At 36.3% G+C, this 144,179-nt stretch overlaps 1 protein-coding gene across 3 annotated transcripts; it reads left to right on the top strand.

Moving 5' to 3' along the window:
- The first annotated feature begins 4,605 nt into the window (after positions 1-4,605).
- On the top strand, positions 4,606-104,252 carry LOC131029663 (uncharacterized). Of its 3 annotated transcripts, none has more exons than XM_057960252.2 (8): positions 4,606-5,604; positions 28,887-29,021; positions 29,229-29,420; positions 29,728-29,789; positions 29,977-30,134; positions 41,149-41,297; positions 41,411-41,554; positions 104,103-104,252. In XM_057960252.2, the coding sequence occupies exons 1-8, from the start codon at positions 5,266-5,268 to the stop codon at positions 104,172-104,174; spliced, it is 1,251 nt and encodes a 416-aa protein (XP_057816235.1). In that variant the 5' UTR covers positions 4,606-5,265; the 3' UTR covers positions 104,175-104,252. The 3 variants fall into 3 exon arrangements, with proteins under 3 accessions (XP_057816235.1, XP_057816234.1, XP_057816236.1); XM_057960251.2 differs by lacking the exon at positions 104,103-104,252 and adding an exon at positions 71,655-72,083 and having other exon boundaries at positions 4,607-5,604; XM_057960253.2 differs by lacking the exon at positions 104,103-104,252 and adding an exon at positions 44,309-44,932 and having other exon boundaries at positions 4,607-5,604.
- Positions 104,253-144,179: the final 39,927 nt, after the last annotated feature.

Below are 144,179 nucleotides of genomic sequence, written 5' to 3' on the forward strand. Positions count from 1 at the left end.
AGTGAACATAGCTAGTTCGTATGAACTAGATGAATTTTTTTTTTCCCATACTCACGAATTTCCTTCGCGGGTAAAAGTGGGATCCATTATTATGGTTTCACCCATTATTGATAATATCATTAATAATAAATTTTCTATTTTGTTAGATGAAAGATGATAAAAGTAAGAAAATGTTTGAGTTTATAGAGTTTGATATGGTTATTCCCAATTACTTAAGAATCACTTCATCATTTTTGCATTTTTTCATATAGATTTAGAAATTTAAAATATTATTGGATCATCTATTTATATTCTTAGAAAATATGTAAAATGAGAGACCCCTCTGATTAGATGGAGCAAGTCAAACTTTGAGGGTGCCTCTAGGGGCAATTCAAACATCTTTCATATAGACTGCATCGTGAGAGACCATAAAAGGCAAATGATTGGTGTTGCCTCAACAAGACTAGGACAATGAACAAAAAATGAATTGGAGGCTTTATTGTTCCTAATACGATAAAAAGCATGCTTACAATTAAGAATAAAGAAATTGCACATCAAAGGTAATTCATATTATTATTAATATAATAAAGAAAAAAGAGTCTCAAAACTAAAAAACAATACAATAATAAAACAAACTTGGTCCCTTCTTGATAACTTATAATTTTACAATATCAAATGTGTTTAGGGAAGGAAATGTTCATGTAAATATATCAACCAACTTTAGGATCAACCATTTAATGAGAAATCTATGGGGAAGGGAGTTATATGTATTGCTAAATCACTTCCCATCTTTATTTCATGATATTACACTTTCATCATGAGCACAATTTACATGGTGCAATGGTGGTGTATGATTTCAATAAATGAGAGTTCAATGCCAAGCTCTAGTCAAGGACGTAAGGATGACAACATTGAATCATGGTGCAATATGCTCCATTGGTAGTTAGAGGGCTCTTTCCCTATTTTTGATAAAATGTTTTTAATTTGGGGCCCAATATATACCAATATTAAGATATATGTGAAGAAAAGATAGATTTAATTCTTGGGGGAGGTGTCAAACCTAAGGATAAAGACCACCTTCAAAGTGAAATTGATTATAATGGTGTTGGGTGAATTGTTCTTCTATGCAAGCCAACCATACCATATTAACAATGACACTATGACAATGTTTGTTGGGGTCTTATCAAAGATATGAGTATCCATTCATGTAGTGAGGGAATTTTTTATGACACTAATTAAGATAAGTTGGAGGGGGCTTAACATAGTCCTTGATTTGGAAGTCTTGGGTTCAAGTTTTCCTATTGTTTTTGGATTGTGGCCTACCTTTCATGTAGCCATTCTAGATCCCCTTTGGTTCCCATTTGTGACCTTATAATAAACATCAACAAAAAATGGTACACACATTAGGAAACATGGGGTATTACATTTCTAAAGTTTACCACTTGAGTGTTTCCACACAATGAAGTAGATAAGACATTGACTTTTGAAGATGAATCTATAAGCATTGAAGGTGATGGAGATAAGACTATTGGGCTTTAGAGGTAAAGGTCTTTACTACTACTATTTTTTTTATCTATGATAATATAAAAAGTAACTAACATAATATCTTCGCATAAGTGATTTTACTTTAGACCCCCTATTTTGAAGCTACTAACAATTATATATTTTCTACAAGTTAATATATGTGTAGCCCTCAAGATCAATTTCATCTATTAAAAACACTTAAACGACAATATACTTAGGCTTATTTAAAAATTATTTTATTATAAAAAAATACATGAAATTACATCACAATTTTAATAATTTTTTAATTACTATTACTATTGTTATATTTTATATTTAAAAACTATAATAAATATTATATATTGTAATTTATTGTTTTATTTATGAAATAGATAAAATATGTACTAAATATTTTTAAGATATTAACTTTTAAAAATATTATTGTATTTCTACTTAAATCTAAAATGTATTTAAAGTACTTCTTAAATAATACCTAGAGACACTCTCTTCAAAATGTATTTTAGTGCTTAATAAAGTAATAAATAAAATATTCTTAAATCTAAAGTAAAAATAATATAATTTGTGTATGTATGAAGTATATAAAGATTATTTAGAAATAATACAATAATATTAAAATTTCTAAATCTACATAAAAAGTCACAAAAATGATGAAATAGATCTAAATAATTGGGAGTAGTTACATTATAGTCTAAAATCTCAAACATTGGCTTATTTATATTATCTTTCTTTAGTATAAATAAGATAAATTTAAAATATTTTTATATTATTTTTGTTGTTGTTATAAATTTAATTAAACCAATGTATCTATCTTTGGACTACATAATTTATTTAAACTAGCATATTTATCTTTATAAGAATATATGTAAAAGATGGATCAATGTTGTTTTTGGATTATATTATATAAAAGTTTCTCAAATAAATGTTGCACACCACACTTTACAATGTCTTTAATAATGTAAAGGATTTCAAGAGATAAGATTCTTGAGGTGTATTTTTTGATTGACTTTGTGATTTAAATAGAACATGCATTAAAGAATAGTACCTATCCATATTTTATGTATTAAAATATTTTACAATATTTTGATTATCACAAGTAAATCAAAATGTTGTATTTGTAGAGTTATTAAACTTACCTATGCCTATCATATATTTTTATTATATTTGTATATTAACTCTTTTTGTTAATAACGCACGCCATTACACTCTATCTCTTATTACCACTATAATTATACCTCTCAATGTAATAATATTTTAATAATATATTACTCATATAAATTAAATAAAATCCAAAATTACATGCCGATGTTCATAATATAAAACTCTGACAATATGAAACTCCATAATACTATTAAAAATTTCTCTTTCCACGTGAAGAAGAAGAATAAAAACTTCTAACATCCATGAGGCTAAAAATAGTCTATGAATAGTTAGCTTTATTATTTCTCACTTCTACATTTCAATCATTTCCCTATTCAAGGTGATGAAGAGCTTCCCACTCTTCTTAACAATACCTTCAATGATATACTATACCAAGATTAAATTGTCATGATATCTATATATTTGCCCCTCATGTCCCTAAAGGCATCACACTCCATAATGAAGTGTTTTGTTTATTCCACTCGCTCAAAAATGCAAAAATACACACCCTTTCTTTCCATATTTCACTTCAAAGTTGATGTGAGTTAATTCTTAACCGAGCAATAATAATTTTGACTCTCCATAGAATAATAGGGAACAACTTAAACCACACACACTAAGCTTACACTTTTAGGCTTAAAAATGTTAAACACTCAGAGTTGACTAACATTTTCTAGGCTTAATATGTTGCTTAATGTGTGTTGTCACACTTAGAATACACTTCTAGACTTAAAAGTGTTAAACACTCAGAGTTGACTAACATTTTCTAAACTTAATATGTTGCTCAGTGTGTGTGGTTTAAGGTTGGCCAAATAATAGCCCTTCTGTATGCTTTTTGTAGATAATCACATAAGAGGTGGAACTCAATACAATATTATTATTTTTCTTCCTAGCACTTTACTCCATGTATGTTCGCAAATTTTGTCCATAACAAAAGCCTTTATCTCTTTGTTATTTGTTGGAAATGCATTCAACTAGATATTTCATTTACTCATTCATTTGTTCATCCAAATCTTCTTTCTTTTGCTCAAGATGTCATTGAAAACAACCTTAGGTCACCTACTCCCATTTGTCCAATTCTTTTTAAATATCTATTTTATGGGACATACCATAAGAATTGTTTCAATAAGAACTACACTGTCTAGCATAATATTATAAGAAACCTAACTTTTTATTTTGAACTTGCTTGTGATCAAACACTTGTAAATTTTCTCAATTTGTTTCCACTTTGAATGTAAGATGTTGGTAGCCCACAATTCACACTTATAAAACACTACCAAAATACTAAAACTTCTGAGAAAATTCCTTAATTTTCCAATTACATAATCCTACCTCTCTACATCTATTTAACATGCCTTGGACAAGTGAATGTGCAAAAAAATATTGAGTGCATGATATGACCATGGTGACAAGCTAATATCAAAAGAAGAAAAAGAAGCAGAAGATATGGACTATAAGACAACTCACTTAACTAAATTGACTTTTGCGATTTCATCATTTTCCTATGCAAGATGATGATGAGTGCCCCCAACTTTTCAACGGTCCCCTTGCTAAATGAATTATACTAAGAGCTAATTGTCAAGATATGCACATACTTGTCCTTACTATCCTTGGAGACATCACACTCTAAAATGAAATGCTTTTCTCTTTCCACATTTCCAAAAATGCAAAAAATGCAAATCCTTTCTTCCCAAGCTTCTTTTGACCTTTTCCCAAACCCCAAATTCACAACAAAATTGATGAGAGTTAATTCTTAATTAAACAATAAATGAGTTAATTCTTAATTAAACAATAATTTTTTTTTATTAACCTCTATATATATTTGTGATGATGGTGAAAAAAAAAGAAAGAAAGAAAGAAAGAAGAAAGAATATCCTTTGTCCCTAACACTTATCCCAAATACATATACAATTTACCTATAATTTCTTTACTAGTCATAAAAGATATATTCAAATATATATTCCATTCACCCATACAATTTTTTTTTTTTTTAACCACATCCAGTCTGTGAAGATCACACAGAAGCAATTGGCATGAACAATCTTTACAGATGGTTCAATAACAGGTCTCCGATGAAAAATCACAGCTGTGTCGAAAGCAGGATTTACGCTTGCAGTCAATTCAAATGCAGATTGCGATCTAACGAAAACAAACATTGCTCAAAAGTTGTGTCGAACGAGTAAGAAAATGTGAAGGGAGTTTATTTTCCCTATATATTCCTTCGAACCGCAAATAAACATAGCGATGAAGAATTTCCAAAGTGGGGGCCGACAGGCGAACTATGTCCATACAAGCTTAAAAGATCTCATTGCCCTCGCTTCCCAAATTCTTAAATGTCCAGCGGCATAGCTTTTCGGTACAGCTTTTGGGTTCGTTATTAACTGGCTACAAACTTCTTAAAAAGACAAGGCTGACATCCACAAATTCACAAATTGGGACAGGTCAAGCAATTCGGAGTTCTTTAATCTTCACCAGCAAAAGGAATGAAACATCATGATTTAAATTACAGTGTATGAAGCTCCATGCGCTCAAAGCAATAAAGTTAAAAGTAAGTTTCAAAGTGTTAAGTTGGTTTGAAGGGTGATGTGATTCTGATCAAGAATTGCCCAACATAAGCAATCAAATATGATGGGAGGAGGCCTCATAGAATTGGGGTGCATAGCATGCGAAGAACTGGGAGAATTGGGAGCTGGAAAAGAAGGCTGGCTTCACACTAACCCTAACTTGAACCTCGCACTCACCTCTCATTACCTGGCCCTCGCAAATCAATCTCTAGTTATTGTTCTAAATTATGATGGCGAGGGTTCCCAGATTGTCATCCGCCCGTCTATGGCTGCAGCAGTGGAAGGACATATTACTGCAATGGAATGGCTGGTATTTGATCAAGATCAAACTCTTGCTCTCGGCACTTCTCAGGGATTTCTGCTTATTTACTCCTCAGCCGGAGATTTGTTACACAAACAGGTAAATATTCTTAAAATTAACGCGACTGTTGGATTTAGAGGAATATTTGTATGTTGCACATGGTGATCCGAATTGGTCATGGAATTTAGTTGATTTCAGGTATGTTACTTCACTAATCTCAAATTCACTAATCAACCTAACTAAGCAAGCCACTTGAAACTCTTTTAGGCACTCCTAGTAAGACAATTTAGCAGAGAATCAGAGTTTGCAGACAATTCAGAGGCATGACACAGGTGCAGACTGGTTCCGAGACCAAAGGAGGAGTAGTAGAAGCAGATTACCTGAGAGGTTCAACTACAGCTGAAACCGGCAGGCAGTTTTGTCATTTGCTGAAACCGTCCTGTACAGAACGGGAGAGAAACTTGTCAGGGATTTTCCACTATCCCTTAAACTTCTTTATATATGTATATGGATATATTCAAGTAGTTTAAGAATCACAATTGTTTTATGAAGAGGTTATTGGTAACCTAGAAGATGCGTTGGAAGAGGAAGACAGAAGAGAAAAAAGAAAGGAGGAGCACATCTGGAACATGAGAGAGGAATTTAAGAAGAAAACCCTATAGTATCGATGCAGGGAATTGTAGGAATCTTAATTGCACAACTATTGAAGTATAAGGGGTGAGAGATGAGTGGCAACAGTTCTTGTAGAACCCAAGAACGTTAATAAATTAGCAATTACCAATATGAAACCAGCAGAGTAACGCAACCATTTGTATTATTGAAATTTTCTTCTCAGAAGTTGCCATAGTTGATGTTCATTATGGGATAATATAACCTTAACACTTCAATGGATAGCATTACATCAGAACACTTGATGTAGTTTTCGGAGAACAATGATTGCAAGAATCAGTGGTGTTGCCATGAATTTGGAAGAATTCTTCATTATGTTCAATTCAGATTGTGAACAATGCCAGCTTTTGTCCTGGGTTGTGCCATGTCTAATACTTCCGCTGCAGAAAATAAAGATATTTGCAAATCATTACTACAATTTCAAGAAAGAATACATAGAGGTCTACTGAGGAGAATGAACATCGCTGAACCATGCCTGTAGGTGGTAGTCCCTTGATATTCTTCATTGTTAAAGCTTGCTTATTGAGGAATCCAACTATATTGGCTCTTTGACTATCCTCGATTTAACAAACAGATAATAATCAAAGGTTTTATTCATGATGGAATGTTATAATTGCCTTACAATATAGTGGGTCTCTGGGCTTGCCCTTGAGGTGCTTCATCTTAAAAGAAAACAATATTGTTGTTTCTTGACCTTGTGCAATACCAGAAGTGATGACAGAAGGAAAGCCCAAGTTTAAACATTAGTAAGTTTTATTTTCTGTGTTGTTGTACAGCTCAACCTTACATGATAAGAGAACTTCTCTTCTGAGATGTTGTACAGCTTGATCTTGCCTAATAACAAGGTTTTTCCATAACCAATCACAGCTTTATTCCTTGCCTGGGTCTGATAATAGGGCATTGTCTCAATTCCTGAAGTCAAAGGGGGCATTGTCTCAGTTCCTGAAGTCAAAAGGAATATCATGATCTGTTTGGTTCAACAGATGAGATGATCCTACGTGTACTGGTGGACCCCAACATGATTAATGAGCCTTTTAATCAGATGATTGGGCTTGGTGGAGAAAATAAGAAGGGTTGGATATTTGAATGGGTGACTGAACCAAGAGCTAGGTCTTCTTTGATTGGTTTTTTGTTGATTCCAAAAGTGTGCCCAACTTTTGATCTCCAAGAGGCCAATTATCGTCAATTCATCTAAGATGCATGCGACCCATTGATCTTGTTTAGTTGGGTGTCTAGGCTTGGCGAAGTGCACGATGCTGATCAAATGTCTGGTGGGGCAACTCAGAATAATGAGACTCCTTTGATTGGGTATTCACCAATGTCTCTCAATGTTTGATGAGTTCACCATCATTAATCTCTTGACAAATGGCATGTGAACCATTGATTTAGCCAATCGGTCTTTGACAAACCATTTATAGGACCCACAAGGCAAACACTGAATTTGCAAACAAAGAAAATTTAAATTCCAATAGGTGACAGACACATGGGTGCAGTCTGAATTGAATTCAGACACCATTAATGCTTCTTTTCTGCAAGGCTTGATAAAAACTAAGGAACTGTTTGCAATCTTCACCAAAGCCATTTGCAATTTGAGTTTAGTGAACCAGAAACTAGAGAGCGTGTTTCAACAAATAGAAGCACAAAAAGCAAGCCGTTTGAGAATTAAAGTGAATCAAGAGGTGCATGAATAATTCTTGGCTTAATTTGAATTCTTGTCTGGTTGAAATAGCATTGGGATTTGAATTTTGGGCTGCAATTTTGAATTTTAGGTTTAGAAAAAACTTTTGAAATTCCTAAACTCAATAAAATGGCTTGTATACTTCTTTGCTTACTGTTGGTACTCATATAAAATTTGGTTTTTATGCCCCTTATTGTCAGCTTTTTGTCAATTGATCTTCAAATTTTCATTAATGCCATGTCATTTATGGTGCAATGTCCCCTAATTGGGAATGCTCTAAATTTGCCCTAATTCTCAATTTCTAAGTAAATAGGCAGGGTTAGAGAATACATTTCCTAATTGAAGTTCTGCAAACAGATTAGAAAACATTTACAACAATAATTTCAATAAGCAGATTTATCATAATTAAGCATTATTAAACTTATGGCAGAATTATTAATTCAATCATCTAAATATATTTGGAAGGCTCAACCATAAGAGAGCATGTGGAAAGACTGACTTCGATGGGGTGTCTTGGATCCTCTACCTAGGCCCAAGAGCAGATATACCATCCCTCTTGGCCTCATGTGGCCCATGCCATCCATATGAGGTGGTCTACCAGTGAGGTATCCACTTTCCATTATCCCCTCATCTTGCCAACCTTTTCCTTCTCTTTATGATTGGTCTCCTTGTATTGATGCACCATGATAGGAGAAAGAGGTCACAACAGGGTGCCCCGGAAGCCATCTCCTCTAGGCCCAAGGGCAGTACCCTCTGTATTCCCTTGGCCTCATGAAACCATCTAGTCCTCTCATAGAGGTGGCATACCTAGAGGAGTGCCCCATCACCATACCCGTCTTGCAGGCCTACATTCCTTCTCCCATGGCTGGAAGTACTCAGAAAATATGACAGATTCTAGCATCATACATATACATTTCATGTAATAAATGTATTACATAAATTAATAAATCAGATGCAATCAGTGGTTACTGTGATATATTTGTAAACAGCAGTACATTAATAATGATAAATATGCAGAAATATAAATATATTGGCACAGCACTTATTATGTTACACATAGAGCCTCATACCAAACTGTCTTAATCAGTCGATCTTGCTGAGTATTAATATCTCACATATTATCAGTCTCAATCCCTTCGATTGATGGCTGTCCTAATAATTGAATTCCATCTCCCTTTTATATGTTTATTCTTGAAGGAGACACACCCCTTCAACATTGCTGCCCTTTGCAAGAGTTACACCTTTTCTTTAATAATTGCTGTCAATAATTTAATTTAAATTAATTTTAATGCCTTTATTATCTTGGCACCTTTATATTAATATTGCTGATGATGTACTTTAAGGGGCTGCGATCCAAATAAGGTTCGTCATAACATATTCTCTCTTCAGAAATCAAGAGAAAATATACGGTGGTTAGGCCTTTCAAGATACAAAGTCAGACAGAACAGGTTCTTGCATCAGAAATTGTCTCCTCTAACGTGGGGATTCCCTTATGAAAGTGTACGGCTGGCAACTCAAGGAAGTAATGAACCAATCAATGTTAATCTTTCATTTGAATATATGTATTAATTTTAATTATTATTATTATAATTATAACATTTATTTATTTATTTTTAATATTTTAATTTACTATTAAATCTCATAAGAAAGGGACATTACATATGGTTTTCTAGGCTAGTTGGTAAGGTCATTCTATCAGGGTTTATGAGTTTCAACTAATAATTTTGATAGGATGTTTGAGTTTGCACTATTAGGAGAAATTGATGTGGATCCTAATTGACAGTGGCTATGATGAAAGGAGAAGTATGAAATGACTAAGGATGAAAGCTTGAGAGAAATTGTAGTCTTGGCACACTTTTCCCTTGGCAAAGCCACTGTTGGCATGCACTTTTGATGGTAAAGCTAATGACAGTCTTCGCCCAATTATCCACTTTAGGTATAAGGCATGAAAATCTCCTCTTTGGCACACTTTGTGTGGCTAAATCAGTTGTTTTCTCTGCCGAAGTGGGAAAGGGGTTTAGTGAAATGTGTCTAGGTAATAAGTTGGTAAAATCTCTTCCAAAAATCAACAAATAAACAAGGTGCACTTTTGGGTTCGCATTGCCATGAGGACGTTTTGCTTAAAGTATGTGAAAAGTGGTGAACTTGTTAGTTATCAATGCCCAAGGATGAGATAGAAAGTTGCCATGAAAAATTCTGCCCAAATAAGTGGCAAACAGCTTGACAATGTGTGCCTAGGACACAAAACATGATAAGGAACCAAGTGAAGCATGCTAAAGGTGAAATTGGACAAGTATTAAAAGCTACTCACACATTTAAAGCGACATGACCAACACTAAAGCGTGCCTACAAAATGCTAGTGAGAGTTAAGTGATATCTACCAAGGGTTAAAAGGACAAATATGAAGTGCACTTTTGAATGGCAAAAACCACTTAATGTTCTTCCCATATTTGGCATACTTGAACTCAATTTGGTTTTAATAGACCAAAATTTTTGACCTAGCAAAACCCAACAAATTAAAAAATACTTAAATTTTAATTTACGTTTAGGGCAAAATGCAGCTACAAAATGTATTAAACATGTCTATAAAAAGCTGGGGAATTGTTTTCTATTAGATTTGAACACAAATAGAGTACAAATTTACATCATCATTCGAATATAATAGTATTCTGATACTATTATGAATTTTTCATTGTCTTTGAAAATTGTTATTATACATTACATATCCAAGCAAGTTACAAAGTACAAGATTTTACAATTTCCTCTTCCCTATTCTAGTGAAAAAATGGGGAGAGAATCTAGTCCTCACACTTGGTTGTGGCTCTTCACTTTGTTGGAAATATCATTATTGATATTAAAGGTTGATGTTGTTTTTGTTTGTTGGATATGTTGTCATTGATGTCAAAGAGTGTTGATGCATTGGTGTGTTGATGTTAGAGGTTGTTTTGGTTTAAGCAAGAATGAGATGGTTGAAATTATGGTCATGTTGATGTGTTTTTTATGGCACCTCAAACTCAGAATAAAGTACTAAGTATCCTATCCTCTCTTGAACAAGGAACCTTATATGCTAAACAATGTGATCAAATAAGGCAACCCCAAGGTTTCTTTGGTCAGGTCTTGACTTTGCAAATGGATAGACTCAGTTGAAATGATGTGATATGCTGGTATCACAAAGGGACTTACGTTTATGAATCACAACTAGAACTTGCAAACAAACCTCTCTCAAACAAAGAAATATCAAAAGGGGAAAGGGTTTAGGAAAACTATGCTAATCCTAAGGACAATGATGATAATAGATGATGCTTTGATAGATGAATTCCTTCAAACCAAGCTTTTGTTAATTTTTAGACTTTCAGATTAATACAATGTTCAGAAAATAGAAATCTATCTAAATTTTAGATTAATGTTGAATGCTATTAGAATTTTCCAGAATTAAGCATAAGTAGAGAAATAAACAAAATGAACTCACAACACACAAGTACCCTGGGAAAACCTCCTAGGAGGAAAAACCCAGCCAGAAAGATCCTCGGATCTGATTATGAATTAAGCATAATTTTCTGATTACAACTTATCTCTTAGGGCTTTGATGAAGGAGTTCACTTAGCAAATAGGTTAGCACACAAGCTGCTTCTTAGGTTGTCTCCAATAGGTCTGTAGTCTGCTGTTCAGGTCTGCACTTCCCCTTAGTGGGTGAATCAACAATCAGATCTGTTCATTCAATATTCACAGGTCTGCTACAAATCTGAGATTATATGCAGGGCCAGCACCTCTACTTGAATGGAGATCACACTTTCAACAGCAAAGATGATAATGAAGGAGGAGCTACAAAGTTCGCAGTTGACTGGAGATAAATTCGCACCTTTCTGATGTATTTCGCATTAGCTGATGGCAAACTGAATTTTACAAATGATATGTATTTTGCAGGTGTCTAATGTTTCACTTTGCATCTTTATTTATACCCATCTCATACTTAATTAGGTCGGCCTTTGAATGAGGTATTTTGGCGCCAAGGATGTAGCGTGTCCTTTTAGGAGGCTGGCCCTATTTGAGGGTGGCGTGTGAGAAGGGGCCCAGCCCTATTTGAGGATGGCGTGTGGGAAAAGGGCCCAGCCCTAGAGAGTGGCGTGTGAGGAAAAGGGCCCAGCCCTAAAGGGCGGATTCCAATGTTGCCTTAGGCAATTGGAATCCACTCTTCACCCAAATTAAAAACCAACACTCCCTCTTAATTAGGGAGAAGAGAATATAATAAAAATATCGCTATCTTGCATCTTGCACACAAGCAAAGAATGGATTACATAATCAAAACATAGTAGACTTCCATCTTGCACACAAGCATAGAATGAAATTACATAATCAGAGGTCTTCCATCTTGCACACAAGCAAAGAATGGATTACATAATCAAAACATAGTAGACTTCCATCTTGCACACAAGCATAGAATGAAATTACATAATCAGAGGTCTTCCATCTTGCACACAAGCAAAGATTTGGAACTACATAACAAAAGATCTTTTCATCTTGCACACAAGCAAAGATTGAAGCCACCTTACATTGCCCGCAGAGGGTGGTTGATGCAACACAATGCATCATTGGAGATGAGACTCCCTCTCAACCAAGGTCTCATTTTCTGAAATCCCAAGCCTGTTTGAAGTACACAAACTTCACCTTGGATAGAGGCTTGGTGAGGATATCTGCAGTCTGATCATTAGTGTTGACATACTTCAGCCGAATAGCACCTCTTTGCACCATATCTCGAATGAAGTGATAATGAGTTTCCACATGTTTTGACTTGTCATGAAACATTGGATTGACAAACATCTTGATACAACTCTGATTATCGCAATGTATAACTGTAGGTGCCCAAGGTTGTCCAAACAACCCAGCAAGAAGCTTACAAAGCCACACTGCTTCTCTAGAAACAACACTTGCTGCAATATACTCAGCTTCAGCAGTACTTAGTGTAATAGAGGATTGTTTTCTGCAAGCCCAAGAGATCACCGCAGATCCTAAGCTGAAACAGATACCAAAAGTGCTTTTCCTGTCTTTGACACTTCCAACCCAAACTGCATCTGAATAACCTTCCAATGTTATTGAAGTGTTAAGTGGATACTTCAGCCCATAACCAACTGTGCCTCGCAAGTATCTTAAGATGTGCTTGGCTACAACAAGATGAACAAGATGAAAATGTTTGGGCATGCTCATGAACTGGCTGAGGGCATTCACTGCATAGCATATGTCTAGTCTAGTGTTAACTAAATACAACAATGATCCAATCAGCTGCCTGTACTCCGATGGATCTGCATAATCAGAGTTAGCTGCAGAAACACTCAACTACTTTAAGTTAGTTTCCATAGGGGTAGACATAGGTTTATAGTACATCATTCTAAATCTTTTCAAAATATTAGACCTAAGTCCTTCATTTCAAATTCTGAAGCTAATTCTTTCTTACATCTAATGATAAGTTCATCTTTACTAGCAAGAAATAAATCATCCACATATAGAACTAGAATTAGCATTTCATCATTAGATATCTTAAATTAAATGTTAGAGTCAGCATCATTTTTACAAAACCCTAGACTTAACAAGTACTTATCAATTCTTTCATACCAAGCACGAGGAGCCTGTTTGAGGCCATATAGAGCTTTTTTCAATCTACACACATGAGTTTCTCTATCCTGAATCTCATAACCCTCAGGTTGTTCAATATAGACTTCTTCCTCAATGACATCATTAAGGAAGGCAGTCTTAACATCCATTTGATGTGGCTTCTAACCTCTAGCTGCAACAATAGCTATTATAATTCTAATAGAGGTATATCTAGCAATAGGAGCAAATGTTTCTTCATAGTCTATGCCTTCTTTTTGAGAAAAACCACGAGCTACAAATCTAGCTTTATATTTTTCAATACTACCATCAACATTATGTTTAATTTTAAATAACCATTTAGAGGAAAAAATAGATTTACCTTTGGGTCTAGGCACAATGTCCCAAACATCATTCTTGATGATTGATTGATACTCTTCATCCATAGCTAGCTTCCAGGCATGATGGTTCAAGGCTTCTTCAACATTGCATGGCTCAGACTCAATGAGATTGCACATCAATGCAACGTAGTTGGAGAATACTTGCAGTCTCTTGGTTTCACGGAAAGTGCCACTGGGAGCTGCAAATCTTTCAACTTCTTGAATGGTGTTTCTCACCCAAAGTGGCCTCTTTTTGCTAACAACAATGTCACTAGGTATATCAGTGGGATTCATAGCCTCAGGTGGATCATTATGCTCTTCTTGAGGTGGCAGTTCAACAAGCTCCCTCTGAATCTCAAGGTTAGTATCAACATTCATATCTTGATTGTCATTATAAGAAGAGAACCTTTTGATTTCTTAAAGGCAATATCTTCTTCAAAAGTAATATCCCTACTTACCTCAACATACCTTTGACTTGGAATATAGATCCTGAAGGCCTTGGAGGATTCACTGTATCCAACTAGCATGCCTTTTTTTCTGGAGGGCTCCAACTTGGTTCGTTTTTCCTTGGGCACATGAACATATACAGGACTTCCAAAAATTCTTAAGTGACTGATGTCAGGTTTGGATCCTGTGAAGGCTTCTTCAGGAGTCATATTCTTTAGAACACGGTGAGGACATCTATTCTGAATATATACTGCTGTTCTAGAAGCCTCAGCCCATAGAAAGGTCTGCAAATCCTGATCATGAATCATAGCCTTTGCAGCTTCAACAATTGTTCTATTCTTCTTTTCAGCAACTCCATTTTGTTGAGGATTGTATGGAACACAAAACTCCCTTTTAATTCCTGTCTCAACACAAAAATCATGAAAGCTACCAGAGATATACTCACCTCCATTGGCAGATCTTAAACAATTAATTCTTTTACCAGAGGTGTTTTCAGCCAATGCCTTAAACTCTTTAAATCTACTTAAGACTTCATCAGATTCTTTAGATTTCAAGAAGTAGATCCAAGTTTTCCTAGAGTAATCATCTATGAAGATTACATGATAAAGAAATCCACTAGGAGATGCTATAGACATAGGACCACATAAATCAGAGTGAACAAGTTCTAGTTTATCTTTAGCTCTATTTTCACTTTTATGAAAATGACTTTTAACATTTTTACCTATAGCACAACCTTTGCATGTATCATTATGAATTTGATTGAGTTTAGGCATACCTTTGACCAACTTTCCAAGGGAGGGAAGTGCTTGATAGTGTAAGTGTCCAAGTCTTCTATGCCATAGCTCACAGGATTCCAAAGCCTCATTAATGAGGGCTTGAATAGGGTTAGCAGAAAGCTTATATAAACTATCATATCTATTTCCAATTACACGAGCAGATTTAAAACTAGATTTCTTAGGCCAAGCAAGTACTTTACCCTCAGAAAATGCAATTTGATAACCTTTATCTTCTAGAGCAGAAATGGAAATTAGGTTTTTTTTAATTCCGGGAACAAATAAGATATCACTAAGGTGAAGTGAAATACCAGAGTCTAAATTTAAGGAAGTAGTGCCATAACCTCTTACCAAATATCAAGCATCGCCACCAATTACCACATGTAGACTGGTATCCTTTTCTACTAAGTTTGAAAGGTGATCACGGTAGCTTGTGATGTGTCTGGAAGCACCACTGTCAATCAGCCTTGTGTTACTGTCTGTGGGTATGCTGCTTGACAGGGCAGAGATGAATAAGAAGTCATCATTTTGTTCTGAGACTTCTCTTTGCGTGGGATCATTCTGACATTCTTTAGCATAGTGACCAAATTTGTCACATTTGAAACATCGAACACGAGAGATATCTCTTGGCTTCTTCCAAGAATGCCGAGAACTAGGTGGTCTGAAATCTCTATTCCTCTTGGGATGAGTCATGAAGAGAGCAAAGTCCGCCTTGCTGCAAATGAAAGGTTCCCAAGTTAAACAAAGTCCACCCTATCATTGCACATGGTGCCTAATGTTAAGAAAGTCCGCCCAACTTTGCAGCCAGCAGTTCCTAAATCTGATGAAGTCTGCCTTCCTCTACTTGGGAAGAGAATCAACAAAGTCCGCCCTATCTATGATGGAGGATGAAGCAAGTCAAAGAAAGTCCGCCCTGTCTTTGATAAAGGTTGAAGCAAATCTAACCAAGTCCGCCCTTATATGGAAAAGATTGACAAAATCTACCTTGCTGTCAAGAAAATCTGCTAAAGGAAAGAAGAAAGTTTTTAGAAAGTTTCGAATTTGGAAGGAGAAAGAAAGATAGAGTTCGATTCATGAACTCAATCTGAAAGTAGAAACTTTCTCAAGGAACTAAACTCAAACTTGATTCAAAATCAGAACTTTCCCATTTGATTGAGTTCAACTGAGAATGAAATTAGAAACCTTCGTAAGAGACTGAACTCAACAAAGAAACAAGACATGTCCAAGTTCGATGAATGAAGAGTGAATTAGAAGCAAATCCTTTGTGTTTCTAATTATGAAATTTGAACTTCATACAAATGCCTTTCATTCTCTCATTTCAAGAACAAGTTGAGAGGCATTTTGAGAGAAGTTTTGTGCAAGTTGAGAGTATTTTGAAGAATTTTCCGCAGATTGAAGTAATTTCGAAGGTGATTTTAAGTTTAAGTCTGAGATCTCCAACATTTTTCCACATATTGAAGGAGATTCTTGAATGTTTTGATAGGAAAATCCACATAATTTCTGAAAATTTGAAGGTGAAATAATTAATTTGGAGGTGAGGTGGGTAATGACCTTCAAAAAGTCCGCCCTATCATGAAGAAGGAAGTGAGAAAGTCCGCCCTACCTTTGGTTGAAGAGGAACAAGTAAAGGAAAGTCCGCCCTAAGGTGAAAGGAGATGGTGAGTGGTGCATAGAATCACATAAAGTCCGCCCTCCTACGAAGACCAAATACATAAGATGAATGAAGTTCGCCTTGGGATGTATGTGCTGCACAAACTCCACTAAGTCTGCCCTGCTCATTGGGAAAACAATTGTTGAAGTCGGCCTAAGCTAAAAAATAGTGAGGAAATATTTTGGTGAAGTCCACTAGGCAAGAGGAAAGAATCACATGAAGTCCGCCCAGCTATCAAGTATTGAAGTTCGAACAAAGAATTAATTTTAGAAAGTTCCAAAATTTGGAAAGACAAAGGGAAAGCATTTTTAGAAAGTTTTCAAATTGGAAGAAATTGAAGATTGAATTCAAATCATGAACTCAAATCAAAATGGAAACTTTCTCAAGAAATTGAACTCAGACTAGAAACAAGATCAGAACTTTCCCCAAGTGACTGAGTTCAACTGAAATGAATTTAGAAACTCTCTTGCACTTTGAAGGACTAAAGACTAAAGTAGAAACAAAACTCAAGAGGATCTTCTTTGTTTCTAAATGAAGAATTCAAACTCCATTCAAATACTTCATTCATTTCTTTCATTTCAACAGTTCGAGTTTGGAGAGCAAGATACTTGAAGAGAAGATTATTTTAGAGCTTTAGGAACAGTTCAAGGATTTTACAAGAGGGAGAAGTGAAGATTTTCACACCAAGCATCCTTTCTTCTCATTTCTTGTCTAGATTTTGAAGGTGACAGGGGTATTCGAGGCAGATTGGTTAAGTTTTTTAATCTGGTTTTCAAATTTTGATGAAGTTTTCATGGAAAATGGAGCTGGTTTTCACAACTTAGTTTATTTTTCAGACATTTCCCTATATCTAAATCTGATTTTGACATTCATTTCACGAATTTTGGGACTGAGTTGTTCATTTTCAGAGCAATCAAAGACAAATTTCACTCTTGAACCTTCAAATCGGATTTTGTTTTCAAGGGTTTCTAAAATTTCTAAGTGTTCGCAGCTTGTTGAAAGCTAAAAGTATTGAGGGAGTGGAGAATCAGAGCACACTTTGCCATCAAACCTTCAAAGTTTACGCTCAAATGAGGATTCTAATTTTTTTTTTTTGGTTTTGCAGGTTTTGGATGATGGCTGAACGCGATGAATATCTGAAAAGCTGAACTTTAGATCACATCAATTCATATTTGTGAGGAGCTATCTGGAACTTTTTACCCTCCTCCCGCGCAACATAAATTGGCAGCTGAAGGCGGGATCATCGCAGAAAACAGGAATGGAGTTTCGAGCCAAATTCAGAATTGAAGACTAAGTCCACAAGCAAGGTTCGTCCGAGCATAAAGATGGCCAAAATTTGGTGAAGTATGGGAAGAGCTATTATGACGAAGGCCTAGAGGAATTCTTCTCCGAATTCAAGGCACTTGAAAGAATCTCAAGGCATCAAGAAAGAAAAGTTCTCAAACTTGGTGAAGACATGGAAAAGTTAAATAAATTTCCAACTTCTTGAAGGATTTCATCTCCTGAAGAAATTAAAAAAAACAAGCTCCCAATCTGAATCAGATGGTGACAAGAAGAATCGAATTTCCATACTTAGGCGATTTCTTCACACAAATTGGAGAATTCAGAAAAGACATTCAACACGCTGAGGTGGCGCCTCGTCATCTTCCAACCAATCAGATTGTTCCAAGTCAGCATGTCTAGGTTCAATGAACTTGACTTATCGAGAAGCTTCTAGAAGGGCACACTTCACAATGCAACAACTTTCTATTTTTATTGTTGGTTCTTATTTAGCATGAAGGACAAGTGTCCCCAAATGTAATTTTCTCATTGGTCGAGGGGGTAGTTAGTTTTGGGAAACCCTAATTAGGGTTTTTATCTTTCAATCTGGGCCCTTGATCACTGTTTGATCTCGACCGTTCAAACTATATAAGGCTACCTCCTCTCATTTGGAGAGTGTGAGGTTTTTGAAATATTGTAGCGTGAAGGTCATTTTTCAAATAATACATTGCATGTGCGCTTTCTCTTAAGGCTTTGTAATCTCTGTTATTTGAGTGATTAGCATAGTTTCAATTTCCTCAACACATTAGTTAGAAGTTGATTTAGATTTGCTTTCAAGTTGTTAGAGTTGAATGGAGGATTTGATAAGTACTAATTAACAGTGTATCTCCGCTCACACTTTTGGTGAATGGATGATTTCCATTTCACTGTGCAAAGTTAGTCTGAGCCTATCCCCTTTGCATGCCAAAACTTCGATCATAAGCACAACCAATTGAAGATTGCACCTACTTTGTGTAGTTGTCCTTAGTGTGGCAAAGCAAAGTGTGGTTTCCCGAGAACACCTAGTTAATACCATCTCCAGAATTCGTAGGTTTGGATCATCTTTTTTAACCTATCCCCTTTTCCTTTTTTTGAAAGTAAATAAATTTCGGGAAAATCCAAAAAAGGAGAAAGAGAGCTTGAAATTGACAAATTTATCTAATTCTAGGAGCTTGAAAGACATTTGTAAACATAATCCCCCCTTGAGATTTTCAGCATACACTACCCAAGTAGCTATCCCACTAAAGTCGCTTGTTTGCACATATAGACCTTGGAATCATCAGTGATTTTTCAGGAGAGGATAAAATACCCTTGGATATCTTATTCTAATGTTCGGTATATGATAAAACGTACACCAACAACAATGTGTGGGGTAATTTGGCTACGAAGGATGCTTTCTAATATGCAAATGACTCAATCAAGTCCTTCTCCCTTGTACACTGATAATTAAGGGGTGCTCAAACTGGCCAAAAATCTAGTCTTCCATGAACGTACCAAGCATGTTGAGCTTCATTGTCACTACATCCGCAGGTTGGTTGAAGATGGATTAGTTCAGCTGCAGTATGTTTCGACAGAGGATCAAACTGCAGATATTCTCACCAAGTCTCTGAGTGTAGTTGACAGATTGACCATTAAGGGAGGGTGTTAGAATAAATATCTACTTAATTAATGGTCAATATTGTATCATATTAGTTTAGATTCTTTTAGTTCAATTTAGTTAGAATCTTTCTATTTCTGTTGTCTATTTTTCTCAATTTCTTTTAGAAGCTCTGTCAATGTAATTGCCTATAAATGTTTCTTACTTCTCAATAATAAAATAAGCAATTGCCATTGTCTAATTTTGATTCACAATAGTTAGACATTCGGGGGTTTAAGCAACTTTTGCAATGCAACTCAGGGATATAAAGATCAAATGTAGAGTTTGGGCGAAATTGCAAGGGGACTTTTCAATTGCATCCTTTGCAATAACTAAAGCAACATTGCAACCTCACCCCTCAAGACTCCTCTTTCAATCCCCAACTCACTCTTGGACTTGTCAAGACGAAACCCTCTCATCCTAAGGCTAAAGATCACAAAAATGCTGCCAAACGGACACCCGAGTAACAAAACACCTAAGCTAGCCAGTGAAAAGAGGGGTCCCCATTTGCAATGGGGTGATGTGTTAAAACGTCACAACAGGTCATAGATGTCAAACTGAAAGAGTGAACATTGGCGTTCAGTTTGCATGTTTAACACTTTTGTGTTTCTATTTTGGTAATTGGCAAGGAGGGTCCTCGACCCCCTACCCTCAATTTGGTCTTTGACCATCGCTGATTAGACATATGCTTTAACTAGCTTAAAATTTGATGGTATGAGGTAGGTATGGAGAACCTCTGATTCCTTAACCCACGACAAAGTTTGATTGCTGCAGCTTCCAAATTTTAAGCCCCTCTTCATCCAACACATCCTTCATAAAATGGAGAGTCAAAATGTTTGTAATGCTAAATGTTTTCCTTAAGCAGCAATAAGAGACCATGGTGCTATAAGGGAAATCTATGGCTGAAAAACCCTGCTTCATTGTACCTGAAGCAAATTGGACTAGCTGAAATCTAGAGTCTTGGCATAGGGGAAAGCCCACAATACAAGGCAAAACCACAAATGTTGCATCGAAAGGGAGCAATGCAAGAGACACAAACTTGGAGACGCACAAGTGAAGGGTGCAACATATATTTTGGTGTAGAAAAATACATGAAGACCATTATTTTCACTTAAAGGGTTTTCGAACAAAGTCAAATCCCATCCAAAGCTATGATTACTTCTACTTAGACTAAGTTATGGAGGATATTAAAAGTTTAGAACAATGATATTTTTTTAGAGTTACCCAGGGACACATCCCTTGGTTTTTTTTCAGGCATCCCCATCTTGAGATGTCCAGGGAACAGGGGATGCCTAGGGGATGTCCCTCTGACTATCAAGTCTTAGCAATTTGACTTTGACTCTCAATTCAACACAAATTTGGCATAAGAATTCTTCTAGCTCCTATATGTTAAGGTTCTATAATGTATATGTGCATGCTTTATCCATATTTTCATATGAATAATTTAAATTTCCCTATATATTTTAATTTTCCCTATTTTTTTAATAGCCATCATCTTTGTCATCCCCTGGCCGTCCCCAAAATTAGCTTGAAAAGTTGGCATCCCGAAATCACGTCCCCTCATCTCCGAAACTCAGGGTAATCTTGTATCTTCTCTATGGGTGCGTTCCTTCTCCAACAAGTGTACTAAATTCTACTCATATGTATCATTGTTGAGCTTGGCAGAGAAGGGAAATTGGTCGATCCCTACGTTAGCCAAAGTTTCAACAACAATAGTACATTCCCAAAAGCAATGGCTAAACACAACTTTATCAAAATGATTGCACAAAAGGCGAACTTTATCTTAGAATTAATATTAAATTTATATTAACTGTGTATTCATATATATATATATAATTTCATTTGTTAGTTTATATTGTTGTTTATATTTATTAATTAATAGTTAATGATAAATTTCAATTTTTTATACTACTTTTTTTATTAATTTTCAAATATTATGTATTATTTGGATCACTACCCCTACCATCCCCAAATCCCCAATTCCAAATTTCTATGGAAAGCTAATTTAAAAAAAAAAAGATAAAAAAAGTAGCAAAATAGTGCATACAATACTAAAAACCTAATGTTGATTTTATGGTAGTGCTCGTTAACCATAGGCAAACATCAGATCTATTGCCTTCCCAACCATAGACGATAAGCTCTTATCATCACCCCTAAGCACGCTACATGTCCTTCATGTTATTAAATTCATATCTATTGATGCAATCATGACCTTGCATATATATGAATCAATACCTCCTAATAGACCTCAAGTCAGCCATATACTTTTGGTGCCAAGGATAGGGTCAAACCTATATATTACAAGTTACATATGAGTCTCCCTTAGTTGCGAGTTACATTTAACTTAATTACAAGTTACACACAAGTGGTTCGCCCAAATAGGGCTTGCCCCAAATTAGACTCAACAACTGAGATATCCAAATGCCAAGGCTGACAGGCCACTTGGCATTTTGTGTACTATGTCGGCCCTAGAAGGGATCCGACCTAGCTACACAACAACACCTAAGTATGGCCAAACCCAGCCATATTGAAACCCTGGGAAAAAAATCAGCAAACCTTGAACCCCAAACCAAACCCAAACCAGCAACATAGCAATGAACTCAATAAGCTATTTGGATCAAAAGCACAAATTGCATATCTTAGTTTGAAACAACAACTTTTTAGGTTTAAGATGACCATTACTGAGCATGTCTAGTCGCATAATCATTTTTATCAAAACTATTGAAGTTGGAATGAGTAAAAGCACCGATCGTTGAGGAAGATTTAAAATAAATGTTATCGAACAATTTACTATTGAGTAAGAATAATAGTTATGTAGCTTTTACTGCTAGGCTAATTATTTATACAATCTTAGGAAACATTGAAATTTGTTGTCAATACTTAAGTTTAGAAGGTTGGACATTGAACTACAAAAATAGTTAATGTAACATATGTGACATACCTCTTGGTGTTTGTTAGCATGCGAACAAATAAGGCAAGACAAAACTGTTGGCAATATGTGTTGTCATTGATGTTAACTTGATGTCTAACAATATATGATGTCCTTGATTGTTGTTGTCATTGATGATTTTTTGATTGCTTGGATAGAGAATTGCTGCTGTAATTGAGGTTGTGATGATGAAGCTATATGTTTGTCAATGTATGAGGAGATTGTTGGCAACTAATTGTTAGTTGTTGTCATTATGATTTGTATGATTGGTATGAAGAGATAGATATAGAGAACAAATAGATATTGGTTGTAGATGGTCTATGGATGTCCACCTTCTTGGTGTTTGATGTCTACACTTAGTATGATGTGTTGATATTGTTGATGATGTTGACAATGCGACTAATGGAAAAGATGGCTGATATGGATTAGATAGCCTAAGATATTAAGATGAGGATTAGATGCACGACAAAAGAATGAAGATGTTGTACTGAGTGAGAAAATGATGTTTCTGGGATATTTTTATCCTTGGAAGTTTGATAAGGCAAGTTGATGCAAAAGTATATATTGATGTCTATCTGGAAGAATGCTCCACATTCCTCTGCATTTGATAATATGGTCTTGCAAACTTGAACATAACGTTTATGCTCTATGTACATTGCACTCCTATCTTTTCAGGTCCTTGGTGTTGCAGCTGATATGGTTGGTGGCTCTAGTTGGTTGACAGTTTGGTTGTCTGTCAAAATTGGTCTGGAAAATGCTATGCATTTCTTTGTATTGATGTTTCAGGTGTTGTGGCTTGGAGGACATGTTTATGATGTCTATGTTGTGTCTCAGTTCAACTTTCAAAAGCTGGTGTAGTCTGCAAGTAGTGATTATGTTGTTCTGTGCAAAGTTTGAAAACACGGACTCAGTGTGGACCCAACAACCCAAAATAGGACTCGGACTTAGGACCCAACACAGACTTGGCAAAAAAAAATCGTAGTATTACAAAAAAGTTGAAAACAAAAAGAAATTAATGCTTTTAGAGAACATAAAAGCCTATTTTGACTATAAGTTGGTCATAATTCAAACATTGCACGTCATATGATCTTCAAACACTTAATATTTGAAATTTCATAATTCATACTCAATAACTAGTGGGAGTTTGGGAGTGGAGACCCTAATGGGTTTGAGGGGTAGCAATGATAAGTTATACAAGGTGTTAGATACTAGAAACCCAATGATAGAAGGGGTGTGGGAAAACGCACTTGTGTTTTCTCGCGAGTCAGAAGTGGGGGTTCAAGGGCAATGCCCCCGATTTTTTTTTTGGATGATTGAAAATGGATGAATTTGAACCAAAATATGAAAAAATGGACACCTGCAGACCTATTTTGGGCACCAAACAGCAGAAAGAAATGAAAAAAAAACCAAAAAAATGTCCTTTTTAGCCATTTGGCCATTTCCAGGCAAGTTCAAGAGTCCTAGGTTGGGACTTGCGAGTCCGACCCTAGGACTCGCGCAAGTCCTTTGCAAAAACTCGGGTGATTTTTGGGCGACTCGACAGGATGCAACTCGCGAGTTCGTGGCGAGTTGACTCGGGAGCCAATGGACTCACGAGTCTTAGCCGAGTTTTCAAACTATGGTTCTATGTATGATTGGTTCTTTGGAATGAAGTGCTTTGTATCGGTTGTGTTATTCCAGTATGATCTTGATGTGGAAAGAAGAAAGAAGGATTTGAGAATGTTGTTGGATGTTCAAGGAATGTCCTGGTGTGCTCTGCATAATGCTAGATGGTCTGTTTGATGGTGCAGTATGACTAGAATATGTGGTTCAAGGTAACTACTGTGGTTCAACTAACATAAGTTGTTATTTTGCTTGTGGTGAATCCTTGGGTGTCTCCGCTTGCTTTGAAGATTGTATTGCATTGATTTTGTTTCCTACCTTGACGTGTGGGGATCTGCATTGGGCTTGTTCATCTGGAAGATGTGTTTTGGGCCGACTAGTGATGTGTTGCTTGGTTTATCCATATGTTACCTTGATGCCAACCTTGGAGGATGTGTGATGACATGTGAATTGTTCTAAATTGCTTAGAAAGAAGTGATATGATGCTTTAGGTCCTCTCTATCTCTTGGATTGGACCGCTTTCACCACAATTATGTTTTGGTGGCCGGCTTGATAGGACTTCTTTGTGTCCTCTTCTTTGGCCAACCTAGTTGATGTTTGCAATGAAGAAGATAGTATACATAGAAGATCAAATTAATTTTGATGGTGTGGATCAATGTGAATACTGCGCTTGCATGATTATATCATTTGTAGAGTCAATGATTCAAATTTATGACAGAGGAAGTTTGTGGTGATTGTTGTGAAGCTGGTTGCTTGAGACAGAAACTCAAGGACAGCTTCATACTTGGAGATTGCCAGAAGCTGTGTTGTTGAAGGCCTATTCATTCTGATTTATATGTTCATGTACCTTGCTTGCAGGGAATGAGTCTTCTCAACAAGTTTTGTATCTTGCCTTGAGGCAGTGTATCATAGCCTGCAAGTCCTTTGTATCTTGCCTTGGGATAGTGCATCTTATCTTGCAAGTCCTTCAGGGAGTAGTTCGCTTCCTTGGTAGTGAGCTTAAAACAATATTGTAATTTTTTCATACATTGTGAGTTAACTCTCACTATGGTTTTTCCATGTATATCTAGTGTTCACTTGTGCATGGTGATTCATTGTTTTATCTTTCATTACTGCTGATAAGGTTAAGGTTAAATTGATAGTGAATTGTACAATAAAGTTTAAGTATTTGGTCTAGACCGATTTACCCTCCCCCTTCTCCCCCCTCTCATTCCTAAGGTGTGTTCAACAAGAAGGCAAGCACTAGTTTTAGCAGTTACAATTTGAAGTTGTTATATATAACTAGCCACAACCACTATCACACTATATATAATACTATCACGCTATATATAATGAAGGCACTCAAGACAATTTTTAAACCATTTTCTTTCTTTTTTTCTCCATTATCCATAAATGGTTATAATCTAAGCTACCAGTTTGGGTTCATGTTTGATGGTTTGGTCCTTAGGTTTGGGCAAATGTTTTTTTTGGGTTGGGTTTGTTTTGGGTTCGTTGATACAAAAAATATAAAAATCAGAAATATTTACATATTTGCAACAGTAATCAAGTTCAAAATACACTAGCATATTAATAGTCAAATATTAGTCAATCTCGACTATCATGATATATATTAAAGTTAAAAAATAATAATGTCAAGTGTCAACAATCAGCCATCATTGATCACTGGCACTGGCACTGGCACTGGCACTGGCACTGGCATTGGCACTAGCACTTTCATGCTCACTAACTAGGTGGCTCATAGTCATCATCAACTTCAAGTGCTGCGAAGTGGGAAGTGGAAGCATCCAAGTCAATATGCTTTGGCTCAATATCCCCCTTCTTTGTAGACACTTCTTTTTTGTGTAAGGAGCTCCAATTTTGAATGCACAAACATCAAATCCTCCATCTTTTTTGAGTGTAGTCTATTGCACTTTATTGAGTGGATGAAGGGGTTTCCAATTCCACTTAGATGAAGACAAGACAAAATTAGAGAGTTAAGACTTGTAAAATTTAATAATTTAAATGATAAAATTAAAATATAAATTAAACTTAAAAGATAAGATTTTTTTAATAAAACTTGCAATAAAGTTTTGATCACAAGAGGCTGCAAGTGCATGCATGATTCTCCATGGAAGTACAACCAACTATGACCATCGACCATATACTTGTCTCAAAGAGCATCATGACAACAATCGCTTGTGCTTGTGAAACCCATGAACTAAACCCTCATTGCATCCCACATGTCACAATTACCGAAGAGTCTGTGAAGTGCTGCCTTGTACCCTTGAGCAACTTTAGGATCTCTATACGGGGGAAATTTTGTGCCAACGAAAAGGAGCTTAGAGCTATAATATTTGGGACTCAATGCAAAGGCAAGAAGATGCAACAAAGTGGTCATTTTGTTCCATCTCTCTACCATGATCTGGTTTTGTTCTTTGAAGAATTTTTCTTCAGGATCTTGCAAATTTATGATAACTTTCATCTTCTCAATCATTGAGTTGATGCCATTATAAACCTCACCCAAACAAGGTTTATCTATGTTAGTATAATGGGTCATGTTCAATATGAGCTTAATGAAATTGGGGAGAAACTTAGCACGATCCCACCAAATGTCGTATAGGATCATTTGCATAACCTTTGCTGCTCTTGTTGTGTTAGATTGCCTCCATATGGACCAACATGTGCTGATTACCATGTTAGATAGTGCCTCACGAACCTTTAGAAGTCATCTCAACATAATTGTTTTGGAGGCAAAACGGATCTCAACCTATTTCAAAATAAAAGTTAAAAAAAAATTACAAAAATAAAAATAAGGAGTTTACTAAAGTAAAACATATTTATTATATAACTTACCTTCAATAGATCCAATCTTGATAATGTTCTAAGTATGCCTTGTGACATATGGTGGTTGGTGACAAAACATTTGGATCTCTTTGACCTCAACATACGCTTGTTTGATCTATTCAATTTTGGTGCCAATTTTTTGTAGCATTAGTTTGCGGGAGTGGATAGCACAAGGCGTCCAAAAAATGTGTTCATAACACTCCTCAACCAATAACCCAACAGCCCTACAATTTTTGGCATTGTCTATATTATAACTTGCACAACATTTCAAGGGATCACTTCTTCAATGGCTTGGCAAAGAATGTTAGCAATAAATGCACCATCCTTCGCCTCTTCTTCACAATCCACTACTTTCAAAAACAATCTCACTTTAGCAAACACTGCAATATTCAATAACATTGATCAATGGGCAATTTTTTACATCTTTCCATCCATCAAATATGATGGACACCCCTGTTTCAACCCATGAATCCTTTACAAGCTTCAAGGAGTCCTCTACATATTTCACCTCTTTGTCCAATAAGGTAGTACACATTTTTTTATAACTTGGGCCCTTGTACCCCTTTGGAGTCTCATTAATTAATTTCACCATTTTTTGCCAATATGGTGAGCAAACAACATTGAATTCCAATCCATTCTCATAGACACATCTAGCTATGTCTTGATCAAGAATCTCACTATACTCATTGTGAAATGTCGTTTCCAACAGTTCCTTTGATCTCATGTAGAGGTCACTAGTTGTTCTTCAAGTATGAACCAAAATGGATGGCCCTCTATAGGTTGAAGATGAAAAGGCAACGAAGGGGCCTTCATCCCTTTCGATCCTTTCTTTGTCTTTAGGAAAGGATGAGTTGCAACTTTTTTCCTTGCTGCTTGGTTTGTGTTTGCTTTCTCTTCAATATATGCCAAGTCTTGTTCCTTTGGAAGGCCTTTAGCATTTGGGTTGGGTGTGTCGAGACAATATGTGATGCTTTGGTTAGGGATAAAGCACAAATGGACTTTCTCTCTACTGTTTGAACTCAAATATTTTGCTTTTCAATGATCACAAATCCAAATGTAACACCTTCGCCACTTCGAAGACATTGTACCAATTCAACATATTTCCAAAGGGGAGAGTGTGGGTCTATTTTGAAGTGGGATTAGCTCCTAGAGATAGAAATAGTTGTTATTTTAATACCTAAGACCACAAGTTCAATAAACAATACATCCAAAACAAACCAAAAAGAAAAAACTGTTAAAAAACCTACCTCTTTTGAACTCTCTGACAACAAACCAACAATGCGTAGGAATATCACAATAACCAGCTTGGCGCATTCGACTATCAATCTTCAACTCTATTCATGCAATAGCAAACAAAAAAATAAAAATGGCAAAATCTTTTTGTTTTTCATTCACAATAGCAAAATGAGATAGGTTTTTCTTTTTAGATGTTTTGTATGGCAAAATTTAGGGTTGGGGGGTGAATTTACCTTTTTGCATTAAAAAACAAACTGAAAAAAAAGATATGTGCCATATTCAGCTGACACGTCATATTGGTGATGAAGTTCGTCTCGGGTTCGGTAGGGCTGAACCCATAAGGTGTAACCGGAACATTGTTTGGATCCACAGTGAACCGGCCTGGGGCCTCGAACCGGATTCAAACCAGACTAGGACCCGGGTTAAATTCTTGGCAAACTAGTGACGTAGGTTGCAGTTGGTATTGTCTCTCTAGATATAGAACTCTAGTTAAAGTCACATGATCTTAGTAAAGATAAAGGCTGATTTTCTTTTGGTTGTGTTGTTGTGCTTATATGTTGAAACTAATTTGAAGTAGCCACCTGGTGTACACACATTTTTAGTGTAGATGTTGTTTTGTGCTTTTAAACTACTAACAAGATTTATTTATTACAATATCTTGATTGCTTGTTCTAGATGCTACATCCAGGTCCCATTGTAAGACTGCGAGTTCAAGGAAATGGTTATAGACCAGTAGAACATGCAAATTCAAATGAGCTCTGTATTATTTTTCCTGCTGCAATCCTGCGTGTTGATGCATCAGATTTACAGGTTTGTTTTGACTTGTGAGAAAAATGACCATTTGATTATTTTTTGCTTTAATTGTATGAATATGATGCTTTGTGTTATGTGTATGCTTGCATCTATTCCTTTTGAGATATTTAAGGGATTACAAATTTGAAATTTATGTAAGTGATAATTCCTTTCAAGTTATAACGTGTTAAATTCTGGATTTCTCCCATATACATGGCTGTACAGTCCTTGTTACAGAAGCGGCTTCAGGAAACAGGGTATCATGGACATACTAGTAGATTGACAAGAAATGAGACTGAGGTATCGGGTGGCCTTCATGGAAAAATAAAGTATCAGATGTGGAGTGTGACCAAGTCCGGAACTTGCACAGATGGAGCAATCACCGGCATTATGTCTCCACCATTAATGGAGGATCAGGTAAACACTCTGAAAAAAATATAGAAGGTAGACATACCATAATTTGAACTTCTGCTTGGGTCACATTTAACATGGGAGAAGCATTGTATGGCAAGTAGTTGTAGTCAGAAATCAAATACAAGCATTTTCTTCTTAATTTGTGCTTGCTTCATTCTAGGAGGTGGCTATAACTTAAACTACATGTATAAGTCACTGATTCCCTTTGTGACAAATATGTTTTCTTGTTTTCATGTTTTAGTGTCACCAAAATTTTGAGTGTTTTAATATTCTTTCAGTCATCAATTTGTCTTCTGTGTTGATTTGGCAGTCAAGGCAGCGGTATTACTGTGCAATTACGGTTGGGCCTGATGCAACATTTGCAGCTTTCAGGTGAGCCTTAGCTAATTTTTTTACTTTCTCTGTTAAGATGAATATACTCTGATGTCTGTGCACCGTCCATGAATTTATTGGCTGTATTGTCAAGATATTTAAGTAATTCATTCTTAAGCAGTCTTAGGTTTTCTTGATTCTGAAGTTAAAGCCCTATCTTTTTGTTAACTTTTTAATTGGTGTATAGATTATCAGAGGACAAGAATAATTCTTTAGTGGGGGCAATTTTGTCAAAGGTCATGCCAGCCACTGTATCAACATTAACATCATTTGCTAAAAGGTTTTGGGGGAGCGCACAAGCAGAAGTAAGACCCGTTGAAGTTGAGCGCAAAAAATTTGCAAGAGGTAAAAGTGGAATGCTGTGCTTTATGATAGAGGGTGGAATTATCTTTGACGAATAGTATCTCAGACATAGTTAGATGTGTTTATTGGACAGGCTTTCTATGTATTTCTAATTTTTACCCAATTATCTTGTAGGTGTGACTTTCATGGCAGTTGAGTACAGATAGTTATCCCCTTCTCCATATTTGCGCATTGAAATTATACACCTAAATTGATTTTGTAATTGTATTGTATTAGAACTTGCATTTTGATGTTGTTTTTGACATCACTTATGTTTGTGTAGTTTGTTTCTATAGAGATTAGGTTAGTGAATTTCTTGACCATGCATATCTAGAACTAACTGGAGACATCTAATTTGGTATTTACAAATTTACAGCTATAATATCGATCATGATCCATGATTTTGTATTCAGCTTTGTTTTTAATTAAATATTCATTACTATGACATGATAAGGACATTCAGTGGATCTTTATTGGCATCTTCTCTTGTTTGTGGTGGAATTTCTCATACTATCCTTACATGAAGCCTTTACAGCATAGGAATAGTCAGAAAACCTCTTTCTTGGCGTCGATTGTATTTTGGCCTTTGCTGGTCTACTATTATTCTTGATACCCTGTGTGTTGTTAACCCTTTCTTTTCTTGGTCCAAGTCTTTGGACAATGTTAAATATCATTACAAGTGCTTTATGTTGTAAAGAAGGGTTTCTGCCTTGCCAATCATGGTATAGGTTGAGAGTACTGCTTAAAAATCTGAATCTTAGTTTTGCTTTAAGTTCTTCGTAAACCATTTCCTGTGGTAAGGTATTGAGGGATCCATCTTCATTTTTTATTAGGCATTCTATCAAAACCTTTAAATTCACGGTTTTAACTATTTTGGGTATCAAAATATAAATTCAATCAAGTTTAGGATGACCATGGTTAGCAGATCTTTTGTTCTGTGCTTTTGATTTTTCAGTAACTGATATTGATATACCATTTGATTCTAATTTCTTGGCTCAAGTTTGGTGCACAAATAGACCAATTATTAGTTTGGTTGTATACAATCTATATTATAATACAATGCTCAAGGGCATGTTGCACAAAAAATTATATGCAAACACAATTGTGAATATTGAAAATTCAAATAAATTTCAGCATATGCTCAATAAATGATTTTTGTTCATATTGAATTACTTGGCATATTATATAAAATATCTTTTAATGTCTGTGGATGACTGAGCAGTTATCTTGAGTTTGAACAAGGCTGAAGTGTGCAATTTGACATGTTCAAATAGTTTGAAAACTGATTTTTTAATAACCAACCCAATTTATTTTTTTGAAAATTTTCAATTGAATCAAAGCTAAAATACAATGTCCTTATCACTTTTTGATCACGTAGTTACTGAGATGGGAAAGGTGAGAACATATGGTGTACAAGACCAAACCCAATTATCTAGATTGTAGCAGCATGAAGTGGTCTAATCAATTAAGCACAAAAGATGGCAAAGCCAACCAAGTCTACACTTCTTCTTCTAGTGCTTGTGCTGGTTAGGAATGTCCAATTTATCCACATTTATTTTTGTTAGGTACCTCCTAAGGTTATCCAATGCATTGGATCTCATCAACTAGAGGAGACTTGCAATTGTTCAACTCTAGAAATTCTTTCTTTGAGCAAGGCAATGCTGACAAGAGATCTTGAAATGTGGATAATATTTTCTCAATTTTTGAGATCTACTTACCGAGTCTTCTCTATTGAACCTGACTTGACCTTGTAAAACCAAAGAGTTTTGAACTCTTGAGGCCTAGGAGTTTCCATGTTTAGGGTTTCCAGGTTGTGACTTTTGGCATTCCCAAACTGCAAACTTCCACAAATATTAAGATTATTCATAAACCCCAATTTGAGAGAGGAGTTGGTACTTCCTCAGTCTAGATTTACAAATACCATAGATGGAGAGAATTAACTGTGTAGCGGAGAGAAAGCTAATAATACAATGTTGTCAAAGAATATAATGTTGCAGAGAGAGATGAAAAACTTATTACCACAAGTGGGATCGTATTTCCAAAATAATGCATTTGAGGAAGTAATAATTGTTGGAATTTATACTGAACCCCACAACTCCCAAAAATTGCTTGCAACCAAAACATCTATCACAATTTAAGAGAAAAAGCCATGATTATGCTCATGCTACCTTGAGAAGACAATGGATCCAAAAAGCAAACGTATGTGCATTGAATGAACAAACCTGGATAGATTACAATGAATGAATGAATGAATGGATTAATGCTCATAAAAGCATAAGGATAAAACCCTAGATGAAACCTTAGGTGAGGGTTAAGTTAGATCATGACAAGCCCCATCATCCTATGCTACGAGACAACATGACTTAAATATAACTCAATCTAAATATAGAAAAGGACTCCTAATTTTTTTTTTATTAGTTGATCAATCACAGCCAAAGTGGTATTCACTTTTTACTGGAGCTATGAACCAGTGAGACCACATTTTTGAGGGGCCTTATTCTCATGTTTTTTCGGCAATAACACCCTTATATCTCCTTGTGCCATCCTGTCTTCCACGCCCAGGCATCACCTTATCTCTCCATTATCTGTTTGTGGGACACATGGGCCTCGAGTAGACTCGAACCCAAGACCTCCCATGTAGGAGGCTCGTAGCTAACCGTTGCATTGTGGAGTCATCCCCAAAAGCACTCCTAATTTTAGCTCAAGTGTAATAAAGTACTAAGGAACCTAAGTAATTAATGATTGATTAATTAATTGCTAAGGTGATTACCTAATTACTCCAACACCCACCCTTAAGATCAACGTGGGAAGAAGCTAAAAATCTAATGAGGAATGCAATGAATGGATGCATGGATGGGTCTCAACTAGAAGGCCTAATGAGGTACCCATGTACAAACAAATTAAATCTCTCATAACTAGAGAAAGTAGAAAACCACATGGAGAAGAGAACCTCTTCGAAAGAGAGAAAAAAGAAATAAATGCACAAGTAAGAGAATGAAAAATAAATTGAATGAATGATTCAATAATCGGATAATTACATTGAACGATATACACACGTATATATAGAGGTTATAAGACAATGTTCTATAATTAGAACATAACGTTAAAGTAAAAGATTAAAGAGCTAAATGCTAAATTAAGCGTGAAAGCTAAATTAAGCTTAAAAGCTAAATGCTAAATAAAGCTTAAAAGCTAATTAACTAAAAAGCTAAATGACCATTAAACAAGGAACTAAATATAGGTGACTAAAATATAATTAAATATTCTAATACCCTCCCTTAATGGTCATTCTATCTACTAACTACCCTACAAAAGACACTGCAGGTCTTTTGATCACAAATGAAAAGACCATCTGCTGCTACGGAGACCCTCCCAGGATCTGCAGAATGTAAATGACCAAGAGTACAAAAAGCCATCCAAGCGAATGTAGCCTTCACATGCGAATTAGAGATCTGGCACACACGAATTACTGAAGCCTGAAACAATGATTCTGAGGAAAAAATCAGCAAACCCTTTTGCAAAAGAGTACCAACTCCAAAACAGACTGCAAGATACCACGGTTGCAGATGTTTGCCTTGGCAGGTGCGACCCAAACTGATTGCAACAAAGCACGATTTTTGAGGAGAAAAATCAATCAAAACCAAAGAACTTCTGGAATCACAAACCCCACGTGAACTTCGCGTATTACAGATGATTTTTGAGGAAAAAATCGTAAAAACCAGCAAACAATTTTTGAAGAAAAATTAGTGAAAACCTAGAAATCTGAGGTTACAAAACATCATTTTTGTGGAAAAAACGGTAAAACCCAGATAACCAAAATCTTATGCGAACATCACGGATTACGAAAATAGAGATTGAACAAGGTCAACCTAGTGAAAGCATGAGACAGAAGAATCCGATTCAAAATTAGAATAGAAGTAGCTGCACAATAAATCTGAAACCTTTGGAGAAGAATTCTGGCACGAATTCCAAGGTGCAAATTCTGGAAGACCCAGAAAACTAATGTTCTGAAAACTCAGAACAGTTCGCAGGGAAAACTCTGATTTTTCGATAAAAATCTGCAAAAGCCCTTTTTGTCTCTCAAAATTCAGAAAAGATTATTGGCAGAAAAAAAAAACATACCTTTGATTTAAAAATAAATAAAAATAGACGTCTACGGAATTAGTAGAAATCACGAACTGTTTTTTAAATTTCAAGGCAAATTCGTTGGCACAAAATTCAAGGCACGGAAAACAAGGCACCCAGAAAAATCTGAGACCAACCCAAAAAATCTCTCGAAAAACCCACCAAGAACCTGAAAACAGAATGCAAATCTGACGGCTCAAAAATTGAGGCATGAAAAACGATGCACCCAGAAAAATATGACAACGACCCAATTGAGGTCTCGAAAAACCCATCAAGAATCTACAACCAGAATAAAATTTCGACTTGAACTGAAGGGTCAAAACCCTAGTCAAGAATTGCAGAAACCCTAGGAAAATTTTCAATCTGCAAAAAAAAACCTCCAGGTTGCAGGCCTGAAAATCTCCAGAACCCTAAAAAAAACATGAACTGTTGCTTAGCACAAAGAAATTCGCCCTTGAACCAGATACACTCGATATCCTCAAAAAGTCTCAAAAAAGCAAAATCGTTTTTTTATTTAAAAAACAATAAAAAAAATCTGGAAAATATTCCAAAAAGAAGGCCGTGAATTTTTATTAAAAAATTCACCAAACTTTAAAGAACCCCGTCGACCCGCTCTGATACCATGAAAAATAAATTGAATGAATGATTCAATAATCGGATAATTACATCAAACGATATACACACGTATATATAGAGGTTACAAGACGATGTTCTATAATTAGAACATAACGTTAAAGTAAAAGATTAAAGAGCTAAACGGTAAATTAAGCTTAAAAGCTAATTAACTAAAAAGAAAAAGCTAAATGCTAAATAAAGCTTAAAAGCAAATTAACTAAAAAGCTAAATGACCATTAAACAAGGAACTAAATATAGGTGACTAAAATATAATTAAATATTCTAATAGAGAAGGATATAAGGACTCGATTTGAGCCCCAAAGGAATGCTTCTATCACACAAGTAAAATTAATGTCCCCCCCATAAGAGAGAGAAAATGAGGATATGAATCCCCCCATAAAAAAGAAGCTTCTATACCAATGATGAACGCCTAAAGACAAAACATGATTCATTGCAAACAACATTTCTCCCCTTAGGAAGAAACAAATCCATTGGTGATTGGAGTAGTCATTCCCATAAATTGGACAAATTAGAAATCTAAATCCAATTTTTGTGTCCCTCTAAAAATTAAATGCATGGATGGGTCTCAACTTGAAGGCTTAATGAGGTACCCATGTGCAAACAAATTAAATCTCTCATAATTAGAGAAAGTAGAAAACCACATGGAGAAGATCCCCTCTTCGAAAGAGAGAAAAAAGAAATAAATGCACAAGTAAGAGAATGATATAAGGAATCGATTTGACCCCCAAAGGAATGCTTCTATCACACAAGTAAAATTAATGTCCCCCCCATAAGAGAGAGAAAATGAGGATATGAATCCCCCCATAAAAAGAAGCTTCTATACCAATTATGAACGCCTAAAGACAAAACATGATTCATTGCAAACAACATTTCTCCCCTTAGGAAGAAACAAATCCATTGGTGATTGGAGAAGTCATTCCCATAAATTGGACAAATTAGAAATCTAAATCCAATTTTTGTGTGCCTCTAAAAATTACTCAAATGTCCACATGTCATAATGAGATGTTGTTAGAAACATGTGAAAACTGATGTAGAACATGCTCCAAAGATGATGATGATGGTTGGCTAACAACGATGATGTGGTTATCAACAAAGAGGAGATGAATGTCCTCAAGATAATCCAATTTGAGACTCCACAAACAAAGATGATATGTTTGCAAGATACGAATGCTAAGTAGCTATGTTTGGAAGATGATGGATGTCTTGTTGCATTAAATTAATAGGGGCCAAAGATTTGGTGATACCAAGCTGATCAAGAACAATAGAAGATAGAGATTGGGTCTCAACATGACTAGGAATTGGGAAACAAGCCTCTGATCCATTAGAAAATGCAAAAACTATGATATACTCAAGCTCCTCTAAAGCATCATCATTGAAGGGTATGTAATTTGCATCTACAAGGGGAATGAGACAAGCAATAGGATCCTTTGGGAATGGAGAGATATGAGGGTCCCCATGGATCTCCCAAAGTCGAGTCCAAAGTGTGTGGGGACAATCAATGTTCAATACATCACAATGTCAGGATCAGCACTAGAACAAATCAACTCTAAAACCTAGTCAACAATGTTATTCTAAATTGATCTAACCCCCTAATGTGGTTGATTCTGGTACGATTCCATACAAATAAGCCAAAAGATTAAGCCACTTGAGATGTGTCAGGATGTCGTTTTGCCAAGACTCAAAATTATTATTTGCCAAGATGACAACAGACGGATGAATAGAAAATCCCATGATATCTTCTCAAGTTAAAAAATCAAAGACCAATAACCTCAATGCTCGTAAAACAGATCAAATAAAGTCATCTCATGCAAATAGATCCTTTCCAAGTGCCAAAATATCCAAGTAATTAACAAGAATGTGAAATTGCAAAAAATTGAATAAAATTTGCATGAGGCAGATTTTGGAAAAAGTGCTTAGATGGATTTGAAGAGCTCTATAATACCTTTCCAACATCGCAAGAATCACAAAAATTGGAGATACTGGTGAAAAGTTGTAAACTCAAAAGCAAAAAAGGATGATTTGAATTTGACTAAGCATAAAATGTACCAACAACAAAATCTGATAATGAAACCTACACCAGTAGAAAGTGCAAGATATCAGCTTTCTGATGATATCTCGTTTGCTCAATTTCGATTTGAGAGTCAAGAGTTATGAATTTTTGAAAAAATGTTGAATTTAGCCAACATACAACCCTTCTGATCTAATTTTTGCATAAACTATCCATTGTATTAAAAAACTAATAGACACCCACAAAATATTTTGATGCTGCCAACAAAACCCATAATTTTTTTTAAGTACAAGCAGAATATGTGATTTGGTAAAAGAAAAACTTCAACCTATAGGGAAAATGGCCACATCGTGCTATCTTGACAACATTTTTTGCAAGATCTGCTCACTATCTGCAAAATTTGACAGATACTCGAAAGTTTTTTCGTGGCTGTGAACAAAACTCAAAAATCATTTTCCTCCAAAATACTTTAAGAAAAAGCTCTTGGCTTAACTTTTCTCAGATCTCTTAGAATTCAGACATGAAGCTACACATCTAATGCTTTGATACCATGTTGGAGTTGATAGTGAACCCCATAGCTCCGATAAATCACCTACAACCAAAACACTTATCACATTTGGAGGATTATCTTGAGGACATTGATTGAATAAACTTGGATAGATTGATTGAATGAAGGGATTATTTCTTTTTTGGATCCATTGTCTTTTGAAGGATTATTGTAATGTCCACATTGTCATGAGCAGCCGAGTTTGAGGGATTATCCTATTATTTGGACTCTTGTAGGCTAACATTCAGGATAGAGAGTCTCAATGGCAGTTCCACTTCTTCATTTCAGTCTTGGTTTCAATTCCAGGGCCTTTGCAATCAATGTATGGGCTTAGTTGAGGGACTTACTATTTATAGTAAGTGAATCTAGCAGTTGTGATATTTTTAGTCAGGGCACCTGGACACATGGGGGTTATTCAGTGTTGACCCTAGCTTCTGATGGCGCGTCAAAAGACTGAATATTGAGGGAGATATTAATATTTTAGTGGTTAAGTTATTTAATTAACTTATATGGATATTATATAGTCATAAAGTGACTTAATTAAAATTATAAGCCACTTAAATATTATAAAGTGATTTTATAAAAAATTAAAAGGTCACTTAAAATATTAAAAGTGATTTTAAATCATTTAAATGTAAAAGTGCGTCCAAACTGAATGTAAACTATTGAAAAGTGATTTAAATACATTTAGTGTATTTAAAATTGCATTTGGGCGTACTTTCTTGGAATTTGTGCTTTTGGGGTTATAAGGGAATTGAAGGCAATTCAAACTCATATTATTGATTATTTGACATTGCTTCTATTTTTCTCTGTGGAATTCCTTGACAAGGGTTTCAGAGGTTTGGCCATTGGAGAACGGAAATTCTTCGTGGATTTGTGATTCTGAGGTTGTGGAAGATCAGCTGAATTATTGCAATTGTGAAGGCTTCATTCAGGAGTCTTATTGTGCTTCAACAAAGATTCTTTATTTCAAATATTGCAGATTTTCCAATAAAGAAAGGGCAAATCAGTTTAGACAGCCCTTTTTGCAGCATATTTCATTTCAATAAGCAGTCGTACAGTTTCTAGTTGATGGCCGTACAATTCAGGCTTGGCACGTGGGGTCCAGGAAAAGGACGTTTTGACTGGGAGGCTGAAACGCCTTTCTAATTTGCAATCTAGTTGCACCATTCCCAACGCCCAGCATAATCAAGTAGATTCATTTCATTTTTGGCCTAGAGAAATTGTATTCAGGACTTGTACTTCAATTTTGGTCAGTTTCCCAGTTTTCGCTGGCAAACTCCAAAATTCTTTATTTAAAATAAGCTGAGGACCTACGGGTATGTTTTATGTATTAGTATCATTTGCAGCAGTTACTTAATGCATAATATAGATTCAATTGTTCCATATTTGGTATCTATTCAATTATATGAGCAATTCTTGCCTGGTGCACTTGTTATTTTTATTTAAAAATTGTTCAAAATCCCTTGAAAATCGAAAACAAATCAGCAATAGTATTTCAGGAGAGTTAGAACCAACAGGGTTCTTACAATTATCTTTAGAAGACAATGGATCTGAAAAAGAATTTGTATGTGCATTGATTGATTAAACTTGGTTAGATTACAATGAATGAATGGATGCTTATAAAAGCATAAAGATAAATCCAAAGATGAAACCCTAGGTGAGGATTTAGTTAGAGCATGACAAGTGTCCTCATCCTATGCTATGAGACAACATGACCTAAATATAACTCAATCTAAATACAGGAGAGCACTCCTAAGCTTAGCTTAAGTGTAATAAAGTAAAAGGGGATCTAAGTAATTAATGATTGATTAATTACTTGCTAAGGTGATTACCTATTGTGCAAGGGTTAAAGGGTTAGATTGGTCAAAACCTTTAAGGCTTGAGGGGACTTGAGGGTTACCATGGATGGTTGGGTTAAAGGATAAGCCTTTAACCAAGGGCTGGGGGAATGTGCAAGATCTTCTTGCCAAAAGATGTGTCATCATGTCTTGTTTTAAGGAAGAATGCATCCTCGTTAAGACGTGTGCTTGATGTTTAGCCTAGGGAGTTGATGGTTCATGGACTATCATAAATGATAGCACGATATGCACACCTATTACTCTAGCAATAACATGGTTGACTGCAGGGATGAAAGAAAGCTTTGTAAGAGAAGCTGAGGGGCAAGTAATGATGAAGGGAAATATCCTAAAAAGAGATGCAAGGAGATGATACAAAGGGTAATGCAGGACCAGAGGGTCTAAGCAGAGTGAGTAGTGATTGTAAGCAAAGATCTGCACATTTTCCGGAAAAGTCTTGTGCTTCTGGGAAATAATATGGTAGTGATCATTTGGTGCAAGGGCAATTGAAAAGGGAACAACTTAAGCACAGGCAGGCTGTAGTAGAGAAGCAAATCATGTGAGTTAAAATTTATTTTTAGAGATATCTTTAGAAATTGTAAATATTTTACTTTTGGCACGTTGACGTTGACAATGGCTTTGGTTGATCTCACTATCTGCTCCTGATGTAACAATTCTGGATCTGAGTATGGTCTATCAATGGAATTTTAGCTCTTTATATAATGCTGAGTATGGCTAGAAAATTTTCAGTTCTGGGTTTCAAAGAGAGGGTTTGATTATTATTAGTTTTCATTGTTTGTGGAGTGCTTGTCTGAATCTGTAGTACAGGACATGTCTGATGTTTATGTTCGGGTTTTATTCTGTAAGTGGGATCTCCTTTCTTAAATGAGCAAAAAAATGAAGATGTATATTTATTAGCTTATTGACTTAAAATTCATTGTAATACACAAAGTCCACAAAGTAAAATTTGCAGAAAACTGTACATCAAGCTCTTACTTTTGGCTTCAAAGTTCTGTGTGCTTTTGATTGGCTGCAGTATAGGTATACAACACTTAAATTTGTATGCCCACTTTTGAGTGATACCCGTCACAAGAGCAGTGAAATTTCAAGATTGCAAGTACTTTGACTGATCCACAATATTTTAACTTCTAAATCCACTTCCAATTTTCTTAAGTTTTCAAGCTGCTGTCTGGGATATAGTTCAATTTTTAGGGTCACAAAACTTATTACTGTGTCTTTTTGTGACACTTGAGGACTTTTTTTATCAAACTTCTCTAACTTCATTGTGAAGTAATTTTATACTCAATAACATGATCAAAATAAAGGTAGAAAAAAAACTATAGTGTTTTGTACGGAATGCTGTACAAGAGAGGCTTATTGAGTAGACAAATATTCCAGTCATCTCTAATACATGCAGTTCTCCAATCACTTTGAAATTTTTAATATGCAGTTTCTTACATTAATGAATCATGGTTTGTATTCTATGTTATTAATCCTTTTTGTTGTTGAATGCAAGCTTTGGAAGATTCACCAATGGTTGTTATGCATACACATTGCATGCTTGAGATGATTTGCATTCCAAATGATTGCCTAAGCCTTAACTTACCCAGTGATTGACCTTTACTGCTTTCATATTAATGGCTATTAATTTTAAAAATATATATATATTTTAAATATACAGGACAATTTTTCTTTACATCTGCTTGCAAATTATTATATTTAATTCTTATAGTTAGCTTCTTTGTTGTAAATAATTTCTCTTAAATGTTTTTTGTTTCATTTTGTGTAATAATAGACTTGTGATCTACTGGAAAATGTCTGGCATATAGAGTCAAGGTGACTTCAATTTCTCATATTGTGCAGCATCACTTATGACATGTTTACAAGATTATAATAGGAAAGGTGAGAGGCTTGCACTGTCTCCTAGTGGTACTTTGGCTGCTATTACAGATTCTCTCGGTCGTATACTCCTACTTGACACACAAGCTCTTGTTGTTGTGAGATTGTGGAAGGTAAGCTACCTCATCTACTTATCAATGAGAGTGACATCCTTTTTAATGTTGTGTATTTGTATTTCCACGAGAACAATGTTAGAAAGATAATCTGTCTTTTACATCTTTTACAGGGCTATCGTGATGCCTGTTGTCTATTTATGGAAGTACCTCTTAATGCAGATACACCTTCCATGGATACTGCTGGAAATGAAAAGTTAAAGCATGATTTTTACTTGTGTTTGGCCATTCATGCTCCTCGAAGAGGTGTCGTGGAGGTAATAACAATTAATTGGATCATTTTTACAAATACATGAATTGCCCCCATTGTCTTTTGGTTTAAATTCAAGAGCTATTCAAGAAAGTTTAAGATGTTTTTACCATATTACTTGTACTTTCTAATCAAGATTTTGCAGATATAGACAAAATTTGTCTGTTACAAAATAACCAGAGTTGTTTTTTTCTGTAACTTACTCTTCAAAGTGTCACCCTAGTATAAACGTCATCATATATACTCTGGATACAATTAACTACTTACCTGGTCACCCTCATGGAGATTTGTTGATTTCTTTAGCTTACTCTCCGAAGTAGTCACTCTAAGATAGTGATATTCATTTTTACTTTGGAAACAACTAAATATTTGCCTATCACCCTGGTGCCCCTACTCGAGAGGAAGTGTTATCCCAAAGCCAAAGAATATATCAGGAAAACCTGCTAAATGTTAAACACCGCAGAGATTCTATGCCTTAATTTGGTTCTTAAGAGAACATTCCAAGAGTGCAATCTTTCATATTGATCATTAAACATACCAGAAGTTTTTAAGAAAATATTTCAGGCATACAACAAACAGAGGTATAGGTGCATCAAAAACTGGGATGCATCCTGTTGTGACCTTTTTCACACATCACCCCATTGCAAATGGGGACCCCTTGTTTTTGCTTTTTAGGGTTTTTTTGTTAGAGCCTTGTGACCTTCCTGCATCGGTATTGCCAAGTTTGTCAGTTTTGAATGGTCTGAATTTTGAAAGTCATGAGTAAGTTTGTGCAAGCCATGGTTAGAACAAAGTCTAGACAAAGTCAAAATGCCTAGAAAGTCTGAAGGACGAAGATTGCAATTGATTTGGGTCAATTTGGACAACTTTATATTTTTGCTTTTCCTATTTTTAGGAAGTTTCGTTTTTGGCACTTTAAACATGATCCCCGAAATGGCTTTTTACCTATTTTTTAGGGATGCTTTCTTTTTTAATTTTTGGAAAGGGGGTCTAGGGTTTGCATTATTGGCTTTGAGATTCACTGAAAATGATCGTCAAATTCCTCTGAAATTCAAGTTTGTTAAAAAAAAGCCAATTTCCTAAATTTTAGGGATCCAGAGGAATTCAATGGATGAATGATGAGTGGTTTTCAAATTTCAAACTAATCCGAGAAGAATTGCCCAAGTTTTAAAGATTTGAAGTTTTAATCTCATGGTGGATGAATTTCACCAAGTCCGCTATCCTTGGTGCCTAAAATGAATGAAATCCGCCCTTGGTTGAGTGTAAGATGCATGTACACCGCCCTGCTTGGTGCCTGACTTCAAGCAACCCCGCCCTATGCTACAAAGACAATATTCATGAGTGATGCCAAGTCCGCCCTATGGATGATGAAGAAGTTCCTAAAAGAGATGAGGTCCGCCCAAGATGAGGGTGCATGAATCAAAAGAAGTCTGCCTTAGGAAGAAAGTTGAAGGGTCCAATGCAAGGTAAAGTCCGCCATGAGTCATGAAGAGAGCAAAGTCCGCCCTATGCTGCATATGAAAGGTTCCTAAGTGAATTGAACTCTGCCCAAGGTAATAAGTGAAGTGCAAAGCTCAATTCAAGTCCGCCTTGAGATAAGAAAAGTATGCAAGGTACATGACTTCAAGCAAGTTCGGCCTATGAAGAGGGTATGAAGTGCTCATGTTCCATCAAGTCCGCCTTGAAGCGTGAAAGGAAGGAATAAAGCCATTGAAGTCCGCCCCATAGATGAAGTTGGTACCCAACTTAAGACGAGTCTGCCCTACCTCAAGTGTAAGAAGAAACACTTCAACAAAGTCCGCCTAGACTTCAAGGAATAAGTCTCTCCAAGTCCCCCCTCACATGAAACTTGCTAATTTTGAATGAAAGAATATTCCCACACGATGTCAGCAAGATATCTTATCCAAGATCAAACTAAGCGCAAAATTGGAAAGTTTTTTTTGAAGATTAAGTTCGATTTGCAGACTGAAAATCAAATTAGAAACTTTCATTTAGACTGAGATTCACAACTCGAACTTGCTAAAGAAGATGACAAGTCAACAGGAGTTCAATTTAGAAACTTTCTTTCGCAACTTGAAAGACCAAAGAGTGAATAGAAACAACTTTCAAGAGATCTTCTGTGTTTCTAATTAAGAAGTTCGAACTTCATACAAGTACAATTCATTCTTTCATTTTCTCATATGAAGTTCAAACTTTGGAGAGCAAGTAAAGAGAGTTTTTGAGATTTGTGCAGATTTGAGGATTTTCAACAATATTTCAGAGGTTCATACACAGTTTTGACTGTTTTGAAGAGCAAATTCACAAATTTTTGGAGATCAACCTCTGATTCTCTATCTTAAATAACATTTCTTCTCTCCTTTCTCATTCTTTTGAAGGTGAATTTGGTTTTATGGGCAGGATATCAGGTTTCCTAACCTGATTTTTTCATAAGGTTTCAAAGAAAGAACAAATACAATGAATTTTCCTTCTCTTCTTTCTTATTTTCTGCTCCATAAGACAGTATTAGCATGGACTTAACCAATTTTTGGACTTACTTTATTCTCAGTTTTGATTTTGGATTAAAATCAGACATGTAGGTTATTCAAGGGTTTTTTTTTCTGAGATTTTCAAGAAAACCTAAGTGTTGAAAATCTGTCCAAAAGCTAAAAGTGTTGGGAAATTGGAATTGAAGGACCAAAATCAGAACTTATTATGCTATCAAACCTTCAAAATTTGCACCCAAAGTAAGAATCTTAACTTAATTTTCTTTTTGGTTTTGCAGATCATAAATGGCAACTAGAGGCGGGATCATCACAGAAAACACAAATGGAGTTTCAAGCCAAATTCAGAATTGAAGACAAGTCCACGAGCAATGTTCTTCCAAGCATAAATTCGGCTAAGAATGAGAAATACTTCACAAAGGGAGTTCTTCTCCAAATTCGAGGCACTTGAAAGAATCTCAAGGCATCAAGAAAGAAAAGTTCTCAGACTGGGTGAAAATATAGAAACAATTTCAGACTTCTTGGGGGATTTCATCCATAATACTAGACCTATGGAAACAATCAGGACAACTTCTTGAAGGATTTCATCTCCTGAAGAATTAAAGACAAGCTCCCAATCAGAATCATATGGTGACAAGAAGAATCAAATTTCCGTACTTGAACAATTTCTTCACACAAATTGGAGAATTCAAGGAAGACACCCAACACGTTGAGGTGGCGCCTCATCATCTGCCGACCAATCAGATTGTTCCAAGTCAACATGTCCAGGTTCAATGAACCTGACTTATCCACAAAAACTTCTAGAGGGCACACTTCACAATGCAACAACCTTCTATTTTTATTGTTGGTTCATATTTATCAAGAAGGACAAGTGTCCCCAAATGTAATTTTCTCATTGGTGAGGGGTAGTTAGTTTTAGGAAACCCTAATTAGGGTTTTGATATTTTAATCTGGGCCCTTGATCGTTGTTCGATCTTGGCCATTCAAAATTTTTTGACTCCTATATAAGGTTGCCTCCTCTCATTTGGGGAGTGTGAGGTTTTTTGAAATATTGTTGCAAGAAGGTCATTTCCAGATAATACATTACTTATGTGCTTTCTCTTAAGGCTTTGTAATCTCTTTTATCTGAATGATTAGCAAGGTTTTCAATTTCCTCAACACAACAGTTTAGAATTTATTTCATGTTGTTAGATTGAATGCAAGATTTGATAAGTATTGGTTTATGGTGTATCTCCGCTCATACTTTTGGTAAATGGATGATTTTCATTCACTGTGCAAAGTTAGTCTGAGCTTTCTAATTTGTGCATGCTTAAACTTCCGATCAAAATATATCCCTCGAAGATTGCATCCACTTTGTGTAGTTGTCCTAAGTGAGGCGAAACAAAGTGTGGTTATTGTGATCACCTGGTCAATACCGTCTCTTGAATTCATAGGAATAGATTAGAATTTCTAAACCCTTGTCTCCTTTTCAATTTTTCCATGATCCAAATCCCAAATGATAGAGCTTCATTGTTTAAACCTTCATTGTGAATTGAACGAGCCAAGCGTAAGTCCCTTTCTGTATTACCAGCAAATCACAATGCCCATTGAGCTTATCCACACGTCAAGACCTGACAAAAGAAACCTTGGAATCGCAATATGATCTAGCAATCTTAGCATACGTTGTGATTTTGTTCAAGAGAGGGAAAATTATCTTTGGCTACTTTATTCTAATGTTTGGTAGATGATAAAACAGACACCAACACATCCTTCATCATATATCTCCATGGGGAATTGTATTTGCCCCAAATAATAGCTTATATGGTCCATAAATCTGCTCAGCCTATTCTTATGACAAGGCCAATTCTATTTTATATCATCTATACATGATTCAAGAGTGCTGTCACTGTAGAAGGAACATAAAACAATATTTGCAAAGAATTGGGGATATAAGAATGCCGAATTTCCAAAGATTCACTTATAAAGAAATAACTATCAAGCAGAAAAACCATAGTGTCAAGAAGACATGTTTTTATATTTATTCATAATATTTGACATGATTAGCTATAGAGCAAACATGAAAACATTTATCCTCTGAAGATGGGTTGTGAAGGAATCGAAATGTTGGGATTTAAAAATTCTAACGTGGTGATCCCTAAAGCACACTTTCAAAAAGAAAAAAGCGATTTTCCTTATTTTTTGGCCACCAAATTTCTCGTCTATCCCTAGTCCTACCAATCTGCAACAACAAAAAATACCTTTTTTCTGCCTATTGACCTGCAAAATTTCCTCAGATTATTGGAATCAGTCTTACGTAACTATTATCAGTTTGGTTAATTGGGTTCAGATTTGGTGGCTGCTTCACAACTTTTCATTGGCTGTACTGAATGCCCCTTGCTCAATTATGTTCTTTATGAAGTATGTCAGTTGGAGACTGCTATGCCCCTAACCCTAAAGTGTGTATAATGTTATGAGTTGTTGGCTTGTGGCTACCTTAACTCTTAAATAAGTTACATAATAATTATTATAATCATATATATGTATTTAGATCATCCTAGGAGTTATATTTAAGTTTCTAAGTTGGCATAGGTGGTATCCGAAGCATAAATATAGTATATATAGGAGGTATAGGTTGGTTATTATCATCATGTTGAGTAATGTGTTCTTTGTGAAGACTATTGGAGGCATCCCTCTCGAAGTGGATTGGGAGGATGCCCCCTCGAATTGGTATATTATTATCAAGTATTCGCACATATTTTCTATTACATTATTCTTGTGCAAGTTATTTCATAACAAGTAGACCAAGAACACATCACTCAACATGATGATAATAACTAACCTATACCTCCTATTTATATATATTTATGCCATGGATACCACTTAGGCCAACTTATATACTTAAAAAACTTCTAAGATGACCTAAATAGTAATGCATATATATGATATTTTGCTGATAGGCTATTCTCCGGTGGGGTATTCTCCATCGAAAAATTGTCTCTTGACTATTTTTACCGTCCTTTTTTCCTTCCGTCATTTTCACCATTGTTTTTTTGCTTTTTCCTTTGCTCCCCATTGCCAAAATTATTGACACTGTAATAAACAAATACGATACTCTATCTAATCGTATATAGTTTTATTTTATTTCATTTTTTTAATCCACAATGTGCAACCTAGATTGCAGAAATATTTTAATATAGACAAAAATTTACATATGATTCAATCGGTTGTTTGAGCAGCATAACTTCAGGACGATCGTTAAGGGACCGAAAAACCAACCTATACATTTTGCCAACACCAATACTAATTTTAGACATATTTTGTCATCACCTTGCAAGCAATAAGGTTCCAAACCAAAACAACCAACCTAAACCTCAACAGCCCACCTTCGACAAACACCTTGTAAGGGTGCAACAAAGCCTTCCCAAAAAGAAGATAGTATATAGTTTTATTTTATTGTTATATGATTTTATTTTGGGGCAACAATTATCTATTTTATTGTGATTATCTGTCCTGTAAAAAATGAAACAATAATGACTAATATTTTTTAGATTTATTTATTTATTTAAAGTTAAATATGTATAATTTATTGTAAATAATTTTAAAAATATTTTAAAAACTAAATATTTTTTATCATTATAATAACTACATAATTTTCACTACAAAAATCATCATTATAAAAAAGGATTTAAAATTATATTTTATTTTAGCTAAAAAGTTTGTGATATCCTCATCTTCAACCTAATAATGATAAGCAATAAAATGCTTTTGTGATCAAGGGTGGCAGCCTTGAAACACCTCCAACTAGTCAGTGATTAGGAAATAGTATTTTGTACATATTATTTAAGAAGTTCAAGTGGATAGCTTTACAAAATGAAGCATGAAGACCTTGTAAAGGAAAATCGTCTTATTCATAAGACTTCGCGATTTCCCTCACAAGCACCCAAGCAAAGCATAAAGGATAAGATGTAGTAGTAAAGACAAAAAATTGATATGCTATCCACTCATTCTTATAGTCAAGGAATGAAAACTTTTAAGAGCACATTGCATTCTGAAGCCTTGATCATAATATTGATGTTATACAGAAACTCATGGAGATCTCTTATGCATCTATCTATAACATCTGTTAGAAGAAAGACAATGGAGATGATGAGTAACATATCCCATCATCATCATCAAGACAACTTGAAGGGAGCACGATTGCATACTTATGAATCACAATACGGATGCCATACAAAAGTATACTTGTCATAATTCTTATATGCATCAATCATCCATCAATCGAAGAAGAGGTAAAAGATCGAAGATAGTCAAAATCTTATTAATAGATTCGATAAAGCAAAATAACAAGTCTGCAAGATTATCACCATCAAATGATTTGGATCAAGTGCTCAACACTTACTATCGCTGGATAAGGAAGATTCGACTATCCATGTCAAAGGAGCGAGTTCGAGTTTAAGACCGATGGGAAAAACAATATAGATTAAGGCCTTAACAAGACCGATCAGCAACTAACCATTCCATTGGTTAGTTATGCAAATAATAATAAAATAACTCCTATCAACAATGCTTAATTAATCCTTAACAAATGATCATAAAAAGGTGCGATTAGAGGATATGTCCATTCCAAGAAGAGATACAACCCATCGATCCCATAAGATATTTAATGAGGACCAAATGCTCATTCCAAAGAGCATCAGATTTTGTCTTTATTTCTTATTTGTATCCATATTTGAATCTGTTCAATCGAGCATTTGCCTTTGGCATCAAACAGGTTGCATAATTCAAGAGATGAATCAGAAATGGCACTAACCATATTGCATATTTCCCAAGACCAAATCAGAAACAGCAATCACCCTTTATCGCTATAAGCAATAGGAGAAAGATTATCAACGTATTGTTATTGCCATATCAGAGACAGCACTATGTACTATATAGCATTATTGCTATCAACAGAAGGAGGTTCATTGCATAACTCATATTGACATATCAGGAATAGTAGAGATCTCTCTATTTTCAGATTGGAACATTTTACCGTTGCATAATTTCCAAAGCTATATCAGTGACAGCACAAAAACTTCATCCAATCAGTAAGAGTTACATATTGCAGATTTGATAATACAATATCATATATTAATATTAATATTATTTCGGAATTGATATATGTTTTTAACAGACCATCAATTGTCATTCTATTAAATGGTATTTATTATCAGCAATATAATATTCATAAGGATTTTGTGTTTTGGTAAGGAAGAAGTCTCTTGCAATTGATTTTTAAGTTAATTGTTCCCTTATTCCTTAGAATATACATGAGGGGACAATACAAAATTTAATTGTAGAACTCACTTGTATTATTAAAAATATTAAGGAATAAACTTAATTAAATAGTGGCATAAACACTATGTTAGTACTTCTATAGTGATTTTTATGTTCTTGATAAGTCAACAAATAATTTGAAAAACTTATTATTATGGATTTTAATATAGGATGAACTTACAAAATGGTCCAACTACTTTACAACAATTTTAAAAAGTAATAAATGAGGTAGGGCTAGAGGTGGAGCCTTCGTAGTGAGAGGCTCGCCATCGAGAAGCTACGACATTGTTGACAAATTTGCCTCATCCCTGCACTCGAGTTGCTTTCCGAACAAGCTTCGACTATTGAATTGTGCTTTACGAGGCTTCTTCAAATGACTTGCACTTTGATGTCTTTTACCTAGCCACAGATCCTGCATCTGCGAGGTCAGCCTTGGACGTCACCTTTGCTTATAGTGCATTAATGAACTGATTAATTAACAGGCGAATGCCATTTATAATTAATGTGTTCATTAATAAACTTGCACTCAATAGTTGCTAGAAAATTCCGAGCTCAAAAAATATTAAAGAAAAAACTTAATTAAATAGTGGTATAAACACTATGTTAGTACTTTTATAGTAACTGTTATGTAATTGATTAGTCAACCAATGATTTGAAAATCTTATTATTATGGATGTTAATTTAGGATAAACTTACAAAATGGAATCTGATGTAAACATTTTTAAATATCAAATTGAACATTGTAAAGGTAAATGCTCCTTGTTTCCCCTCTCCCAATGAATGGTTTTAAAAGTAAAGCTTCCATTTATCCAAACATTGAATAAAATCCCTTTTGTTACCATCACCATTATATGAATGTTGACCTCTTTCTTATTTATATTTATATTATAATCAACTCACATAATTTGTTTTAAGTATAAAAACTATAAAAGCTAGGTTAAATTGTCCAAGGGGTCGAGCTTAACTGGTTAAAACACTGGGTTCTCATTGTGGAGACCCAAGTTCAATTCCCAATAGGGACATCTAAAGTGGAATACTAAGTTGTGACTCTTGGCCTTCCATAGGATGGGGAAGGTCTTGGTGTCAATCTAATCAAACATAATAATAATAATAATAATTCAAAGATATGTAATGGGGATGGGGCTCCAGTCAAAAGCTATTCAGGCTTCGGCCAATTACTGATAAAAAAAAAAAAAGCTAGGTTAAATTATAATAATAGTATAATATAGTATAATAATAATGTAATGTTATAATATAATATTTTTTATAATAAATTAGAATCATAATATAATAAAAATATTAAAATTTTAAAACACTATAATATATAATTGTTATGTGTTTTATAACAAAGATAATATAAGATCATATAATAATAAGACAATATTAATGATAAGATAATAATATCGTAATGTTAATATAATAAAAATGATTATAATATAAGATGATATAATAATGATACTATATTAACTAAATATAATGATATCATAATGATAATATAATAAAATATAATATATTAATTGTTATGTGTATTATAATAAATATAATATAATAACAAGATAATATTAACTATAATTTAAATGTTGTAATTCTTGATTAAAAATTGGATTTTTTGGATATATAAATGAAATGGTTAAATAACATTAAATGTGGTATTCATGTTTATTTATAAACATAGTTGTCTACATGAATCTTAAGGATAAATAAATAAGACAATTAAATAACATTAAATGTGGTATTGACTTCTATTTATAAGAAGTTGTCTCTTAAGGATGTTAATTTTTAAATAATTTAATACATAAACATTTCCTTTAAGATTTGTACCCTCCAATTTATTATTTAAAATATATTTTACTATTGGTGTAACCATTGCATCATGTTCGGTGCAAGTGCTAGTAACAATTCTTATGTAACTTAAAGTTGAAGTAACCACAAGCCAACTACTCATAACACAATACACATTATAGGGTTAGGGGCATAGCATTGCCCCCTCTTTACGAAACCATTGTCCTCAATTCTAACTTTGCCTCTTTCTTCTTCTACATCTCTTTTTATTCAATTTTTGCTTCTTCTTTTTGTTGTTTCTTATTCTTCTTGTTCTTTCTCTTGCTCTTGCTCTTGTTCTTGTTTTTGCTCTTGTTCTTGCTCTTGCTCTGACTCTTGCTCTTGTTCTTTCTTTTGCTCTTGCTCTTGCTCATGTTCTTTCTCTTGTTCTTGTTCTATTAATTCTTGTTCTTTTTTTTGTTCTTGTTCTTGTTCTTTTTCTTTTTCTTCTTCTTTTGCTACTTCTTGTTGTGAAGAAGTTCCAACAAAATAATTTTGCAATAAATCACACAAATGAAATTAAAATGATCTAAATTTTTAACTGTAACTTACCAGGGTTTTGATGTTACTTTCCCAAAAAAATATCCAAGAAATTACCTTTATTTGCAACCTTGAGAGCAAATTTGTTAGAAACTCTAATTCTGCAATAAATCACTTAATTTTTCTCTACTTTCTCAAAAGAAATTACCATATACTCTTCAATGACTTTCCCAAAAAACCCTTTAAATATTAGGAATAAATTCGCTCAGATCTAAGAGATATATGTTTTCCAAAACAATTCGGTTGAAACTCTAATTTGACAATAAATCCCTTAATGCTACTCCAATTCCTCAAAAAATTGGATTATAGATGCTTTGATACATTTTTCAAAAACCCTTTAAAATCTGTCAAAAATTAGTCAAAGAGATATGCATTTCACAAAATGGCCTCCAAAATTGAAAAAAAATGCCTAGCCTCCAATACTGTCACCTTGCATTGCCCGCAGAGGGTGACTCCACCATGCATTGCCTGCAGAGGGTCGAAGATGCAACTTAATGCATCACTGAGATTGAGACTCCCTCTCAGTCATAGCTGGATTCTCCACAATTCCAAGCCTATCTTTGAAGTATTCAAACTTCACACGAGCAAGGGGGGCTTGGTGAGAATGTCTGCAACCTGCTCATCTGTGCTGACATATTTCAGTTGTAAGGCACCTCTTTGTACCATATCACGTACATAGTGATAGTGAGTTTCCACATGTTTTGATTTGTCATGAAACATAGGATTAGCAGACATTTTAATACAACTTTGATTATCACAATTAATAACTATGGGTTCCCAAGGTTGTCCAAACAACCCAGCAAGAAGCTTTCGAAGCCACACTGCTTCTCTCGATGCAACACTCGATGCAATATACTCAGCTTCTACAGTACTTAAGGCTACCGAGGACCGTTTCCTACTGGCCCAAGAAATCATAGCAGAACCCAAACTGAAACAAATACCTGAAGTGCTCTTCCTATTGGTAACACTTCCTGCCCAATCAGAATCTGAGTAGCCTTCCAAGGTAACGGTAGTGTTGATTGGATACTTTAGCCCATAGCCAACCGTTCCACGCAAATATCTCAGAATATGTTTGGCTGCAACAAGGTGAACATGCTTTGGCTTGTTCATAAATTGGTTGAGTGCACTCACTGCATAACAGATGTCTAGTCTAGTGTTAACTAGATACATCAATGATCCAATCAACTGCCTGTACTCAGAAGGATCTGCAAAATCAGAGTTAGCTGTAGATAAACTCAATTTCTTCAAGTTTGTTTCTATAGGAGTAGACATAGGTTTGCAATCCAACATTCCAAATCTCCTCAAAATATCAACAGTATATTTTCCTTGACTTAGAATAATTTCATTAGGTCTTTGCCACACTTCTAACCCTAGAAAGTAATGCATTAGACCTAGATCCTTCATTTCAAATTCAGTAGCTAATTCTTTCTTACACCTAATGATGAGACTATCTTCACCAGTTAGGAATAAATCATCCACATATAAAACCAGAATTAGCATTTCACCATTAAGTACTTTAAAGTAAAGGTTAGCATCAGCATCATTCTTACAAAACCCTAAGCTAACCAAGTGCTTATCAATTCTTTCATACCAAGCTCGAGGAGCTTGCTTGAGGCCGTAAAGAGATTTCTTTAATTTGCATACATGTGATTCTCTATTATGAGTTTCATATCCTTCTGGTTGCTTAATATAGACTTCTTCCTCAATGACACCATTAAGGAAAGCAGTCTTTACATCCATCTGATGTAACTTCCAACCCGTAGCTGCAGCAATGGTCATAATAGTTCTAATAGAAGTATATCTAGCAAAAGGAGCAAATGTTTCTTCATAATCTCTACCTTCCTTTTGAGAAAAATCACGAGCTACAAATCTAGCTTTATATTTCTCTATACTACCATCAGCAGCATGTTTAATTTTAAACAATCATTTAGAAGAAACAACAGACTTACCTTTAGGTCTAGGTACAATATCCCAGACATCATTCTTGATGATGGATTGATACTCTTTGTCCATAGCTAATTTCCATGCTTGCTGGTTCATAGCTTCTTCTATGCTGGATGGTTTAGTCTCAATGATGTTGCACATCATTGCAACATAGTTGGAGAACTTCTGAGGTCTCCTACTTTCTCTGAAGGTGCCACTAGAAGCTGCAAACTTTTCTGCTTCTTGAATTGTGCTCCTAACCCAAATTGGTCTTTTCTTGCTAACTGCAATATCATTAGGTCCATTAGTTGGATCTAGAGGCTCAGGAGGATCACCATGCTCAATAGGTTCGGGAGGCTCAGTAGACTTATTCCGAATCTCAGGGTTAGTATCAATATCCATGTTTTGATTATTATTAACCTCTTTATCATCATTGACAAGGGAACCTTTAGATTTCTTAAAAGCAATATTTTCTTCAAACATAACATCTCTACATACCTCAATATACCTTTGTCCTGGAATGTAGATACAAAATGCTTTGGAGGATTCACTGTATCCAACAAGGATACCTTTCTTCCCGGATGGCTCTAGCTTGGTTCTCTTTTCCTTTGGCACATGAACATAGATAGGACTTCCAAAAATCCTTAGGTGATTGATATCCGGTTTGATTCCAGTGAAGGCCTCTTTAGGAGTCATGTTCTTCAGGACATGGTGAGGGCATTTGTTCTGAATGTATACTGCAGTCTTGGATGCTTCGGCCCATAAGGAAGTCTGCAAATCTTGATCATGAGTCATTTCTTTAGATGCTTCAACAATGGCTCTATTCTTTCATTCAGCCACACCATTTTGCTGAGGATTGTAGGGAATGCAAAACTCCCTCTTAATTCCTGTCTCTACACAAAATTCATTGAAACTACTTGAGGTGTATTCACCTCCATTGTCAGATCTTAACACTTTAATCCTTTTACCAAACATATTTTCAACTAGGGCTTTAAATTCTTTAAACCTACTTAGCACTTCATCAGATTCTTTAGATTTTAGAAAGTAAATCCAAGTCTTTCTAGAAAAATCATCTATAAATGTAACATAGTATAGATATCCGCTAGATGAAGGAACATACATGGGTCCACATAGATCAGAATGAACAAGTGCTAATTTTTCCTTAGCTCTTTTTTCACTTTTATGAAAAGGACTCTTAGTGTTCTTACCTAATGGACAACCTTTGCAAGTATCATCATGAAAATAATTAAGTTTAGGCATACCTTTAACCATCTTTTCAAGTGAGGGAAGTGCCTGAAAGTGAAGGTGGCCAAGCCTTCTATGCCATAGCTCGCTAGATTCAGGAGCTTCATGGATGAGTGCTCGAACATGATTAGTTGAAAGCTTATACAAACTATCATATTTATTTCCAATAACATGAACAGATTTAAAACTAGATTTATTAGGCCAAGCAAGTACTTTACCCTCAGAAAATGCTATTTGATAACCTTTATTTTCTAGGGCAGAAATAGAGATTAAATTTCTTTTTAATTCCAGGAACAAATAAAATATCACTAACATGCAAGGAGATACCAAATTCCAAATTTAAGGAAGTATTGCCAAAACCTCTTACCGAATACTAAGCATCATCACCAATTACCACATGAAGATTGGACTCTTTCTCCATTAAGTCTGAGAGGTGCTCCCGGTATCCCGTGATATGTCTGGATGCACCGCTGTCTATCAACCAAGTGTTGCTGTCAGTTGGCACATGGCTAGATAAGGCAGAAATGAAGAGGAAGTCTTCGTTATCCTTCGAATCTGCAACTTCATTCAAGTTTGCTTCTCCTTGCTTGGACAGATTCTGACATTCTTTAGCATAGTGTCCAAACTTATCACATCTGAAGCAACGGACACGTGAAATATCCCTTGGCTTCTTCCTTGAATCGTAAGCACCAGGAGATCTGAAGTCTATCTCTCTTTTGAAGTTGTTCTTCTTCCAATGATCACCCTTTCTTTTGACATGTTGAGATGCAAGCACATGATGGTCACCTCCATGAGTGCCTTTGGGCATTCCTCTTGCAGCTAGGCGAGATTCCTCTTGAATGCAATTAGACCGGAGGCGATCAAAAGAGGGAAATTCAGCTCTTCCGCTTATGCTTTGAATAAATGGATCCCAAGAATCAGGGAGACCATTTAATGCAATCATGACAATATCCTTGTCCACTACTTCACTTCCAATGGAGCTGAGCTAGTCCTTCAATTCTGAAATTTTCATGAAGAAGGACATGAGTGAATCTCCCTTGCTCATCTTGATTTGAAAGAAGTTGCTGCCTTAGAGTAAAAGCTCGGATGATGTTATTGATTTCAAACATTCCTTCAAGGTGTTTGAACATCTCCTTGGCTGAAGGTAACTTGGAGATGACTGGAACAAGATGATCCTTCACAGAATCAATTAGAAACTTCTTTGCCTTAAGAGCATTCTTCTTGAACGGCTTTAACTCATTTGGATCTGAGGGTTCAAGCAAATCCTTGTCTTCCACAAACTGTAACAGCTCAACCTCTTCAAGGGCAAGAAGAATACGAACTTTCCAAGAAGTAAAGTTGAGAGCACCATCAAGTCTGTCCTCAACCTTCAATCCTATAACCATCTTGCAAAAATTAAAACAACAAACTGAAAGTGAAGGATAACCAATAATCTGATTACTTTATAATGAACCTAAAGCTCTGATACCGTGTTAATTTTATGTTAATTTTTATCAGACTTGATAGCAAATAACTAAATCCACACAATGAACACATAGATCACAAGGGTACCCTGGGAAAACCTGCCTCTTGGAGGTGAAAAACCCAGCAACAAATCTTAATCTATATTACACACTAATCAGTTTACAACTTTTCTTTTAACAATTGAAGCAGCATGTAAATCAGAAACAGCAGTATGACGATTCTGAACTAGGGTACGAACAATAGTATAAACTTATCTGCAATATCAAAGAAGACTGTTCGCTATCTTGCAGACCATGCGCTGATCATGAAAGTCAATTTGCTGATCAAGAATGTGATTCGCTGCCCCCTTACTTGGTTCGCTGTTCATCAAATTGGATCGCTGCCTTAAGTATTTGATTCGCTGCTACTGGAGAGATAATTCAGTGATTATATGCTGAAAGGAATTCACTGATGGCAGATCGCATATATGCAGAGATCATTTGTTGATGATGATGGTGTTGTAATGCATCAATGTGCCTTTGTTATATACAAGACACAAGTCTTCTTATCTCTTAAGTCGGCCTTGTATCTTGCTGCCAAAACAATTCAAATACATATGAGTTTTACCGCCTAGATTGGGCCTACCCTATTTACAAGTTACATGAGTTTAGGCACAACCCTATTACATAAGTGATCGCTCAATTACATATTTGTTTTACCGCCCAAATTGGGCCTACCTTATTTACAAGTTACAATAAAACAATTTTGGGCCTGGCCCAATGTAGATACATTTGTTCATATAATCCAATCTAGCTATTGGTTTTCAACACTGTGGTAGAGTACTCCAGCAGCGTATGGAAGGTCCTAGGTTTGAGTGCTAGCTAGTCCATGTCTCAACATGGTATCAGAGCCAAGTCCAGACTTGGAGCCCCAAGCATACGAGAGATGTGGCTTAAGGGGGGGTGTTGGTGTTGGAAATAAGCCACACCCGGACCGATGATGGACTGATCCAAGAGGGGCCAGTAGCTCAGTGGTAGAGCACTCCAGCAGCATATGGAAGGTCCTAGGTTCGAGTCCTAGCTGGTCCATGTCTCAACACCATGTCCTTTACCTGTCCCATTCCCTTTGTTCCAAACTAAAAAAGTTTTGTAGCCATCAAAATTTGAAACCTGACAACTGTCATGCTCATGTGTTTCAACAAAGATGATAATATCCTTCCCTTTTTCTATGGACCCCACCTTGGGACCTCTTCTCCAAGGATAACCTCTGCAGTTCCAATTCACTACACTTAAGCAATCCCGTGGGGCCCCTAATTCCTATTTCTTATTCAAGAAGTGCTCCCTAATCTGTGCTTTCCCGTTCTTCAACCATGCCCACTTTCCTTCATTTCTTGTTGTCTTAACTTTGTTCCACTCCTTACTTTGTTCCTCCTGCTGCGCAAAAGTCAGATCTTCATGTAGATAGAATTGTGAACCTCTAAGTAGCCTTCTATTTCCGAGGGTCATGATTTTATCCTCTATGCTTCTCAAAGTAACTCTTATATGTCTATCTTTGCCTCCGTCTATCTTCCTTCCTACCCTATTTGCTTGTTGAATATTCCTTGTCCATTCCAACTTATCTCTGAGAAAGTCTCTAACTAGAATGTCGGTTCTCTCCTTTTCTCCAAAGTCTTTGATTCCTTTGATAATGATGTTTGCTGCCTTACCATGTTTGTCTTGTTCTTCCTTTATCTGTATTTTGATTTGGTGCTCAATGATACCTTTTTGTTTGTTTGTTGATCCATTTACCACTTGTGATTCCTTTGATAATGATGTTTGCTGCCTTACCATGTTTGTCTTGTTCTTCCTTTATCTGTATTTTGATTTGGTGCTCAATGATACCTTTTTGTTTGTTTGTTGATCCATTTACCACTTGTGACCAAGATTTAGCCTCTTCTATCTGCTCCCTTAATTTAGACTCTTTAGTTTCCAAGTCAGCTAAAGTTAGCTGAATTTCTTTCGCTTGTGTCATGTCCTCTCCCTCTATCAATTCAGATCCTCTATCCTTAATTAATTTCAATTGTTCTAGTTCCCGTTTTATGGTTTCCAACTCTTGTTGTCCTGTTTCCATTTTGGTCTGCATGTCTGAGATTTGTTCTTTAAGGTTTTTGTTCTCTCTCTATTTTGCTTGTATACTCTATTGCTTCGTATACTTTGTTCTCCTCTTCCTAATTCCTTGCTTCTAGAACCTCGAGCATCTTTTTTACTTCCATAAGCTCCTCCACATATAACTCAGATGACCATAATAATCGTGAAGTTGGGCTATAAAAAATCTTTTTGCCTTGCCTATCTTCTATGATGTCCTCTTTATTTGCTGTGTATACTTCTGCCTGAACCAAATTAGATTTGGAAATCCCATTAACATCTGCTTGTTCTTTTAACCTTATCTTATTGTTCTCATTCCCTTCCTGCCCCTCTTGCTCCATGCTAGTTTGCAGCGTCTTGTCATAGAAAATGTTCACCCTCGGCCAAATCATTGCAAATCGTTTCTTGTTTGCCTTAACCTTCGAATTTGTCTACATCTTAGTATACCTCTATACTGTTTTGCATTCACTAGTATCAATCTTTCGTCTGTGTTGCTTGCCTGTCCCTGGAGAAAATCTGAGCCTGTAGGTTACTACTTGCCCCCACCACAAACCCTAGATGATACAAAAAATTACTTCCCACTAAAAAGTGGGACCCCTTCCCACTGTCTTGTTGACAAACTACTGTTAAATTTCCCTTTGTTTTACCACTGAGGGACCCCATGATGGTTTGATATTACTTCCTAGTGTTTTTGCAAAGTATGTTTTATGCTTGTAATTTGGGTCAGTTGTGATTTGGTATTGGACGGAATGTTGCATTAAATCAATATAAAAGTGTAGGATTGAGAGACTAAAACTGTAAGATATGGTTACGAATAAGATATTGTACCTGAAACTTCAGATTATATTTTGTTGAAAATTCTGAGTCTGCCCCAGTTGGTAAATGTTATAGATTCCTCTTTTCATCCACTGACTGTAGGGCCCTTGCCTATTCGGTTCTCTGCCACTGCTCATGGTGCATGCCTGCCTGCTTCACGGTGCCCTGCCTGCTCACGGTGCATTCACGGTTCCCTATCCAGTTGTCTGCCACTGCTCACGGTGCCTGTCTGCCTGCTTCACAGTGCTCACAGTGAATATCAGTTGCTTCACTGCGAAGGAAGCCATAAACTTATGCGCTGTTCTCGAGGTTACTTGGAACCCACATGTCACCTCAATATCATCAAAAGGAGCACACCTTCTAGGCATGGGCTCATACCATTTTGTATTTAATGCATAGGCTGCTAAAATGAAGTGGAGTGCTCATAGTGTTCCACCTCTGCATGACAATGGGCTTAATATACTCCTCATATAAGTCCAAATTCTAATCCTTAGCCAAATTACTTGTTTCATCTTTTGAATCATTTTGTCAAAAGTCTCATATATCTCTCCAAGATTAGGAGAGTCCATATTAACATATCTAATGACATCTACAACATGCGAGATGATGGAGCAAACATATCTACAAGTGTAAAAAAAGATTATAAATAAGAATAAGATTAAAGAATAAGAGTAAGTTAATTGACAACTAGGAAACTTAGAAACTTTGAAAAATACAACAATAAAATTAAAATATTAAAATCAGAATTTTTTTAATAAAATCTGAAAATCCGCAATGTGTTACCTCATAGTGGACCACCAATCATCATCAATGATCCTTTATTTGATGGCTTTTCCTTCAACAATGCTTGCATTAGGCTATCTATGCCACTCTACATTCACCACCATCGACTGTAGAGCATCATACAACTCAATCCTCCTCGCTAACATAATGATGTAACTAACGTATCTTGTCTCCACAAGATTAAGAAACTCCTTTGAAAAACAACTAAAGTGAGCAAGTGAGGTGTGATGGTTGCAAATGAGCATTTGAATATTTCTACCTTGTGCCACCACCTCCTTTACCTAATCTAATTTCACTATGTCCTTCAATGCATTATTCAATGCATGAACGCAACAAGGAGTCCAAAAGATATGCTTGTAAGCACCCTACACCATCAAGCCAGCCAACTTGCACACGTGTTGAATTAGTGATCACCTAAACAACATTTGAGGCCCCAACCTCCTCTTTGGTCTCTCTCAAAATGCTCTCAAAATGATAAACTGAAAGTCTACATCCTTGCGTTTCCCTGAACAATCAATGGCATTAAGAAAATAAGAGCTAGTTGTGCATGTGACTGATGTTGATGAGTGGCTGATGTCTAATATCAGCTCACCCATCCATCACAATAGAACAATTTGTCCTCATCCAAGTACGCTTCATGTCCTCCATCACCAAACTCACTTTAGAATATGTTGTGTATAGTTTATGATCTCTAGGGGGTACAAAAGAGGAACCAACATTAGCTATATCTTTGACCTTTTTCTTGAAATAAGAAGAATGGGCCACATGAAATGGGATAGCATGGGCATAAAAAAATTCACCAACGGATGTCTCTATCATTTCCCATGCTTGCACATTGAACATATTTGAAATTGTCAGCTGCACATTATCACTAGCCTTCCTCTTTCCTTTTTTGACATCCACACCATGAATAGTAGTAGCACTGTGTTGACGTGTCTGAAATCGCATCACTACGGTTCCATCCGGCCAACGCAGAATAGAATACTAAGAATCCTATCCTCTCTTGAAATAAGGAAATCCCTAGTGTTGTTTTTTATTTGATCAATGGGGATTACCTCAATGTTTCGGTTGTCAGGTCTTGACTGCAAGATAACTTAGTGGTTTGATGTGTTTTGCTGGAAACACAAAGGGGACTTAAGGTTAGATGAACAACTTTCGAGTGAGTTCCCTAAAGTTTAACATTCTTATATCGATTGATTTCAATTGGGTTGATACTAACTCAGCTTGACTGTGTGGTTTCTTCTTGGTAAAAAGAAAGAAAAAAGAGGAAAGGGGAAAAGAGATAGAGAAAATCTGATTAATTAACTAAGATAACATGTTCAGGAAAATAGACAGAAACCTCCAAATAACCAGATCTAACATTATCAGCTACTCAAGCACAATGCTGAAAAAATCTAGTGCTATCTTCAAGGAGAACTAAATTTTCATGCTACTAAACATAAATGCAGAATTTTAACATTCATTCACTTAATGTTTAACGACCGAACTGAGCATATAAGTGGGTTCAGACTAACCATGCAAGGGGAATGACAATTAGGCAGTCCTTAATGGTATGAACACCAAGGCTTCTATCAAATGTTTATCCTAAAAATACTATCTGAAAATAAAAGACATAATAGAATAATTAAATGGTGAAGAAGGAGACCATGCACTCACAAAGAAATGAAACAACCTTAATTTCCATTAATCCTGCATAAATTTCGCCAGAGCTTTTGCAACAATCTTAGACTTATTACAAAAATAAGGGAAAACCAGTCCCTTTAAATAGAGTTTCAGAATTAGATGAATGGCCAAGATTTAAACAAAACAAGTGGCCCAGATTCATCTATACAAAATAGTACCCATGCCCATAAATAGGAGGTAAATATCAACAACCACCCAAAGAGGAACAATAACTACCTAAAAAAGGTAATTAATAACTACCAACAGCAGCCCAAAAAGTGCATATGCACAGAGCTCAAAATTTACAGCTGACTTGGCAGTTAAACATGAACTTTATGGCCAAAAGTGCCTTTTTAGATTTTAAAAGAAATATGTATATTATGAAGGCACTTTTTCCTCTTCAGCTGTAGATCCTTTTTCCAGAAATTCATCCTCGGCACTCAAATAGTCTTTCCGGAGGTCCCGACCTGCTGTACGTTCTGCACGAACATACTCTTGAAACCTGATGCACAACTGGAACAGCACCGTGAACTGAGGCATAGGAGGATGACGTATCTTATATTGCATGCCTTCTAGATGACGATCTACGTGCTTTAAACCATCTTTCCAATTGGACCGATGAGCCTCAAAACACAAAATGTCTGAATGTAATTTATTGGCAAAATTCAGGTCCTCCGTGGAGTAGGCGATCTTGTCCACTCTCAATCTATCCTCCCAGACCAGGTGCATTATGGCATCGGTCAAACTATTTTTCCAACCCAAAACCATTGATTAGAGGATTGTTCCACCAAGGTCCTTCATGTCCTTCAAAATTTCCTCGCATTCTGCCTACTCTTTGTCAATGGTATCTTTTGTTTCGCTCTTCATGGTGATGGTCCAGTACCATTCTTTAAAAGTGTTGATGTTATATGGATCAAGAATGGCGGACAATGTAGGAATTTGTGCATGGGTTCAGAAAAGAGCTTTCATGAGGGGAAGAGTTGTAGCAGTGACCTCATGAGCCCTAAGGCATTCCCGCTTCACCTCGAGCATCTTGACCAAAATGGCCTCTCGATGGTGGGCCATTTCCTTTACATCTTCAATGATTAGCTCTCCCCTCTCTTTAATGCTTTGAATCCATTCCTTGACAGCCACGACAGTATCTCGTACTCCTTCAAACTCTGTGGTTGTCCTTTGCGCCAATGTTGATGGGGGAACATGAGATTCGGGGGCATTATGCAATAGTCTCAACAAGTGATCAACGCACCCCTCGACTTGCTCAGCACGAACTTGATACATGTTTCTCTCAGCAATTATCTCTTCAAGTTGCCTGAGCATGTTTTACACAGAGTCCTTGAACTTCTCCCTTTCCTGTTCTTCGGTGGCTCGTCCAATCGGGACGCTTGTGATGCTATAATTAGCCAGTGTAACTTGATCTGCTGGCTTATCGACAGGCAGGGTGGCGATATGGATGGTACGGTTCCTTTGTTTATCCCTGGTTATTCGGGAATAGTCCTTAGGCTTTTTCTTCCCTTTGGACTTTGTTCCCCCTATGCGAGAGAAAATGTCCTCCAAGTTGATAGGTGGCTGCTTTTCGCTAAGCTCGAGCAACTAACCAATCTTGAGGTATGGTCTGCCCGGATGCTATGGTCAAATTCCCACTCTGCTCCTTAAATGTTTCAGTTGGTTCATTGCATATCTGTAACTGATCTGTTACAGGAGGAGTTGAGTAAGTGTCAAGTGCTTTGCTTGCAGCTGAATTCTCTCCTACTTCGCTAAACAACTGTCTGGGATCTCCATGTGATGGTTGTTCCTCAGTTCTATCAGGCTCGTGGGTCTCATCTACCCTTTGCTCTCCTTCAACAGTGGTGTCATCTTTGCCGATACTATGCAGTTGCAATTCGTGCCGACTCCCTTGGGTGAGTTCATGCACATCAATCCCTTGATTGGACGAAATTTCTCCTTCCTCAACTTGATTTTCAAGTTCGCCAGACTCAATAACCCTCACCTCTGTATTTAGCTTGTCTTGTGCCGGAGGATCATCAGCTTCAAATGCATCAACATCGCTCTGGGAAGGCGGAGCAGGTATATAATCAAGTTCAATTACATCATCATCGAAACTGGGGTCTTTTGATGATGAAGTGACCTCTGGTCTCCTAATAGGGATCTTCTCCCTTCTAGTCCTTTTAGACGTCCGAGTCCCTGCTAGCTTTGGCCTTCTTCCTTTTTTCGGGCTTCTCAACCTCCTCCTTTGGCGCACTTGAGGTTCCCTCATCTTCAAAGGACTGAGAATCAAGACTACCCATCATATGGTAGGTGAATTGGACTCCTTCATGAATTAGCCGCTCAATCTGTTGGTGTAATGACTGATCGGTGTACCTTCCTGGGGCTGCCATAACTGCCTCAAAATCAGTGATTGGATCCTGTGACCAATCAATGCTCAGCAAGAAATGCCTTACTGCCTCAAACTCCCGAACTTGTAAGCAATTTCCGGAATCTATTACCTGATCTGGGACCCAACGGTATTCATAAAGTCGCATTTGCTGCACACTTAACCTTGAATATTCGCATTGTCGGACCTCATAGTCATCAGAACAATTCTTCCCATAGTCTTCAATTGATTCCTTTGCTCTGTAGCACCTGCCGTAGGCTCTTTTCGCCAGATTGTCATAATCAAAACATTTCCTTGGGAAATGTTCCTGTAGGCCATAAGAGGCTAACTCAACAAGTGACTCATCGGCATGTGCTGGATTCTTTAAATGGACATCGAGGTTACCTAAAAATCATAGGGAAGGCGAATCCGGACTGCTTCTTATCTTTGAGTAAACTGTTCGCCGAATGTGCCTACCTTGCAACTTCCAGAAGAATTACTTTGTCGGTTGGATAGCGTGGAAGTCGGAAAGGAGTACCTTCAAAGCCAGCTATTCGGATATAGGAGAACCTTGGGAACTGAATAAACCAGGTACCATACCTTTGTACCAAAATGGTAGCTTGCTCTGAGAGCCTTATGTGTAATCCCCCTTGCATCAGCCTAACTAGGCGCATTGTGAAGGCGTCATTGACACGCTCATACTGACCAATTGTATAAGCAGGGTTGTTCTTTTCCCTCTGAGCTATGTCATGATAATGTAGTTGCGGATAGCAATTGTACACCTTTACCTAATTGGGCCCGTTCCCAATTTCACCTTTCTTGATCAACCCTGGCAGTGGCTGGTGTCGGGCGAACATATGGACTAGATAAGATGTCATGGTGAAGTACTTTTTCTCTTCAAGTTCGACCAACTGGGTATGGATATTGTCACTTATGATCTAGGCCCAGTCGAACTTGGATTTCTCGGCGAAGACCTGCTCTGTAAAATAGAACATCCACTCTTCAAAAAAGCTAGATTGGGGGAGTCCCATAACCTAGCTAAGCAAGGTGACCATATCTCCATGCTCATTGTGAAAGTGACTTTTAGGGGTCTTTTTCCCAATTCTAATGCGTGGAGGTCTTCTCTCCTTATACCACTCCTCATTTATTAATGTCTTGCATTTGGTAGGGTTCATATCATATGCCACCTGCGCTTCATCTATGGTTGTTGCTATGGGGTTATCTGGGAAGGGGATGTCGAATGCGTCGCCAATGGCCTCAGGAGTGAAGGCAGCTAGGACCATATTCTCAAGAACCACTAATCTGGTATTTGGCTAATAATGTCGGGCAACCTCAACTACCAGCTCATAATTCTGCACTGATGGAGGAAATCCTGCTGCGTGGGCGATACCACTTTCCATCATCCGCCTAGGCTTGCCATAGGCGTTAGGGGAAAATACCCTGTCTTTGAAGTCCTTAATATCAATGTGGCCTAGGTCAGTATCGCCTACGTTTTCCCATATGCTTTGGACCTTTGATTCCCTCAGTCCTCCCCTCTGGTGCTGATATTTCATCTTCTCGCCTTTGCGAGGGATGTCTGATTTAGAAGCTCGGGACGTTTCGGCTGCACCAGGTGTCTTTGAGGACTCTACTGCAGATTTAGGCATCTATCCTGCACAACCGGACGCAGATTACGAGACAAGATGAAGGAAACAAAACAGGTTAGATAAAAGGGATACGTTAGCACACAAGGATTAATTGAAAACCAAATTTGAAGAAAGCATGATACTTCAGCGAAAGGGCTTGATTAATTTGGACATGAAACATTATTAAGCTCTTTGATTAAAAATTTTACTATTCATCTTCGGTTCAAGGACTTAGGCAATTTTGATTGCTAAATTTGCACTTAGTCTTTCAAGTTCAGTTTTCAAAAATGGATGAGGTTTAAGATTCCCTAAGTCTGAAAAATGCATTCTTGGTTAACTTTTGGGACAGACTCTGATTTTAACTGCTTTGCCTGATGCCTTTCAAACGGGAAAAGATGTAGTTCAAAGACTTAATCATTTAATCAATTTTGCATAAACACATCTAACCAATTTTGCATGCATTTTAAACGATTCCAAGGGAGACACATTAAGCTTACCTAGCAAAATATGGTGTAAATCCGCACAAATCCGGCCTGCAGGATTGATTTCCCTTGAAATTTGAAAAATGCCCCCCTTTCCTATGCCTTACGCTTTTTGGAAAAGACAAATGCACAGCTCGCAATTTTGTGGAATGGTAGGGTTTCTGCAATTTTCAAATTCTAACGCTTAACCCTCTATCTCTTTCTACGCTGAAGTTGGGGAGAAGAATACCCTCTTTGAAGACTTATACTCCGCGTTTTACCTTGGTTGGAATTTTGGGATTTTTGCTTCTACTGCGAGCTCTATACTTTGCGATTTTCAAATTCTGTGAACCTTTCAAACTCCGTGATTTCCAAATGGCAAACTTCAGGGGTTTTACATCTTGCAAATCTTAATCTCTGTGATTTCTATGGCGTCGAGCTTGGTCGTTATGGTTCTCTCCGCAAACTTTCAAACTCCTGCGTTTTAACTATGTCGCTGCCTAAAATGGGGGTTTTGCATCTTCGCAAGGATTTAAGGTTTTGCGATTTACGCTTCACGCGAATTTCGGTGTTTTCATACCTTTGCAAACACTAAAAAATCTCGCCCTCTATGCACATTGCGAACTTTGGGGGGGTTTGAGAGCGATTGCAAAGTTTACATACTTCAGTATGTCGCCTTATTGCCGAACTTCGGCATTTGAGGATGGTTTGCAAACTTTAAATATTTCCCTTAGATGCCTAACTTCAGCAAATGAGAGGCCTTTTCAAACTTTAAACATTGCGATTTCGCCTTAGTTGAAACTTCGGCGATTTTGCACTTTATGCAAACTTTAAACATTTTTCGCAATTCTCCTTTAGATGCCGAACTTCTGCGCTTAGTTGGTTTTTTCAAACTTTATAAAAAATCGGGATTTTAGAGCCTTTTATCGAACTTTGGCGAAATAGAGTCTTTCAAACTATCAAAAAAAATCGCGCTGAATGCTATTATGGCGAACTTCAGGGGTCTGAAGGCATTTTGAAAACTTTAAAAACTTTTAACACTTACGCCTTCTACGGCGAACTTCGGGATTTTCAGACCCTTTGCAAAGTTTATATCGCGATTTTAGAGCCTTTTGAAAACTTGAAAAGTTTCGCAATTTACCCATTATTAGCGAATTTCGGGATTTGAGAGCACTTTGCAAACTTTTTTTTTTAAAACTTCACGATTCTCCTCCTTAGTGCGCATTTTGTGATTTGAGAGCTTTTCGCGAAGTTTTGTCATTTAACATATTTGGGGGATTTTGCAAGCTTCTGCCATTTCTCACCTCACTTAGGCGGTTTTACAAGTTTAAGCGATCTTTTGAAATTTTAACGCCCGAGCGTTAAACTCACCTCGCGGATTCCCAGGCTTACGCTCATGACATCATCATCTTTTGGACTGATTATGGACACACTCAAAAAAAGACGTGAGACACCCTGCGCAGAACTCAACAGGGCGAAGGCGAAAAGACCAAAAAGAAGGGGACCCTATCGGCGACAGGGAGCGTGTGCAATGCACAACACACTGGATGACATAGGCTGAAACATAGATGGTTGTGAAGGAAATTGCATTGGCATGGGCACAATTTTAGTTTTACACTTGTTTTTTGCCTCGATATGTAATCTATAACACTCTTTCTTCTCATGCTCCTTTATGTTTTCACAAAAATTAACTTCATTGCCCGAAACACCTAAGAAAGGAGACCACACCCTTTTGTAACCTCCTCTAAAATCAGTATTGCATATGTGACATAACCACACCCTACTCCCTCCTAAGATTTTCTTTTTGACATTTTTGGCATGAACAAGGCAAAGAAGAGGTTTTTGGGGGTTAAAAGGGCCTTGTTCATAGGGTTCCAAGGTATCCAAAGGGCACTCAAATCGGTTTTGTGGATGTTTTTCTTCACCACTCCCACCCCGAGTTACATTTATTTCATTCCAACTTCTTCCCCTTCTTGATCACTACAATCATAGCAAATGCTGCTGATTTTATGTGTGTAATGTAAGTTTGAAGTACTGAAATATGAGAAAAAAAAATAAGACATTTATAGCCATTTGCCATTTCTTCTTTAAAGATTAAAACTTAGAAAAAAATTGAAAACAAAAACAAAACAAAAACAAGGGTTCACTCACACTATTTTCAGCTTACTCCAGAAATTCAAATATTAGATGAATGTGTGTAATGTAAGTTTGAAGTACTGAAATATGAGAAAAATAAATCAGACATTTATAGCCATTTGTCATTTCTTCTCTAAATATTAAAACTTAGAAAAAAATTGAAAACAAAAACCTAAAAAAAAACAAGGGTTCACTCACACTATTTTCAGCTTACTCCAGAAATTCAAATATTAGATGAACAAGATCTTGCTGCTGTTACTATCACACTATCTTCAGCTGCTCACAAAAATAGCTTCAAATTTTAAAGCTTCAAATCTTGCAAATCCACACATACGTCCACTTCCAACCAAATGGCGGCAATGAGAAATGACAAATGAGAAAATGACTCAAAGAAAGGTTTTTATGTTTTAACCTATGTAGGGCGACCTAGAAGGTGTGGTTCCACTAAAAATGTATTAAAATCTAAGAAGGGTTTTTTTTGGTTATTTTTATGTTTGACGTGTGGGGACATCCAATCGTCCCCAGGACAGTTGAGGGACATCTGAGACATCCCTGGCCATCCCTGGGACGGACGGATGTCCCTGCATGTCTCCAGTCGCGTCCCTACTTACAAGAAACGTCCCCTACTTTTATTTGCGAATTGGAAACACCAAGGAAACATTTCCTCACGTCCCTCCATCCCCGGACACGTACCCGTCCTTGCAAGACCTTATGTATGAATTGAAGGGAAAAGGTCGGGCTTCTACATTGTATGCACATGATTGCTAAGGCGGAAATTACCAATGCACGTGCATTGACTAGTGGAGATTTGCTATCCCTATGCATTGGGAGGCAGGGATTTGAAGTGATTGTGTATTCCCTAGCGGAGATTTGAGATAGCCATGCAATGCACGACAGAATTGATGTATGCATGCATTGGTGAGGGGGAATTTAGTGTTCTCATGGATAGATTGAAGGGCAGAAATTGTAAGATGTGCACAAAGCATCAAGGTCGGAAATTAGCATTGCTTATGCATTGGTTATAGAAGTGAAACCTAAGAGTGTTGTAATATTGGGCAAAATTGCAAGGAAACCTTGCAATTCCACCCCAAAATAATCAAAGCACCTATTACTCCTTCAATTCTTATTCACAACAATTGTTACAACATCTTACATTACGATGACTACGCAAAAAAATTTTTTGCACTTTGACAATTGTGACAACATTTTGCAATATTTGTCAACATTGACAACATGACAAGATTTTAAGAACTTTGATAATTTCACCCTTACCTCTTAATTTTATCACCCACTCAAGGATTCTGGACTTGAAACTAGAGATTAGAAAATCGCCACAAACTCGCCAAACTCGGCGAGTCCGAGCCCGAGGCATGCTTGCCGAGTCTTTGGAGCTCGGACTTGGGCTCGACCGAGTTTGGTGAGCAAACTCGCCAGACTCGCCTAAACTCGCCAAATCGGCGAGTCCAGTGCCTGAAACTCGGCTACTGGTTGGGTTAAGTAAAATGACCAAAAAAAACATTTTAAAAAGTTTTTTTTAAAAAAATGGTCTCGTCTTTGTTCACTACAACCTCCGCCTAAGAATGAGAAAAATTAGGGTTACAACATGTCAGCCAATAGAAAAATAACACCCGACACCTTTATTAAATAATAAGTTTTTTTGGCCTCGCAGGGCGCTGCCCCCAAACCCCCGTCGATAGAAGTAGGGAAAATTTAACCTCCAAGTCTGACACTGATTGGATCGACTAGGTAGATATAGAGGTTGAGACTGTAGCCATGGCAGAGGAGGAGCGGAGAGCATGAGCATAGACAGGAGATTCACAGGCAGATAGGGACACGGATGTTCCTGATGTTGGTGAGCATGGCATGGTGTCACGAGGAGCGGCTATGGCTGTTTAATCATCTAGGACCTACCTTAGACGCCTTCGTAGGGGGCCAGGGCCGGAGGGTGCAGCCATGCAGGCTCCTCTGAGCCATCGGCTTATAGTTGTATTTACCTTTGGTATTTGTATGAAACATTTGATGATGATCATATGATGACATGGATTTTGTATTCCATGAGTTTTGTAATATTGTATACATTTGACAATATTTATATATCTATGTTTGTTATTTCCTTCAGCTACAATTTGCGTTTATGCTTATTTGATTGATGTATACTTGTGTATGTAATCAAATGAGCCGAGTTTGATGATGTTATTGTGTCTTTAAGGTGTATACAATAAAGGGTGCCTGAAACAAGTTTTTAATCTTTAAAAATCTCTAAATTTCCTGAGTTTTTTACTTTTCCGAGTCCAGACGAGTTTGACTCCGAGTTCTGAGTCCGAGTCCGATTTGGCCTTGCCAAGTCTGAGTCCCATTTCTTTGCTTGAAACCAATGAATTCTTGACTTGACCTCACCTATTTGACCCAAGACTCTCCCCATCTTGGACTGACAAGACATATCCTTCTCATAAGAAAAAGGCAAAATTGTCGCCAAGCTATGACAACTAAACAAAAACACTAAGCTATCCAGCGAAAAGAGGGGTCCCCATTTGCAATGGTGTGATGTGTGAAACTGTTACAACGGGACTAGTTATCATCATTGAACAGTGTTGATAAATAGCAGTGTAGCATAAAAAAATTATACCTTCGCATTGCATGTTGTCATAAAAATTATTTTAGAAAACATGGTGCATGCATTTTGGCCTCTTTTCATTCCAAACAAAGATGTTGCAGCCTTTGTAACCTATCCATGTATGCACCCTGTTCAATAATCATACTATTTATACTTCAAATGATTTACATGGCAGATAATAAGAGTACTTGGAAGTATTCACTTACTTGAGGTTGGTAGCATTGCTTTTAATGGATTTTAGATTCTCGAGCTGTCCAAATAGTTTGTTAGTTACAATCAAATAAAATGATGTTTTTTTTTCATATGAATTTCCGATAAATGTAGCATCAACCCTAATGGGTTACAACTAAATGAATGGAAGTATAGTATGGAGTTGATTCTATAAACATTGATTACATTAACTACGACTGTTCAATGTAAAACATACATAGGTTCTAAGATTTATTTTCATGTTTCATAATTACATCCTTCAAAGCATGGTGATTTCATTTGTTTGTAGGGTGGATTGGGCTAGTTAGCTGGTCTTGATTTATTTGGGATTGGCTGTAACTTATATCCCAAATCTAGAGAAAAATCATATTTATGAAATTTAATTTATATCTTTGCTTGAGGAAAAGTCATTGATGGTATTTGATTGCCAGGTATCAGGCCTTATTCATTTGTTTTGAAATTGCTACGACTTATCAAACTTGAAGTTATGTTCAAAGTTGTTATGAAGATTGAATGGAGTGTTTTGAGCCTTTTAGCTTTTCTTAATTTATTTAGAAGTTTGTATTTATGTCATCTACAGGTCTGGAAAATGCGCACAGGTGCACGCATCATGACACTAAAATGTGCAAAAGGTTGTCAGTTATTGCAGCCGGCTTGCAAGTTGACATGCTTATCATCAGATACATCTGATTATATTCCTTCACAGGTGTATTTACTGAATGGAGATTCTGGACAAATAGTAGTATTGAATCCGTCCATGCAGCCATCTTCAATCTGAGTGCATTTCAAAAAGAAAAAAAATCTGATACTGATTTTTTTTTAATTGTTAGACAGAACGAAAATGCAATAGCTATGGTAAATGATCCAATTAACAAACTGATTGCTAGCCACAGAAACTTGTGACCACATATTATAGCTTATTTCACCATTCAAAATGATGTAAATACGCTTACTCTAAAATGTACAATTGAAAGTGAATCTCAGATATTGATGGTTTATTTTGGTCTCCTATGTCCTTTTTGAAGCCTGTTTCTATGCAGTTTAGATGAAGTTTTCATTTAGCTCCTGTCACCTGTAACAAGTATTTTGATATCCTTTTAAAAGTATTGTTTCTTCATTCTGTTCAATCATCTAAATTTGCAGAAGAATTGTTTTATTACTCTTCTGTAAACATTACATAATGACAGCAACATAGAATTTTGATGGTGAATTCAAGTATTGAATTACCTTGTTTCCATGGAAATCCATAAATTACACACATATCATTTTCAATAAGATGTCCTTATTGGCTTGAAAATCCGCAACGATATGAAATTTTATTGACGGGGTGGACATTTTAAATGCACTTCCAGAATCAGTGATATTTTAAGTTTCTTGCTACTTCAATTGGTTGCCATTATTTTCTTCTCTGTATTTGACTAATGCAAGAAGCCTATTGTGACATTTTCACACATCACCCCATTGCAACTGGGGACCCCCACTGTTTCTCTTTTTAGGTAGATGTTTTGCTTAGATTGTCTTGGCTTAACAATAATTTCCTGGTTTTAACCTTTGCTTGTGAGAGGGTGTTGTATTAAGATTAATGTTGCCAAAGTTGTCATGAAGCAAGAAATGTCATCAAAGAATGCAAAAAGATGCCAAATTGCGAGGAAGTCATCTAGAACACTAAGTTGTCCAAGTGGTTGCAAGCTAATGTGAATTATGTGATGACAGATGAAAAGTCCTTTTGGAGGTTGATTTTCCACTCCTGGGGGTTTGAATTGAAGAAATTGATGTTGAAAATCCATTTAGTCCCTATGGAAGTTCAATCTCCACTAAGCAAAAATAGGGATCATTTTGTCCCTATGAGGTTCAGTTCTTCACTCCAAGCCTAATAATCAACTTACCTAAGGGGGATTACGTCAAAAGTAAGGACAAAAATAGGGATCAATTTGTCCCTATGGAGGTCGAATGTCCACTCTTCAAGGCATTGAAAAGACTAAAGTAAAAAATTCATAGGGGCAAATCAAGGAAAGTCGTGGATCAAAAGGTCCCCACGCACATCGATTTTCCACCCTCTTCATCATGTGGATTAAACTCAAAGAGAAATTCATAAGGACAAGGTAACAAAAAATAGGGACTAAATTTGTCCCTATCCCTATTGAATCTCCACTAGACAAAGTACCTAGCAAGCTTTGAGCAAAAAGTAGGGACTGATCTGTCCCTATACATATCAAATTTCCACTTGAAGGTAAAACTTGCTAAGGTAAAACGAATTTCCAGAAGGACTAATTTGGCCCTATACACATCGATTTTCCACTTGGAAATAAGATTGCAAAGGTTGAATAAATTTCATAAGGACTATTGTGTCCCTATAGGGATCAGTTTTCCACTCCTCATTTGGTGGAGGAAATCAAATACTAAATGAATTTCATAGGGACTGATTTGTCCCTATCCCTATCAGATTTCCACCAATGAGCAATCAGAATTTGAAAGGGAACTTATCCTTATGCGTTGCAACTTTCTGTCATTATATACAAACTAAGTATGGATCAATGAAAAGTAGGGACAAATTTGTCTCTATGAGGTGCAATTTTCCACCCTATCAATGAGACTTGAGCACAAAATATCATACAACAAGCTAAAACATGTGAATTTAGACTGAAGTGAAACGTGTAAGGGAATAGGTCCTTACCTAAACTTGAAACATGTGGCAAGATCAGAGTTTCGTGACTCGCGGCGAGTCATGCGAGTTAGCGGGTCGGGTGACCACTGCCGGATCACGGTGACCCTAACCCGAGCTCAAACGGGTTAGGGGGCGTGACTCGCCAAGTCAGCGAGTCACTCTCTAACTTGCCGAGTCCGAGGGTCGTGACTCGGCCAGCATCACTTAAAAAAGTGCAATTGAAAAAAAAAAAACATAACATTTTTTAGTGATTTTTTTGCCATTTCCCTTTCTTATAACTCTAAAAGGGATTGGCATTCACTTTTTAATGATTTTCCCTTTCTTACAACCTCTGTCTCAGGACCAGACAGATTTTGGACGCTGACTCCTCTCCGATCACTCTAGAGGAAGTCGACCCCAAGTCCGATTGGCTCGCTGAGTCCACCGATCCAGTCTTCACTGATGAGGACCTTGAGTGGGTTGACCAGGCAGACAAAGAGGCTGAGGTTGTGGCTATGGCAGAGGAGGAGGATAGAGCACGATCAGGCACAACACCTATGTCTACTCAGACTGGCACATCATAGGCAAAGACTATGGCTATTCAATCATCCAGGACCTACCTTAGATGCCTTTCTAGGAGGCAGATAGACGAGGCTAAGCCTGAGCCATAGACTTGTTTTTGTTTACACTTTATAGTTACATATATGTTTGGGAACATTTGAAGTCATGGATTTTATATACATTGGACAACATTTACAACTCTATATATCTATGTTTTCTAATTCCTTCAGCTACAACTTACATTTCTACGCATGTGATGGATGTATGTTTATGTATGTGATCAAATTAGCTTCTATTTGATGATGTTATAGTGTCTTTAAGCTTAATTCAATAATGGGTGTATGAAACAAGTTTTAAATTGTTAAAAAACTCTAAATTTCAAGGGTTTTCTTATTTTGCCGAGTCGTTGCCGAGTCCGAGCCGAGTCCGAGTCTGGGAACTTTGGGCAAGATACAAGATAGGTCTTGGTCGAATTAAAATAAGTCCTCACAAAATGTGTGCAGAAGGAAATATAATGAAGTGTGTAAGATAAGGTCCTGACCCAAATTAAACGTGTGGACCTAGCTGAATGTGCAGACCTAAATCAAGGCGTGTGAAGAGAGGTCCTAAAATGTAACGTGTGAAGAAGACCTAAAGGCAGCATGTGGACTTAAGCATCAAACATGCATTCCTAAATCACAATATGCAAATCAATCTTGAAACATATGGACCTAAAAAGTGTACCGTGTGGGAGACTTGTATTAAGTTGAAACGTGTGGAAGGAAGCCCTAAGTCAAGGCATGTAGATCCTAATTTAAGCCTTGACCTAAATGCAACATGGAGATAAGGGGGACTGAATTGAAACGTGTAGACCTGAAGGTAAAAAGTGTGGAATCATAAAGATTGACCTAAGGGTCAAGACCTAAAGCATGAAATGTGGGGAAGTTGAAAGATAAGTTTCATCCCTTTCAAAGCATGAAGAGATAATATGAAGCATGTAGGGTTGAAATTAGGCCCAGACCTAAGTGAAACACTTAAGGATATGACTAGTTTTAAGGGATTAATTATTGTTTCTTTAATTCATAAGTGTTTTAATTAAAATTTTATTTCTTTTGCAGGTCTGATTGCAAGTGGATACGGGGTGAAGCACAATAATGAATAAATTCAATATACGCAAAAGTACTTCACCAAGGCAAGAATTTTCAACTCAAGGATCAATTCAAGGGACAAGTCAAATAAGACAACATCACAAATGCGAATGAGGAGGATCAACATGTCAAGTCTTGGAGGAAGTTTGTAACAAAGACAAAAGGATATTTTACAATCCTGAATTTCCTTCGAAAATCCAAGAATTATTGCTAGTACTCCAAGGTGAAAGATTCAATGGAGCAAGGCAAGTTAAGGTGGCATCCCAGTCATCATTCCTCCAGTCAAAGGGCCCCAAGTCGAAGTGTCCAGATACAATGAACTTGATGGATCCCATAAAGACACGAAGTTTGAGATACGTAACCTCATTTTCTATTGGTTCACATTCATTGTAATACACATCTTCAAATCATCGTAACATTCTCATTGGCCGAAAAGGAGTTATTGTAAGTAACCCTAATTAGGGTCTTATTGTAAAATCTCGGCTATTGATTGCGAATCAATCTGGGTCATTGAAATGTAATGAGACCTCTATATAAGGCTCAGTGCTCTCATTTGTAAAAAGAATAGACAACAATTAGGAATTAGAAGTTAGAGTAAAAGTTAGAATAGAAGGCAAAGATTGTTGCCAAGATCTTGTTGTAAGGGACATATTGTTTTCATTGAAGTTATGGTGAATTCTCTATGTTAATTCAACATGTTGCATGATCTCTACTTCTCATTTGCTTTAAAGTTGGGTAGATGAATGGAAGATATCATTGTTGATGAATGGTGTACCTATTGTTCATACTACTTGTAATTTGTTGATTGCAAATTGCAATGCATAGTAGACTGAACTTGTGTGAAAGCTTAACTTCTATTACTTCATGCTCATTGTTCGTGTGGTTGATGTGCATTGGTGATATGAAAATCATTCGTTTATCCTTAGGAGATTGCACTAGTCTTGTGTAGTTGTTCCTTGATGGCAAAACAAAGCTTGGTTTGGTCACACCTAATCATTAATTATTTCCTACATTCTTAGGATTAGATTAGCTTTCTTAACCCTTAATTCCTTTTGCTATTTGTTTTCCAAGTTAAGTAAGTCTTCATGTTCCAGCAACTTTCATGTTCATAGTAAGTCCCTTTGTGTACCCATCAAAATCACATCAAACCTTTTATCTTATCCACATGTCATGACCTAACAGTAGAAACCTTGGAGTCACCTCGTATGATCACATAGATTAGCATTCCAGAGGATTTTGTTCAAGAGAGGATAAAATACTTGGTATTTTATTCTGTGTATGAAGTGCATAAAAAACACATTAATAGAATCCTCGTATGATCACATAGCTTACCATTCGAGAGGATTTTGTTCAACAAAGCCCGTGAAGGCATAATTGAATTCAATTAAGATGTTGTGGACCAATCATTGCCATAACCTCCACCGCTGGTCATAAAACTTGGGAGTCATTTTGAACTCTGTTACATCCCATTTATGCCCTAGTTGTTTTTATGCTACTTTACACCATGTTGTTTGTGCCCTAGTTGTTTTATGCAATATTTATGCGATGTTAATCGTGCCCTAGATGTTTATATTATAACTAAGTGATGATGCCCTAGATGGTATTTGTGCTCAATACAGTGAAATGATGACTTACAACTGTTAAATTGATGTTTTGATATTTAAGATGTTTACTTCTACTGATAATATTTTGGAATCATCAGAGTTATGACAAGATTTCAGGCTAATTGTTTGAACTGGCCAAGTGTGTGTAGGAGTTCGTCGTCCTCCAAGAAGGGAGGGGAAGTATCATCAGGTCGGAGGTAAATGAAAGAAAACTCATGCCATTTGGAAACCCTAACCCTGAGTCAGGTCATTTCACAGTTGACCATGTTATTTCTGTAAGCCTGTTGCATCAGGTAACCTTTAGTGGTCTATTTAGAGATTTTAGGGTTTCACGACCCTATGTCATTTGTTTGGTTTCCAAGTTAATTTGTTATTATTATTAACTTATTTATTATTATTCTTAATAATTAAATTAAAATTTGCAGTGATTCATGTTTGATAACATATATATATATATATATATATGAATATATTATATTAATATTCTTGCAACATAAGGTTCATTATTAAAATACTTGAGCCAACACAATTTTGGCAATTTTAATAAGTATGAAAAGGGAGGAAGGCTCTGTTGATGATATAGCTTCATTTGGAACCTTATATAGCCGACTGTGCAAGATCAAATGTGTAATTGGCCTATCGGCCTTACACATTTGATCAAATTAATCAACCTTCTTAATCCTATTATTAATCTTTATTCTGAAAGTACACAATCAAGATTAAGCAGATCAATAATGGATAATCGATAAACATACAAGCAGTGATTAATATATGTTCACAGCAATAATCATATCACAGATATAAATGCAGGAAACATATCGATTACTGTCGTTGGTTACCAATCGACATTAATTAATATATGCGATAAAGATTATTAATCTAAACAATTGGTAATGAAGCGACTAAGGTAAGAAGTCACTATCATCCGTGTGGGGTGACGACTCTTGGAAGAGTCGAACTCACACATATTTGATAGATAACAATTCCTACAGATAAGTGAGTACGGGAGAAATAATTTATATCCAACACATACATGATGAATAAGTCTGGTCGATTCATATCATACGTATATATATCGTACAAACTGAAATCTGTGTGAGATCAAATCAACAAGTTCAGAGAGACGAATTGTTGATCGTAAATATTAGATTGGTGATAAATAATTGTAAAACAAAGTTGTACAGATCAATCTTTACATTAGAGACAAACCACATATAATGCACAGTCGATATTTCCAGCACCATAAGCAAGATCAATTTGAATATCGACTGCAGCCTATCATATGATTGCAGATTGAATAGTCATCAGATCAATAACAAGGAAATACAAACAGCTTATATCGTGATAGACAATCAGATAAGAAACATATAATTATCAGTTCTAATATTATACATATTAGCAGACCGAAAGAATACTACAATAGATCGGATATAATTCTGATTAGATCGTAATTGGATTACATTCATACACATCAGTCGATCGAATATAAGTCGGACTGAAGACTATACATCACTCATAGATATTAGACTTTGATCAAGGTAAAAATAAAATTTAAAATTTCTTGCCTATTATAATCTGATCTAAATTCAACATGGTATCAGAGCCAACATAAGAAAAAGATCAGATCAGATTTATATAGGTGAGACTATTCTCTATATATCCTCGAATTCTTCTACTGCCTTCTATACATCAAAATGGTGAATGGTGTTAGATTTGAGGATTGACTTGAAGGAGTATTAAACTTCGTATCTTGGAAGTTTAGAGTTATGCTTGCTTTGGGAGAAAACGAATTAGACGAATTCGTGAAGGATGCGGTACCGGAACCAAAGGAAGAGGATGAAAACCTTCAATGGAAGAGAAAGAACAACAAAGCAATGAAAATGTTGGTTGACTCCATGAAAGATCACATTGTGCCAATCATCTCCAAGATGACGAAGGCATGTGACATGTTCAAAATATTAGAGGAGATTTATGAGATCAACAACATGAGTCGAGCTCTCGCACTGAACCAATAACTTCACCACATCAAGATGACAAAAGAAGAATCCATCATGTCTTTCTTCATGAGGATTACCGAATTGAGAGATCAACTCTCTACCATTGGACACACCATAAATAGCAAAGAATTAACCATGTTGGCTCTTAATGGTCTTCCTTCATCATGGGATTCATTTATTCAAGGGATAAGCGCAAGATCAAAACTCCCTAAGTTTGATCAATTGAAGACAGACTGCATTCAAGAAGAGTCAAGATTGGCTACAAGAGGTATTGGCCAAAACTCCACAAATGAAGATATTCATGTTCTTGTCGTGCACTCCTCAAAGAAGAAGGGTAAGAAAGGATACTACAAAAGAAAGAAAGATAAGGAATCAAATGATGCTCCTACACACAAAAGAAGGAAGGACATTTCAGAAATCCAATGCTTTAGATGTGACAAATATGGTCACTACGCAATGAAATGTCCAACCAAGACTATGCCTCAAGCTTCTATTGTGGATGTTGGTGAGACTATTCCACAAAAGGATTCAGATGGATTCATATTCTGATTTGAGAGAGATAAGTTTTCTTTTGGTTGAATAATGTTCATGAATTTAATATGTAGTTTTTTTGTTAATTCATGCAATTACATTATGCATGTTATTTGTGAAACAACTTTGTCATTAGATGTTCGCTTACTACAAGCTGCACTTAGATATCTTGTGTTTATCTTGTGTTTTAAATTTCTTCAATTTACTATGAGAAATTTGTCCCTTACATTTAGGACATCTTTAGAATCACAGTCTGTTGCTTTTCAGGCTATAGAGTTTTGAAGTTCTATTTGTGATGAAGAGATTGAAATTCGGGAGGAATATGCAGAGGACTTTAGTGGAGATTCTGAGATTTTGCATTTCCATTTTTTTATAAAACAAATATCTACCTGCAAAGGTGCAACAATTCACTTGTGAAAGCCATAGAGGCACCTGTGCTGGTAATGATAGCATCTAGGGTTACAAAGCCAAGATTGAGACAAGAGGGCTCTCTCAATGAGAGGGAGCATATTGAAAGGGGATTTTGTTCTAAATCTCAAGATCATATTCCTACCTAGGGTTTTATCTTATGACAGTAGATCCATGGTGGTTTTGGATCTAGCACTTCCAACCGTATGAGGATCATACCAGATGATAAGAGTCTCCTAAAGAAAGTTATCTTCCATGATTGGGACCATGTGAGCAGGGGATGCTTCCGTAACAGAAGGAGCAGCTAAGAGGATGTGTTTCTATTGATATCCGAGGATCTTGGTTATATTGGTTCAGAGGGAGTGGACCATGTCAAGATGGTTTCTCTAGTGATCAATCAAAGGACTATGATTCATGAGATGGAGTCCCATTTATGTAGGCTAGAAGGCCTTTATGCTGACTTCTAGGTCATGATATTCCTGGATAGATGAATACTTGGTGAGCTTGGAATACATCAAGAGTGATGCAGATTCCAACTTTGTACTTCATGAAAGGTCAAAGCATGTGGAGATCAAGTATCACTATATTAGAGACATGGTGGAAAGGTATGCTATTCACTAATGTATTCTTCTTTTCAAAAGATGTTTTAAAGTGTAAACCCTTGTGATTGCATTTCTCTTTGAGAGAGACTTAATGAGAAAGCCCTTATCTACACCCTTTGATATGGTTCATGGTGGATGTCATGTGTGTGACTCCATGACAATTTTGGTTCAGTGCTTGATGAGCCCCTGTGAACATTATTGTGAGGTGATGATCTCTCAATAGTGAACACTTGTACATCTGATCATTATCGTAAGGTGACGATCTTATGATATTGATTGATCATACCATTATGATGGATATCATGGGACGTGATATCTATGGATATGTCATAATGGTTTATATCTCTAGTAGTAATATCTATGGTTATGCCATAATGGTGGATATCATGAGACGTGATATCCATGGATAAGCCATAATGGTGGATATTACATAAAGAGATTCATGGTGGATTTCATGTGATGTGAAATCTATGGACATGCCATGTAGTAATATCTTTAGATATACCATAATGGTGGATATCATGTGAAGTGATATCTGTGGACAAGCCATAATGATGGATATTACATGAGGAGATATCTATGGTGGATATCACGAGAAGTGATATCCATGGATAAGCCATAATGGTGGATATCATGTGAGGTGATATCTATGGATGAACCATAATGGTGGATATCACGTGAGGTGATATCTATGGATATGCCATAATGGTTGACATCACGTGAGGTGATATCTTTCCTTTCCACATATGGATGTAGCCATTGTGATCAATCATTACAAAGAGGTAATGTGACTTGTAGAGATCAAGAAGGATTCCTCCCTAGCTAAGAGAGAGTGTTGATGATATAGCTTCAGTCGGAACCTTATAGAGCCGACTGTGCAAGATCAAATGTGTAATTGGCCTATCGGCCTTACACATTTGATCAAATCAATCAACCTTCTTAATCTTATTATTAATCTTTATTCTGAAAGTACACAATCAAGATTAAGCAGATCAATAATGGATAATCGATAGACATACAAGCAATGATTAATATATGTTCACAGCAATAATCATATCACAGATATAAATGCAGGAAACATATCGATTACTGTCGTTGGTTACCAATCGACATTAATTAATATATCCGATAAAGATTATTAATCTAAACAATTGTTAATGAAGCAAGTAAGGTAAGAAGTCGCTATCATCCGTGTGGGGTGACGACTCTTGGAAGAGTCGAACTCACACATATTTGATAGATAACAACTCCTTCAGATAAGTGAGTACGGGAGAAATAATTTATATCCAACACATACACGATGAATAAGTCTGGTCGATTCATATCATACGTATATATATCGTACAAACTGAAATCTGTATGAGATCAAATCAACAAGTTCAGAGAGACGAATTGTTGATCGTAAATATTAGATTGGTGATAAATAATTGTAAAACAAAGTTGTACAAATCAATCTTTACATTAGAGACGAACCACATATAATGCACAGTCGATATTTCCATCACCATAAGCAAGATCAATTTGAATATCGACTGCAGTCTATCATATGATTGCAGATTGAATAGTCATCAGATCAATAACAAGGAAATACAAACAGCATATATCGTGGTAGACAATCAGATAAGAAACATATAATTATCAGTTCTAATATTATACATATTAGCAGACCGAAAGAATACTACAGCAGATCGAATATAATTCTGATAAGATCAAATTCATTCATCCATATAGATCGTATTTGGATTACATTCATACACATCAGTAGATCGAATATAAGTCTGACTGAAGAATATATATCACTCATAGATATCAGACTTTGATCAAGATAAAAATAATATTTAAAATTGCCTGCCTATTATAATCTGATCTAAATTCAACAGGCTCTCATATTTGAATTAGACCAACTTTAATAATATTAAGCCGCTAAAAAAAAAAAAAATATCGTGGCATTAAGCTAAGGTAATAATTTGGTATTAAACCAATGCTTAATACAATGACATCTTAATAATTTATCAGGCATAATATTAGTGAACCACGACATTCATATTTTGATTATTTTGAAAGAGAATGAATATAAATCAAATGTAAAAAAATAAAAAATAAACCCGATGCTTCTAGAAGATGGGAGAGGAACAAATTTTTGGTGTAACTACTCTACCATTCTCATCAAGGAATAAGGCAGGAAATATGCGTGAGGAATGGGGAGGCAAATTTCTGGTGATTAAAAGAAATTAGGGTGGAAAGGAAATGGACAATGGGATTATTTTTTTTGGAAGCATATAGACTTGCTGTTTGGAAAAAGGGGGATATACATTATTAACAGGAGTTTTGGTTTTGGAGGAGATACAAGGAGCTCTGCGATATCTGCCATTTCTCCTTATTTGATGCAAAACGGCTGCCATTTTTGAAGGATTTTTCTCCTTGTTGTGCAATAGAAGGCAAAAAGATGAAGAGGTGACTTCCAGAAATTATCATGGAATCTGAAAATCTTGCTAAGAAACCACAGGGAGCTCATATTCGCCAATTACACCAGGTCATGTGCTTCATATCTAGAATCTAAAAAGGAAGAATTGATGTATTCCATTTCTTGCCTTAGTCTCTTAAATCTGGGAAGGAAGAATTTTTATTATCATGTAACCTGCAAATGTCTTGTGAATTACTGAAATTTGTAGAGTTTCAAATGGTTATGAGAAAGAAAACCCTACCTTGTATTTAACTGGAATGTATGTTAATGAGCTGAGTTGCATTTGAACTTACGAAATGTGATAGATTTAATTGGCCATTATACCTATAGTTCATTTTAGCCGAGTTAGGGGTAGAACTGAACAAACCCCAATAAATGGCTTATACAATAATGCAGAATAGGAACAAGACAATTATTCCAGTGAAAGTCTAGGCAAAACTAGAACTCAGAATTTAGTATATTTACTGAATATGGATGAGTTTATTTTCTTTTAATGAAAATACATAGCTAAATCAAGAGGCTTAACTTATATTAATTATCTCTTGGTTTCTTATTATTTTAACAGAGTTAAAGGAGGTATTATTGATTTTATGGATTTGAATCAGAATATATAAAGAGCCTACGTAGCCTTCTCTAAAGGGCAAGTAAAGGTCTGAAACAACATGTTTTATATATATATATATATGCTAAGTTACCGAATCGGCAGAAAATCCTCACGTATCTGGGTACGATGCGTTTCTGAATCGGATTCGGATACAAACGTCTGTAGAATCGGGCTGGATATGATATTCTTGAGGTGGATTCGTTTGGAATCATCAAGCAACGTACTTGGCCGATTCCAACCCATACAAGGGGTTTTCACAACGATTCCAATGGTCAAATAAAAAATTTCAGACTTTTCTTTAACCGTTTTACCATAAAATATATGACCACAACCCTAAACAACAATATTTTTCAATGTATTTTTGCAAGCAGTAGCAGATTAGCAAGACTTCGACGGCATGGTTTGCATGCGTTTTACAGAGACAACTACTCTTCTGTTCAAGTCGCACTTAAACATTTCTTCCACCCTTGCTGTCGGAATATCTATAGTCTTCCATTCGAACAACTTCAATCCTAGCAGTAGCCGGTGGGGTGTATTCACTCTTTCATCCATTCGAATAGCCTCCCGTCGGGATGGTCGGAGATTAAACCAAATGTGCGGAAGCTTTTTCTTATTCTCCTTTAATTACTCTATATAAGTTTTAACTTTAATTTTAGGTTTTTGATTTATTAGAATTTTATTAAATTTAATATCGTTTATTATTATTATTATTATTAACAACATTAAGAAGCTTACAATTATTTTAATAAATTCTATTGTTTATTAAATTTAAACTTAAATTAGTTATATTAAATTATATGAATTAATATTAAATTAAATATTATTTAATATTTATTGTTAATTTTATTTATATTATTATCATACATGTTTTATTTTATGAATGACCTATTAAGTAGTATTTATATTAAGCTAAGTTACTGGTACGTCTAGGTTTTGACCTGGATTCGGGTACGATTCGAATCAGATTCGGATTCGAACTGGAATCCCTGTGGAATCGAACAGGGTTCCTGCATTTGCCCTCTGAAACGTATCCGCGTTTTCAACCATGAATCCCAACGTATTTGGAATGACGTGGCGTTTATTTTTCGATTTTGTGGTGTTTTTGACGAGTCAATGTCGAATGTGGATTTTGAGGGTTTTTTTTAGAACAGATGCAAGCATAGACGACGCAGCAAGGCGACGCACAACGAGGGCAGACGAGGGGAGGTGACGCACGATGAGGTCAAAGGAGGGCAGACGAGGGCAAAGTAGCCACCTATCAACGAAGATTCACTCTTCCATCCATTCGAATAGCCTCTTCCCGACGGAGATAAAACCAAAGTTGTGTTCGACGGAAGTGTTTTCTTATTCTCCTATAATTACTCTACATAAGTTTTAACTTTAATTTTAGGTTTTTAATTTACTAAAATTTTATTAAATTTAATATCGTTTATTATTATTATTAACATTAAGAAGCTTACAATTATTTTAATGAATTCTATTGTTTATTAAATTTAAACTTAAATTAGTTATATTAAATTATATTAATTAATATTAAATTAAATATTATTTAATATTTATTGTTAATTTAATTATTTTTATTATTATTATACATGTGTTATTTTATGAATGACCTAATAAGTAGTATTTATATTAATAGGTTTTGAAAAATAGTGATAGGAATATAGTTTTACTTTTATTTTGTTAATATTTATTATTAATATTTAACATGTTTAAAAACTCAATAATATCAAATAACTTTATATTAATATGGTATTAAGATAATAGTTCATAAACTTATAAATTTAATATAATATAGATTTATATTATTATGACATTAAAGTTTTAGGTATTAAAATATGTATATATTTATGATTTCATATGTTTATTAAAGAGGCGTACCCAAAACGTACCCAACCCCCTCCAAAAAAATTGACGTATCCGCGTACCGAAACTACGTACCCGTACCCGTATCCGTACCCGATTCGGTAACTTAGATATTAAGTAGTTCTACTTTATTTTGTAAATATTTATTATTAATATTTAACATGTTTAAAAACTAAATAATATCAAATAACTTTATATTAATATGGTATTAAGATAATAGTTAATAAAATTATAAATTTAATATAATATAAATCTATATTATTATGACATTAAAGTTTTAGGTATTAAATATGGATATATTTATGATTTCAGATGTTTATTAAAGAGGCGTACCCAAAACGTACCCAACCTCCTCCAAAAAATATTGCCGTATCCACGTACCAAAACTATGTACCCGTACCCGTATCCGTACCCGATTCGGTAACTTAGTATATATGTATGTATGTATGTATGAGTGTGGATTATAACCAGAAAACGTTGGTGGGCATAACTGGTAAAGGGTATGCAGAATAATACCACTCATAACTCAGGGTATGCATACCAGGAAAACATGTATCATCATTAATTTGTTACAGAATCAAACCAAAATGGAGATGGATGTCAGATTAATTCAGATGTAAAAAGATAGGACAAGAACAGTCTTATAGTGCTGATATAATACTGTTTGACATATACAAAAACAATATGAGCAGTTGGAATATTCATAGTCAACTAAATTCCAAAATTGACCAAATTTGGAAAATAATACAGCTGAGAGGCGGATTCCTTCATCTGAGATTATACTTCTCTAGCATGTGTTGGAACTAAAAACCCCTAGCTTGGGAAGAAAATTGGATATAATGTGGTTAGCATTTCAAAAAAAATTTAAAAAAGAACTTTCCAACATTGCAATGACAGCAGAGTCATGTCATGCAGGGTGTACATTCAAACACCTAAAGATTGTATGGGCAGTTGGTGGCTCATAAGCCACTTACCCTTCCTGATCTAGAGGGTTCGTTATTCCCTAATACTTCATGCAGTAATTTATAAGAAAGATTAATCAAAAACCTCTAATGAAAATTAGTGTTGATAACAAAAATCATGTAAAACTATTGCGTGACCAAGAGTCTCTATGTGAGTACAAATATGGTCAATTATAAGTTAAAACTCACTTGGTTCTAGACCTATGCCCTAGAACCTTAAATTGCAGTCGAGAAGGGTGTAATTATGATTTCACACTTAAGCGTGATCACAGCTATTGAAAACCTTTGGGCCAAGGAGGCGTTCATATTAGAGCATCTGTCAAGATGGTTAATTTATCTTCAGTTTGGAAAGAAACGACCAGCAAGATTAGTATTTCAGTACTCATTAATGCAGTTGGGCATAATAAATACCACATGTACACTTAGTCATTTAGTAAACTCACCGTAGTGCGAAAAGATGTGATAGATATGGGAGCTTATAGCACTTCTTAATGCAGATAGTCATGTGTATGGAAATACATAGCTTTACTGCTTCCTAATGCAGTTGGCATTTATACAAAAAAATATATATAGTTTCACCAGTTGTTATAGTAACAGCACGAACGCTCATAATACATACAGAACATAGAAGCTATAGCTGATAAAGGAGATAGCAGCCTGTTGTCTTTCTCATCTTTTCCACACTAAGGTAAGTATACTGGTTTAAACCATGCCACAATGAAACTAGAAGGGAACAATTTTCATCTAAAACAAAATAAGGCCTTTAACCTCAAGATGAAGTAGAGTACCGGCCGATACAATTAACTATGCCAGACTAGGGAGAACTATTGACTGTTTGATATTTCATGTAATATTCATGTGTGATAAAGAGCATCATATGTTAATCATTTGCAACTCAATGGCAGATACCAGTTAATAAAGGCCAAGTATGGGCTACTTTTCATGTGAAAACAATATTGAGATTGTGTGAAATGTGAACTACTTAATTGTTGTACTCGCGAGAGAGCATGTTGCTAGCCCAAGGGCACAATTATGAACTCCATATTAAATTAATCTAAGATTTTTTCAAAGAAAGGTTACATTATAAGAGTATAAGTCATCTCGAGTTTGTTGACCAGCATGGGAAACTTGGGCCCAAACATATATGACAGCCAATGAGCCTCATAGAGTAAGAATGTAGTTAGCATAGAAATAGATATGATGACTTGAAAACCTTTGGAAAATAAATTTTACCGAGTAAGGTTATGAACAATAACTTCATGAATTCGCGTGAATGCAATTACATTAAAACCCACAGCTAAGAGATGTTATTCATGTAAGCGTCAACTTGTTTGTTAATCTAGATACACAACTCAGTCAGAGGTCATGCTAGTTAGGGGTAGCCTATGGTGTATGACCGACTAGGGATCTATGTAGGATTATCCACCAGTTCAGATGGCATGATTTAGAATTTTGTTACCTCCCTGCTAAGGGTCGAGCCAATCCAATTGGATATGGCACGGGGGACTAGTAAGCTCGTGGTTGGGCGGAAAAGTGCCCTGATGATACTTTCCCTCCTCATTGGTCAGTTGATAAAGTTATGAAAGTTTCAGAATATTGGCATCTGGAGAAATGTATTTTATAAACCTCTCCTTTCAATTTAATAGAAATGTTTAAAGTTACATCTGTATCTTATGTTCATGCCTACAACATAGATCTATGTTTAACTCAAGCTTTCAGCTAAGATCTAGTTTTATTTCAGTTACGAATGTTAAAAAAACAAATAATAGTGGTTTTTCCCTCCTTTTCTACTGAAAAGATTTAGAAGTTAATTCAAATTGGCATAGGTTGTTGCCTGTAACATATGGTATTTAGAGCACCAAGTTCGACATTGAACCTCGGGCTCGCCATCAGACACTTTGAGATAGAAAACTGAATCAATTTTCTTGTAATTGGGATTGTATTTTCTCAATCAACAAATGAAAGTGTAAAGAACAACTTAGCTATTAGTAACCTTGAGGTAGTTGAGTTTGTTAAGAATCGGTAGACAACAGTAAGCTGACCGTAAATGTAAGGGTACCATTAAGGTCATTCAAGACCGTTAATTTCGATAGACATAAGACAATTTTTACTTAAATGGAATAAGGACCAGTGGGTCAACTATACCCAATTGTTGTGTGAGTCAGTTGAACTCTAGTATGTACAAGTCGAGCAAGGGTGGTGATTATTGACAGCGCGTTTAACGTGCTTGCAATGTTAAAACCTTGGCCAAGGTGGTGCTGCATAATGCAAGTGACCGTCAGATCACTAGAGCCAAATACACCTCTAGTCACAAGTGTCATACTAGTTGGGGGGCACCCATAGTGTATGACCGACTAGTTTGTGTAGGTCCTAAACACCAAGCTCAGATGACAAGATGGCAATTAAGTCTCATTCCCAGTTTGCACAGTCGTGTAGGGTTAGACCACTTTCAGTAGGAAGGGGGCACATGAGACTGCCAAGTCTAAGGCAAGAAGGAAAAGCCTTGATAGAGCTCTTCCTCTTTTAGACTATGTTGAGACTTGATACGGAAAATCTCCAATTCGGAAGTTTGATGATTTTTTTTCTAAAGCTTTACCGTATCTTAAAAATGGAAGTTTCCATTTGAATACCTTTTTATGGTGAATAGCAAGAATGCTATATGTTCCATGCTTTGGTCATTAAGAACTAACTTTCCTTCAGATGAATCGGCTAGATTCCTATTTTGTTGATGGGCAATAGATCAGATTGCAACTTCGGTTGAAGTAGTTATATTTTTTTTAAAGGCTCAAGTGTTATGTTAATTCAGATCGTAATCTATTTTCTTCTAAGAATAGCAGTTGTGAAACCAAGCACTTTGGAAACCCTGGTTATGGAATCAAACCTTTAAACGGAAAAGAGGCTATGAATTGACTCTCAATTGACTATGGACAATCAAAACTATGTATGATTACTTTAATCTTTACCACTTGATAATGAAACCCTAGCAGTAGCTATCCAATGACTTCGGAAGAGAGGCATAGATGGTTCCATCAACTAGAAAATAGTTGAAACCACACCTTAATCGAGTCAACCAAAAACTCAACTAAGAAAGTGAACAAGGGAGAAAAGAGACAGAAGGTCAGAAAGACCTTTGGTTTCTCACTCTAGGATACTCTCTCAATCTTTCTGATTTGATGATCAGGAAGAACCTATCACCAATTATGATAGCGACTCTTAGATAAGAGAATAATTGTGTGATAACTAGCATTAGAATGTCAAAAACTAGGGTACATAATTTGAACTAAAGAGTAAGAAAACCGAGGGGCAGACGCATTGATTCATCGGTGCCATAACAGTGCCATTACTGTAGTACATATTGATTTTAGAAACCGTGTCCTATAGTTGTTAAGAAGGGATATATATTAACAGCAGGTAAAAGAAGCCCTACGACTTGATCCCCAGGATCCAAGGTATGGAGCTTTCTGGATTGAAACTGATGAACTTCTAAAATACCAAGGTAAGATGTATATACCCGAGTCTCCCGAATTAAGAAATTTAGTGTGGAAAGAAGTACACTTTACACCCTACTCCAGACATCTAGGAATTACTAAACTTCTAGCTGACGTCAACCCTTGTATTTTTGGAAAGAGATGAAAAAGGATGCCACAAGGTTTGCGGACAGTTGTTTGAATGTCAACGAGTTAAAGCCTACCATCAACACCCAATAGGGTTGTTACAACCCAACGCAGTACCTGACTGGAAATGGCAGATAATCAGCATGGACTTTGTCCAAGGATTGCCTATGTCCAAGAACAAACATAATGCCATCCTAGAAGTGGTTGACACATTAACCAAAGCAGCTCACTTTATTCTGGGCAACCTATCAAATGGAACACCTATTATAGCCTATAAATTTGTGCAAGAGATATTTCGGTTACATGAGTACCAGAGAAAATAATCTCAGATAGGGATGCCAGAATGACATGCAGATTTTGGCCAACTCTATTTGCAACTTTAGGAACTCAATTGAATATTAGCTCTACATATCACCTTGAAACAGATGGCCAGACAAAAAGAGTCAAACAGGTTTAGAGGATCTTTTAAGAATGCACTGCATCAATCAACAATACAATTGGGAAGATTATCTTCCCTTGGTTGAATTTGCCTATAACAATTCCTATCAGCCATCCATTAAGATGGCACCCTTCAAAGCACTATATGGAAGGAGGTGTAGAACTCCTATCAGTTGGGAATCGAGATAAGCTGGAAGATAGGATAACCCTCAGTCTAGAAATGCTCTCAGAAATAGAGGAGCAAGGCTAATCAGAAAAAGGTTATCAGAAGCTAATGATCGGCAGAAAAGCTATGCAGATGCAAAGCGTACTCCCAGACAGTTTGTGGTGGGAGAGAAAGTGCTTCTACAAGTAAAACCTAACTAGCGTGCCATAAAATTTGGAAAGTCTTCCAAAGTAGCACCACAATATGTAGGACCCTTTGAGGTCCTGGAAACCATCAACTTAGTCGCCAGTTCTTACCGGATGCATGATGTATTGCATGTTTCTTATCTAAAAAAGTATGTTTTTGATTTTGTACACATGATTGATTGAAATGCCTTGCAGTTACAAGACCCAAGGGTGGTCATGATCCAGCCAGTTAGGGTGCTCGAGGTACGTAAGCATCGCTTACGTAACAAAGAGGTTAATTAGTGCTAGGTCCAGGAGGATCAATACTTTGAGTACAGTGCCACCTGGGAAGATTATAATGAGACCTACCAACGAATCCCCCAATTGTTTAACGTTTCAAAAGTTGAACTTGTTTCTTTTAATGCTGGATAAACAAGGATAATTTCATGATATTTTAAAAGGATACTTTAAATCATCGAGGACGATAATTCACAAGGGGAAGGATATGTTACATCCCATTTATGCCCTAGTTGTTTTTATGGTACTTTAGGCCATGTTGTTTGTGCCCTAGTTGTTTTATGCGATATTTACGCGATGTTAATCATGCCCTAGATGTTTATATTATAACTGAGTGATGATGCCCTAGATTTGTATTTGTGCTCAATACAGTGAAATGATGACTTACAACTGTTAAACTGATGTTTTGATATTTAACATGATGATATTTAAAATGTTTACTTCTGTTAATAATATTTTTGAAATGTCAGAGTTATGACAAGATTTCAGGCTAATTGTTTGAATTAGCCAAGTGTGTGCAAGAGTTCATCGTCCTCCGAGAAGGGAGGAGAAGTATCATCAGGTCGGAGGTAAATGAAAGAAAACTCATGCCATTTGGAAACACTAACCCCGAGTCAAGTCGTTTCACGATTGACCATGTTATTTCCGTAAGCCTGTTGCATCAAGTAACCTTTAGTGGTCTATTTAGAGATTTTAGGGTTTCACGACCCGATGTCATTTGTTTGGTTTCCAAGTTAATTTGTTATAATTATTAACTTATTTATTATTATTCTAATAATTAAATTAAAATTTGGAGTGGTTCATGTTTGATAACGTATATACATAAATATATATATTTATATATAAATATATGAATATATTATATTAATATTCTTGCAACATAAGGTTCATTTTTAAAATACTTAAGCCAACTCTATTTTGGCAATTTTAATAAGTATGAAAAGGGGGGAAGGCTCTCATATTTGAATTAGACCAACTTTAATAATATTGAGCCGCCAAAAAAAAAACATATTATGGCATTAAGCTAAGGTAATAATTTCGTATTAAACCAATGCTTAATACAATGACATCTTAATAATATATCGGGCATAATATTAGTGAACCAAATTTTGATTATTTTGAAAGAGAATGAATATAAATCAAATGAAAAAAAACAAAAAAAACCCGATGCTTCTAGAAAATGGGAGAGGAACAGGTTTTTGGCGTGACTACTCTACCATTCCAGTCAAGGAATAAGACAGGAAATATGCGTGAGGAATGGGGAGGAAAATTTTTGGTGATTAAAAGAAATTAGGGTTGAAAGGAAATGGAACACGGGGTTATTTTTTTTGGAAGCATATAGACTTGCTGGTTGGAAAAAGGGGGATATACATTATTGACGGAAGTTTTGGTTTTGGAGGAGATACAAGGAGCTCTGCGATTTCTGCCATTTCTCCTTATTTGATGCAAAACGGCTGCCAATTTTGAAGGATTTTTCTCTTTGTTGTGCGATAGAAAGCAAAAAGATGAAGAGGTGATGCAGAGCATCCAACAAACTCAATGAATGAACACAACCTATGGAGATCTTTCTCCCAACTCACCTATGCAAACACGGAGATAGCTCCCACAAACTCCCAAGAGCCCTCGCAAGGTTGATAGTTAGTCATAAGGCTTCAATACTCCAAAAGTGCACTCATGCTTCTCTACCCTTGTCCAACCACTGACACACATTAGTTTGGGCTCATTTGACCTACACAAGACCAACTTGAGACTCTCCAATCCCTAATTCACACCAAACCCCAAAACCCCACTCACACAAGCCTATCTTCTATTAGGACTCCAAACTGTCCTTCAACACAACTCCCATTGATAGAAGTACTCACCAACCTAAGGGTCTTCATGACAACTATTATGGAGACACTTCAACATGGACAAATCATTGTTCTTTACACCCCCATCCACCCCAATGGTCTAGAGAGAACCTACTGCTGTAGTACTAACTCACTGTTGCAGCCACAAGGCTCTAGGACAGTCAACTTGATTTGAATCATCCCTTCCTCGTAGGGTTCCCCAACACCTTATAAGGTTATCAAGACTCTTCCTACTCCTTCCCTTGACTCCACACACACACCAACTTCCTGCTTACCCCTTTCAACTTGGATCACTCTAACCCACTGCTGCACTGTCACAGGTTTAGGCACTGTCATTAGGACAGTCATAACCTTTCTTCATTGGCTTGGTCATTTGACATTGCCATCACTTGGAATGTGTTGGAATACCTTCAACACACCGCTCACTGCCTCCTTCTGGTCTCCCAAGGTCCTTCTTGCCACTGGATCACCTTCTTCACCACCAACATGCTGTCCCATAAGACTGAAACACTGAAAATCAGAAATTTCCACCCATAGTTACACGTGCTTTTCATGTCATGGAGCCCTGCAAATAAAAAAAAGAGACTAAATACATTATTACTAGGGTCATCCCACACCTTGGAAAGGATTTTCAACATGGGAATGACCCCCAAACCATTTTCTTTTTGTCTCGGGTTACCCTAGTTTAGGGTATTGACAGTTTTTACTAAATCTTCTCAAACTTTGTCAAAAATGAATGAAAATCGATGAAACCAAAGGGAAATGACAGAGAATCCACTCCTCTAATACATCCAATGGATCTCCCAAGTGGTTGAAGCAGTAAATGCAAAGAAAAAAATCAGTTTAGCAGACTGCTACGTCTGAGAACACAGGGAATTTGCAGAATACTCCAAGTTTTATTGATTTCTCCTTCAAAAACATACATGAAAACTCTCTCTAACCTCTATCCTGGTCGAGAGAATGGCCTTTTAAAGAGGTTTCCAACTGCCCCCAATGATTACAACTGTATTTTGAATGTACATTAACAAACAAAGTCCTCCTAATCACATATTGTGGTGCAAAAATTGCTTGTGACGACTTTTCTCATTATGGACAACTTTTGTATAACTTGACTCCAAACTTAAAATGGGACCTGTATGGCTTCAAACCATGATGAATACATGCTAATAGACCCAAATACCCCTTATACAAGGAGGATCATCCCATTGGATGCCTTAAACACACTTTCACCTTATAATGGCAATCTTGACCACAATGAGACAATCAGGACCTCAATTTGAATCCAAACATTAAAATTTGGTCTCAAGGACCTTATTACGTGAAAAATGGTCTTTCAAGACCTTATTACATCATAGAACTTGAAATAACTCACGATGGCCAAATGGGAGCATATGACCACCATGGTGCTCCTGCACCATACACCCCCCCCTAAAGGAAAACTCATGTTCCATGAGTGCCATCCAACTCCATGCTGCTGTTGAACTCCTTGGACACCTGCAACAAAAGGATATAAACCAGAATACAGAGACATATCAGATATTATGGGGTTAAAAACCATTGCCATCCTTGGTTCACACCTGGAGGTGTCAGTCGGTGCTTGCACTTGCACTTTCCATTGCATCTTCAGGCCTTTCCCTCTGAACCAGACCTGTTGTACCTGTAATCTCTGTTTGTTGACTGATTTTGTCCTCCACAAATGGACACATGACTGTCCCAATCAATACTTCATCAAGCAACGCGGTTGTCTTAGTGTTTTCAAGCTTTGAAATGTCTTCAACTTCATCACACTTTACAAGTTCCTTCTTGCCAAACATCACAATCTTGTTTTGACCTTTCACCTTCTCATCTTCCTGCAAAGAAGTTAGTCTAAATGGTTTTCCATCCTTCTTGATAAGGTAGGTGTTTTCCTTTACCATCATACATTGTCCTTCTATCAAATTGTCAGGCTCTTCCCAATAGCAAATGACAACAATCCATGGGTAAGACATCACATAAAACCCTGTCCTTCTACTCACCAATCTGAAACTCTACAAATGCTTGCTCATTCACCAATAATGACTGAGTATCATTTACCCAAGAGACTCTATATGGTGCTACATGAGGCATTTTATCTAGTTTCAACTTATCTACCATCTCCCTAGACATTATGTTATCTTGTGAACCTGAATCAATGACAACTTTGCACACCTTACCTCTACGTTTGCATGTAGTTCTGAATAAGCTCCTTCTTTGACTGATGTCTTTTTCCTTAGGGCCCTGCAACAAGGTTCTTCTCAGCATTAGTGACTCTCCTACCTCTGAAAAACAATTTACCGGGCCATGAGAGTTGGCACTTTCATCTCCTTCCTCTTGGACCAATTGTACTCTCTTCTCACTCCTCCTTTCACCACCACTTGATGTGGATCCTTTCCTTTTTGGACACTTAAATGATGGGTGTCCAAACTCTTGGCAATTGTAGCATCTACCGGTAAAGGTATTTGAGTTCCTTCCTCCTCCAAATCTGCCCCTTGAACCTCTAAAGCCCCCTCTTGCATCAACACTTTGCTCCTTACCCTTACTCACTTCTTCTTGTTCCTCATATGGCTGCTTGCTTGTAGAAAAGGATCCCCTTCCTCTTGTGTTGCTGCCTCTTCCCCTATTAGACTTATCTTGCCTTATCTTTATCTTCTCCTCCACCCTGATAGCCAATTGAAAACACTCTTCCACAATTCTTGGGCTAGCAACAACTAATTCATCTTGTATGTTAAACCTAAGGCCACCAAGGTATCTAGCGACTTTTTCAACTTCATCTTTATCCCTACCTACCCTTATGCTTAACTTATAAAACTCATCAGTATATGTCTTCACATCTAGATCCTTTTGCTTCAAACTTTGCAACTTCTTGAACAATTGAACTTCATAATCTCTAGGAAGAAACTTACCTTTGATTTTTGCAATCATCTTGTCCCAACATATTATCTTGGATTTTCCCTTCTTTATCCTCTTTGCTTGTTCATAGTTCCACCATAGAAGTGCATGCCCTTTCAATTTGGTCTTTGCCACCTTAACCTTCTAATCATTAGGTACATCTTCACTTTCGAAGTAGGTATCCATGTCTGTAATCCAATCTAGGAGTTCTTCCTCATTCAGATTCCCACCATACATAGGTAAATCAACCCTTACCTTATATTGGTCACCTTTCACTGCCTTCAATAATCTGAGTGTCCGCTGCTCTTCAAGGTCTATCTGCTCTTCCTCTTCTACTTCCTAGAACTCTTCTTCTTCCTCCTCTTCATCACTCACATCTCCCATGTCAACACTTCTTCTCTGATTCGACTCCAAGGCTTCAAGCCTTACCAACACAGCATTGTAGGACTCTTGCAACCTGGTATTCTTCTCTCTCAACTCTTGCAACTCTCTGGCGGTACCAATATTCTTAGGAGGCATCTTGTCTTCAACCTCTTACTCACTCTTCTCTCAAATTCGAATTATCTCCTTCAAGGATCTACTTCCTTGCTTTGATACCACTATGATGCAGAGCATCCAACAAACTCAATGAATGAACACAACCTAGGGTGATATTTCTCCCAACTCACCTATTCAAACATGGAGATAGCTCCCACAAACTCCCAAGAGCCCTCACAAGGTTGATAGTTACGCATAAGGCTTCAATACTCCAAAAGTGCACTCATGCTTCTCTACCCTTGTCCAACCACTGACACACATTAGTTTGGGCTCATTCGACCTACCCAAGACCAACTTGAGGCTCTCCAATCCCTAATTCACACCAAACCCCAAAACCCCACTCACACAAGCCTATCTTCTATTAGGACTCCAAACTGTCCTTCAACACAACTCCCATTGATACACAAGTACTCACCAACCTAAGGGTCTTCATGACAACTATTATGGAGACTCTTCAACATGGACAAATCATTGTTCTTTAACCCCTCATCCACCCGAATGGTCTAGAGAGAACCTACTGCTGTAGTACTAACTCACTGTTGCAGCCACAAGCCTTTAGGACAGTCAACTTGATTTGAATCATCCCTTCCTCCTAGGGTTCCCCAACACCTTATAAGGTTATCAAGACTCTTCCTACTCCTTCCCTTGACTCCACACACATACCAACTTCCTGCTTACCCCTTTCAACTTGGATCACTCTAACCCACTGCTGCAGTCACAGTTTTAGGCACTGTCATTAGGACAGTCATAACCTTTCTTCATTGGCTTGGTCATTTGACATTGCCATCACTTGGAATGTGTTGGGATACCTTCACCACGCCCCTCACTACCTCCTTCCGGTCTCCCAAGATCCTTCTTGCCACTGGATCACCTTCTTCACCACCAACATGCTGTCTCATTAGACTGAGACGCTGAAAATCAGAAATTTCCACCCACAGTTGCACGTGATTTTCATTTCATGGAGCCCTGCAAATACAAAAGAGACTAAATACATTATTACTAGGGTCATCACACACCTTGGAAAGGATTTTCAACATGGGAATGACCCCCAAACCATTTTCTTACTGTCTCGGGTTACCCTAGTTTAGGGTATTGACAGTTTTTACTAAATCTTCTCAAACTTTGTCAAAAATGAATGAAAATTGATGAAACCAAAGGGAAATGAAAGAGAATCCCTCCTCTAATACATCCAATGAATCTCCCAAGTTGGTGAAGCAGTAAATGCAAAGAAAAAAATCAGTTTAGCAGACTGCTACGTCTGAGAACACAGGGAATTTGCAGAATACTCCAAGTTTTATTGATTTCTCCTTCAAAAACATACATGAAAACTCTCTCTAACCTCTATCCTGGTCGAGAGAATGGCCTTTTAAAGAGGTTTCCAACTGCCCCCAACGGTTACAACTGCATTTTGAATGTACATTAACAAACAAACTCCTAATCACATATTGTGGTGCAAAAATTGCTTGTGACAACTTTTGTCATTATGGACAACTTTTGCATAAATTGACTCCAAACTTAAAATGGGACTTGTATGGCTTCAAACCATGATGAATACATGCTAATAGGCCCAAATACCCCTTATACAAGGTGGATCATCCCATTGGATGCCTTAAACACACTTTCACCTTATAATGGCAATCTTGACCACAATGAGACAATCAGGACCTCAACTTGAATCCAAACATTACAATTTGGTCTCAAGGACCTTATTACATGAAAAATGGTCTTTTAGGACCTTATTACATCATATAACTTGAAATAACTCATGATGGCCAAATGGGAGCATATGACCACCTTGGTGCTCCTGCAACAAGAGGTGACTTCCAGAACTTATCGTGGAAGCTGAAAATCTTGCTAAGAAACCACAGGGAGCTCATATTCGCCAATTACACTAGGTCATGTGCTTCATATCTAGAATCTAAAAAGGAAGAATTAATGTATTCCATTTCTTGCCTTAGTCTCTTAAATCTGGGAAGGAAGAATTTTTATTATCATGTAACCTGCAAATGTCTTGTGAATTACTGAAATTTGTAGAGTTTCAAATGGTTATGAGAAAGAAAACCATACCTTGTATTTAACTGGAATGTGTGTTAATGAGATGAGTTGCATTTGAACTTAGGAAATTTGATAGATTTAATTGGGCATTATACCTATAGTTCATTTTAGCCAAGTTAGGGTAGAACTAAACAAACCCCAGTAAATGGCTTATACAATGATGCAAAATAGGAACAAGAGAATTACTCAAGTGAAAGTCCAGGCAAAACTAGAACTCAGAATTTAGTATATTTACTGAACATGGATGAGTTTATTTTCTTTTAAAGAAAATACATAGCTAAATCAAGAGGCTTAACTTATATTAGTTATCTCTTGGTTTCTTATTATTTTAACAAAGAGTTAAAGGAGGTATTACTGATTTTATGGATTTGAATCAGAATATATAAAGAGCCTACGTAGCTCTGAAGGGCAAGTAAACGTCTGAAACAACATGTTATATATATAACCAGAAAACGTTGGTGGGCATAACTGGTAAAGGGTATGCAGAATAATACCACTTAGAATTGAGGGCATACATACCAGGAAAACCTGTATCATCATTAATCTGTTTCAGAATTAAACCAAAATAGAGAAGATTCATAGTTGTGATTAGCTGCCTTAAACAATTAGAAAATATTTCTTCAAGTGGATGTTAGATTAATTCAGATGTAAAAAAATAGGGCAAGAACAGTCTTATAGTGCTGATATAATATTGTTTGACATATACAAAAATAATATGAGCAGTTGGAATATTCATAGTCAACAAAATTCCAAAATTGACCAAGTCTGGAAAGTAATACAGCTGAGAGGCTGATTCCTTCATCTGAAATTATACTTCTCTAGCATGTGTTTGAACTAAAACCCCTAGCTTGGGAAGAAAAATGGATATAATGCGGTTAGCATTTCAATTTAAAAATAAAAAGAACTTTCCGACATTGCAATGACAGTAGAGTCATGTCATGCAGGATGTATATTCAAACACCTAAAGATTGTATGGGTAGTTGGTGGCTCATATGCTACTTACCCTTCCTGATCTAGAGGGTTAGTTATTCACTAATACTTCATGCAGTAATTTATAAGAAAGATTAATCAAAAACCTCTAATGAAAATTAGTGCTGATAACAAAATTCATGTAAAACTATTGTGTGACCAAGAGTCTCTACATGAGTACAGATATGGTCAATTATAAGTTAAAACTCACTTGGTTCTAGACCTATGCCCTAGAACCTTAAATTGCAGTCGAGAAGGATGTAATTATGATTTCACACTTGAGCGTGATCGCAGCTATTGAAAACCTTTGGGCCAAGGAGGCGTTCATACTAGAGCATCTATCAAGATGGTTAATTTATCTTCAGTTTTGAAAGAAACGACCAACAAGATTAGTATTTCAGTACTCATTAATGCAGTTGGGCATAATAAATACTACAAGTACACTTAGTCATTTAGTAAACTTACCGTAGTGTGAAAAGATGTGATAGATGTGAGAGCTTATAGCGCTTCTTTATGCAGATAGTCATGTGTATGGAAATACATTGCTTTACTGCTTCCTAATGCAGTTGGCATTCATACAAAAAAAATATATAGTTTCATTGGTTGGTATAGTAACAGCACGAACACTCATAATACATACAGAACATAGAAGCTATAGCCAATGAAGGAGATAGCAGTCTGTTGTCTTTCTCATCTTTTCCACACTAAGGTAAGTATACCGGTTTAAACCATGCTACAATGAAATTAGAAGGGAACAATTTTCATCTAAAACAAAATAAGGCCTTCAACCTTAGGATGAGGTAGAGTACCAGCCGATATATTGTTGGTGCAGAGCTTTTATGTTTGCCATGTAGTTTCACTATGTCTTCTTTTATAAGAAATTTGATAGGTCACATCATTTACAAACAACTAGTTTTTAGAAATCACATACCAGTTGTGTAGAATCAAATCATTATGAATCATTAAATCAATTGTAATCTTTGGAATTACAGTGTTCTACAATAAGATCTCATCTCTAGAACTTTGATGTGTGAAATGGTTATTGGAACAAAATATGCCTTTGCAGTATGAATATTCTTCTGTGGTGAGAGCATGATGATTGGAACATTATTAGGAAACCTGCAAAACACAAATAAATATGAAAGAAAATATTTTTGTTGATGCAAGATTGCTCTAACACCATGGATGCTCCTCAATCTATATCCTCAGTGATGGTGATGAATATGAAGGTTACCATTTTCATATGTAGAAATTTTCTTACAGTAAATTCGACATTTGTTTAGTGAGAAGATATTTTTATTTGTTTTGTGGCTAATACAAAAATAAAAAAGCAAAATTAAGCATGCTAGAATTTTTTTAGCATTTGTGATACCTCAAATTTTTGTCTCTATAGATGGAGTGGATTTTAAAATAGGATTGCAATTGGGGCCACAACAGTGGTTTGTTCATTGTGTTTAGTACTTGAGAAGCACTCCACTCATTGGAGATATTCTTTTATTCTTTCAAAATGTTACTATGCTTTATCTCCACAAAATTAGGGAAACAAACACATCAGTTTTTAACATTGACTATTTTGATGGTAAGAGCTTCAGATGTTAGATGATCTGATAATTAAAGTGGCATTTTCAAAAACAAACCCAACTGGTAAATTTAAAAGCATCTTATCAATAATGTTCTACCATACAAATATAGTATAGCAGTTAAATCCAATAAATTCTTGGCAATGATGTTTTACAATTTCTAAGGGATGTGATTGATGTTGGAGTAAGCCAAAAATCTGAAAGCACGAAAATGAAGCTTCCACTAGTGAATCAAAATAGTGCACAAGAGCATGTCTATCATATATGAGAGTGTGTAAATACAATGAGGAACCACGCATACATACGCAAGGTAGATGAGGTAGTAAGGTAGGACTGAACAACTGACTGTCCCTCCAAAGATGGAAAACTTATAATTTCACTTGACAAGTGTGTGAACAGGTGTCAAATATGAATGCACTAGGTGTCTCACGGAGTGAGGGCACGTCTCAACCACATGAGGTGAGACAAACCTAAGTAAACTTAAGCTAGGTGTGAATAGGTCAATCTAGAAAGGTTATTAGCTAACTAGGTGTATAATGACACTTTTTACACTAACACCCCCCCTTAAGTGCAACTTAGGGAGTAATGTATGCAAGATGATGAGTCTCGGCTACTAGGTCATGTCAAGTACTCGTGTACAAATTGATCCACCAAAGGATCTACTTTCATTGTACATGTCCTAGCAAAGTGGGAACACTTTTTGTTGTCACTTCCAAAATAAATCTTAGATGACACCAAAGTTTGAATATTATTACTATTTACATATTTGGATTTCTTTCAAAACTTTTTGTAATAAAAAAAAATGATACCTTATTTTAAGTGGCTTTTGGAAGTTGGAGGACAAAATCTATATTAAAATTGGCAGTTTCACAAGTGTCAATGGCAGTTTTGAAATCCCCTTTTACAAAAAGAGATAGTTTCACTTATGCTCAATAAAAATGTTCCATACTATTCCAATGTCTTTTCTCTTCATTTCTTTCAGTCCTTTTGACCTCTTCATGAGATGTAAGGTTAGATATAGCCATTATAATCTTGAATTGATCATTATAGGGGCATGTAATTGGGTTGGAATAGTTTTGTATGCATTTTCTAAGTTCCAAGTTGATTGTGACAAGTAGCAGGGCAGTTGTGTTGTGAGAGTATTGTACAAAATCATAGAAGCTAAGTCAGTGTATGATTCATGCTTGTTTTGAGCCAAGAGGTTTAGATATGTGCATTGCCAACTGGAGAGATTTTAAGTGTGTATTCTCGTATTTTTGTGAGAGTTTTCATTCCTATGTAAATTTCCCCATGTTAAATTTGTGCTTTCTGTGGTGATGCCTATCATTTTCCTGCAATTCTTGATCACAACGGTGCTTAGTTTATTTCAGTTCTCATTATACTCATAAGAAATTTGTAAGCAATGAATGATATGAAATATCCATCAAAGTTTTTTGGATCAGGAGGTATTGAAGTGGTTTCTTTCTTTTGTGGAAGCTGTTGTGAGCATTTTGTAGGTTCATGCCCACAACAAGATCAAGTGGAAAATATATTGTACCTCTGCAATGAGACATTGGATTTTGTAGGTGGAAGCATGTTGAGTGATGAGGAAGTCATGGATGTTGAAGGAAGATTCTTCAAGATGGAAGTTGACATTGCAAGCCTTTCAATCAATGAAGACCATGAAGACCCTAATGGAGACATTCATGGAGAAGTGTTCTTTGGAGGATACCAAGGGAAGATGTAAAGCCTACTCCAATGAGCAAGAGGAGTCCTCAATTGGTGAGAAGAGCCTTCTAAGCAAACATCTATTCAAAGTGGAGGCTAAGATTGAGATTCCACCATTTGAAGATGTGGATGTAGAGAAGCTTGACCATTAGTTGATGCAATTGTATGTATACTTTGGTATGCTTTTTCATATTTTATAACAAAAGATTTCCTTTCCCAAGTAAAGATTAGAAAAGCATGCTTTGACTTGGTTTGAGAGACTTGTATTATATAGCTTTGAGGAAGCAAACTCTAATTGGTTTATGGCATCAATTTAAGAATTTGATTAAGAAATAATTCTATTTTAATCATAAAAGAGGAATAATATATAGAATAATAAATTTTGAAACATAAAGAGAGATAAAATATGCAACAATACACTAATGAATTTCATAGAAGGGCCACTGGAATGGGGAAAGATGTGCAAGATGAGGTCTTGTTGAAATACATGAAGCATGTACCCATGATCACTATCTTGAAGTAGATGGTCCTCCATTCTCTCCAAGGATAACAGGACCTAAAGCCAAGACAAAGAAGGTAAATTCCATGAGTACCAAGAAGAAATTTAGGCTAATTAAAATGGTCATTTGGAATCCTCTTGTTGGAGGTTGCATCCAAAGAAAAAACTCTCACAAGCAAGGTAAGAAGGGTAAAAAAAACTCTACATATCCTATACTTGAAGAGAGTATAATAATTATTAAGTGTAAAAGCTACTAAATAGCTTGATTGTACTTTGAAGTAGATTCTAGACTGACTTGCATTACTAAGAAAGTCAGTTTTGTTGGTTCCAGAGGACTATTTAACACCAAAAATCAAGTAAAGGGCATTAAGGTTGATGATTTTTTTAATCCTCATTTTTGGATTGATTTATTTTCCGAATATTTGGTTGACAAAATTGGCCTAGAAACTTGTCGACACCCCAATTCTTATGCTTTGGGTTTGATAAAAGGTGCTACTGTGCTAGTTAGTAGACAATTTAGAATGAAGTTTGTTGATTGAGTGGATGTGGATTTTGCTCCTTTGGATGTATGCGGTGTTGTGTTTGGCACTCCCTACGTTTATGACTGGGAAACAGTGTATTGTCTAAGAGCAAAAGATTACCATCTCAGCAAGGCGTAAAATAGAGCTTAATATTGTTTGCATTCATAGGCAAAGAGCAGCTGAGAGAAGTCTCGAATCTTCATGGGAAGATATGGAGTGGAAACACAAGGATCATTTCCTTGGTGAAAATTAATGTTGTTAAGTTCTTCCATTTTCATGCATTTTACTATCACATCACATAGACAGACGGAGACAAAAGTGATCTAAATTTTTGTTTATCTTGTCATTGTGCAGAGCAATATGGTAGTCCAGTCATCAATTGAGGGGTTCATTATTCCTCTTGCATTATGGAGGTGTGATTCATAAAAGTAGTTGGTTTTTTCCTAGACTCCTTGGTGAAATGGAGACACCTTTGTTGTAGGTCCAAAAACATATCTTAGATGAAAACAAATTCTGAATACTAATGCATATTTAGATTCCTCCTGAAAACTTGTGCAATTTATAGAAAATGGTACCTTATTTTACATTCGTATTAAAAAATTAGAAGACAGTTTCATAGGTGTCAATGGCAGTTTTGAAAGCCTTGAGAACGTTTTGAAATCTCCCTTGTTGAAAGAGGCAGTTTTGTATTCGCCCATATAAAACTTCTCGTGATGTTAAAGTTTCTTTTGTCTTTTCTTTTCTCTCAACTCTCTAGACTTTTTCATGATAAATATGGGTATATATATGATATATCCATTATAAAGTAGAATTGATTGTTTAAGGGCAAGTAATTAGAATTTGAAATGGTCTGGTATGCATCTTCTGAGTTCCAAGTGGACTGCAAAGCAAGTAGCAGGGTAATGGGGTTGTGAGAGCATTATGAGGGGTTATGAGAGCCAAGTCAATGTGCGACTCAGGCTTATTTCAAGTCCAAGAGGCTTAGACTTGTGTGTTGCTAATTAAAGAGAGTTAAAGAGTTTGCTAATATTTTATGAGTTTTCTTTTCTTTTTTGTAAGGGGTAAATGCTTTTGACCCAGAACTATGAACTGGTGAGGTCACAAATGAAGGACCTCATCCCCATTTAAACATTCAACGATAGCACTTCAACGGGGTTTGAACCTTGTATGACAAGAACAACTATACCACAACTTAACCATCACACCATACCAATTTCGACATATTTTTGGAGTTCTCACTCATATGTAGACTTCTCTAAAATAAATCTGTTCTCAAATTTCTGGTGATGCTTATTCTCAAATTTCTGCTAATCTCTACTTGATTTATACTTAATTAATTTCAGTTTTTGTTCTTCAAAAAAAATGTAAGTGATGAACTGTCGAATAAAATATTCATTATAATTTCCTGAGTAGATATAAATAAGATTGTTTATTTTGCCTGTCCTATCACCCATATTCTGGTTAATATTTTGATTGATTTTTTGAGAATAAATCTGATTCTTCGTATGAACTTAATGTATTTTCTTATAGGCAAACAATTCCTCGAGGACATAAGACGACACGATGTTTAGTTAACGGAGGTATATATATATATATACGAAATGATTTAATATATCAATAAACAAAGCTAAAATATTTATATCGAGAGGCATCTACAATGACATATAAATATCCGTAAACAAAAAATTGATTTCGAATAAATTTGACGTGTAGGTGACAGGTAAATGCAAATGCATGCATGTTTCAGTTTTTTTATAAGTATTATTTTATTACTCTGAATAAAATAGAATAATTGCCACTTGTCTCTAAGTATATGAAACAGATACATCTTTAATGAGAGTGAAAGAGTGCATTATTTTACATATATTTTTTTAAAATATAAGTATAGTAGTTAGTATACAGTCGTATTGAAATGTGTTATGGACCTGAAGTTGAGATGTGAACAATTAATTCACTATATTCGTTTACAACTAACCTTGTTCAGAGCCCATTTTCACTTTTCTAATCATCCAGCAAGCTCGATTATTAATTTATAATTAAAAAAATGGCAGTACATTGAAAATTGGCCATTACGATTTAAGAAATAGTTTAAGAGAAATAAAAATTGCTGGAAAAAAAAGCGCCACTTAAAAGATATTTATTTCCTTCTCCTTTGAGAAGGTGAGTTTTATAATTAGTACGTTTAAGAAAATTTCCGATATTTATAATCCGCAAAATACATCAACATGAAACTTCATGTCAATTGATTTACAACTTTCTTAGTTCAATACTCACTTTTCATGGTTGCAATAAAATTTCAAATTTTTAAGTAATAAATTTAAATTTAAATTTATGTATTGGAGAAGCACCACATTCACATGTTGTTAGATATTAAAATTTATCATAAATTATATTATGTTTAAAGGTCATATATTTAAGTATAATGTTGGGTGAAAAATAAAGATGACTATTATGATTTTAAGAAGAAATAAAGAAGAGTCCATGTAAGCTATAAGATTATACAAAGCATATATGAGAATTAAGACATCTATAAAAAGGTTAATGTACATAAAACATCATTGATTTTTCAAATAAGCATGAACTTGTTTTTAATGATTTTGATAAAAAATTAATTGAAAGTAATTTTCATATAAACAAGATAATGAATGTATAAACTTGACCCATCAAAATTCAGCTACGATAAAGAATATAATCTTTTATGCCACATAAGAAATCACTATTAGCTTACAAGCAATGTTGTAGCTCCTCACAATAAGATTATTCCTCTATATCTAAAAGGAATAACTCCTCGCCTCGAGGAGGTGCCTCTAGATAGCCAATGGATTTTGAGTCTAAATAAGGGTAACATGAGATTTTTCTACCATCTTTGGTGTAGTTTCAAGCTTGTTGCCTAGGAATTAAATGGTAAGGATGGATAAATGGTTGGTCATAATATAGAAATGTCAAGGAATTCTAAATAATTGGTAAATTTCCCAAGTGGGATTTCTCTCTCAAGTTAGATGTTATTGGTTCTAAGGGAACTATTCCAACAATTCTATTAGAATGTTGTGTATCATTGTTTCTGACCCATTTTCTAGAAAGGAAGTCTTTATGCTTGGGTAACATCCCAAGTAGGCATTTATTGTAAAATCACATTGTCGAAATAAAAGTTAGTATACAAAAAACTATTGTAATCCCAATTCATCCTAACAAACATATAAATAATATAGAGAATGATAGGTTTATTACCTAGGCAATGTTCAATAGAATTCTTGTTAGTAAAGGGGGAACCTATTAGAAAATGAGTGTCGCTACAAAGAAAATTCTATTTATAACCAATGATTTTCAATTAAACAAAAATAATTTCTATATATGTTCATATAATTACCATTGGAAAGTACATTATGCAAGCCAACATTAAAAAATAATATAACAAAGTTGGATAAAACATTATTAATGGTAATGTACAACATATAACTAATATCCAGCAGTTCGTGGATGACACTTTCCTTTTTGGCAGAACTTCTGTCATGGAGGCTAAAGGTTGGAAGACCCTTCTGGAGGACTATGCCAAGGCATCGGGACAATGCATCAACTATGATAAGAGTAATCTCTACTTCTTCAACACTCCAAATGACCTCCAACTCAGAATCCTCTCCATCCTCGGATGCAAAATGGCTACTCTCCTGGGGACCTACCTGGGACTCCCTCTCACTGTCAAGGAAGTCACTCCCACCTTCTGGAACTCTATCTTGGAAAGAATGCAGAAAAAGCTTGCGGGATGGAAAGGGAAATTTCTCAGTAGCGCGGGGAAGCTCCAACTCCTTGTTGCCTCCCTACAGGGAATTCCGGTCTACTTCCTCTCCATGTTCAAAATATCAGGGACCATGGGAGAAAAACTTGAAAAATTCAAAAAAACTTTTTATGGACTGGCATAGAGGAAAAGAAACGCCTGGCTCTGATCAATTGGGATACTGTGTGTCTACCCAAATCTCTGGGAGGTTTGGGTATACGAAAGATTAATGCCCTCAATAAGGCGCTAATTGCCAAGGTGGGATGGACCTTGGCTAAAGGGGAGGCGGACTGGTGCAACATCATCAAAGCTAAGTATTTGGATTGGGAGCATTTCTTTTATAATCTCAACACTTCTGACCTTCCCCAAGGTTCCAAATTATGGAACAACATCCTAAAGAACAGAGTGATGGTCAGAGAAGGTCTGAAGTGGCAGCTTGGAGATGGCAAAAAGGTGAGATTTTGGGAGGACTTTTGGACGGAGGATAGATCGTTAATCAACACTCGCTTCCATCAAATTAGGAACCCTTTCAAGGCTATCCTGGGGGTTTATGCTGCGGATTATTTGATCCCAGGAAGTGGTTGGAAGGACTTAGTCCCCATCTGCAGCAATCAACCGAACTTACTCCCCCTGGCTCAGGAGTTGCAACTCTTATTGCTGAAAACTAGAATTCCCATGACCACGAACGAATACAGCTTCATCTGGAAAGAGACTCAATCGGGCCAATTCTCGGTCAAATTTGCATACTCTCAGCTCCTAAAACACCCTGTGGATGCGAAAGGTTGGAAGAAAGTCTGGAACCCTCAGTTAATTCCCAAAATTAATTTCTTTTGGTGGTCCCTCATGCATGGCAAAACCCTCATGCTTGATAATTTGAAAAAGAGGGGATTCCATCTCCCCAATAGATGCAGCTTATGTAAAAAGGATGAGGAATATATTGAGCACCTTTTTATTCTTTGTCCCTTTGCGGCTCACATTTGGTCTGTGTTGGGTCTTCCACAAGACTATAAAAAACTTTGTGTTTGATTGGACCCCCCCTTCCCATCATCCCCTCATCATTCAACTTTGGAAACAGATTCCTCCGCACATCTGCTAGGCTTTGTGGAAGGAGAGAAACAACAGAATTTTCAGAGACACTGAGACCCCTCCAGACTCTGTTGCCCTCACCTGCTTTAAGTTGATATCGGAGAATCTAGAAGCTACAAAATGGAAAATCCCCCCCTATCCTCCTAATGAGACAAATAAGAAGATCACTCGCGGCTGGAAGCCCCCCCCTGGCTTCAACCGTTTCAACAACAGCACCAAGAAAAAGAGACAGATAACTAGGTGGTCTTCCCCCAGAATTCACTGGTTTAAATTGAATTTTGATGGCTCTGCTTAATGCAACAATCAGGCTGGTGGTGGAGTCATCAGGGATCATCTAGGGGACATGGTTGCAGCCTATGTTGGCAACCTCAGTGAAAGTTAGATCACCCAAGCTGAGGGAATGGCCCTCCTCTGGGGGCTGAAAATGGCTAACGACATAGGAATAAAGCATCTGGAAATTGAAGGAGACTCTCAAGTTATTATCGACTCTATCAAAGAGAAGGCTTCAGTTGGGTGGAAAGTGGAACCCATTTTGAGGGATATCAGGCACTTGCTAGTCAAAATGGAGGACTTCACCATAGACCACATCTTTAGAGAAGGAAATAGAGCGGCGGATTCCATGGCGGCTGAAGGAAGGCTGCAGGTGGGCTTACGATGCTGGAGGAACCCCAATACGCTGCCAATCATAGTTAAGGAAATCCTAGATAAGGAAAAAGCCTTGTGCTAGGAAAGGACTAACCCTTCCCCCCAATGATGAAGGAAAATATGTTAATTTTTTCAAATTGGCTCGGAGATCCCGCCAATTTCTACCACAGACGGACACGTAGCAGAGATATGCGGAGTCATCACTACCACAGGGGACAAATTTATAAAGAAAGGACTGACATCGGGAATGATTACCATTCATTTATGACTCGGATGGTGCCAATTGGCGACGGCAAAGGCGGTGTTGAGGAGTTGTCAACTCACATTGGCTCGAGTAAAGGCTCACACGCTCCGAGTAGATCTCCAGCCAGCGATATCTACGAGACCTTAAAGGATAATAATCACTATGATTATTACAACCGTTTAACCCAAGTCTGGCACATTTTTCCTAACTATTTCGTCTTAAGTTTGCTTCGGCTCTGTGTTCTGGCTTTCTGTTATTTTCAAACTGTGAAGCTGGAGGATTCTAAAATGGGGGGGGACAGGCTCAGGCTAGAACCCAACAAAGTTGAGGAGTTCAAAGCCAAACCAGCGGCCTGGTTCATGTGCACCGAAGGAGGCATTGACAAATTTATGGAGAACATGAAGGGCAACGACGAGAGACTCTCTAAACAATTTGTGTCCTCCTGGGAGGACAGAAGGGTGACTGTGGGAGGAATCTCCTTCGAAATTAACGAAGAGGTCATAGCCCAGGCTATTGGCCTCTCAATGGAGAGTAGAAAATGGAAAAAACAGAGCCGCATTGCGGACTCTACCAGCCTTAACCAGTTTTTCTGCCACGGCGAGAACCCTGTCAAGAGGGCCGGAGGCTTTAACAGAGAGGAACTCCCGCACCCTTGGGACGAAGTCTGCTACATTGTGATGAAGTATTTTACGCTCGAAGGCAGGTATGGCATTTTCTACTACTACCACCTCCCCTTCCTGAACCATTTGAGGAACAAAGACCTCGTTTCCATTTCGTTCTTTTTATTGCACTCGATGGATGCTAACATTAAAGATATAGCTGAAGCCAAAAAGAAAGGAAAAGACTTTCCTATCCTGCACTAGGGCCTTATGCTCTACCTGTTCAACTTCCACCTCGCCCTCTGCCCGCCCTGTTCCATTTCTGTGCAGAATGTCGGCCCCTCGACCCAACCTCTGGCCATTAATGATTCAAGCCCCCGTTGCACGGAACTTGGCTCCTCTAGCAAGAAAATCAAGAATCACTCCCTGGAGGAGGTCAGAACCCCTAAAAAAGTTAAAATCCAAGAAATTGATTCGGACCCGGACTTACCGAAGACGCCAACACGCCCCGCCGCTCTACCAGATTGGCCTCTAAACCCTCTGATAAATCCCTAAGAGACCCCTCCTCCTCGCATGACATGGGCAACTCCATTTCGACTGATAAAACCCCCTAGGCCCAGCACAAACATTCCCCCCTTTCTGTGAGCTCAACCCATGTTTCTGATAGCCCGGCCGCCTCTATGAGCCCGAAACCTACCAATTTCCCTTCCCCGACCTTCAGGATTGAGAAAATGCTGGTTGTTGAAGAGGCCAGTAGTGTGAAGGAAGAAGATCCCAACCTGGCAGAGCTCGGGAAAAAGATAGAAGCCCTCTCTGACACCCTGCAGGTGATTACCAGCAGACTGGAGGCGACGGAGTCCAAGATGCATGATGTGTCTAAATTCGCTCTGAATGTCATGAGATGCTCGGCCACTACTTTGTGCCTTTTGCAGGATAGCACGGACAAAGGAAAAGGCAAGGAGGACGAGGACTTTAAAGGCCTGTTCAAGTTCCTCACTAAGGAATGGGCTAAGAAGTTGCTCCCTAAGAAGAGCCGTGGGAAAAAGAATTAACTTTCTGCATGTGGAGAAGTTTTTTGTATGCAGTGTAGTAGGCTGGATAGGTCTAGTTTCGGCTTATGTTTATATTTTAATGTTTATAGCCCTGCGTGGCACTGGAAGTATACTCTGACTGGTAGTATTTTATTGCTGATAAACTCTCGTATGATGGTTTTTGTTTTTGATAGAGGTAAAAGGCTGCTTCTATGCTGATTGTTTGCGGACAATGGTCCTTCCATTGTTCTCTTAATTGTACCCATGGGTCAGCCCCCTCGTTTTTGGCTGCTATTATTATCAAAAACATATAACTACCTTAATTTGTTTCTTCCAAAAAAGAACTCATGAGAAAATTAAAGAATAAGGAGAAAAAAAAAAAAGGAGACCAAGAAGAGGATGTCTTTGGAGGTACATCTATGCTTGTTAAACATGAAGAAGTTACACCACTAGATCTTAGTTATGTCATGGTCTCTTGAAATTCTTACTAATTTTTACATTGATTTAGATACGCTTAATAATAATTTTTCATTCTTTGGAATTTTTGACAAACGCATAACATATTGTTATTTTCCCTTGAAGTGATCTCTCTAATATCATCAACTCAAGATCAACCACCTTAGTCTTATGTGATAAATTTATTAGAATGAGAGTGAATTTATATTTTTTACAAAGTTACTTTTGGAAGTGTGTTTGTTGTTCACCAACTTACAAAATTAGATGTCATTAGCAAGAGTAATTTTCTCCTTCATCTATGAGAGATAAATTTGCTCACAAAATGTAGTTTATATCATATATTTGAGAACAATAGAGACAATCAATAAATTGTATGGACTCAAATACAATAAAAGCTAAAGGAATGATAACATGATGTTGCTTGGTTGGTGACCAATACTAAGACATCTTAATTGTATTCATCTTAGGCTAACCATAGTTCAAAAAAACATAAATAAATTGTAAGTGATATTCACCATCTACAAATGCTTGGATGTGATATACTTCATCCAAAATCAAGGAATAATGAGTAAGCTGCAATAAAATTAATATCCTTCGTAGTGTTGGAAATATCTAGCACAAATTGGACCATGGATTCCTTATTGCATAAGAAGTGAAAGAATGTATGAAATGAATCAACACTGTCTAGGTGAGGAATATGAATGAAGATAAACTCTCTACAAATGCTTGGATGTGATTTACTTCATCTAAAATCAAGGAATAATGGGTAAGCTGCAATAAAATTAATATCCTTCATAGTGTTAGAAATATCTAACACAAATTGGACCATGGATTCCTTATTGCATAAGTGAAAGAATGTATCAAATGAATCAACATTGTCTAGGTGAGGAATATGAATGAAGATAAGCTCTCTAATAGTGGTTGAAGAGTTATTATGTATAACTTGTGAAAGTATTATAGAAGAATTAAACTCTTTTGAACCACTTAAATGTTATGTGCTTAACGGAATTCAGATTTTCTTCCACTTGAATTTTGCATATGTGATGGATTTGTGTTGTTCACCATCCTCTTGTTGTAGGTATTTAATCTTGAACCTTGCAATCAAATAAAAATCTAGTTAATAAAGAGCATGCTAGAAGGAATCCCCAAGATGTTTTTGATAATGTGTCATGCATCATTTCTTAGAGAAGGTGATGTAGGCAGGGTAGTCTACTCTAGGGTGTTAACAATAAAAAGATACTCTTAAAGAGGAAAGTACCACACTTCCCTCTAACTTATCTCCATATTCATCAATGTCACTCTACACTTCTTCACAAATCAAACCCTTATCATTAGAGGATACTTCCTCAATAATATCTTGCTTTCTTTCTCTAGCAATTTATTTGATTTATTATATATGTTGTATCTTACTTAATATATTTTTCAAATAGAATGCCAAAATACTGGCATAATAAAATAAATTGCTAGATAGAGTTGTAGCTAGTGTCAACATTCAAATCTCTATCAAAGATTTCATGTATAAACACTACATTTAGGAAAAATTAAATGTCTTTGTATATCCTATAGAACCCCTCATGGTTCAAGGAGAGTAATTTGTGAATAATGACTAAACAATAACACCTCCCAATGATCAATTTCACCCAATCTTAACTTACCCCTATAATTAGTCACCCTAACAACAATATCTAAATCCCTAATATCACTAATATAATTTGGAATTACATTCAAAATAAAACACCATTATAAGGTGACAAAAACTATTTTGAATCCTTTAATACCTACTTGCATATGTGCCAAGTAGCAAATTTCAAATTTCTTCTGATAAAGTTGAAATAGTATAATTTTTTTTAGCATATGTAATTAAAGGTTGTTTGTTATTATTTCTAACAAGGAGACATAATAAGATTACTTTGGACCTTAATAATATTATCACACAAAAGAACCTCGCCTATCATCATGTTCATAGATGAAAACTATATAAAATAAGTAAGGATTGAAACCATGTGCTAAAAGCATCTAGAAAATTTTGTTCACACCAAATTTTTTAAAGGTTCCTTCAATTCATGGTCCTTGGGTTTATCTTCTCATGATACCCTAAATTGATATTTTTTAGGTATGGGATTGTCTTTATTTTTAGAGGTTTGTTCAGCTTATATAAGAGAAATCATACTAGCATAACCTAGCTACAAAGATGTATGAATCACATATAATGCTATAGTTGTAGTTTTCTTAGGAATTATTTGACTACTCTAAGTACCTTCCTACTTGGAAAAAGTCTATTTAAGGATGTTTTCCAAAATTTGTCTTGGACACTTGATAAACTATTTATGCCCTTATTCTTTCAAAACAAGGCATTTTCCCTTCTAAAAAACATATAGAAAGCTTGAAACATAACAAAGTTCTTGAATTGGAAAGAATTGTCCCTCAAACATTGGATGGTATTTTTTACCTCATCAATTTGATGTAGCATACATATAAAAATTTATGGCAATCCACTTGCCATAATTTTCTTAGCTTAATTTTATCACCTCTTTAAGAGAGGAATGTAACAATTCAAGGATCTTTAGAAAATTTCTACCCTTAAGTAGAATTCTTGGTAACATGCATATAAAAAATAAATAAATAATAAATAAAAAATAAAAAATTTGATCTCTCTCACAATGACAAATATCTACTAAAACTCATTCCTCCCCTCATCTACCTATCAAAACCATTACTCTCTCCATATATTCTCAATGGAACTTCTTCAAAGATTGTTATTGTTATCCTTTCAATGATTCTCATTATTCCCCCTATCTTTAGCTTCTTCACAAGCTTACCATCAAATAGAAATCTAAATTGAGTCAAAAAAATTAAGGTTAATATCCATTCACAAATTATGTCTAAGGTTGACACCAATGTTCAAATTTTGGCTAGGAAATTATTGTATTCCAAGCTTCCATGTGATAGAATACCTTTAAAACATCCACAGTTTAACTTTCCTCATCAAATGAAGAACATCAAGTTTGGAAATGTTAGTTTCCTTATTTTCATTAGAATATGGTATTTCTAAGATGTTTCCCAATTATTTTTAGATTCTCTCTTGGTTGGAAGGATGTGTTGCTTGGACTTGGAGCTAAAAATATATTGCACCTAACTCCATAAGATAAATTACTATTAAACACATTTTGGATGGAAATATGAAATTTTTTATCGAGTACATGCTCTCATTTGGAATAAGTGTTCTTTTGTCTTACTTTAACACTCTATTCTAATTCCTCACTATTTTCTCTTATCATAATTGCACTAAAGGTTAACAAGAAAATGACAAGATAGCTAGAATAAATCAAAGAATAGATTGTTTGATAAGAGGCAAGTCAATGAACATTAATAAATGGATAGATGTTGTCACAAAAGACATCTCTACCATGAATAATATTAGGTTTGATTTGAACAATCGAGGCATAATCTATAACAATATGGCTACTATATCAAGATAAACCAGTCTACTTTTGAGGATTGACTACCCATCAATTCTTATTTACCATTATAATTGTGATGTTTAACTTATCTTCATTATGAAATAGCTTTAGCTCTTACTTGCATTCTTATAGTATATTAGAGAGAATTTACCTTAGGTAGTGGTCCTATGGAGGGGGTTTCCTAAAATATTTCAAAGGGTTTTATTAAGAATTTTTAAGAGCTTTTACAAGCAGGTGGTCTCTTGAATATTTTAGTAGCACACATACTTAAAAATTTAAGATCAAAATTTTTAGGAAGTTGGTGATCTCATTATTGTTAGACAACCAACTGTAGACACCTAAAATTGTCATGTCTAATTAAATTTTATCCTAAGTCTTCTATTAATTAAATAAATCTTCATTTAATAAATCAATTCATTTATCCTTTTCTATCCTTATTTCTCATTTAAATAAATACTTTTATTTATTTAAATTGTCCTTTTTCTAAATTGAATAAATATTTTATTTATTTAATTGATCCCACTTCTATTATTTAAATAAATATTTATTTATTTAGTTAATTCATTACCCTTTTCTACCCATGACACATGTCATTCATCTCTTAATTCCTACACTACCTACCCTCTCATTATTTTATTATTTCTTTTACCTACCCTCTAATCCTAGTCGACCATCTATCTTTTACACTTCTTAATCTCATCCCTCCATTTCCTACAGTGTCTTCTATATAAGAGGATGCTTCTTTCATTATCAACTCTCCTAAACATTCTAACTTTCTTATGCAACCAAGTTTTTTTGCGACCAAGCTATCAACCACATTTCCATTCTTTGTTGAACTCTTGTACACACATAAAATTTGAGAGAAAATATATCAAGCGAGATCAATGGAGATAGGAAGGATGGAGATTCAAACCCAAGTGGACATGTGATGGTATAATCTTTGTGATTTTGTTGATTTGCATTGTCTTGGGTAATCTTCATATGTTATGGTGGATCTTTGTTGTTGTTGGGCTAGGGTTTTGTGGTTGAATTCATTTAGTCTTTCAATATTGTTGTTTCCATTATTCACTTTTCACTAGATACATTTTGGAAAGCTTGGTGGGACTCTTGTCCCTTTTGCATTTAACATCTTTTGTTGCAGATTTGACATTTCCAACAATATTTCAACTTTTCGCATCTGCACATTTTGGAATTGCATTTTTCTTTTCTGTCGCATTTGTGAACCTCTGAATCGTGTTTCTGATCATTTTAACTGTGTCTGTATTCTACAGGATTTTTCTGTTTTTCTTTTTGCAGAATCACGTTTGTGAGGTGTCAAAACACGTTTGTGTTGCATAATCACGTCTGTGTAGGGCAGAATCATGTCTGTGTTCGGTTTGCATTTTTCATTTTTTGTTTCGTCATTTTGGTTTGCATTTAAGGTTTCAGATCTGGTTTATTTGAGCTAATATCTTGTGATCTAGCTAACAAAGTGGTGCAACTTATCTTTGGAAGTGAATCGTGTATCGAAGGCCCCTATTTTTCACAAAGTGTTTTGGGATTTTGTTAAAATAAAACCTAACTTGTTTGCTTGCGGGAAGGGGTAATCATTTGAAACAACCCAAACTATTAACAAATCTTTGGTGCAGGACCTTGGCAAGGGTTTTATTTTGATTTTGCATTGTGTGCCTTGTTTCCATATATTAGCAAACACTTCAATTGGTGCACTAAAATTAAACCAGTGTCTTTTGTGTCTTGGGAAATAGGCTCTTTGTGTTTAATCTTTAGAGGGTCTGCCTCCCCATGTAGTCATTAGGACTACTAGTGAGGAGGGAACAACCCAAGTCGTAGTGAGACAAATCCCCCTCTTTCGAACCACTATAAATAACTGTATCCATGGTGAAAGCCATGGGTAACATGTGTTGGTTAGTTCATACCGACACTATGTCTCCCCATAAACCCATTTGATCAATACTAGGGCGTAACCCTTACTGACTGGGAGCTTTCTGTATTTACAGAGCTAAAAGTGTCGCATGTATGGCCACATGAGTGGATGCCCTTACTATAACTTTTTTGTTTTAGAAAGCCAAAATCCTTCTAGTTGTTGGGGTAGGAGGTCGGACATGTAGAGCGGCCCATACACATACGGTTCTTAGTAGAGGTACAAAGTTCGCCACTAGGAGTTTTCGTGGGGACTGGTGCTTGGTTGCCCCAGAGAAGTGAGTGTCGAGGGTGGAGTTAGTGGGGTCAAGCATCTAAGTATCTGCTTTGAATAGTGTAGCCTTAGGGGAAACCCCATGTCGGATCAACAACTATTGTCCTGGCCAACCATAAGAATTGTGCTTATCTTCTTTTAAACATTCAAACATTCAAGACCAAACATAAAAAAAAATGTGTCTTTTGTGTCTTCAAAACATATATAAAATATTTTTACATCAAACAACACACTTTTCTTTGAGTCACTTTGAGTCCAAACACCTGCAAACATAGAGTCCTCATCAACATTGTGTCCTCTTGTCATGGAAAATAGTCACACATTCAAATTTGGTCGCAACAACAACTTCACAAATTGGAAAAATTGCACTCAAGTTTTTTAAATATCTATGTCCTGTAACCGCGTCTGCATAGGACATAAACATGTTTGTGTTATCATAGCAAACTGCATTCACAAGACTCTCATAAACGTGTCTATGCAGTATCTGGTCAAGTCTGTGTTGGGGAACCACGTCTGTGAAGTATATAGGAACGTCTGTGTTCAGTACTGGGCAAATTTACAGTCCAACAAACAAGAGCAATCAGTTTCAGAATTCTTGAGCTTCCTAGGTTATTTCTCTAGGTTTTCATCTAGCATTCAGCCTATTTTTGGGTCTCACAAAGTTCATCATTGCCTTACACCTTGCATTACATTCACATTTGTCTAAACTTGAGTCAAAAGGTCACTTGCTTGTCCTCATCTTGCTTTGTCAACACAATACATACAACAACATTTTGCTAAGTGGTCCCTCATCAAGGTCTATCACCTTTGGGTCTCATTTGGTCTTACTTAGAGTCAAGGTCAACTTACCTCATCAAGAGATCTATCATCTCTTTGGAAGTCGCACCTGCTCTACTACACACATAATTGGTCTTACACTTTGGACATTGCAAGTACACCTCATATTCATTTACATTCCATCCAACTCTTGGTCTTCCATACTCTTTTTATTTTCATCTAGTCTTAGACATCTTGGTCAAGACCTAGTTCATGGTTGAAACCCGTTCCCAAAAATCTAGGAGGGAATCTAAAGAGGCTCAAGAGTCTGCAAACATGAGTGGCTATGAGTACGACAATGATATCTTTTTCAATTCTAATCATACCACATTACCTAACATGGGCATCTATAGAAACATTGAGAATGTTGAGAACATGTATGATACAAACAACAATGATGCACAAAATGACAATGTTGACAACATTTCAATACATTCAGCAGAGGTGGAGGAAACTATCATGGGTCCCCATTTTAATAGATTGGTTGAAGAGATCATGAGAAGAGATAGACAATATTTCCTGCAAGTGATGGCACAAAGTGGAGCTAAGATACCTTGTGATTTTGACACGTCCCTAATAGTGCACAATCGTCCTACTCAAGAAAGTCAACTCAACATGGATCAAAGGAGACCTAATAGAGGAGGTAATAGAGGGCCACATTTTGTGCCTGAGTCACCATCATTCTTGTTTCAAAAACCTGAGATCCCAAATACACATGGTCAAGCTTATGATACTCACAAAATAACATCTCATGAACAATTCTGTCTATGCAGACCTTTATGAAAATCGTATGCAGATAAATACACTCAATCGTATACCAATGCTAAGGACCAACCTCAAAAGCAATTGGATATTCAGAGGCATGCTCAAAATTTGGACACATGAAAACCCCGTGTCAAATTTGGGGGCAACACATAAGAGAAAACTCATGATATGTCTTATGACCCTATATCAAGTGGTCCCTACACGCATTATCATTATAGACCTCCTCCATATGAACATGTTTATGATCAATATCATCCATATATGCAGTATCCTCCTCCACTCGATGGCTTGGGCATGGGATATGGTCCAAGAAGTCGGTCTCCACCCAAAAACAATTTGGAACAATAGATAAAGGACTTACAAAAGAAGATGGAGGACATCAATACACCAAAATTAGCTTACACAATGAGAGATATATGTCCCTATCCATTTGATAAAAGCATTCGCATGCCTCCATTTCCTACACATTTTGTAACGCCAAAGTTTGGAAAGTACAGAGGCAAAGGAGACCCTAAGGCACATATAAGACAGTTTTTCATAGCTTGCATTGAGGTAGCAATAGAAGAAACATACCTGATGAGATTGAAACAATAAAGCTTAGGTGAACAAGCTATGGAATGGTTCTCCCAACTTCCACCTGGAATTAAGTCATGGGGTGGTCTAGAAAAAGCTTTCATAAAACATTTCTTATATAACATAGAGATAGATATATCAGTTGTCACTTTATGCAATACCAAACAAAAAGATGGGGAGTCATTTTTATCATTCTTACAAAGATGGAGGAATTTAGCCAGCAGATGCTCTTGCGAAATTCCAAAAAAATAAATGGTAGAGATGTTTACACAGAATGTTAACAGAGAAATTGGTTATGACTTGAGGAAAGCTTGTTTGTCCACTTTCAATGACGTCATTGAGAATGGCTTAGCAATAGAGAAGGTCTTAATTGAGCAAGTAATCATCAAGATATTTAAAGAAAAAAGAGGATTTTCAAGGAAAGGACAAGCCACGATTTTGGAACAAGAACAAGAACATAGTAAATGATGGTGTTGTTGATGCTAACATAGTGAGACCAAAAATCATTCTTTCAGGGTCAAGTTCTTCTACAAACAACCAAGTAAATGCTCAAGCAACTTCAAAACCACGAAGGAAATACACCCCATTGGGAGAGCCACTTGAGTCAGCTTTTAGGAAGTTGGTGGCAAACAAGATAATAACAATTCCAGATAATCCTCCATATGAACCAAAAGTCAAACCAAACTGGTGGAATGACGATGAGTATTGTGAATATCACAAGAGAAAGGGGCATAAAACAGGAAATTTCCATCGCTTGAGGAACATTATACAGGATCTTATTAATAGAGGTGACATTGAGATCGAGGGACATACATCTAATCAAGAACATGAGATGTTTAAGAAACCATTCCCTAAACATGACAAGGGAAAATCCAAAGCCACAGATGAGCAAGCTAACTATACCAAGGTGTCCTATGACTATGATTCAACCTTTAGCCACATTTCAATGGACAACTATGTTTTATACTATTATCATAAAGGACAAAATACCTGAAAGTTCTACCCAAAGAGCCAAAGTTGTCCTAAAAGGCATTGGAACCTCTTCTAAATCAACAACTATTGTCCTGGCCAACCATAGAAATTGTGCTTGTCTTCTTTTAAACATTCAAATATTCAATACCAACATCAAAACATTGTGTCTTTTGTGTCTTCAAATGTATGCAAAACATTTTTACATCAAACAACACACTTTCTTTTGAGTCATTTTGAGTCCAACCACCTACAAACATAGAGTCCTCATCAACATTGTGTCCTCTTGTCACGAAAAATGGTCATAAATTAAGATTTGGTCACAACGAACAACTTCACAAATTGGAAAAATTGGACTTAGGTTTTAGAAACGCATTTGTGTCTAATAGAAACACATTTGTGTCTAACAGAAACACGCATGTGTCTTGTAATCGCGTTTGTGTAGGACAGAAACACGTCTATGTTATCATAGAAAATTGCATTCACAAAACTCTCAGAAACGCGTCTATGCAATATCTGGTCAAGTCTGTGTTGGGTAACCACGTCCGTGAAGAATATAGGCACGTTCGTGTTCAGTATTCGGAAAATTTACAGTCCAGCAAACAAGAGCAATCAGTTTCAGAATTCTTGAGCTTCCTAGGTTATTTCTTCGGGTCTTCATCTAGAATTCAACGTATTTTTGGGTCTCACAAAGTTCATCATTGCCTTACACCTTGCATTCCATTCGCATTTGTCTAAACTTGAGTCAAAAGGTCACTTGCTTGTCCTCATCTTGCTTTGTCAACATAATACATACAACAACATTTTGCTAAGTGGTCCCTCATCAAGGTCTATCACCTTTGGGTCTCATTTGGTCTTACTTAGAGTCAAGGTCAACGTGCCTCATCAAGAGATCTATCATCTCTTTGGAAGTCACACCTACTCTACTACATACATACTTGGTCTTACACTTTGGATATTGCAAGTACACCTCAGATTCATTTACATTTCACCCAACTCTTGGTCTTCCATACTCTTTCCATTTTCATCTAATATCACACATCTTGGTCAAGACCTAGTTCATGATTGAAACTCGTTCCCAAAAATCTAGGAGGCAAGCTAAAGAGGCTCAAGAGTCTATAAACATGAGTGGCTATGAGTATGACAACGATATCTTTTTCAATTCTGATCATACCACATTACCTGACATGGACATCTATAGAAATATTCTGAATGTTGAGAACATGGATAATACAAACAACAATGATGCACAAATTGACAATGTGGACAACATGTCAGCACACTCAGCAGAGGTGGAAGATGCAATCATGGATCCTCATTTCAACAAGATGATACAAGAAATCATGAGAAGAGATAGATAATATTTCCTACAAGTGATGGCACAAAGTGGAGCTAAGATACCTCATGATTTTGACATGTCCCAAATAGTGGAAAAGCGACCTACTCAAGAAAGTCAACTCAACATGGATCAAAGGAGACCTAATAGTGGAGGTAATAGAGGACCACATTTCGTGCCTAAGTCACCATCATCCTTGTTTCAAAAACTAGAGATCCCAAATACACATGGTCAATCTTATGATACTCGCGAAAGAACATCTCATGAACAACTCTGTCTACGCAAACCCTTCTAGAAATCTTATGCGGATAAATACACTCAATCGCATACCAATACTAAGGACCCAACTCAAAAGCAATTGGATATCCAGAGGCATGCTCAAAATTTGGACACAAGAAAACCCCATGTCAAATTTGGGGGCAATACACAAGAGAAAACTCGTGATATGCCTTATGACCCTATATCAAGTGGTCCCTACACGCATTATTATTATAGACATCCTCCATATGAACATGTTTATGATCAATACCATCCATATATGCATTATCCTCCTCCTCCACCTGGTGGCTCAGGCATGGGATATGGTCCAAGAAGTCGGTCTCCACCCAAAAATAATTTGGAACAGCTAGTAAAGGACTTACAAAAGAAGATGGAGGACATCAATACACCAAAACCAGCTTACACAATGAGAGATATATGTCCCTATCCATTTGATAGAAGCATTTGAATGCCTCCATTTCCTACATATTTCGTAACACCAAAGTTTGATAAGTACAGAGGCAAAGGGGACCCTAAGGCACATATAAGACGTGTTTTCACAGCTTGCATTGAGGTAGCAACAAAAGAAACATACTTGATGAGATTGTTTCGACAAAGCTTAGGTGAATAAGCTATGGAATGGTTCTCCCAACTTCCGCCTGGTATCAAGTCATGGGGTGACTTAGTAGAGGCATTTATCCAACATTTCTCATATGACATAGAGACAGATATATCAGTTGCCACTTTGTGCAATACCAAACAGAAAGATGGGGAGTCATTTTCATCATTCTTACAAAGATGGAGGAATTTAGCCAGCAGATGCTCTTGCGAAATTCCACAAAAATTAATGGTAGAGATGTTTTCACAGAATGTTAACAGATAAATTGGTTATGATTTGAGGAAAGCTTGTGTTTCCACTTTCAAGGAAGTCATCGAGAAAGGCTTAGCAACAAAGAAGGTCTTAATTGAGCAAGGAATCATCAAGATATTCAAAGAAAATAAAGAGGATTTTAAAGGAAATGACAAGCCACGATTTTGGAACAAGAACAAGAACACAATAAATGATGGTGTTGTTGATGCTAACATAGTGAGACCAAAAATCATTCTTTCAGGATCAAATTCTTCTACAAACAACCAAGTAAATACTCAAGCAACTTCAAAACCATGAAGGAAATACACCACATTGGGAGAACCACTTGAGTCAGCTTTTAGGAAGTTAGTGGTAAACAAGATAATAACAATTCTAGATAATCCTCAATATGAAACAAAAGTCAAACCAAATTGGTGGAATGACGATGAGTATTGCGAATATTACAAGAGAAATGGGCATAAAACAGGAAATTGCCATCACTTGAAGAACATTATACAAGATCTTATTGATAGATGTGACATTGAGATCGAGGGACATACATCTAATCAAGAACATGAGATGTTTAAGGAACCACTCCCTAAACATGACAAGGGAAAAGCCAAAGCCACAAATGAGCAAGCTAACTATACCAAAGTGTCCTATGACTATGATTCAACCATTAACCACATTTCGTTGGACAACTATGTTTCTGCTATTATCATAAAGGACAAAACGCCTGAAAGTTCTACCCAAAGAGCCAAAGTTGTCCTAAAAGGCATTGGACCCTCTTCTGAATCTACCTCTAAATGTAATGTCACAACTCATCGAGGTAAGGTCACCCTGCAAGGTGCTCCAGCTAAAACCAGCATTTCCTCATCGACCAAACCTAAGTACGACCTAGTAGAATAGCTAGGAAAGACACCCGCACTTATCTCAATCCTAGAACTATTGTGTATCTCTCCTTCGCATAATGCCATACTTGACAAAGTCCTAAGAGAAACCTCTATACCCACTGATCTGAATGTGGATCGGTTTCAAGCCATGGTGGGATACCTTTCCGTTCCACATACTCTTACATTCATAGAAGTTGATGATGCCTCTGTAAGCCAACTACATAATGCACCTTTACACATTGAAGCCTTCCTACACAAACACTGAATAAAACGAGTCCTGATAGATGGAAGAGTCGATCTCAATATATGTACTTTGAACACAATAATACAATTGGGATATTCAGATAAAGTTCTGAATGCTATAAACAAAATTACCATCAAGGCATATGATGACGAAGAGGGTTCATCCAAGGGCACAGTCACTTTACCTCTCAAAGTTGGGCCAATTACGAAGGATGTCGTTTGTCAAGTCCTAGACCTCGATCTCACATACAACATATTGCTAGGACATTCGTGGATTCATGAGATGAGGGAAGTCCCATTTACGTACCATCAATGCATTAAGTTTCCTCATAATGGAGTCTAAGTGATAGTTAATGGTGATCCTAATCCATTTATATACTGCAATAATTTAAAGCCAAAAGCTGAGACAATAATTCCAATTAATAGAGAGGCAATCCCATCATCTGGATATATTGATCCCGAGTCACTAAAACCTTCAACATCAAAGCAAGGTGAGCTTAAAGGGAAATATCAAGATAAAGGCATGGGTAAATACACTCTAAATCAAACCATGTGCTTGAGGAAAGTCATGAATTCACCAAAAGAATATGGATGACCACATCCTTTTAAACAGGTATCTATCATTACACTCAAATGGGATCCTACTATATTCTAAAGGTGGGGTGAAATGGAAGAAGAAGACTTATACAAAATGCTTTACAAAGACCCTGAAGACGATACACAAGATCACATCAACATACCATGCGAAAAATGTGGCAAAGGATTCAAAATCCTACAAAACTTTGGGTACGATGGTAAAATTCCTCTTGGCTTAAGAAAAGAAGGTATCACTTAACCTTTGCAACCAGAATTGACATTTAAAAATCAGTGCTCGAAAGGGCTTGGTTTCATACCTTTCAAGGTAAACACTCAAAAATCAGAAGAAACATTGCAAATCAAAAATTTCAATGATCAACAAGAGAGCCGCTATTTCACCGACTCCAATGGATGGGAATGGGGTTCAGACAAATCATCTGGTGATTATGAGCTCACCGAAACATTCATAGAACCAAATGAACCCACAGAAGAAGAGGAATTTTATAAAAAATTCAGAGTTGGTCAAGAAACAACCCTTGAGGATCCCACACAGTCTTTGTTTTTAGGTTCTAGGTAGAAATCATGATGAGTGAGGACTCCCATTTCTAAATGCACTTTTAGTGATGAAAATTTGGACTCGTTCACAATCGAGACAGATGAGGAAAGCGCTAGTGATGACCTCGACAATTACCTTGATATACCTGAATATAATTGTATCTTCACCCTTACTCCTGCTGACTTTGAAAACATTGATGGCCTTCCCCTTGTTCACCACCAACTTATTGAATGGGACCATGAAGGACCTTTGCAGTTCGACGCATTCCAAAATGATGAGGCTTTCATCGACTATTTGGGCATACAAGATGATCTTCCACTTGGGGACCATAAGGTGGGACACACCATAGAACTCAATAGTGTGGCATACTTCGGTGAGGGTGTTGGGCCTTCTAGTCGCAAAAATGTAAAAATAAAAACACATCATGGGTTTTACAGTGAAAACCACATTGTGGCACTATCTCACTCTTAAAAAGTAAAAAGAAAGGACGTATCTAAGGGTGAAAACCTCTTTGAGGAACCTAAAGATGGAAGGCTCGACATTCTCCCAGCATCATACGAAGAAAAATCATCCATGTTGGTCGAGGAGACTATCAAAATGAAAATTCATATAGAAGAGATTCCACATAACATATTCTTAGCACAATCGTTGACAGAAGGAGAAAGACCGAAATTCATAAGTTTCTTCACAGAGCGACAAATCAATTTGATATGCCTGGACTGGAACCTGATCTAGTAATGCATCATTTGATAGTTAAACCGAAGCAAAGCCAGTGAAACATAAATTAAGAAAAATGCATCCACAAGTGGCATTATTAGTAAAAGTGGAACTTGAAAAATTGTTAGATGTCGGATTCATAAGACCAATTGATTATCCTGAATGGATCTTCAACTTAGTACCAATCAGTAAGCCAGATCACAGCATCAGAATATGTACAGATTTTAGAGACATCAACAAAGTTTGTCCTAAAGATGACTTTCCATTGCCAAACATAGACCTAATAGTGGATCTCACCGTGGGTCATGCAATGTTATCTTTGATGGACGAATTTTCTGGCTATAACCAAATGAAAATTGCACTTGAGGACCAACACAAAACAACGTTTACTTGTCCCTGGGAAACTTTCTACTGGAATGTCATGCCCTTCGGACTAAAGAATGCAGGCGCTACATACCAAAGAGCTATGACTACTATTTTTTATGATCTTATGCATGTAACCATAGAAGATTATGTTGATGACCTCTTGGGAAAATCATTAGACAGAGAGACACATTTGGACATTCTTTCAGTCATTTTTGATCGGTTAGAAATATACAAAGACTAAATCCGAAGAAGTGTCTTTGGAGTAACCTCCGGGAAGCTCCTTGGATACATTGTTTCAAAAAGAGGAATTGAAGCCAATCCAGCAAAAGTCAAAGCTATATTAGAAATTCCACTGCCAAGGAATATCAGTCAACTTTGATCTTTACAAGGAAGACTCCAGTCCATACGAATATTCATTGCACAACTTGTGGATAAATGTCATCCTTTTCAGCACTTGCTACACAAAAACATCAAGTTCAAATGGGATGATAACTGTCAACAGGCTTTTCAGATACTCAAAGATTATCTTCTAAATCCACCAGTCTTGATGCCATCAATTCTAGAACAACCCCTATTACTCTACATATCAGCTACACAAACAACACTAGAGGCACTCTTGGCGCAACAAGACAATGAAGGCAAAGAAAAGGCAATCTATTACATCAATCATATTTTAGTTGGTCATGAGCTTAATTACACACCAATTGAGCGTGCGTGTCTTGTTGTGGTTTTTGCCTCGCATAAATTATGACATTGCATTCTAACTCATAAAACTAAGCTGGTTGCAATTAGGATAGATCCATTGAAGTATCTTCTCAATAAGGCAACACTCACTGGCAGACTAGCTAAATGGGTTATGATCTTGAGTGAATTCAACATCAAATATGTGGACATAAAAGCAATCAAAGGACAAGCTATCACAGATCAGTTGGCAGATACACCTATGATTGATGATGCTCCTCTAACTTCAGAGTTTCCAGATGAATCCATTATGATGGTATCACACATGAAGCCTTGGCAACTATACTTTGACGGTTCATACACGTAGCATGGCGCAGGAGTCAACATCCTCTTTATCACACCTCAAGGGAATTCTATTCCTAAATCATATCGATTGTCATTTCCTTGCAATAATAATATAGTAGAATATGAGGCATTAACAAGTGGATTATGAATTGCAGTTCAATGGAAGATCTAGGAACTTCATGTTTTTGGGGACTCTCAACTTGTAATTCATCAAGCAATCGATGACTACCAAACAAAAGATGAAAAATTAATGCCCTACAAGAAAATGGTCGATGACTTCAAGCAATATTTCATAAAGATAACCTTTAAGCAAATACCAAGAGAACAAAATCGAGTTGCAAATGCCATGGCTACTATTGCCTCGCTAATTGATCTACTGTAGAATGAGACCCGTTATGAGTTCTTGGTGGACATCCTTTTGGTTCCCTTGTATGAGATCATTCCTGCCAAGATGATATGTGTCGTTGGTCCTGATTCCCATTTATATGGTTCCATTTTCACATACCTTCATAACAATACCCTTCCTCCCGATTTATCCAACAACCAACGTCGTACTTTCATTCGCCAATCTTCCCGATATGTCATTTTAGCCGATACCCTTTACCGTCGAGGTCTAGATGGCACTCTTCTTAGATGTTTAGAAGGGGACGAAGCTCAGATTGTGTTACGCGAAGTTCATGAAGGTATATGTGGTCCACATTCTAGTGGTCCTACCTTGGCCAAAAAACTCATCAGGATTGGATATTACTGGCCTAGTATGGAAAAAGATTCATATCAGTTTGTCAAGAAGTGTAAGCAATGTCAAATTCATGGAGACCTTATTGATGCGCCAACTCAAGAACTTCAACCGATTCTAACTCCTTGGCCCTTTTGTCAGTGGGGACTCGATCTCATAGGCAAGATTCACCCTCCTTCTTCCAATGGCCACAAATTCATTATCACTGCCATAGAATGTTTTATAAAATGGATTGAAGTTGTTTCTCTTACCCAAGTCACTAGAAAACAAATTTCTACATTTATTCTTAACTATATCATTTGTCATTATGGTATTCCTCTTTCCATCATCACAGATAACAAACGTTCCTTCAAGAACCAGGATGTTCGTGAACTTTGTGATTGCTTCCATATTAACCATCGCTTCTCCACTCCGTACTACCCCCAAGGTAATGGTCAAGTTGAGGCATATAATAAAACCATTCTCAAAATCCTTAAAAAGACAGCTGATGACATTTGCCAAGATTGGCACATCCAACTTAATCTCGCACTTTGGGCTTATTGCACAAGTGTTCGCACACCTACAGGAGCCACACCGTATTCACTTGTCTATGGTGTCGAAGCTATCTTTCCTATTGAGTTCGAGTTATCATCTTTGCAAGTCTCTTTGCACAACATTATCAGTGATGAAGACTACAAAGTCTCTCGCTTACAAGAACTAGAACTATTGGATGAATGAAAACAAGCTGCTTTTAATCACCTCAAGGCTTATCAACAAAGAATGAGTTGCAGCTACAATCATAAGGTTAAGCCTCATACATTTGAGGTAGGTGACTTAGTTCTCAGAGAAAATCCTAAAAATAAGCAAGATAGAGAGAAGAAGGGCAAGTTCGAACCAAATTGGTTGGGTCCTTATGTCATCACAACAGTCTATGGATCAAGTGCATATCAGATTTTGACACCAAATGGAGAACCTTTGGAAGACCCGATCAACAACATGCACCTTCGCAGGTTTTGCACATGGCTCTTCAGCATATCTAAATTCAAAAATACAAAAATACAACAACAAAAAAAATTGTTACTTGGTGAAAACCTAGCAAACAGGTGCCTTGTGACAAAAAAAAAATGAAAAATAAAAAAAAGTAAAGAAATAAATTCGTCCAATAGTGAAAACCACTTCGGTGGCACCCTGGGCAAGTACCATGGTGAAAACTGGATTATCGGCGCCATGCGTAGAGACATTGTTCCTCCCTCCTTCAGGATTCAATCTCATCCTTTCACTTTGCAAACACTCACAGCCTATTCATCCATAAGAAACTTACCCATTCCCATCATGGCTTGTTGTTGATCTACCTAAGATTGGTTAGCCATTCATAATAAACCTCCATTTTCACTCCTTTCCATCCATAATAAATCAGCTCCTATATGTGGCTAAGGAAAATCCTATGTCTAGTGATGGGTGTGGAACTGAGAGCATCACACGTTTTGAGGAGTATAGATTCTTCCATCTTTCTTCAGTCTATCCGTGCACAATCCACAATAAATCAACACTTGCATCACGGATCCACAATAAAGTTTCATCTTCTCTGCAATAAAGTATTAGTTTCATGGATTCGGTCAGTTTGAGATGAGACACAGCAGCAATGGGCTTCAACAAATCAAATCTTTTCAACAGACTCAGAAAAATTATGGTTCAGTGCTATCTATCCTTTTTCTGAAGGTAAACATTGTGACCACAATCAAATAGACTTATACAAGTGACAAGAGACACTAAACTTGAGGACTACAGTGGATATTGGTGTCGAGTCTTGATTTTCTTTTGATTTTATCTTTTGGTGACAAGTCTTTTAACTTTTCTGAGATGTCTCTGAGTAGAGATTTTATCTCTAGGATGTCTTTGACTAGAAAGGCAAGGATGGGAGATGTTCACCTATTGTTTTGTTGCTTATGGATTGTCTCTTAGTAATGCTATGACTTGTCCAAGGATATGAGGACACTATGAGTCTAGTGTGAACTGGGGCATTCCTTGTTTGTGACTTTCTGATTGCCATGCAAACAGGTACAATGACTTTCTAGGTCGAACCTATATCTGGATTGTCATAACCTATTTGCCATAATAAAGCTCAATGATGATAAAACACAAGAAGCTTTTTCACTTCTATATCGTCTATCTTCCATCCCCCTTTCTTGATTGACCTCCATCATCCTTCCTGAGTCCGTGTAGCTCGCTATCACATGACTGAGTATAAATGACATGCCAAAAGTATTTGCATTTCATGTAGTTTGCACCTACATTACCACATATTAGAATTTCATACATACACATAGATATTAAATTGCACCATATCCTACACACAACACATGTTAGCACATTTTACATTCTAATCATGTAAATAGTTATTTGCATTATCATATTCATCTGCATTTCATACATTCACATTTGCATCCATATCATAAGCATCACATAGAAGCAAAATCACATATAACACATGCATATAATTGTCGCAAGGATGAATCATCTCATATATATATATCTCAAAAATCATAAGTGTCATGATACAATGATGTCAAAATACATATGGCTACAAAATCACCCAAAGGTGTCTACATCATCATACAAAAATGGTACAAAAACTGATACATAGGGAGCAATCTAAGGCTATGATGAACTCCCTCCCTTGGAGCCAACTGGCCTCGACGGAGTCTGAGCCCTAGAACTCCCCACCTCGGGATCATCTCTCTTTCCCCCTCTATCTAGTGGTGGTGGAGGACCCATCACCCCGCCACTAGACGCATGTCTCCTATCTCTCCCTCCAGTGGTCATCGTAGTCCACGATGGTCTCTGGAAGCTCCTAGCTCGTTGATCAGGTGTCACGACTCCATAATACAGGTCTCTCCAGTAGGTTGTCTCCTCCCCTTCTCATATAACAAAGGCGTATCTGGCCCCAGTATCCTCTTTTGCTCGTCTCCCTGCCCTCAGTGCCTCCTCAACCTCTAGGTAGCGTTGAATAGCCTAATCCCTCTCTCACTTAGTGTCCCTCAACTGTCTCCTGATCCTAGCCCCATCCCTCTCTAGATCCCGAATCTCATCTTCCTGTCCTTGGCATATCTCTCTCAAGGATAGTAGCTCATCCTCCTCCTCTCCTCCCTCCTCCCCCTGTCCCTGTGGCTACTCCTGTGGTTGTCCTTGTCCCTGACCCTATCTCTAGCCTGGAACCTGTGCTCCTAGTACCTGTAAAGGCAGTCCACCTCTACCTCTGACTACATGAGCTTATCTCTCCTCTAAGCTACCCTCCTCTCTGCTACTGCCCCCCACCTTCATTGTCTACCTATGCCTCCACCATCCCCACTATCATCCCCTCCACTGCCCTCTATCAACTCTCTTATATCTGTCAGCCATGGAAATAGATGATTTGCCCAATATGTGATGTACTCAACATCCTCCACATCTGCCAAAATATCCCAAGGCATGGGAACCATCTCCTGCATCTGTGCCATTGCCTGATCATAAGACAGTAATGGACCTAAATGTGCCTTATCTCTCACTATCCGTGCATACACCCCTGAGCCACGTGGCATCCGTTGTATCCTGCCAAACTACCTGCATACTCTGTCAATCAACTACCGATCAATAACATGGTTTTCGCCCAATCAGATACCTACTCCTGAACATGTATGATAGCTCCACTGCATCATCCTCCCACTCCTCACAATCTCAGTAAGGCCTCCATACCACACTGTCTACCGCATTGATCACTCGGTTCCAATACTCTAGCCTCCCAATCCGTGGATAGGAAGTAATCATATCATACAAATGCACATAACTTCGACCATGTCCCCTGCCTCTAAAGTGTATCAGTCGTGTAACTGGAAGACACTCATATGCCCATACCTGTAGTAATGTCACTCCACACCCCAATCCCACTGATCCATGATACACAAACTGATGTAGCTCATAATACAAGTGTACCAATAGACATGACCCCCATGTAAACCTGGTGTGTTCAGTCACGAATGTCTTCAGAGTCCTCCCCCATCCCATAGCCAACCCTCATGTCGCCTTGTCCGAACAGAGGAACCCCCTGATAACTTCTGCCAGCACCACTGATAGAGCCAATCTTATCGTTGTCATGGTGTCCTAGGCCACATGTCCTATCCTCATCTCCGATCCTGGATCTTGGAACACTCATCTCAGCGCATCCCTAACTCCCCATCGATCGTAAGGAACTAACTCCCCATCGATCGATATCTACAGTATCCTGTACACATCCTCTAAGGTGACTATCATGTCACCAATCGACAAATGAAACATGCATATCTCTGAGTGTCATCTCTCGGCTAATGCAGTCAGCAATCCCATGTTCGTTTGAAACTCAGACATATATATAATGTATCGTAATCCCATGGCCTCCACTGCTGCTCTATCCTCCAATGTCAACTCTAGTCGTAATCCCCGAGTCAAAAGGAATCTCTCCTATGACTCCAGTATCATTAGGTCCTCCTGTAGTCAAGTAAATCAACTGTGTCAATCCTAGTAGTACTCCCTATTCATCACAAAGTACTGCTCTTTTATCCTAGTGCTTATATCTATCATATGGCACTCTATCCTAGTAGTACTCTTTGTTCATCACAAAGTGTTGCTTTTATCTTATCTTTTAAGGCACCTACTTGAGTGCATTCTCTTGAGTATCTTATCCAATTGACAACGTATGTTCTATCATAGAATTATCAATTTCTGTCTTATCCAATTGACAACGTATGTTCTATCATAAAATTATCAATTTCAGCCTAATCCAATTGACAACATATGTTCTATCACATAATTGTCAATTTCTATGGTACTCCCTATTCATCACACAGTGCCTCGCTCTATCCTATCCTAGGGCCTCTTCTTGAGTAGTTTCCTGATTGGCAACGTTTGTTTTATCACAAAATTGTCAATCCTAGCCCTATTTGTTATCCTAGTCTTCCCTAGAGGACTTGTTTGAGTGTATCCTCTCAGCATATTATCCAATTGATAGTGTATGTTTATCACAGAACTACCGATTCAACCTTAAAGACATAAACGTGCATTCATGACACAAACACACTTAGATACTTCACTGGTGTTCCTGCATTTCATAGACGCCCCTGGATTACACAGATGTGCCTTTGTCTTGCATATACGCGCCTGCCATGTGCAGATGTGCTTGCATTTCACAAACACACTCGCATCTACCATAGATCCCTCTCAAACTATAGATGTGTTTGCACTCGACACAGACGAGCCTAACCTACCTAGACGTGCCTAGCACCAACGTAGACGCACCTTCATGTCTTTTGTCCCGCTTGACATATTTCTAAGACATACCTAATATGCATTTATTGACCTACCTAACATGCATTTATGACAACAATTAATGCACCAAAGTACAAGGAGATTTTGTGGTACTTACTGGCTCTCATGCATCTGTTGGCCTCTGATATCAGCAAACACGATCAAATCTATGCACCAATGTCATCATTGTTGACTACTCTCTGCTCTCTCTGTACTCTGATCTCTTAGGTGTGTGGATGACAATGAGGATGTTTTCCCTCGTAGTATATCTTATAGACTACCCTAGCCCTAGTCTCCCAAGTCAGTCTTCTTTATCTCATGACTCTATCACTCTATCCTATCTTGTCAAGCTTTTCTAGCCTTTCTTTCTTATCGAGAGATTGTCTATGATCTTTTCAAACATTTTAATCCAATCTCTCGAGGGGACATATCATTCCCGTCTTGGGGAAACTTTGTATTAGTTTATCTTATCTTCTTTGAGCCAACATGACAAGCTGCATTGTCTCAAAGAGGGGCAAAATGTAGACACCTACTAATTAAATAAATATTTTTATTTATTTAATTATTTTATCCTAAGTCTTCTATTAATTAAATAAATCTTTATTTATTTAATTAATTCATTTATCCTTTTTGAGCCTTATTTCTCATTTAAATAAATACTTTTATTTATTTAAATTGTCCTTTTTCTAAATTAAATAAATATTTTGTTTATTTAATTGATCCCACTTCTTCTATTATTTAAATAAATCTTTGTTTATTTAATTAATTCAGTACCCTTTTCTCATGACACATGTCATTCATCTCTTAATTCCTACACTACCTACCCTCTCATTATTTTATTATTTCTTTTACCTACCCTCTAATCCTAGCCGACCATCTATCTTTTACACCTCTTAATCTCATCCCTCCATTTCCTACAGTGTCTTCTATATAAGAGGATGCTTCTTTCATTATCAACTCTCCTAGGCATTCTAACTTTCTTATGCAATCAAGCTTTTTTGCGACCAAGCTATCAACCAAATTTTCATTCTTTATTTAGCTCTTGTGCACACATAAAATCTGAGAGCAAATATATCAAGCAAGATCAATGGAGATAGAAAAGATGGAGATTCAAACCCTAGTGGACATGTGATGGTATAATCTTTGTGATTTTCTTGATTTAGATTGTCTTGGGTAATCTCCATATGTTATGGTGGATCTTTGTTGTTGTTAGGCTAGGGTTTTGTGGTTGAATTCATTTGGTCTTTCAATATTGGTGTTTCCATTATTCACTTTTCACCATATACACCAACAAATTATAAAAATGATTAAAAAACCTTAATTTAACATTTGGAATCTAAAAATTGTAAATGAATGACATATGACAACAAAAAATTTCTAAGTTGGTGAGGGACATTTCTAGGTTTGTCTTAAAGCCTCACTTGAAAATCTAAATCTAAAAATTAGGAGTTACTATTTTAATAGTGAATATTCTCATTTATTTTATAGAAAAATATTCTTCTCATGAGACCCTTTTACTCCAAGAAAATAGTTCCTGAAGTCAATTCCATGGGACCACTTCCATAGACAGGTATATATTTTTAATCACCAATATAGCTATTAACCCTAAACAGTTAACAATAAATACTTACAAGATTTCTCTAGTTGTTTTCTCTCACAATCTATATTTGGTCCCTAAATGTGTGAAATTTGCCAAAAACCATAGAAAATGAGGGTTATGTATCACACTAAATGCGTTTGTTCCCAAGATTAGCTCCTATTAAAAAAAACTCATTTTGTATGTTTGTATTAATCTAGAATAAAAATTCAAAATTTTCCACTAGATATTGCTTATAAATGTTGTCTTTAAGAAAATATGTGTATGTTTGATGATGTAGATAGTTGCACAAACTGAGGAACTAGCATGTATGGTGAATGTTGCTAGTATTACATAATAGAAAAATTATGTATGAAAAAATTAATATTGTGTATAGGCTGAGGTAGAATTAACATATACTATGGCAGATTTAACAAGTTGTATGATATTGTATGGGAGAGAAGTGCATGTTTCGTATTTTTACTTGTTTATATATTACTTTGTGTGGATTTCATAATACATGGTCTTAGCATCTAATTGGTTCTGTTTCACATATTTTTTATTCTAAATTTGAATCCAACTCTATGTTATGCGATTTCAATTATTTCAAAGTATTATTAACATAGTTTATAGATCAATGCCCATCTTGGACTTGTTCACATCTACAAAGTTGTCCCCTAGGTTAGTATGTGGACACATCCTTCTCCCTCTATTTTAAATTTAAATTTAATTATTTTCCACAATGACTCTTCTATAATATAGTTTTCACCTATAGGGCAACTCACAAAAGGTTTCAAATCATATATTTACAACTCATATTTAAAGGTATTGCCCTATTAATTTATTAATGTCGCATAATCATAGGATATAAAATAATCAAATATTAGGAAAACACATTGATAACATATAACACATTGTCATTTCAATTGTAGTTTCATCTACAAATTATACTATCTGCTTCAAGATTCAACATTTATGACATGTCTTTGTTTTGATCATTATTGAAACAATCCAAGGTCCTAATTGCTAACAAGAAAGTTGAATTATCTTCCTTTCTATTAGAGTAAGTCCCATTGATGCTTCTTAGTACTATATAGTTTTCCTTACACACAATCACACATGCGACATTTTTTGCATCTATCAAATGTTATCTTCTACTCAAGATGAAACTACACCACCAAATCAACGCCTCACCAACTAAACCAAATTATAAGTGTGCCTTTTTCAAGACCCTTAAATTCTCTAGCCTCTACATCTCAATTTTGTGATAACATCAAATTTCATATTTTAGTTTTCTTCTCTTTGTCACATCAGAACAATTGAAATACACATTACATTAATTTTAAGCTAAAATTAAATTATGTTTCAATTAATTCATTTTATTTCTATTTTAGATAAAATTATCATTCTCAACTCCTTAATACATCTAAGTTGTGAATTATATTAATTTAAAATTAGATATTTGTAAGGTGTGTCTTCTTTCCCTAAAAATAAAATTGTTACGTCATATGATAGAATATTTACAAAAACATGTATAATAGAAGGAATTATATTGATCAAGAGAGGCATATAATGATGAGTACTTGATCTATAGTTAATTGAAAAAAAGAAAATCTTAAAGGTTAAAGGAATGTGTCATGGGATCATATTGTGTAACTAACTTCAACATGTCTTCTTAGATTATATACAAACCCTCTTTTTTAATATGTTTAGTATTGTTATTGTTATTGTTATTGTTATCTTTTTATTTTATATTTAATTAAAAAAATTATGTTTTATTATTTTTATATTGAATATTATAATAATTTACTTTAATCTTCTTTTATCATAAAGAGATGTTCAATGTTTATCATTTTTATTTTTTTATTTGTGTACATAATAGTGTAATTTGAATGTGTAACTATTTTTTTTTGACAAATTGCTACTAGTGGGGGTAGCTCACTTTCATTAATATTAAAAAACAAAGATTACAAATTCATCCCATCAACTCAAAGTAAAGATCACTATGCATATATCTTTGATGATCTCTTGCAATCTCTCAATCTACACAAGAGAGAATAGATTTACATTAAAACCCATGAAGTATACATATGTTTGGAGCATGTTTTTACTCAGATCCTCCCTCATAAGTGCAATGGACTATTGCATGTTCTCATTCACTCTTGCAAAAGAGATACAAATGGCATCCTCCACTGGCCTCTCCTTTGTGTCTCAACTTAGTGTGGATATTGTTGTTGTTGCCTTGGTTGTAAGTATAGGAGATCAATGGATTGATTTATGGCCCTTCCTCCTATTTGAATTTGCCCAATGTTCTCACTATGTTGTACAAGAACCAGCCAAGGTCCGGAGGGCCCTGAAAGAGAACAATCTGGATCATGCAACAAGAGTAACACAATGGAAGAAATAGAAACACATAAAGAAAATGTGAAATCAGGCATCCACAATATCATAGATTCATCATAAACTAGTCGGCAACATCCGGTTACGTATAGGCTTACAGGCCTAGAACAACTTACACTCCATAATACAATTCATCTGGACCTCCAACAGGCATTCTCATTAAAAATTGTGAATTAAAATCCTCATCTATCTTCCCTCCCTCCCTAAAGTTTAAATACAAAAATATATAGCATCTGAAACACATCTGGGTTGACCACAAAAAATTACATTCTCCAAGACAAGAAAATAAAATGTGTAAAATAGGTTGGATCCAAAGTGTGAAGATCTCATCTGCCAAGAATGCAAATGAAGTGCAGACCACCAAAGAAGGTCGTCCAAGGGCCAAGAAACACGAACACAGTACCAAACACATCTGCAAGCCAAGAAATTGCTCCGCACAAGAAGAAATCTCCAAGTAGTCGTTAAGCTCAAAACTGCTCCGGGAACCAAGAAATAGACAGTCTAGAAGCGATAACTTGTCGAAAAAGAATCCAAATAAACTAAAAATCTCAGACAAGGAACAAGAACCAGTGTGGAAGCCAAAAATCTAATCTTCAACAAAAAAGGAACAACTACTAGAAAATTTTGGAAGAAACACAGAAACTGCAACATAGAACAAGAACAAAACTGAAAGCAAATTTTTTTTATTTTTATGTTTTTGGGTTGATGCAAGATTTCCCATCGATCCGGGATGCTCCTGCATTAGACACCCTATGTAGAAAAGATGTTCCATGAGAGGCAGTTCGTGAACATCGAAAAGGATTTGGGATATAGACCCCATGCTCACTTCTAATCCAAATGTCTTCTTTGCCTACAAACTTCTTCCCTCCTACCATTTCTGGAACTTCAGTTAGATCTTCCAACATCTTATCCTCTTCTCCTCTCTTTGTTTGTTTCATACCCACACTCTGCCTCTTACCACTATTCCCTTTCTTCTGCAAATTTGATCCATTCTTTCCACTGGAATTCATCTTACCTGCCACCGTAATTCTAGCCTTGTTGTCATCTGATACCACCTTGTTATCAGCTAGGTCTTTCTTCAAATCCATGCCAACATTCGGTATAACCTTTGCAACCTATTTCTCAACACTATAACTCTTCACAAAACTCAAGTTCTTTACCTCTTTCTCTTTTAAAGACACCAAAGTGAACTTATGCCCATCCTTCTCAATAGTGATCAGGTTCTTCCTACAATCATAGATATCTCCTCTATCAAACTGCCAAGGTCTACCCAACAAAACATGGCAAGCACTCATAGGCAAGATATCACACAAGACTTCATCTCTAAAAGGACCAATACTAATGTTCACCTAGTACTTCTCTTCCATCTCTACCAAATGATCATCTTTCAACCAACCCACCTTGTAAGGACAAGGATGCTTAAGCCTCTTCAAACCAAGTTTCTTCATCATCTCTTCTGATACCATATTATCAGTACTTCAAATATCCACAATAACCTTACAACACTTACCTCCCGATTTACAAACAGTTTAGAAAATATTCTTTCTCTGAGTAGGTTTGGTATCCTCACAGCTCTACTCCATTAAGACTCTTCTAAATATAAGGGATTCTCCTCGCTCCAGTTCTATCAAGTTCTCACTTGCAACTCTAGTTTTTGGATCTTCACATGCTAATAAATTCCTTGCCTTTCCCTTGTTACCTTGAGGGCATGCATAAGCTCTATGTCTAGTTTCCCCACACTTGAAACATGTACCCAAGAACTCCTTACTGCTACCTCCTTTCCTTTGTGTCTTCTACTCTAGTTCTTTACTCCATTTGGATTTTGGTTCTTCAACAGTCTGCTTCTCCATACTTCCACTCATCTACCCTCTATCCGCTGCATGTCTCTCTCTTCCCTTAGGGTTATTTTGTTGTCTCCTCTTCATTTTATCTTTTGCATTCAATGAATATTGATAAGCCTCCTCAACTGTAAAAATCTTCAGCATACTCATCTCATCCTGAATGTTAAATCGGAGTCCATTTATGTATCTAGCCACCTTTTCCCTATCCATCTCTCGATGACAAGATCTGGTCATCACCTTGTAGAATTCTTTAGTAGACTCCTTCACAGTCATGTCCTTCTGCTTCAAGTTCTGCAACCTTTTGAACAACTCCAACTCATAGTCTCCCAAAATGAATTTAGCCTTCAATTTCGCGACCATTTGCCTCCACCAAGTGATTTTCATCTCATTGTTCTCCACTTTGTCTCCCTGCAACACTTTCCACCATAAAACAACATGTCCTTTCAACTTAGTTTGTGCAAATCAAACTCTCTGTGGGTCCTTAACATCTTCAAACTCGAAGTAGTCCTCCAACTCTCCAATCCAGTCTATCAAATCTTCTGGATTCAACGAACCCAAAAAGTTAGAAACCTCAACTTTGTGAATTTTACTCACTTGTGCCACCACTCTAAGAAGTTTATCTTCTCAAGTTCATTTGTCAGTCCTTCAACCTCTTCGGCCTCAAGCTCTTCTCCCGCCTCTTCATATTCATCATCTAATTACATATTCCTCTACAAACTAGCCAATGCATTTTGGATCTCATTCTTGAAATCCTCCATCATCTACTAGATACCCTCCTAGGGTTCATCCTCCTTGGCAGCATCTCCTCCCTTTGCTCTGATGAAACTACCTCAACTTAGTGATCTGACTACAAGGTTTCAATTGCCTCTCTTTCGGTGATCTATTGAAAACACTTGCAGCCTACCTCAAATCGACGATCATTTCACCCAAAGGAATGCCTTAAGGTTCACAACCAGCTATGATACCATTTGATGCAGCCAAGGTCCGAAGGGCCCTCAAAGAGAACAATTTGGAACATGCAGCAAGAGTAACACAACAGAAGCAACAACAACACATAGAGAAGATATGAAACTAGGCATCCACAATATTGTAGATTCATCATAAACTAGCCAACATCCAATTACATACAAGCTTATAGGCCTAGAACAACATACATTCGAGAATAGAGTTCATTTGAACCTCCAAGAGGTATTCTCATTACAAATTGTGAATTCAAATCCTCAACTATCTTCCCTCTCTCCCTAAAGATCAAATACAACAATATATATAGCATCTAGAACACATCTGGGTCGGCCACAAAAGATTGCATTCTCGAAGACAAGAAAATGAAACGTGTAAAATAAGTCAGACCCAAAGCATGAAGATCTCCTCCGCCAAGAATGCAAATGAAGTGTGGACCACCAAGGAAGGTCGGCCAAGGGCCAAGGAACATCGAACATGGTACCAAACAAATCTGCAAGCTAAGAAATCGCTTTGCACGAGAAGAAATCTCCAATCAACTGTTAAGCTCATAACTGCTCCGAGAACCAAGAAATAGACAATCCAAAAAGTGATAACTTGCTGAAAAAGAATCCAAATGAACTGAAAATCTTGGACAAGGAACAAGAACCGGTCTGGAAGCCAAAAATCTAATTCACAACAAAAAAGGAACAACTACTAAAAAATTCTGAAAGAAACACAAAAATTGCAACATAGAACAAGAACAAAACTGAAAGCAAATATTTTTTTGTGGTTGATGCAAGATTTCCCATCGACCCGGGATGCTCCGGCATCAATGTTGTAAAAGAACCATTCCATAATCTCTACATTGTGGACGTTTGTGTACACCAAGTGTTTTTCTCCAATAATTATTCTCATCTAGTCTCCGAACATCTGATTGAAACACAAATATTTCTCTTAGATTCTTCATTATATCTATTTGGTTGCATTTGCACTTACACCTCTTAATCGATAGAAATTCTACCATCGTTTTGTGCTTCAAATCTTTATTTGTTCTTATTAATCTTTTGTTGCATTTTGTGCATACAGAGATGGTGCTTTCCTTATATTCTATTCTTCTAGCACAATATGTATCCCTTCCACATAAGGATCCTATGAGAATCTCAATCGCTAAATCTTGTAAAGAAACATGGATTGGAGGAGAAACTTAAATATGAGCTCTAAGGAATATAGACTCAATTTATTTAATTTATAGAACAATACATAATAAATTATTTGTCTATAGTAGCAAGAAGTTAGGTACAAGATTTATCATGGGTAGGTGGGTAGAGATAAGGTTGGCATGATCAAGATTGTTGAAGATAAGGCTAAGTATATGAGGGGTCCCCATACTTGGTTTGTGTTGATAGTCATAACCCTCTTTCTAGACCTTGATAAAACTTCTATTATTATTATTATTTATTTTATGAGCAATGTTAGTAAGAAATTATAAATTGAATATGGTTGGAAATTTTAGATTAAAAAAATTAAATAATAGTGACACATTCATGAAGACGTAAATCTATTTGGAAATTACTTTTTACTTAATATATTACTTAAGCACATGTTGTAGGAGAAAATGAGAAGATTCTAGAAGAGAATTTCAAATTTGAATTTCTTTCATGTAACCCCGACTATGACAACAATCATTTTGTATGGAATTAATTTTGGAAAAGAATCTCTAAATCAATTAATTTCTTTTGTAGTGGGAAAATGACTTTCTTTTCTATATATTGAATTCTAGATTTTAAAAAAGGGGATTTTTTTGTTTTTGATTAAGTAGTTTTTGAATTCTTGCAAATCATGTTAGTTGTAGGAGGAATTTGGTAGACATATTGTATTGTAGGAGATAAGATTTTTTCAGGGTTTTTGGAGGAGATATATACCAGGTTGCAGGACAAGGATCGAATGAAGATAGTTGGGCAACAAAGAGTTGATTCAACAATAACGAATTCACTCATCTAGCAGATCTAGGTTCCCTCCTTTCTTACTGCATGATTTATTTCCAAAAATGAGGGTGGGGATTCATATTTGCATGTGTGTTACATTTTTTTTTAAATCAGAATGAGGGTGGGTTAAATAATATAAAATTTGCATATCTTTCAAAAGAAATTTCCTTCCTTGTTTTCAGATTTGATAGAGAAAATTTATATGCATGTATGAGAAAAAATTGTATATTTATCTACGTTTTGGGTTAATAAATTTGTAAATTTCCTTTCAAAAATTAATATGCCTCTTCAAAGAGATTTCCTTCCTTGTTTTCAGTTTTTGATAGAGAAAATTAAAATACATGTAGAAAATAAATTTGTATATCTTGCCTTCGTTTGGGATTGATAAGTTAGAATTTTTTTCCTTTCAAAAATATATACTCGATGATTTCATTATTTAAATTTTCTTGAGAAAACACTTCTCTTGATTTAAACACTTTAAGGTTACTCCATCTCACATTCCCTCCTTAATCAAAGATTCAACTTCTTTGGCTCATCATCAAGCTTAAATAATCCAACAACTTGATTACATCCTCTTTATGCACAAGATGCTACACACTACATGATAATCACACTAATCCATGTATGTCTGACTCAACAAGGCTTACAAAACACTTGGGGAAATCATAGTTGCCTATTAATAAGTTCTAATCTTTGGACCAAGAAAACTATGTGGTGTTAGGCACAATCGAGCATGCACTTTCTACAACAACTCAAGTATAATAAATATTCCAAATTGTAGAAGTTAATGATCAACCACATTAGCTAAGATTCATCTGCAAGCAAACACCTATCACACGAAAGAGATCAAACAAAGATTATGTGCTCTATAAAAACTAGAGAATTTTGTATTATTACACAAATAATTTGGAGATATAATTACAATGAATGAATGAATCCTTATAAAGGATGAATGAATGAATCCTTATAAAGGATGAATGAAACCCTAGGTGCAAACCCTAATGCTAAAATTAGGAGAACTAAAGAAATGCAAAGTAGGAGCTAAATTAAGCTTAACTACCAATAGAACTAACACTAGAAAAAGTAAACTCTAGATAACAAAAAACACTTAAGTTTAGCTTAAGTGAAAAAGTAATTAAAGGACCTGATATCACATCTCGATGGACTATGCTTACATTATTATTAGTATTATTGCTAGACTATTAGACATAATTCATGTTGTTTGGTTATTTTGAATTTTAACATGAGTGTGATTGGTAAAATTAGATGGCTAAATTCAAATGCATGGAAATAAAATTGAAATTTAAATGAAGTTAAATTATGATTATAGCATAATATCTTATACATGCTTTGAATATGGTTTATCGTATTGACCAAATGATGTAAATTTGAGTGCAAGTTAGTGCAGGTACATGTCGAAGACAAGAACTTGGTTGAGGTAGAATTGCCCTAGCCACTTGGTAAGAATATGTATGATGGAACCCGATGAACCTGCACACACCCACATAGTATATTCATAATTGCATTTGGGATGCTTAAGTTTTGCATTCATGGCATTTTGCATGCTTGGTAATCTTGATGTGTAGTTTGAATGTAGAATGCAAATGATATTTATGAAGATGTCTTGTTTACGTTATGTTTTGTTTTGAAATGATATGGTAGGAAAATTAAATTGCCACCTTTAGAATACGTCATAATTTTGCATGATTACGAAAATGCTAATTTTATGCATTAATGTTCTTGTTATATATGAAATCAAATACTTATAATATAAATTTGTTAAAGTAGATAGCATCGGTCAGATGAACCAAATGTCTAATTGGCCTTACGGCCTTAGACATTTGTCTTGTATTTATCCGTAAATCTATCCTTATTATTCTGATCACACACACACACACACACACACACACACACACACACACACACACACACACACACACACACACACAAACATTATTTGTAATCATTTATTTGTTGATCGGTTAAATATTATAATTAATATTATAATCAATATTATGAATAATTAGTAACAACCTTGTGTTACTAATTATTCATAATATTAATTATATCATTTCATTTTGACAATACCCATTTATTGTAAATGATCGCATATTATTATCGAATTGCATATTAAATGATTAAAGCTATTATAACTATCGACTTGTATATTATCGATTTGGTTGATCGATTATGTTTTATGAGAACCCGATGATATTATCGTGGG

Source organism: Cryptomeria japonica, chromosome 7, assembly GCF_030272615.1.
Source record: "Cryptomeria japonica chromosome 7, Sugi_1.0, whole genome shotgun sequence".
Taxonomy (NCBI): Eukaryota; Viridiplantae; Streptophyta; class Pinopsida; order Cupressales; family Cupressaceae; genus Cryptomeria; species Cryptomeria japonica.

Bases quoted from the DNA above. Each gene is read 5' to 3' on its own strand.
- LOC131029663 (XM_057960251.2), top strand. From the start codon at position 5,266: ATGATGGGAGGAGGCCTCATAGAATTGGGGTGCATAGCATGCGAAGAA. The intron at 41,298-41,410 runs GTAAGCTACCTC...CATCTTTTACAG, and splicing joins TTGTTGTGAGATTGTGGAAG to GGCTATCGTGATGCCTGTTG. The intron at 41,555-71,654 runs GTAATAACAATT...TGTCATCTACAG, and splicing joins CTCGAAGAGGTGTCGTGGAG to GTCTGGAAAATGCGCACAGG.